This window comes from Calypte anna, chromosome 6 (genome assembly GCF_003957555.1).
Source record: "Calypte anna isolate BGI_N300 chromosome 6, bCalAnn1_v1.p, whole genome shotgun sequence".
In the NCBI taxonomy this organism is placed as follows: Eukaryota; Metazoa; Chordata; class Aves; order Apodiformes; family Trochilidae; genus Calypte; species Calypte anna.
In genome coordinates this window covers 34,894,838-35,017,537 of record NC_044252.1, presented here as the reverse complement: position 1 = coordinate 35,017,537, position 122,700 = coordinate 34,894,838, and the positions used below count along the sequence as shown (strand labels likewise).

General features: G+C 45.2%; 4 protein-coding genes across 10 annotated transcripts; 1 reads left to right on the top strand and 3 right to left on the bottom strand.

Annotated features, from left to right (window-relative positions):
* Positions 1–4,222: 4,222 nt before the first annotated feature.
* On the bottom strand, positions 4,223–14,787 carry DPYSL4 (dihydropyrimidinase like 4). Of its 2 annotated transcripts, none has more exons than XM_030453118.1 (14): positions 14,527–14,787; positions 12,317–12,405; positions 11,785–11,969; positions 10,835–10,999; positions 9,657–9,718; positions 9,482–9,562; positions 8,677–8,745; positions 8,476–8,596; positions 7,845–8,001; positions 6,899–7,040; positions 6,160–6,330; positions 5,451–5,630; positions 4,396–4,567; positions 4,223–4,314 (listed from the first exon to the last, which is right to left on the bottom strand). In XM_030453118.1, exons 1-14 carry the CDS (start codon positions 14,785–14,787, stop codon positions 4,223–4,225), a joined length of 1,947 nt encoding a protein of 648 aa, XP_030308978.1. The 2 variants fall into 2 exon arrangements, with proteins under 2 accessions (XP_030308978.1, XP_030308979.1); XM_030453119.1 differs by lacking the exon at positions 14,527–14,787 and adding an exon at positions 14,005–14,043.
* Positions 14,788–26,581: 11,794 nt separating this feature from the next.
* Positions 26,582–48,923, bottom strand: JAKMIP3 (Janus kinase and microtubule interacting protein 3). Of its 4 annotated transcripts, none has more exons than XM_030453144.1 (21): positions 48,752–48,923; positions 46,842–47,339; positions 41,061–41,276; positions 39,336–39,455; positions 38,759–38,905; positions 38,101–38,232; positions 37,782–37,817; positions 37,425–37,484; positions 36,349–36,477; positions 35,263–35,391; positions 34,833–34,916; positions 34,008–34,070; positions 33,579–33,677; positions 32,570–32,668; positions 32,426–32,485; positions 31,286–31,351; positions 30,786–30,854; positions 30,627–30,704; positions 27,920–28,123; positions 27,542–27,607; positions 26,582–26,632 (listed from the first exon to the last, which is right to left on the bottom strand). In XM_030453144.1, exons 1-21 carry the CDS (start codon positions 48,884–48,886, stop codon positions 26,582–26,584), a joined length of 2,541 nt encoding a protein of 846 aa, XP_030309004.1. In that variant the 5' UTR covers positions 48,887–48,923. The 4 variants fall into 4 exon arrangements, with proteins under 4 accessions (XP_030309004.1, XP_008495701.1, XP_030309005.1 ...); XM_008497479.2 differs by having other exon boundaries at positions 32,432–32,485; XM_030453145.1 differs by having other exon boundaries at positions 39,336–39,449.
* A 27,088-nt stretch (positions 48,924–76,011) lies between these two features.
* On the top strand, positions 76,012–81,293 carry BNIP3 (BCL2 interacting protein 3). 2 transcript variants are annotated; one of them, XM_030453533.1, is made up of 6 exons: positions 76,012–76,209; positions 78,262–78,427; positions 79,312–79,396; positions 79,597–79,703; positions 79,819–79,968; positions 80,357–81,293. In XM_030453533.1, the coding sequence occupies exons 1-6, from the start codon at positions 76,173–76,175 to the stop codon at positions 80,406–80,408; spliced, it is 597 nt and encodes a 198-aa protein (XP_030309393.1). In that variant the 5' UTR covers positions 76,012–76,172; the 3' UTR covers positions 80,409–81,293. The 2 variants fall into 2 exon arrangements, with proteins under 2 accessions (XP_030309393.1, XP_030309392.1); XM_030453532.1 differs by having other exon boundaries at positions 76,076–76,209; positions 78,259–78,427.
* Positions 81,294–82,368: 1,075 nt separating this feature from the next.
* PPP2R2D (protein phosphatase 2 regulatory subunit Bdelta) lies at positions 82,369–104,645 on the bottom strand. Of its 2 annotated transcripts, none has more exons than XM_030453298.1 (10): positions 104,242–104,645; positions 103,416–103,526; positions 94,741–94,838; positions 92,128–92,293; positions 90,473–90,585; positions 88,719–88,896; positions 87,715–87,879; positions 86,210–86,379; positions 86,029–86,120; positions 82,369–84,770 (listed from the first exon to the last, which is right to left on the bottom strand). In XM_030453298.1, the coding sequence occupies exons 1-10, from the start codon at positions 104,258–104,260 to the stop codon at positions 84,491–84,493; spliced, it is 1,392 nt and encodes a 463-aa protein (XP_030309158.1). In that variant the 5' UTR covers positions 104,261–104,645; the 3' UTR covers positions 82,369–84,490. The 2 variants fall into 2 exon arrangements, with proteins under 2 accessions (XP_030309158.1, XP_030309159.1); XM_030453299.1 differs by lacking the exon at positions 104,242–104,645 and adding an exon at positions 103,871–104,235.
* Positions 104,646–122,700: the final 18,055 nt, after the last annotated feature.

Sequence of the window (122,700 nt, the reverse complement as noted above, 5' to 3'; positions counted from 1 at the left end):
CATTAGGAGATGCAGGGTGTGCATCCTGACTGTAGATCTCCAACACAAAAGTGGGTAGAAAATGTTTTTAACAGGTGCAGACTCTTTCAGGACAAAGTTTGCTTCATTTTTGTTTTTTGTGTATGAAATAGGTGTAAGTGGTAGGTAACAATTTTATATAAAAAATTTACATGGCACATTTATTTTCCACAGTTTTATGTGGAAAAAAGCAGAATGAGGGTCAAACCCAAGTATTTATTCAAGAATTATAAGTTATGGATTATTTACTTCGCAGTATGGACAGGTTTTTTTTTCCAGTAAACTTCGTCTTACTGTTTATCATCTTTTTGGAAATAATGACACAAGTTTAAATGAGTAGATGGACAAGTGACTTATATTTGGATCGAAAAGTCCCATATATGAGACACAGATAGATCTTATTCAGCCAAAAGCTCTTGGGCCAGGACAGATATTGTCAGTGCAGTAGAATGTGTCTGATCAGACGTTTTCATGGCTTTAGGACAAGAGACAGATAGCCCTAGAGGACAAGGCTGGTGTGTAGGGACACTGGCTCATGTCTGAATGGGTGTTTCTCAACCCAAACCCACATTGATCATTTATGTTCCCTTGTCAGCACTGCTTTCGCTGTGTAAATTGTGTAAAACTTCCTAAGCAGCACTTGGCAGAAAGCAGGGAAGCCTCAGGGGCAGGGGGTAATTGCTTCTTCCCAGGGGAAATTTTTTGGGGCTGATTCCTGCTGCCTGGGAAGCAGCACTAAAATCCAGCAGCACATCTCCTGGGGAAAACTGCATTCTGCTTACATATTTTCTAAACTTTTCTCACTGAGAAAAGAAACAGAACACAGACTTCCAGGACTGTTGTGCTGAGGAGTAGACACCCTGAGACAGTAGAACCAAGTACTGTAAGTACAACAGAAGTACTCATTTTTGACCTTAAATAATGCACGGGAGGAGCATCCCTCATGCCCTGTGGGGACCAGGTTTATTGATCTGTGTTTATGGCCAGTGCCTGGAGAAGAAACTCCAAGAAAAGAGTAACTGGAAAGCAGGAAGATGATGAGAAGCAGACCCTTGTTGGCTTCAGTGTCAGAATCCCCACAGTGGGCTTTGCTGCACCGGGCTGCTCTGTCCCTACAGTGCCACTGCCCTCTGGGCTCTTTTTGTGTCGTGTCCTTGTCCCTGTGTCTGTGTCACAGTGTGTCAGGGCCACCTGCCTGGGTCCTCAGTGGGACCCTGTCCTGCTGGGCAGGAACGGTGTGGCCGTGGGGCTGATGTGCAGGGGGGTTCTCTGCTGAGGGGCTGGGGTCTCTCCCAGGTCTCTCCGTGTTCCCTCAGAGCCTGAAGCAGCCCCGGGGGTGAGCAAAGCTCACAGTGATGTCCTGAAATACTCCTGACCCCAAAGCCCCTTGTGCAGAGCTGGACACAAGTCTGTGGCAGCTCTGGTTTACGTCTCCGCTACAAGCAGGATACAGTAATTTTCTGTAAATAAATATTTAAAGACATGTATTTTTTGTATGACAGATTTATACAGGGTGTGCCATTATTTGCAGTGAAAAGTCTATATCATCTGTAAATTACACTCCTTAAATTCCTTGCCATAAGATTGTTTTCTTATCTGTGCTGTATTTCAAAGTTTAGCAAAGTTGGCTATTTTTAAGTGTTTCCATTGTATTCCACAGACTTCACTGGGAATTTTGCATAGACAGCAAATGCCAAATCAGGTCCTGATGTTTCTTCTGTTGCCAGTTCTTTATTACTCTATACTTTAACAAAAAGAGAATAAGAGTAATAAAATAATAGCAAAGAGGCCAATAATAAGAACTTGCCTTTGGACAGTGCTGGAATCCCGATGCCTTGGTAGGGTGTTTTTTAAAGAATTATTTCAGTAGAAATATATGTGAACTGTATCTTTGTATTTTATGTTAATACATACCTGTAATTTTATTGCATGAAGATTCTACCATGTCACAGAATATTTAAGTTATGACAAATATGTGTTTTTGCAGATACTGCGAGAAGTCATTGCGTACGTGGAGTAATAAATGTGTATTTTTAACATTGCCAGGTATTTGTTGTCATTTCTAGGTTACTGAGCTGTAGAAAAAACACCAAACATTAACTCTTATAAAAAGTGGCTGTTACAGTGACATACCTTGTTTGCACAAGATGGGATGGGAGTTGTGTAGCCTCCAAATGACCCAGTACTTTTTAATTTTCTGGGAACCATGCAATGTGCTGCCTGCCCAGGTCAGGAGGCTGCAGCTGATGGTCATGGTGCTATGTGAAGGTGTGAACTATGGAAACATCAGTGCTGGAGGTTTGATGAAGACCACCAGACCCTCAAGTGCTGGTTCACAGGTAGGATGAGAGCGGCCAGATGTCTCTAGGAAACTCCTTAAAAACTGCAAAATGGGTGTTTCACAGCATCCTGCTTCCTGGTGTCAGTCCAGGGGTATTTATAATTCCCTAGGGAAGGTGTGTCTTTGCAGTGCTGGGACTGAAGGCACTTTTGATGGTGCTTTGGGGTCTTGGTGAGGATGAGGAGAGCCCCGGGCTTGGCCACCAGCCTGGCTGCCCTTGGCAGTGGGGCTGGGGGTGTTTGAACACAGGACAGAGCTGGCAGCAGGAGACCCTGACCTGCAGTGGTGGAGGGAGGGCAAGGAGCTACAGCTCACTGTGGTTTGGTATTTCACTGCACAATTTTCTGTCTTAAACTTGTTAAAAATAGCCCCAGGGAACATGAGGATGTCTCAATTTTTTTTCTCTTTCATCCCTCATCAGTACTTGGAGTTATTATCATGGTTGTTGGTGCAGTGTGCTTGCTTGCTTTATCTCAGTGCAAAAAGCATCTACATAGGCTCTTCCTGACTTCAAAAGACTTGGGGAAGGAAGGAGACAGATCAGTGCATGATCTTGAACTTGGCTCTCCCTGCAGAGCCCTTTTCCAGCGTTGGCAGCCCAGTGCCCCCGCCTCGCCAGGATATTTAGCTGCAGGGGACCCTCACCCTCAATTTTAGCTCTGTGGGATTTTCTGCTGCTGGTAAACATAGGGCCAATCCACGGCATTGTTCATTCTTCTGTGGTTTGGACCAGATGATTGCTGTCTTTGATTTTCACTGTTTTTTTAGTATAACCCTTCTGCTGGGAGAGGAAAGTTTCAGTGATGAAATGAACTTGTTTAAAATTAAATCCAAAATATATGAACAAATGCGTTGCCATATATAAGATGCTTGCTCACATTTCCACAATCCTTATATTCCTTTTCTTGTTCCCTGTTTTCAGACAGAGCTGGAAACCAAGGCATGACATTGCCCAAGGAAAAAACTGCATCTCACAGCCATGTTCCAGCATCTTGTGCTGCAGCTGCCTCTCATCAGCACCAAAGTGTCACCGACCTGGTGGGACACTCCAGACCACTCATAGCGTGCCAGTATCATTCTTTGCAAACCTACAAATCACGAACTGATGTTACAAACCCTCATCTATAAAAACCCAAAGGAAGAAAATACAAAAATCGACTCAGATGGATCTACTGCTTTGACAACTTTATGATTTCCAACAAACTTTTATTCAAAGCCAGGAAGAGAAACGAATAGCAAGCCATCCTCTCAGAGGTACATGCATAGCTCCATGGCATAGAGGTGAACCTTTACTGTACATACCTTTAAATATAATAAACAGGCTGTAATAACCTTTATAAAAGAGTCTGTCATTTGCAACTGGCCTCCAAATGAGCCTGGTTATTTGGTTGTTAAGAATTCTGCCCTGTTCTTTAGAAACTGTATAAATAATCTTTATAAAATGAACCCGACAGACAGCCTGCAGCCCCTGGGGTGGTGGGCACGGGGCCGGGCCCAGAGCAGCCCCCATCCCTCCTGCCTCAGGACACCTTCCCGGGACCTGGGATAGAGGGAGGGGACAGTGGCTCCCGGAGCAGGGTGCAGGGCTGTGGTAAAACCAGAGGGAGAAGGGCTGGTCTGTGGGGAGCCTTTGGGCAGGGATAGGTGGCAGGGGCAGCACGGCCGAGGAACTGCCCAGGAGGGCTGCAGCCCCCGGCCAAGGCTGCTCAGTCACTGCTGAGGAGAGGGGGGCTGGGGGCAGTGGGGATGGGAGTGCTACCTCAGGACACTCTACTTTCTACCTACGAGAAGAAGGGGCTGGGACAGACCCTCGCTTCCTGGCAGGCCCCGGGGGCGGTGGGGGGGCAGGCAGCCCCCTGCCCCTCAGGACAGAGAGGTGATGTTGGACCTCCCGCCCGGCGGGGCCATGATCTTCTGAGCCGTGCGTCTGGCGATGTGGTCATCTGCCTGGGAGCCTGGGGGAGAGGAGAGGAGAGGCGTGGGGTGGGACATGGGCACCGCAGGGGTCCCGCTGCCCCCGCTGCCCCCCGTCCTACCCGACAAGCTGAACCCCGACTGGTGGAGGTTGCGGACGGGGCCGGCCTGGGCTTTGCCGGTGCAAGGCACCATCCGTGAGGCTGAGGTGGAGGCCACGGCTCTGGCGCTGGCAAGGACCTCGTGGACCGGCCCATCATAGAGACCCCGGGGGACACCTTGGACCTCGGCCAGCTGCAGGAGAGAGCAAGCAGAGGTGTCAGGCAGACGTGAGACCCGAGCAGAACAAGAACCAGACCCACCATGATGCCCCAAGCACTGCCTCCCAGTGGGACTGTCACAGAGGATCCCAGCCTGGGGTGGCCAGGCCAGACAGAACCTTCATGGCTTTGTTTCCAGTTCCTCCTCCCAGGGGAAGCTGTGACAGTCCTTTGACAGCCACAGGGGCAGAGTGCTAGCACACTGCAGGGGCTGTCCCACTGCATCCATCAGTCCCTGCAGCTGCAGAGCTGACACTGCTAACACACAGACATACACTGCCCTATACAGAGGAACTCTTCCCTTCTGTCTCAACACAAACCAAAATACGTTTGCTAGAAGCTGTAATTTTGCTTGTTAACAGGTAAATAATACTAATAATACAAGTATTCCTAGCTGTAATACCAACACAGGCATTATTGTGTTGTTATTCTTATTTCTAAGAAGAAATAATAATCGTAGAATCCCAGCCTGGTTTGGGACCGTAAAGCTCACCCATCCCCAATCCCCTGCCATGGGCAGGGACATTTTCTACCAGCCCAGATTGCTCCAAGCCCCATCTAACCCGGCCTTCAACACTGCCAGGGATGGGGCAGCCACAGCTTCTCCAGGAAAATTATAGTAACAATAATTATAACTATAATTATTTAAATACTATTATAAAAATATATAATATTTTATTATATATATAATATATATATTAAATATATAATAATATACTATTTATACTATTTTTAATAGTATTCTTGTTTCTGTTGCCTATACCATGAGCAGGCTTGCCATAACAGTGACAGCAATACAATAATGCAGAGAGATTGTGATGAAAATATGGAATGAATGAGAATAAACACCTCCTTACCCTGTTTCTTGCTTTTATCCTTTTATAGACAAAATCAGGGAACGTCTTTCTAGGAATGAAGCGACCTGAGCCCTGGGTGACAAACAGGTTTCCATCTTCAAAAACAACTTTTCCTTGACTTATGACCACGGTCGGAACGCCGTGGCACTCTGTACCTTCAAATATGTTGTATTCCACGTTCTGGAAAGAGTGATATTCAGTATGGGTAAGATTTCAGAAGGGAGTGTGATACTCTAGCCAGTTGTACCCACATCCCCTTTCTGCACACTGCTGTTGCCCCACAGACTGGCAGTGCCTGCGGAGGAGTGGAGCACAGACAGCAATGAGCCTGGCTCTTCGGGAGGAATGCTGATATATTAAACTGTATTAATAGTTTAATGCTTTAAATGAGATCAGCACTTACACATTTCTAACCCACAGCAAATACAGTGATTATAAAACTTGCATTCCAGAGGCAGGCTGTCCCAGAGCAGTCACTCTGCTTCTCAGTCATGATCCTGCCCCTTCCCAGTCATCCAGCCTTACCATATCCAAAGGATATTTTCCTTTGCTTGTGTTTTAAAAAGAAAATGCAGTTCACCATTTTATCCCCACGAGCAGCTCCTCCCTTGGTGAACAGTCTGATCTTTGCAGTCTGTAGAAATATATTGCTTTACTGCTCTCCTCTGACTCTAAAACCATCTCCAGAAATTGATCAAAAATATTTCACCAGATTGTGAGTCTTTGCTGAGATGATTTTAGTAGCCTTGGGGTTCCACAACACCAAGTCTGCATCAGCACCCACGGCAACGCGCCCCTTCCTGGGGTAGCAGTTGAAGATCTTGGCAGCATTGGTGCTGGTCACTGCAACAAAATCGTTCTCATCCATCTTCCCAGAGACCTGGGGAACAGAAAGAAGGGAGGAAGGACCAGCCCTGGAGAAATGCCCTGCAGAGCCTCCTCCCTGGGCCAGACCTCTCCCACCAGCAGGAACCAGGCACCAGGAGAAGAAATTGCAGGATCCAACCGTGTGAGGATCCACACCACGGCAGGGAAAAGGGAGATGTGGAAGGCTGAGCCTTGACCCTGGGGGCTAAATGACACAAAAGAGAGGTCCTTCTCTTCCCTGAACTCTGTGAAATTTAAGCTTTCTGAAAAACAAGACCTTCTCTGGTAGACTTCAACTCCCTGTGCAGGTGTCTGACATTCACTAGTGAGGGTTGAGGATGTTCTGCTGTGGCTGTGGGTGGGAGTGGGGAGGATGATCCCTGCACCGAGGCTTTTGATGGCACTTTGAAGCCATTTGAGTGTCACATTTTCTCTCATTAGCAAAGCTCCTCTGAAGCATCAGTCTAGACAATGTCACACCTCCCAGCTCGTCTGAAATAACAAGGACACTGCCATCACCTAGCAAAAGCCCCACTCCCCTGGCACATCTGCAGCTCCCCAGGACCTGTGTTAGCACCTACCACACACTTCTCCCAGATGATGGACATCCGCTCCTCGATGCCGTTGGTCCCCTCGGGGATGAGGGTGAAGTTGTCCTTCCCCACGGCCTTCTGTGCGGTGGTGAAGGTGCAGTGGGCACTGCCAGCAACCTGCAGGTCCCCGCTGGGCAAAGCACAGCAGAGACCATCAGCACAGGCACCAAACTCAGCATCTCACCCCACTGACTGGCACAGGAACTAAGCACTGGAGTCACCAGGAGATATAAAGAGCAGCCTCATAAGCACTCTTTAGACTTTCTCCTAAACTAGCCATTATTTTCACAATCTAAGCAAACCTTTTGATGTTTTTACCCTCCTTTTGATCCTCAGATTATTTTAGGAAATTATTCTCTGAGCATGGTCCTTTTAAAGCAAAGACATGGTTTAATAAAAGAAAACCCTGGATGAACCCAAACGATGTGTACTAATCACATGCTGCAGGTGAAGCTTTGCTGCATCCAGCAACCCCCCATGGTAACATGCCCCAAAAGCTCCTGTTTCCCATATTTTAGCATCTTGCAAATCCCCAGCACTGGTTCAGTAAGATCACTCTGTTTGCTTTAATGCCTGATTCTTACAGAAAAAAAATGGTTATATTACCTGGTGCCATCAAAGCTCAATTTACTCATTTTGAAAGAGTGACATGGCTCCTTGCTCAAAACCCCAAAGATTTATTATTTTGCTATGGAAAAGTTGGCAAATAATTCTTCCTACTCTTGCTTATAGTATCAAGGATAAAGCTGCCCTGTGCTGCAGTGCTGCTGCACCCCCTGGACTGGGAGGTCTCCGGAACAGGAGGCTGTCCTCCACTGGGGAAGGAGGGGGATCCCAGGGGGGTCCTAGCCCTTCCAGCCCCACTCTGCTGGCCATGTTGACCTTGCAAACAACATCAGACCAGCACAACTGCAACCACTGGCCCAGCACTCACCAGGAGAGGAGGGAGGTGAGGTGGTCTGGTGTGCTGGGGTCCGGGCTGAGGGGGGGAGAGGTGACAAAGGCAGCTGCCTTGGCCCAGTTCTTGCTCCAGTAGTGTGATCCGTCGGTGCCTAAGCTGGCGGTGATGGGCTCCCCAAACACCACTGCCCCTGTGGACAAGCCATGAGTGCAAACACTCCTGCAGTGCACCCCCAGGCAGACACCGAGGTCACCATCATCCAAACACAGACTGGGCTGAGCTGGGAGGGACCTTAAAGCTCCCACCCTGCTCCCCACCAGGTTGCTTCCAGTTCTTCCCACTCTACACCCCGTTTGAATGTGAAGTTTGCTTCAGACCCAGTTTTCCCTTAAATCATGGCAAACAATGACCAGTGAATTATTTCATTCTTTTCAGCTGCGTCTACCAAGATTCGGGTGTCAAAGTTTCAAGCACATTTCAACTCTTCCCAGCTCAGAGCAATTAGCTCTGGCACACCCTGCAAAGAAAAGCCAAACACCAAGCTTTAACACCCTTCAAATGTGAGACAACTCGGGTGACAACAAGTTCCTAAGCAGCTGGAGTGATATTCCTGGACATATTTAAATAGGCTCGGTTGGTGTGCAGTCAGGAAGCAACACTTTACCTTTTCTCTTTGCTTGAGCTAAGACATCTGCCGCGCCCCTGCTCATGATTTTGGTGACATACAAGGGGCAGTTGGCTTGCCTGGCGATGGTAATGGCACGGTACACGGCCTCTGCTTCCACCTGCAGGCACAGAAGAATGTCTTGGGGCACCTCTGCTGGTGCTAAACCTGCCACAGGATCGGGGAAGGGGGAGTGCTCACCTCCTCGGGGCGGCTGAGGACGTGTCCCTCGGGCCCGGTGATGCCCAGCTCCAGCAGCCGCTTCTGCTCCTGTGTGGGCAAACACAAGAGTGGTCACTGGTATGGACAGCCTGGCTGAAGCCCCATGGGCAGCAACAGCCCTTGCTCAGAAGTACCTGAGGGTGATGGGCCCACCATGGGGTGGTACCATTCATACCTCTGATATGCCACAGGCTGCTGCAGCCCCTGCCTACTGGGCCCATCTCATGCTGTGGGAACACCTCTGGACCCACAGCCACCACTGCCACAGACTCAGGTCAGAATGGGGGCAAAACATCCCTGCACAGCCCCCATGTTTGCTGGGACCCCAGAGTGACAGAAGTGGGACAGCCTCTGGGTTGGACTGAGGTTACCCCTGTGGTTCCTGACTCCAGCACAGCCTTCATCCTGCATGTCCCAGCAAGCCCACCTGAAGGACTGGAATCCTGCTTCCATTTCAAACTCCCCTCCCACACCAGAATGGACACTTAAAAAATCTAGAAGGAACTGTGAGCCTAACTAGACCCTGTATCCTCTCACTGTAGCTCAGATCTGCTTTTCTAAAGGTAAAAGGAAAAAACATTGAGAAGGAGCCAAGTCTGCCACACTGAGGAAGCTCCTGAGTGCTGTTTTTGGTGATTTTTTTGGTGATAGGTGTTGCTAAGTGGAATGTACATTATCCAAAAAGATCTAGACCTCTTCATTTCCTCAAGCAGGCAGGACCTGTACACAAGATAAAGAAGGTGATAAAGTGGCAGGTGAGGCAGGCAGAACACAGACACTGTACCTCATCAATGATGTCCCCGTTCTCTGCGTGCACTTGGGCGATGGCCCCCAGGTCCCGAATAATGCAGAATATCTCATACATCTGCCAAGGGACAGAAGGTGCCCACATCAGCATGGACACAGCCAGGGTCCCAGCATGGCCAGGACCATCCCTGGGCATGGGCTGGCTCTATTACCTGGGCATCAGTGCACTGCAGCTTGTCTTTGTAGGCCATGAACACTAGGAAGGAGTTCACACCTTTGGAAAAGAAAATTAAATGTTGTGTTAATTTTCCCAGCTGAGAGCTTGGTGACTTAATTGAACCAGAGGAGCTTGGACAGGCCAGGTCTGGACTGAAAGCAAAGGAAGGGTTGAAAGGGAAACTGTCCCCACAAGACCTGAGCCTCAGGAGCCATGACAGAGAACACACCCTCTGCACAGCCCTACCTTGGGATGCACCTGAACCTAAACCCCACAGCTCAGGTCTGGTCTTAGGTAGCTCACTCTGAACCCACAGAGCCAAACGTCTTGCTCCCAGGCCACATTTTCTCTCTGGGGATGGTTTCAATTTATGGTTTATCCCCAGCTGCTTCCTGATAACTGTCTTTGAATTAGTGCATTAGTGCTTAGACTACAAATGACAGCAGAAGATCAGGCTCTTTAAGGCTGGAGAAACTGATGTGCAGCACTTTGCATGCAGTATCTTCACTCCTTTCTAGGATACAACACAATTCATGAAGCACTGAGTCAAAGATGGAGAAATTGCTACTGTATTTTATAGGGAGAGAGACAACAACTAATCCCAAATAAGGATCAAATTACAAACAAATGGTATTTCATGTGAAACTACATATGAAAAATACCCTGTGTAAGCATGGAATAGCTGCATTACTTCAGCCACGCTGCATTTTAATAGAAAACTCATTGCATATTTCTATGTTAATTGAGCAATTAAGCTCTTGCTTGCAACCCTGCAAATCACACTGCAGTCACTTAGCTCTCCTCTAGCGTACTGCAAGCCAAATGTAGCTCCAGACAGGAAAACCAGTATTATAAATGGCTGAATTCCTGCTGCTGGGCCTCTGTCCCCATGTGCCAGGGCCAGGGGACATCTCAGGGTGTGCAGGAATCACAGGCACCAATGAAATCACTACAGAAAACCTGAAGTTTGGTTTCATTCTACACGTCCTGTCCCAAACGCTTTAATTTAAACACTTATCTATCCATCAGGCAGCCCGGATTGGGGTGCCCAACCTCGTTTCTGGAGTTTTCAAAATGGATTTTTGTGTGGGGTGCCCAACAGATGCTGTTAGGGTGTGAGTGGGTGCCATGCCCTCTCCCCAGGATGGCTCCTGGGGCTCAGCCCATCCTTACCCTTGTCCTTCACCAGGGCCTCCATCTCCTCCTTCAGGCTCTCGTGCCAGCGGGGCACATCGACGTGCAGGGCGTAGTCACAGCAGGAGCTGCTGTCAGCACAGCCCCGGCTCTGCTCGAAGGCGGCCAGGAGGCTGCTGCCGGCCTCGGGGCAGACGTGGTCAACTGCAGAGGAGACACAGGGCACCCTAAGGGAGGGGGGGACACGCCGGGGGTATCACCAGCCACACGGCTTCTCTGATACCAAAAGGAGGCTTTTAAATCCTCGTTTATTTTTATAGCATTGTTTAAAGATGGAGAATAAATTCCCTAAACTGACTCAATGTTACAGATGCTATTACCCTTTTTTCCCTGCACAGCCCTCCCAGCCTAGCATCTGAGAGAGGCTAGTGACCAAAGCACGTCCTTGTGCACCTTTGCACAGCTGCCTTAGGGATTTCTCACCCACACGGCAGTTCTCTTGTCTTTGTCCCTACTCCCTACAGAACTGGCTATGGGATGGGTACAGATCTATGCCAGGACTTGCTGGCAGTGGTCCTTCAGTTAAACTACCACAGCTGGACCAGAACAAGAACAAAACAGAAACCAGAGTTATTTTACATCAACACAAAACCAGAAAACATGCTACCAGACCTGAAAAACTCTCCTAAAACCACAGTTGCAGAGCTATTAAAAATGTTACAAGGTGTTTAGATTTTCCTTCTATTTTATTCTCTTACGAGGTAAAGTGGGAGCAGATATAAATTTTTAATAAACGTGAGTTGGAACAGAAGGAGTTTCTGAAAGGTACATAATGCATTTTAATAAGCTTTCTAATTCTTTGATTTCTACAGCACAAATTAGCATTTCTCTACTTTGAGGGTAAATAATCTCTGCAACAATAAAAGGCCCAATGTAATTCGCTAAACAATGGTCTACTTCGAAGCCTGATTGAATGCTTCTCATCTTACTGATCATTGTGGTGCCTCCAGCCAGGGCTGCTTTTGTGCCTTGGAAGAAGTCATCAGCAGAGGTCATCCCCATGACTGGCATCTGCAGCCTGGTGTGGACATCAATCCCCCCTGGCATCACCAGCTGCCCATAGGCATCAATCGTCTTCACTCCACCAGGAACAATCAGGTTCTCTCCAATCTGCCTGGAATATCAGGAGCCCCAGTTAATTGGCAACAGCTTTCCAGTGAGGATGCAAACCCAGCTCCTGCCAAGCCTGCACCAGTCTCAGGGCCAGACCCTGCGCTGCTGGCACAGCTGAACCTGGCTCCTTGCTCCACTCCTGCACAGGTGAAGAGAGCAGGAGCTGCCAGTGCCTGATCCGCCACAAATCCACACTAATGTCATCCTTTCCTGATGCTACTCTAAACAACCCCCCTTCTTTTTCACAAGGGAACGTATTTATGAGAGAAAAATGACAGAAGGGAACCTGGCTTGAACTCCGCAGTACTGCTTGGAAACTACATTAGCAAATGCAAATGTTTAACTTACTTTATTAAACCATCTTCCACGTAAACATCTGCGTAAAATGACTGATCATCATTGACAATTCTTCCTCCTTTGACTAGAAGCTGGTCGCCCTAGTGGGAAAAAACCACACTTTTTAAAAGATGGCTTTTATTTAGATGGTGCTTTACTCATTATGAACTTTCATTAGGTCTATGACTGAATATTTGCCCTTCAATCATGCAAATTTATTTCAATAACCAAACTATTCTACACAAAAGCTTTGCAGGACAACATCCTTCAGCTCAGCCACATCCTTGCCTCCTTCACCAGCTCCCCTTACAGAAACTTTCAAGTGCATCTTATTAACCTGGTACTCTATTGACATTCCCAAGTTTTCGGAGTCTTGTGAGGCTGATAATGCCTTAAGGACTTTCCTCACTTCAAAGCAAGACAGTGGCACAGTTGTCAGATTTGCAGAATCTTTAATCAGAAGAAGCAGAGAGCGGTGGCATTTATGTAAATCTGGAACTGTAGCCTAATTTTAAAAGGACTCTTTTCCTGCTCTGTGGTGTTGATAGGAAAATTATTACTGAGGCTCAAATGGGCAGCACCAAGAGCATGTCCTAGACACAAAACCAACTGAGTGATGCAGGAGCATGTGGCAACACAGACCAGGAGACAACTTACAACGTGTGCTGATGCACAGCCTGGAAAACATTCAGGGCTCTCTTCTTTTGCAGAGCATCACTGACATACTTTAAAAAAAAACTACTAAAGAATTGCACTAGGTTGTTACAAGTATAGAGGCTTTATTGTCCTTTCATTGTTTCCCCTTGTCCCACAAAATCAATCACAAGAATCTTCTGTGTTGGCTGCCCCGTGGGAGAGCCCTACGGCCCCTCCCCTTGAGGGGCCCATCCTTACCCCATCCCTGTCTCTATCCCATCCTCACCCTATTTTCAACTCATTCCCATTGCTACCCCCATTCTCAACCCATCCCGGCCACACCATCTCCAGCCCCGCAAACCCAGAGCTTCCCGCTTCGCTCCCGCATGGCCCGGCAGCCACCGGGATGTTTTCAGTGGAACTCAGAGCCGTGAGCCAGCAAAACGAGAGGGGAAGAAAAAAAAGCAACAACAAAAAAAAAACATCTCTGTCTGGAGATTTTCCCTGGCTCCCGCTGCGCAGCCCTGGCAGCCGGCAAGGGGAATCCCCTCCCACGCTCCGCCGAGAGCAGCCGATCCGAGGCCGGGGCGGTCCGAAACGCCGGGGCTGGGAGCTAGCGGGGCACTCGGAAGGCGGGTGATGTTTACCCCCGCCCCCGCCGAGCCCAAGTCGCGGAAAAGAAAGCGGTTCCGAAACACGCTATGTCCCGAGGGTCGGCGGGGCAGCCCCGCAGCCGCGTCGAGGGTCGCGTCCGCCTTTGTCTCCCCGGCAGCGGGACTCCGGTGCCCCCGCCGGCGGCAGACAAAGCTATGGGGCCTCGGCCAACAAAGGGACCGGCGGAGCCCGGGGCGGGGGCTGCACCCCCCGGACCACGGAGAGGGGGGGTGCACCTGCAGAGCTGACCGCCGGCTCCGGCGCCCGCAGCGGACAACCCCCCCGCACTGCTTCGGGGGGTGCTACACCGCTCCGGGGGTCCCACACCGCCGACCAGGGGGACCCCACAGCCCTGCCGCAACGGCCCCGGGCCCATAGCCCAGGGGGTCCCGCACCCCCGAACCCCTCACCGTGATGCGAGGGATGCTCTTCTTGCCCTGGTGAGACATCTTCCCGCCGTGCTCCGGCTGTGTTTGTGTCCGTGTGTCTGTGCGTGTCCCTGCGTGTCCGTGCCTGTCTGTGCGCGTACCCGATGCGTGCGCGCCCCCCGCCCATCCGGAGCCGCGCTCACGGCGCCTCAGACAAAGCGGCCCCGGCGGGGACCAGAGCTTCACGGGTCGGTCCCGCAGCCCCAGCCCCGCGGGTCCCGCGGCGGGACCGGGCGCGCAGCACGGACAGGGACCGGGGGTGCCGCAGAAAGTTGTGTCTCCCGAAGGAGAAGCGGCAAATCCGCCCACTCCCTCCCGGCTCCCCGCGGGGTACCGGTCCGGGATGCTCCGCGTTCTGCTCGGGGGCTCCGCAACTTGCGGACAGAGAAGGAGCGAGGATCGCTGCCGCCCCGGGGGTCCTTCCGCTTGTCCCGGGTCGGCGGGAGGTGGGCAGCAGCGGGGGAGAGGTGGGCTCAGACCCTGCCCGGCGCAGCTGCCCCTTACCTGGCGACAGCCGTCGAGCAGCGATCCCGGAGGAGCGGCCCTCGAGGTCGGCGGGGCCGCGGTGGAGCTGGGGACCTGGCGGTACCCGCTGGCGGGGGTCCCGGGGTTGGGGGCTCCGAGGGAGGGGAAATCCAGGGTCTTCTTGTCGAAGGCGTCTTCCACGCTGCAGAACATGCCACCCCGCTTCTGCCGCGGCCGTGGGCTGCCCGTGCCCAGCCCCGCGAAACAGGCGGGCAGGGACTCGTCCCGTCCCTCCGACATGGGCCCGGGACCCCTCCGCCGCTGCCCCCACTTCCGATCTGCTCCCGCAGCCGCCTGGTCCTGGGGAGAGGAGCGGAACGCGTCCGGAGCACCGCAGGGAGCAGCGGCCCTCCGCCCCCCCGGTGCCCATCCATCCCTCCGTGCCCACCCATCCATGCCCACCCCCCGTGCTCATCCACCCGTGAACTCCCCCCGTGCCCACCCCCGCTCCCTGCGGTTCGCGCTCCGGCAGCTGAGCAGGGAGGGGGACATCGTCCACCCCAGTAACCGCAGGGCCAGCAGCGGTGTCCGGAGAGGGGCTGGCTCTGGGGCTGGTCCGAGGCGAAGTGTCACCTCCTGACACTGTCATAACTCGCCTGTCACTCGGTTTACCCAGCGGCCTAGGGCTCATCTCGAGGGGTGGTGGCTGGGCTCTGCCCCACCGACCGGGAAGCCAGGAGAGAAGTTGGCTCATCATCAGCTCAGAGGGAGGCCAGCTGCATTGCTGGGGATTCTCAGGATGTGTTAAATTTCATTATTTACTCTATTTTTCATGTAGATGCTCAAAAAAGGTTAAAAAAATTACTGCTTTATTTAAAAAAAAAAAAAAAAAGAGGTTAGTATAAGAAGTTGTTCTAAGAGAAAATTAGTACAATTTCTGTTGTCCTTATGTTGGACATAAGAGGAAACTTTTTCACCCAGAGAATAATCAGGCATGGGAATGATCTCACATGGAAGTGGTGATTCCCCAACACTGTCCAGCTTTAACATCCAGCTGGACCAAGGTTGCACCAGATGATCCTGGACATCCCTCCAGCCTGGGATCCTGTGATTTTATAATTCTATAACTAACCACAGGCTTCCTGTTTGCTTCCTGGGAAAAAGAATCAAAAGACTTTATCTAATTTCAAGGTTTAAAACAGATCTTTTTATTAAAAGTTTACAATAATTTATGTATTTTACAAATGAATAGAAAGTCTCTCGATATATATCATATGAATCACAATACAAAAATATGTGTAAAATTCTGTAATTGATCAATCCAGCCCTATTTTAGGCCTGTCAATTACTGCATCAGCACTGAACCAAACATTACATATTTAGGATATACTGTTGGGATTATATTTGCCAACACAAGTCACGGCACACTGGCCTTTGGGGGGGGAAAAAAACCAAAACCTCAACCATTTTCTCTGGTTTACATTTTGCATAAATTTACAGTAGCTCCCTTTTATACAATACATAATATACAAAATGCAACTGTACAACACAGAAGTGCAGGGTTTAGTACACCTATTCACAACACAGTTTCCTGAGTCTAACCCGAAATCCATTCCCGTGCTGAGGGACACTGCCCATCGCGTGGGGTGGCAAAGGGACTCGGTCCCCACAGAGTGACTCTGGGGTGCCTGTTCCCTTCACAGTCAGGAGTTTTGTTCACAAGCTGTGTAAGGCACTCAGGGGGTCACTGAAGGCTACAGGTCCTACTGGAGCAGAGACTTGCACAGTCCTCCAACAGCTTGAGGAAGCCTGGAGTGCCCGGTGCAGGCTGTGGCCAGAGCCAGCTGCAGTTCCCATGGGTTTTGGGTCAGAGATGTCACTCTGTGGCCACAGCACAGCCCCTGCCAGGGCTGAGGGATGGGGCAGGAGTGTCCTGACCACCCCAGCACTCCTCCAGACACTGCCACACAAACCTTGGTTGTCCCCACAGAGCGATGGTGACACACCAGTAATGCCCCAGGAAGACACTTGGGATATCTGGTTCCTCTCTGTCGTTAATTGAGGGACCTCTGGGGGTTTACAAAAGATGCCTGGAGATGAGAACTGGGAGTGGCTGGCAGCCCCTGGCCAGTCCGGGGAGCCCACCCTGGCACCCCAAGAGTGGCTGGGGGTCCCTTCCCTCCATTGCTCTGCACTGTGAGGGATGGAGTGGCTGCAGGAAAAAGCCTTGTGACAGACAGAGATTAGAGTAACACCTCCTCCCTCCTCCACCGGGTCCTGCGGCCTTGAGACCACGTTTTTAAAACATGTGCAAGACCCAGGGGGGAGAAGACAGCAACGGAGATCAGAGACAGCTCATCTCACAGGTGCAGGGTGGCACTGTGTCCAGAGCAGGTCCATGCCACAGCCATACAAACCCATCATACAGAACCCCAGTGGGACCACACACACAGGGACTGAATATGGAGCTGAACCCCTTCAGCTGGAGTTCAGGAGCACATTTATATCAATGTCCTGTCTGGGCATTACTTATGAGAAAGAAACAGGTTTGAAAACATTCTTTGAGGGGTTATTTTGTTGTTTTTTTTCTTTCTTTCTTTCCTATGTACATATCTTTTTACAATTAATTATTAACATTTGCATTAGCACAATCCCTTATTTACACATGTACCTGTCCTGTAAAATTAGCTTTTTAAAAGACCCCATGATTAAGTCTAATTAATGGGCAAACCTAACTGAAATTCTAGACACAGAGATACAAGGTGCAAAGCATGGCCTGAGCAGCCAGCAGTGAAATGGCTCCAAGCCACTTCCAACATGCCCCAGGAGTGCCCCAGGAGTGCCCTGGCACCCCAGCACCCCACAAATCCCCCTGCACCCCCCAGCCCCCATGCTGCATCTCCAGCCTCTCCCTTAAGGCATTTTGAGGGGCACATCCCTGCCCATGGCCAGCCAGAGCTCTGTGGTGGCTTACAGGGCAGGTGGTCATCTCAGATATCATTTGCAGTTCTCCCAAGTAAAATATTTTAAGACAGTAAGTATTTCTGCAGAACTCAAAAGGGACATCTAGAACGTAATAATGTTTGTAAGCAAGGAATGCAGAAGTAAAAATGTAGCTCATCAATGTGATCCCAGTATGGATATTTGTATCTGGGAGAATTTGTTAAATTACTTTTATATAATCATATGCTGATATCAAAATTCATAACCTTTGACTTTAAATGTCCCATCACTAAAGTACAATTAGAACACTTCTCTGAACAGTTAGTTTTCTTACATTGGTGTAGTTCAGCTCCCTTTGCTGTTCACACGCTCTGGTTAAAAACAGGCGATTGATGTAAGGTGTCTGGGGAGTTTTTAGAATTTCCACATCAAGGGACTTTCTTCACAACTTTTTAAACTCAGCACAGGCTTTGGAAGTGGCACAGGTACCTAAAGAACAAAACAAATAAAGGTCAACTACAAGTGGGATTGACTCTCTAGCACACAACGTCCAGTCCCAGGCACTACAACATTTCCATTTCCAGTGGTTTGCTAGGTTGCCTTTAGCAGCTATCAGTTCAGTCTACAGCTGGAACAGGCACATACAATCGATGGGTTTATTTTTTTTCCTCTGGAAAGAGAAAAGAAATGAAAGAAAAAAGATAATTTAATAAACGTTAAGTGTACTATTTTCTATTGATCATTTACAGGGAGGGGTACAGATTATCCTACTATCAGAAATTACAGGAAAGAAAGGCTGAGACAAACCTAGCCAAATTTCTGAGCTGACAAAGAGCTGGAAAAGGCTGCCTGATCCAGCTATGAGACTTTAGGGGGAAAGGGTGGCTTCCCTCCAGCTGGTCCATCCTTTTGTCTGCTCCATTCTTGGACCATTCTTCATCTTTTTCTATTTTACACTAAGCTACAAGACCACCATCAGACAGGAGGGGAATTTCGAGGGAGAACACATGGTGGGTAGAATAGCTCAGCCAGTGACAAGAGAAGAAGAGAACCCCCTTTCCTCATTCCTTCTCCCCACACCCCCAGGGGGCCATGGGCTCCCCCCTGTCCCTCAGGGCCCCCCAGCACTGCCCAGCCTGAGGGTCCCTGCTGGGCTCCAGGCAGGGGCTCTGCTGCTGCCTCAGGAACTGCAATCAGCAGTTCCTAAAGAGATGCAGAATGTAGAGAAATCACGAGTAAACAGCACTGGGTTTTAAGGATGCCACCTTGTTCTGTGTCACTCTGCACAGTGCTTGGGCAGGGTAAGATGGTCACAATGAATTTAGGTGATGGGAAATGATGGGGCTGTGTGCTCACTGCAGATCAAGTCGGCTGCCATTCCAAATGTCACCTAAACACTGTCTGGGGCACTGTCTGCAAGGCTGGGGGTGGCTTATTTGAAAAGCAACCCAGTTATCATTCTCTCACCATGCAATCTCCTGCCAGAGTTTTTTGTTGGTTTTTGTTTTTTTTTTTTCCAGAGAGCTGTAAAAATGGGACAAAAGAAGGATTTAAAAACTGGTAATAAGCTCTAATATTTGTGCACTTCAGCATTCACTGCTCCTGAAAAAAATCTGCAGCTTCACTGAAATCGAGCAATCCAGAAATGCAGTTCACCAAAGGTTATGGATAAAATTTGGGAACAATTGCCTTCATTAGCCTGTGTGTTACACACAGCCTCTCACCCAGGCTGCAGTGGAAGGTGACAGATATCTATGTTTTCTTCTTTCTAAACGGTGCTAAGGGGATTTGCTAGGAGTTTGTTTAAACACTCCATGCCCAACTGTAAATCCCATTTTGCATGCTCCTGCTTGTCGTGTGTCCCTGGAAGGAAGGGGGAGGCCCCCCCAGTGAGGCTCAGCAGATGGGCCATCTGCCCCTGCCAGCACTGGCCCCCGCAGTGGCCACACCAGCCACCATATGGCTGAGAGCAGCAGACAGGGTCAGCATCCCTGCCTGGGTATTTCTGAGTGCTTAGCAAAATATGAGAAATGTGCAGGGAATAACAAAAAGGCAACCAAAACACAAAGATAGTATTTCAACTTGCAAAGTTAATCCTGCACCACATCTTTCTGTGCATACAGTAAACAGACTTAATCACTGGTTGGCTACAAAAACCTCTGCCTGCCCCAGCACACGCAGCTCCCCCAAGCCCCTGCCCATCCCTCTCATCCTGCTGGCTTCCAGGCAGCCCCAACACCAGGCAGCAGGGCTGCTTAAAATGGTCTGAGTATCAGTTACTGGCTTCAAGAACCCCAGTAATCAGCAATTAACAGCTCTTTGCAGTCAACTTAGCTACTAAATTATTCATTTCTATTTTGGCATTTGAAAATGATGAGCAGTTTTGGTGTTTTTTTTTTTTTTTTTTTTCCCCAAGCTATCCAGGGAGCCTTAATGATGCATTTTATCTCCTGACCATGCTGATCTGGGGAACTCTGGATCTCCCCTCCCCTTAAACCAGCCAAATACATCAATCCAAGGAAAGTCACCCGACACTGCCCCTTTTGCCTTGATAAATCCTGTGAACACATGCTATGCAAAAGGCCTATTTGTGACCATAAAAGCATTTTCAATTCATAAATATTTATCAGGCTGGAATCTGAAACACTTAGTCCTGGGGCCCTGGGCCCTTCAGAAGCTTTCCAGCATCTCTCCAGGCTGGGGGTGCTGCTGTCAGGACGTGTTGGGATCTCAGGCATCGCTGCCCTAACGCGAGCTGCCTGCGCCAGCCCTGACCTACATCTCAGCCCCTGCCCTTCCCTCCCAGCACCCAGCCCCCCCAGCATCCCACTAACCAGGGGACCACCAGCACCTCTCAGCTTTAACCATTTCTCTTCACCCCTCAAAGCCACAAGCAGTCCCAGACATAGGCAAGGCTGGGGCAGTGCTGATGCAGCAGGATCAGGCTCACCCAGCTCCCTAATGGAAATCAGATACACCACAAACCACTGTGCTGGAGTCAGAAGTGCTGATCCTCTGATGCTTAATAGCCAGGGTTTTAAAGCCATTTCCTTCCATTTCATGTTATATATTTGTGATAAAATATTTTCCAACAAACTGGATACTATTAATTTTACACACATACATATATATATATATATGTGCACAGAAGTCTACAGCATTTTCTTTTCATGTTAGATTTTGAAAGAATGTGTAACAGAGAATGAGAAGAGGATTTATAAATAAAACTATTTGATGACTCCTATACCATCCAAAAAGCAGCACATGACAGCCTGGCTTTGATTCTCATACTGGCACCAGAACAGGTTACAGTAAATTTATCTATTTTTACTCTGCATTATTTATAGAACAATGGCTGATTCTGCACTGAGAGCTATTTGCTTTGCCCTTTGGAAACCTGCTTTGTATTTATTACTGGTATCATCCCCTAATTATGGGGAGTATTTCATTTGGGGAAGTAGTGCTTATGAGTGAATTTCTAATACATTTACATGTACTTTTCAGGTGATTGGTATATGATGCTAGACTAGAATAGAAGAAATAAATAGAAGAATTTACTAGAAGACAGTCATTATGATATTGGAAAACACAGTATGATAGCTATAAAGTATACTTACATGTTACGGAAAATTAGATACTATAGCTATTTGCTGCGTACCCAGGAAACACAGATAGCATCGATTTATTTGTCCAAATAAAGAATTAAAAACATTTGTCCTCTGTATTTGCAACAATGTGGGTGCAAATACTTTCTTAACACTCACCGCCCCCCGTAGAGAAATATCTTTTTGTAACACAGAAGCAGCAGGTTTGGGGCTGGAGTCCCCAATACAGCATATCCATCCCCAGCTGCTGAGGCTGGGAGGGCTGCAGAGGCCCATCAGGAGTAAAACCTTCAGCTGCAGGTGTCTCTATGGGCAGCTGGGGATGGGGAATGTTGTATTTGTGGGGCTCCTGTCAAAACTGCAGACTAAGGAGCCATTCAACTCCACTCAGCCTAGTCAAAGAGTTAGTAATGAATTTTTTGTACTCTCAAGATCCTCCTGGCTCACATCTTCACTACTGCCTCAGCTCTGAGAGACAATAGGAATGGATAACTGAAACAGCTCTGAAAGACAGAAAACTAATAAAACCACGGCAAGCTGAGGAGAACCTAGTTGCTCACACACACACTTTCTTCCTGGAGATCACCAGGTCAGGGAGAGGAGATGAGCTGTGGCACTGCTCCCTGGCAGCCCCAGGGAAAAGCTGCCAGGGGGGAACTGGTCAGGCTGCAACCACGGAGTGAATACAGCAAATGCAGTGACACCCCCGGAACCAGGGCTGCTCCGGGGGCAAGGGCAGCCCAAGGGCAAGTGGCCACCCCCAGGGCAGCCCTGACACAGAGCTCCCTTTCCCAGATGACCCTTCAACAGAAGCTTTTAGGAAGCACAGCTCCAATTAACACTCTCATAATCCATTACATTCTACATTTACAGCCTTCAGGATTCTGCAGTCCCTCTCTTGCTACGGTCAGTTTAGGCTGAAAAGCTTTGCTCTGATGATGTGTGAGTATTTTCATGACCACTGCTGCGTTGCACACGCGTGTGGGAATCTCCTTGGCAGCCCCTGGATGGGCTGCAGCCCCAGGCTGTGTTCTGCTGGATAATGAAGAGGGAAGTGGCCACAGGGCAGTCTGTCTTCAGAAAAAGTCATTGCCAAGACAACATCTCCTGCATCTGCCTCTGCAGATCTGTGTAAGGCCTTATTCAAGAGCGCCATTTCTGGGACATTTCTCCTTTCCTGGGGGAGTTTTGTCTGGGATTTGTAAGGGCAGGGACACACGGGCTGCTGGGGAGCAGGGGACACGCATCCCTTCATGTCAGTCCATGACATCAATCTCTGACACAATACTAACATTTATATCACTTTTTCAGGTCTTTTATGTGAAATCATCATGAATATAGAGCATGAGTTCACAAGAAATTGTAACAGCTCTAACAGCTAGTCTTAAAAAATTGTGTAAATGTAAATTGGCTGGATCAAACCTAAAATTTCTTTCTCCAGATAATATCTAAGTGCTCTGTTGTGCATCTTGGCTCTTTATCAGACATAAAAGGACGACGTTCCTGACAGAAACCAAGAAAAGGTTCCAGGTAGTTTCTGCTAGAGTGTGCCTAAACATACATATTTTTTCCCTGTGCTATGACAAATCAGTATAACAGCTTCCCCAAATGCTGACTGCCACCAGCCTTGCCAGTTAATGTGATGTCTATATGAATGTGTTTGTGTACATATGTAGGTGGTGTGTGTACACAAACATGTTAATTTACAAATATAATATTTTTTTTAAAAAGTGTTCAATTTATAATAGATTTTCCAGCTAATTAATTCTTCAGGCTAATACAGAATTTGGTATTATTATGAAAAATCTGTGTCCTTGGTATTTGCAAGAACTCAGCAAGAATACAGTTAAGGGGAAGAACATTTCATACTCAATGACAACTGAATCTGCTGTGCCTAGGAGTATTTTGAGAAAGGAATGATTGAATGAAAGATAATCTTTAAAAGCAGCACTATGGTCTGGGCTTCTACAGCCCCCATTCTGTACTGAGTTATGCTGAGTGTGCATTTCCACAGCAATTACCCATTTGCTGTTTTTCCCAATCAAACCCCAGGGACTGCTGATGTGAAGCAGTCACTGGGGTGCACAGTTCACCCCTGAGGCTCGCCAGGCAATGGTCACTCTACCTAGAATTGTTTAGAGCAAATCCGCTCTGAACTCCAGGCTCTGCTGGGAGCATGTCTGCAATTTCCTTTGAGAGATCTGGGATGGAAGTTTCCTAGGTTTGGAGGGAGAGGCAGACACTACACAGAATTGATGGTTCTGGGCACAAATAACAGGACATCTGCACTCTAAGAAAGCTGCTGGCTACTTCCCATGGTTACAAAAATACCTGCACAAATGATGCTGTACATCACCCCCCAACAGAACAGGAGCACGGGCTTCTTGGTGGCAGAGAGGGTAACATGAAGGATTGTCCCAAGCACTGCCCCTTTCTTGTCCTGCCCAGGAAGCACAACAGTTCTTGCCACAATAAAACAGATGCTCTACTTAGACGGAAAATCTCAGCAACTCTGCTTCAGCTTGTTCCACTGTGAGAGTTATCAGGCCAAGCACTAGCAGCCTCTTCGCAAGCAGAGACCTCTCCACAGAGCATTTCCAGCCCTGCCTCAACCTGGACTGTGCTGCAGCACCAGTGACATTGCTCTTCCTGCCCCAGGACCTCCATCTCATCCCATCCCATCCATAATTCAGACTGACATTGTCATTTCTATGCTTTTCAGTTTGCAACAACCCCTGGAACATTAAAGCAGAAACACTGTGCAATGAGACACCCTACACTTCTATGCAAGTTGATTATGATTAATCTGATGGAAATCACTTTGTTATTACTGAGACAAATTTTGAAGAAAGAAAGAAGTGCAATAAAGTTTCACAGGCTTTACAATGCAGTAAAAATGAGCAGCCTTTGAGCCAATTCCTCTCTACCTTGCCAGGAACGCTGCTTGCTCTACTGGAGGCTTGTTTACGGCTTCAATTTCCCCTACACAGTTCACTTTAAACAAAGATGCTTTGGGTCATCCTGTGCAGCAAAGAGTTGCCAATTAATATTCTAACAATGCAGCTCATTAGCCCTATCTCCATACCCCTGTGAAGAAAGGCATTTACACTGCCTTTCAAAATGCTGGGGTATGTATACACAGAAGGCAGCTGATAGAACACAACAGGAAAATTTAAGCTCCAGCAGCTCATCATCTCCCCAGTGGATTGTTTCCGGAGAAACATGCTGCTGACCTAAAAACCCCAACCTCTTCTGACAACTACAGCACACTGATAAAAACACCAAATTCGTTATGGGATCAAAGCATGCAGTAATTTAAAGAAAAGTAATTACCTGCAGTAATTTAAAGAAAAGTAATTACCCACAAACCAAACAGGTTGGCTTGGACAGATCCAGCACTGGCACAGAAGGTGCCCCCAGCAGGAGCTGAGTGGATGGATGCCCCTCCTCACAGCACTGCCCACAGCTCTAGGAAAACATCCCATTCCCAGCATCTGAAGTTGGTATTTCTAATTGCTGCCTACAGTAGCATATACATTGTCTATTCACAGCTGAAAATGTTGAGGCTGCCTCTGTACAGAATTACCCTGCTGCATGAAGTGCAAGGGCTAGAGGATTTGCAGAGAGGTGGTTACTGATTGAGCTCCTTCTCCACGACAAGCCTCAAGCTGTTCTGCTGCAGCTGGTAAGCAGCACTGACAGGTTTTTGGGGAGAGCCATCTCCCCTCTCCCCTGGAGCATGTGCTGCTCCACGGGCATCAGAGACACTAAGAGCAGTGTAAAGGAGGTTACACATATATATAACCACATAGTCACTGAGTTTCCAGTTGAGCAGGTCCACCATACCTGTCAGGAGCTTGGAGTCCACCTTGTGCTTCCAAGGACAGGCAGTTCCTCCAGGTCTTGCTCCTCAGGGACCCTTGTTGCACAGCAGCCATGGAAAGCTGTGGGTTGGAGTTTGTTCCTGCCCTTCCCCCACAGCTCCAGGTTCCTGAAGTTCCCATCTGGTGACACACTTCTGGATTTTCCCTCCTTCACCTGTTTTTCTGGAGGATCTGTTTTCCTTCCCGGCTCCTGCCCCAGTGGTACTTGTGCCCCTTTGCCTCAAGGTGCCAAATAGTTCCATTCCCTTTGCTGCCTTCCCCAGCCCAGTCTGTGCAGCTCAGGGACAACCTGCTTTCCAGTCACTCTTTTCCAGGCCAAACTTTTTGCTGGGACAAGGTAAAGCTTTCTGTCATCATTTAGCCAAGGCAAATTTTAAATCTGTGCCATTTTTTTGTTGTTCTCTGGGCCATGGTCCTCTGAAAACTCAACAACAAAAAAGTTTGTTTTCCTGAAGGGTTCAAACACAGCTTCATTTTTTTTCCCTAAAACTGGGCTTGTGGGATATCCAACAAACCATCAGATGTATCCTGTGCTACGAGGAAATACTTTGGAACAAAACACTTAATTTTCATTCACATATATCTTTTTGTGAGCCACTCCTTTGGAACTCGTCCTAAAATCTTCTTTCAAGACAAACTTGGAAATACTATGGATAACAAATATAAATGTGTCACATATAAAACAGGACAAGGTCACTTCTATAGAGAAGCAATTTACTGCCTGCTTAGCAGGGAACCAAAATGCATTCAGTTTATCTGAATTAGTTTACTGCTCCTTAGTAAAGCTGAGAGCTAGTTCAAGCAGCAGAGCCAGGACCCCAGGAAGGAGCCTGTGGCTGGAGGAGTGGGAGGGGGTTTTTGGCTTTCTTCTTTGCCAGCTTAGTTCCAGCTTTTCACAACGTTCAGTCAGAGGTTTCAGTGGTGCAGACATTTCCACACACCCTAGTCCAGCCTCAGTCTGAAGGAATGGATCTTCCACTGCCAGTAGCCAAGTACAAGAGATATTTGGGGCTTCTGGGATGGCAACGTCTCTGCTTCTGTCTGGGTTATCAGGGCTGGCTTCCTGCTGGCAACAGTAGAAGCAATTCCAGCTTCCTCAGGAGGCTGAAACAGGAACAAATAGAAAACCATGGATTAAAGAAAAGTTTATCTGGGCAAAAATTACATTATCTGCTTTAAAAGTACAGCTGGTAGAAAAGGATTGCTCTGTGCTCTGTTGGTGTTGGTGACTAGCAGGGAAGGTTCCCCTCCATGCCATTCCTTGGAAGCAGGGGCAGGCTGGTGTGTCATCATCCTCCTGTGTCCATGGGACAGAGGGTGGGGATGGGCAGTACCCAGGGCCCTGGAGCTCAGTGCTGGGAGGAACACACAGCTAAAATGATATGTCCCCCTCAAACCATTCTGGGTTTTTTAGCCAGCAGACAGGAAAAGCCTGGTAGCTGGGACAAGTCAGTCCTGCTGGGAACATGTCAGGCAGCTCAGTGGGTGGCAGTAGGAACAGTGGCTTTAGAGATTTCCATTTTGGGGTTACTGGGGGCAGCCAGACCTCCCTCCAGTACTGCTGAAGCCTGAGCAGCAAGGGAAAGGCTCTGGAGTTCCCAAGAAGAAGAGGGGAGACCAGAGGTGATCCCAGGGCTTACCTTTTGTGTGTGGCCTGAAGGACTATGACCAAAGAATGAAAGCTAAAGAGAAAAATAAAAACAAAAATAAAAACTGAAAAGGGGAGGGAGGAAAGGAAAAAATGGAAGAGAAGAAAGAAAATAAGAGTTTATAGTGTGTTTAGCTGAGAAATAAGCTGTGGTTACAGAGTGCAACAAAACTCTCACTTGAAAGGAAACACAAAGTGTGAAGTGAGCTCCAGGGCTCTGCATCCCTTGGGCTGGGGAGAGGCATCTCCTGCTCCAGCCCAACTCACTCACAGCCAAGGGCTCAGAAAAAGCAGGGATGAAAAAAATCAGCTGAATTCTTTTGATACCTCAGAAAAACCCCAAACCCACACTGCTTAAGGTTTGGGTTTAGCTTCATCTGAAAGTCCAGCTCAGTCCCTGTTGCACCTGAACAAGTTGTCCCATGGCAACTTGACTAGCAACAGATTATTTCAGATGAGGGTGATTTTAGGGTAAAATTCAACAATTACAGTTTGACCTGAGAAAGATCGATGACCTTGATGGTGACAGTGACTGTGGTGGCTGCAGGTGAGGAGAGGAGCAGGAGCCCCCTCGTTCCCTCTGGGGAAGGCAGAGCTGGGGCAGCTGCACAGGCAGATGCTGGAGATGGGATGAGAAAATATCCCGAGCTCCTTTCCCAGAGCAAGGGGGACACCTCATCCCTTGGGCTCTCCATCGCTCCCTTCCCAGGATAGACAGACTCCCACATCCCTGCCCAGTCCTGGGTTCCAGACTTCACTTGAGGGTAACAGAAGGGAAGACTCAATTTAAGCTGTCAGCTTTTCCTTCTCTGAGGGACTAATGCAAATGGCAGGATGGTTTTCCTGGAGCACTCTCACATCAGCTCACTGCACTAACAAACACAAACTTCTCATAAGGTCGTTTTCTTATCCAAGATGAAATGAATATATGGTCATGTGCACATACAACAGCTGGTTCATCTGCATTACCTTACCTTTTCCTCTAACTCTTTTATTTGTCTTTTTTGGCCTTCAATTCTTTCTTCTAGCTCTTTAATTCTCTGTCAGATTTCAAATAAAAAAATATTTATTAACCAACTAAATAAAGATGTACCCAGAAGATGCATTAAGTTTGGAGATATAAACTGTATGTGCTGTGTTTAAAAAAAAAAATAATTGGGTTTTAATCTGTAGCTGAGTCCTCTGTGAGCGTCACTGTGTGTGACTGATTCATGAAATCTAAATTCCCTGTATGCAGGGATTACCCGAGGTTCTAGTCCAGCTCTTTGAGCTGGTGCTCACAAGTTCATCACGTTTGCACCTGAGAGACCATCCCACCCCGAGTCTCCCGGTGCCCGTACCCCAGCTCCTACCTGCTGTGCGTGCTGGATGAGCTCCATCCTCTCCCGCAGGATTTGGGCGTCCCTCTCCCGGAGCTCGCTCATCACCTGACGCTTCCACTGCTCTACAGCACTCTTCAGTTTCTCTTTCTCCTCTTCTGAAAGAAGTTCGGAAATTTTGGCTCCAGCTTCTTGCTGCAGGGCATCATAGAGCATGGCTTCTAATTCCAGAATTTGCTAATCAAAAACATATATAAGGCTGTCAGCATGAGCTGCTCTGGTCAGGTGAGGATGCTGTGAGGAGCTGAGGGTCCTACCCTGGTAAGGCAAGGGGAGAGACAGAGGGGCTGTGTGCTGAGCCCTGCCTACTCTGCCTCTCACAACGCACAGAGGGGCCAGCTTCTCCCTTCTGGAGAAAAGGAAGAGAAGGAAAGGGGAAGGAGGAGAGGGGAACAACAAGAAGGAGGAAAGAAGAATGAGAAGAAGGAGGGATTAATAAAAAACTCATTTTGTGAGTTATAGATATTGTTCAAATATATATATTTTCCACCTCTCGGTTCCCCTTTCCAAGCTATTATGTAGGCAGCAGCAGAGGATACAGCACTAGTTCACACTCCTGCCAGAAACAAAGGACTCCTGGTTGTGTGCTTACAGCATTTTGTACTAACTAGCCTAAAATCCATCATGAAGCACTTCCAGCACTTCCCCTGGCAGAGCTGCCAGCTCCAAGAGGCTTTATGCTCAGGGAAAATATATCTGGGCTCTGTTCCTGCAATCTCAGGTTGCAGATCCTGTCCTTCACTGCAGCAGAAAATGCTCCTCACGCAGAGGGATGTGCCCTCCAGATTTACTGAGCTGGTGTAGGAGGTGTGTAGGAAATCTACTGCAATGTTTTCCCAGGGCTACCAAAGCCTGGTACCCTCCCAGGGCAGGTGATCTGGCCAGGCAATGTCTTCTGCTTTAAAGTCTAAGATGCATTCCTTCACGTGAGCCAAAAGCAAGACCAAATCTTTTCCAGCGAATCTGGCACAGAGCAAGAGGCCACACAGCAATCAATGGCACCTTTGCACACCCTCTCCAGAGCTGGTGGGGTTTTGCAGAGCCCTCCATGGCCTAAGGAGAATAGGACTGTAATAGTGCAGCTTGAACCTCCAGACTGGCTGTTTGAAAATGCCATTGATGTCTGTTGTGATAATGCAGCTCAAATGAAAATTGTCAAGTTTTTCCACCTGAGGCTGCTGCCTTTCAGTTATCTTACTATGTCTGAGCAGAGTCAGGACAGAAGAATACATTTACCAGAACATTAACAGCATGGCAGGAGTTTTGGATACTGATGATAACTGAAAGATTCAAGCCAGATCTCAGAAGATGCTGCTTTCACTTGTAAAAATAATGCCAACATTCTTACTGACTGCCACAGTCTCAACAGAATGCTGTCATTAGACACATGGATTTCTCTTGGGCTCCTGACAATATAACAAAATAACAAATAACAATACCAAAACCTTTATCCCTCTCTGATTCTGTTATCTGTGCAGAAAGAAGAGCATGGGGAAATTCAGTCTCCAGAGCAGCACCAATGTCAGGAGATTCTGTGTGAACCAAGTGCTTCTCAGAGCAAAATTCCCCCCCCCCAGCAACCAAAGGGAATGAAAACCATGCAAAAAGCTTTGTGGTTACTGCTGCTAATCTTGTTGGCTGCCCTGGTGGGGGAAGATTAGCAGCTCCTCATCTCACGGGGCACAAAGGAAGCATGGCAGTGAAACAAATTATACAAATCAAAAAAGCTTTTTGCCTCTCAAAATTATAGGCAGAGAAAAGCTCTTCTGCTGTTGTCAGGATGTGTTTGTGCCCTGGAGTAGAGGCTGTGGCTTTGCTGGGGGAACACTGGTGTGATGCCTCTAAAGAACCCCAGACTGCTGCTCAGAGCAGCTCAGGGCTGCTGGAGACAATCTGGCAGGTCAGGGGGCTGGGGAACTTTCCAGGATTTCCACTGTGCAGAGTCCTTGGTTCCAGGTACAGCTCAGCTTTTGGCAAAGTCAGTCTGAAAATCATCCTTCCGGGAGAAAGTGTTCTGGGTCAAAGCTCCCCCAAGTGGTGTGAGCTGCCAGCAGATAACAGGTACCCAGAAGAAGAGGCACAAACACTCCCTGCTTCTCCCCAGGTGTGACTGTGCTCGAGATGCAAACTGAAAGAATGAGATAAAGCAATACCAAACCCACTCATTTCTGTCTGTGGTGAGTAGAGACCGAATTTCTCTCTAAGGGAAATAAGACAGCTGATGACTGAAGAGATTGCTGGAATGGCTTGGGAGCAGCTGATGAGGAACCTGACCTAAAATCAGTCTCATTTCAAATTCACAGAATCACATAATGGATTACAGAGGCTGTAATCTAAGATGTAAGGAAACGTCTCTGTCAGAATCTATTTTTTGGAAGGCAATGTACTGAAAATGTAATTTTCTTGCCAGTTTTATTTATCTAAACCTCTGTTAAATTAGAGTTTGTGTTTATTAAACCAACATTGATGTCCTAATACTGCAAGGACCGTGCCAACAGAAGGAATTGCATCCCTAGGGGCCTTCCTGTTCTCTCAGGGTATAAAGGCTTTGTTTAAAATTCAGCCTCCTTACTCCTCAGACCCCCCCAGCAGTGCTGTCCCAGGCAGAGCATTTGTTTGTGGAGAACACAACACCAGGCAAGTGACCCAAGATGTTATAATTCAGACTGACTTTCCTCACCTTGTGAGCTTTGTCCAAGGATTGTTTCCTGAAGTCCAGCTCATCATCCAGGTATCCCTTCTGCTTGCTGAAGAGTGCCTGGGGAGCAGGGCAGAGGTGGTCAGTGCCAGGCTCCGTCCCAAGGCTCCCCCTGTGGATCCTCCCCCTGTCCCCCTGTACCTTCTCATTCTCCAGGTCCAGCATCTTCTGCTGCAGAGCAGACTCTGTCACCTCGATCTGCTGGAGCCACTGTGCAGGAAAACAGGAACAGAGAGAGGGTGCTGAGGCCTGAGCAGCAGCCACCAGCTGGCACTGCAAGCACTTATTAAAATTCACAAATAAAAGAAGCAAAACTGACTGTACTACTACATTTTTTTTTCTTTTCTTTCATACACATTGGTGATGGAAAATGCATTATGTCAAAGCCTAGCCCTTTATCTGCTAACATAATTTTTCTAACTAAATAACATTTTAAAATAAGCTATGGGTGTCTCTATGGCCTGAATGTTACCTTAACTCTGTCAACAACCAGTTCAAGTGCAATTCTACATTAAAAAAAATCAAGGTGTTTCACTATTAAACTGTAATTTACAGCACCAATATGTTTTAGTGAGCTGTTCTAAGGGGGCCAGATGCTGTCACAATGTGCATTTACTGAAGAGTGATGCAGCTGTTATTACCTTTTCAGCCAGGGTGAGAACTGTCCTTGCTTGTATGACCACTACTTGCTCTTCATTGGTCAGATTCTGCACCAAAAGCAGAATATAATTACAACAAATCCCAGTGTCTTGCTATTAATCCACTACTTGGGCCACTGCTGTATTAAATAAATATGAAATTAAATATGTTCAAGGAACAATAAACTAAGGCAAAGAAAATCAGTATTCTAATGAAACATTATTGTAAAAACAACTGTAACTACTCATGCTGAATTTTTATCATACATAGTTAATTCTTCTAAAATTGTCACATTTACCCCCCAAAAAGGTGACACAGGACCTACTTTTACCCACAAGGGAATAAACACAGTTACACAAGACAAGATCAAACTCAGCACAATGCACCATTGAGTAAAGAGATGCAGCCTTAAGCCCTTACATTCATGATGTGCACAGCAGCTTAATATACAAGCCTTATTTTGCACAGCCAAGTCAATATTTGTTAAGATGTTGGCTAATCAGTCTGCATTTAGTATCTTTTTTGAAAAAAAAAAGCTAAACACATTTAACAAGGGAAAAAAAGTTATAACAAGGGTGTATAGTTATCCACAGCTGAGGGCTCTGCTGGTAACATGGAAGAACAGGAAAAAAATCTACAAGGGCATAGGTATCTTCTGTATACCTAATTAATCACTGCCATTTGCTAAAGAAGAAACACTTCAAAAAATGTCTTAGTATTTGTTCCTTCTGTGTCTGCCGCTGTTGTGATTTTCTGTTTAGTCTCCTGGCTGCTGCTGAAGGTTTATGAGTTATTAGACACACTTAAAGTACACAGCTGCTGAAATGGAAAAGCAAAGGAAGTGCAGAGTAAGCAAATAAACAAACCATGTGTGAACAGTGACCAGAAAAAAAAACACAGTTTCAGAATATTTTGCAAAGCATTAAAATTGTGAAAGCAATGCTGTGACACCAAGATCCTGCCTGGCACTGCTCAGCAGGGCAGCAGCAGAATCTTAAAAAGCCAGAAAATGCTCAGCTGGTAGCCCACTGCTCTGACCACAGGGAGGACAGGCTGTGCAGCAGCAAACCAAGAAGGCTTTGCTAGCTTAACACGAGGACAGGTATGTACCAAAGCATGCACAATTTATTAAAGGAACATACACTTACGGCGTTATCCCCTAAAATGTCCAATTTCTTCATCAGCTCTGCTACTACTATGTCCTAACAAGAGAGAAATGGGAAACCAGGAGTCAGACCAGAGCAGCTGACTTCACTTCAGGAAAGTAGGAAAGGAGAATCCCTTACTGTTACACCTTCTGCCTCGCAGTAGACTTGCAGAGGGCTTTTCCCCTCTGTGAAGGGCCCGTGGTGGAAGTTGATGGCAGGCGATCGCCTTTCCCTCTCCTGAAACGAGAGGAATTGCTTGGTTACCACCCAGCTGTGCCACAAACAGACACTTCAACAACAACTTGGTAAATATCACTTGGCAAAGGCTCACTCCGACTGAGCAGGTTGCAAAGCAGTGTCTTTACTGTGTGTGGCTTTATTTTGGGTGCACAGAAACCGGTCCTGCCCCTGTGGCATTGGCACCCATAGCCAGGAGCAGGAGCAGGAGCCTCAGGGCTGCTCAGGCCCCCACCCCACTGCAGAGCAGGGCAGGCACACCTAGGACAGGTCTAATATTCTCCCACCGTGCTTTTTCATCGGGCACCAATCCTGACCCCTTAGCTATTATTTTGCCTACATATTTTTTAACAAAGCTGCACACTTACTATAATATAAATACCATTTACATTTTTCTGGGAAGTGGTTGCTCTGTTAATCTCTCTTTGGAGAATTCAGAAATCTGTTTCCAAGTACTTATAGATTCTATTTATATAGCTAAGGATACAGAAAACAAGAGGGACAGTGGATTAAACAGTGGTCTGGCCATGCTGTTCCTTCTCTCCAGATTTAGCAAGAGCTGAAACAGCCATGACTTTTGGCAATGAAATAAGATTTCCTTTTTCTTTTTCATTCCCACATACGATCTGTTCTGGTTCTCTCTTTGCATTTTCAGAACAGATGGAGTGTAGTAAAATGTGTATCTAGATCATGAACCAATCTTCTGGATTTTAAAACAACTAAAGCACTATGGTACCATCACTGATCCCTGTGTGTTTGGTTTTTGGTTTTGTTTCCTATTAGCACTTTGTACCAAACCTTTTGGTCTCAGTCGGTGCAGTTTGGGGCTTTAGGATGAACATGGGGGAATTCCCAATGCTCAAGCAAACCAGGGAGGTATTGCAGGACCATGCCTGCAATAAGTGCTCACTTCAAGCTCCAAGATCCTGAACTCCAGGAGCTCGTTTTGATCCTTTGCATCCTGGACATCATGTTTCAAGCGAGCTTCCTCAGCTTCCATTTGTTTTATCTGCAAAACAAACCAGCACATTAGCCCTGCTTGTGGAACATCACTGCCAGGGGGTCCCAGCCCAGCCCCTGGGGTCAGCACAACTGGAGACCACTGCAGCTGTGCTGGGGGAAGCCAGGGCTTTCCCCCACAAGCCTGCCATCACACTGGGACATTTTATGGGACAATGGGGAGTGCCAGAAAACCACGTTCTGGCAGGTTTCTAAGGATCTTGTTATTAATATACAAGTTATTTCAAGTGAAGCTGTCTGAGAGATTAAAATCTTGCACCTTCTGCCTTCTTTAATCTACAAATACTACTTGAATAATACAAGCAGAAACACTGAACACCTTTTCTACCAGTTCTTGATTTCTTCGGTACAAGGCTTGCTTCTCCTCAATCCACTTCATGTCCTTGAAAAACAAATGACCATTATTGTAGGTGAAGCTGGCAAGGCTTAGGACAAACACAGTAGCAAATATTTCATTAGATCACACATCTGGAGAAGAGGGACAGAATAATATTGCATATGAAATAGTAATTCTGTTATTTCCTATGATACAATAGCTCACTGCCTGCATCTTATTTTAATGGTCTGTAGTATACAGATGGAATAGAAACACTCCACTGATTAAAAAGCCACTTTCAAATAATAGATTGATTGCATTAAAAGTGGTATTCCTAGCTGTAGAGCTACTATTAAACTTCAGTGATGCTGAATGAAATTTAGATATTTCTGAACACTAGAAAATATGAATGTCACATCGATAATAATTTCTGAGTTTGACAGATATATAGCAGCCACAACCCCCAAAACATTATTTATCAGTAAGCTACACAATAAGGAGAGGCAAAGCTGGAAAGGCAAAGTTCAAATGATTTAGTATTTTTTAAATGAAATATTTGCTATACCAGGTGCTGACTTCACTGGTGGGGACTCAGGGCTTCGGGGACTGATGTTTGAGATACTGACATGTCCATGTGGACAGCAGGGTTTTCAAAGCCTGTGTGTGCCTGACTCTCCACGAAACCAACGGGACCACATGCATTAACTGCTCCCTTTGGAACCAATTAACATGTTTATTGAAACAGTACTCATCAGGTTGCACCAATGACTCCTGGGTGAGGGGTGCAGCAGTGATGGGGGCTGTGCAGGGTGGGCACTGCAGGATTACCTGCCCCTGCTCTGCAAGAGCCTTCTCCAGGTCTTCTATCTGAGCCTGAGAGCGGTGTATTTCTGCTTGCAGCTGCTCACGTGTCTGCAGGATACAGAGGGAAGGGAAAAAAACAATAAACCAAACTTCCTTTAAAAGAGAAAAGCTCATATAGGCACAGAAAATACTTGAAATATCAAATAACTTTAGCAGTTATTTTACAAATTTCTTTGGCAAAATAAATTTGTAAGGTTGGCTAGAGTCAGAGACCCCCCAAGCTCCCTCTGGAGCCAACCCAGCCCAGTCCCCTGCCCCTCTCTCCCAGCCCCAGCACCCTGGAGGCACTGGCTGGACCCAGCTTAGTTTGAGAACACTCTGGACAAGCACAGTTGGACACCCACACCCCCACAATTACAATCCTTTATTTGCATGTAATATAAGCCATTTAGACCTTAACTTCTCGTTCTGCATCCAATGTTCCTCCGACCTGTTCCTGCAACAGTGCATACGCTCGCTGCAGAGCCTGGTACTCCATGGTCAGCTGCCGGAACCGCAGCTCTGTCTCTTCCTTGGCCATGCCCTGGGGTTAGAAACAAACATGCATTGCATTGGGGCTTTTTCTGCAATGAAAGTAAAAGGGAAAAAGGATTGTGAGAGCAGATTATGTTTGTTTTCTCTAAAAAGTGCCAAAATTTCTTACTTTCAAAATGCAATTTGGGAAGTGCAGAACTCAGGACTTTGTTTATGTGCCCTCAGAGTTCCTCTCTTTTTTCCTTAAACATCTCTCACATACACTTATGTCAATATAATGGAATATAGGGAAAAAAACCCCAAAACATTCCTCCCTTGGGAAGATAAAAACTCACCATCCATATGACTGAATCCTTTCATTTCTGTGACAGGCAAAGGCATTGCATTTAAAGGTGAAAATACAACTTTCTTGAAACAACAAAAGGTTTCCGATCTGAAGAATAAGCCAAGTCTGACAGTCTCACTCAATTTTTAAAACACTAATCTAGAGTTAATACTTGTAGAAATGGTGACATCAACATGAAAAGAACCCTTCATCCTCTTCACTCTCCTCACAACATGCAGCACTGAATGCCTTCATGTCAGGTTGACCAAAATTCAACATGAAATGAAATTACCCTGCTGGCTGCATGCACAAACTCCATTCTGTCTGAACAGGGAAAACAGTATCAATACAGGAATGAAAAATAAATAGGCTCATACACACAAAAATACATTCAGCTTTCCTGCAGTGCAGCTCACATCTGGAAACCAGTCATGCATCTTTTATGATGGAGAGAAGTATTCCTTAGGTTCCATTTAAATGTATCTAGTTACAGCCCATGAAAGAGGTGAAATGGCAGATAAGGCCCGAGATCCAGAGATTTTAACCAACACACAGAGTATTAAATTTAACTAAAGTTTTTAATTTTCTGGGCAGAGGTGACAGATGAACGACAGAGCAGACCAGCAATTTAATTACTATTAGCAGAGTTTCAAAATAGAATGATATATTTTTGCCAAATACCTCTTCCAAGTCATCTTCAGGAGTGCAAGGGGTCTGGTCTGTCCGGTCAGTTTGGTAGGAGACAGAGGAACCATCAGACTCCAAGGAAGCTTCTTCATCGTAGCCAAAAAACGTCTCCACAACCGGCTTCTGGCAGAGAGAGGGCATCAGGGACCACTGCCTGCACCACACCAGGGACTTTGGACATGGGGATCAACTCTATCACCCCACGACAGAGCCCTATCAAGAGCTGAAACTACTCCAATCACTGCTCTGCCTTATTTGTTATTAGTTCCCAACCTCACAGCCCCTGCCTTTCTTCAGCGTATTTTCCTGCCAGTGTCTCTACCTCAGGCAGAGCATCCTAAAGAAAGTTTTAATTATTGAATTACAGAAACATTTCTAGTTTAGGCTGTTTTCAATCTGCAGTGGATCACTCCGGAAGGAGACAGAGCTGGCTCTCTCGGAAGGTCTGGCTGCCATTCGCAGGATGAAGGGAGTTAAGGAGTGGTCTCACATCGACCACTATAATTTGTTATTTATAGATTCATTAGCTCCAGTACCACCTTAATTCTTCATGTGTGGCAGACAGCTTGCTCTCTCTCAGGGCCCTGCCATTGCAGGTTACAATGTCATTACAGTGTTAATATTTATATCAACATCCTGCCAAGCCTTCATTAACTAACACTTTCTTTTTCCCTGAGCTCTAACCCTTGCTCCTTGTAGCCAGCAGTTTTTGCATGTTACTAAACTCCATAATGAATTATTTACAGCCTACATGTGTTTTCCAGCAGTGCTGTTAAAAGACCATTTCAAGATGTGTTAATTCATGAAATGCCTCTCGTATCTCCAGACAATCACACACCACTCAATCCCCACAGCCTCGCTGGGATACACACCTGCACTGCCCCATCTTCCCTCAACCTCCCAACACAGCCTGGGAATGTCCCTGCACTACACGACCCAAATTCAGGTTTAGGACCCATCTGCAGACCCTGGAGGAGAACATTCCCCTGTGCATGGCTCCAAGGTGCTCGGAGCATCCCAGGGAAGCCAGCAGGCCCATCACCATGTCACCACACAAGGGATTTTTTTACCTTAGGAATTCTTGCCATTTTTTTCCTTTGCTTCCTAAACCTTAACAGCTTATCTCGTTCCTGAAAGAAGCAGAAACAGACGTTAGCTGTTTCCAGAGACCTGTTAGTTTAATTTATTTCAGCACTGGTAGTCATTGGGCAATCAAGAAGCAGTCCTGCCACTGCCCCAAAATGGAACAGCCCTTGGTTCGAGACAGCCTTTGATAACATCTACACTGAACAAAATGCTGAGGTAGCTTGCTGTCTGACATGAGTTAGCACGTGATAATAAATTTTATTATATCCTCTATGCCTTTCCTGAAGAGGAATTTAAATCTTACAAAGGTGAGGATGAGATGAAGTTAACCACATTCTTACCATGACATTCTTCACGTAGCCAGCAGTTTCCAGGGTCTAACAAAAAAAGAATGAAATAATGCCAATAAACATATAGACCTTAAAAAAGAAAAGTTACTTTCTTGAGGAGTATTATGATTTCATCATTTGCTCTTTCCAAGAACTGAGCTTCTTCTTTTTCCAAATCCTATACCACAGATGACCTATATTTCATTCAGTCCCTCCCAATCACAGCAATGCCTGCTGTGTCCCCCTGGTGCAGGCTGTGCCTCTCAGCTCCCAGAACCCCAGCACCTCTTGTTTAGGCTCCTTGGCAGGAGAGCCCCAAGCTGCACCTCACCTTGGAGAGCTCATCAATGAGGTTTTGCTGTTCCATCACTTGCATTCTCAGGAAATCAACTTCTCTTTCTTCCTGGCTGTGGTCAAGGTCATTTAAAGAGCTTGGTCTCCTTATTGTTCCAGCCCTTTGCCTCTGAAAGAAACCCAGAGAAGGGCAGAAGAGGAAATGCTCAGAAGGCTTTTCCAAAGGGCATCCCACAACCCTTCCAGCAAGGGGTGGGTCAGCTCTCATGGCTGATCTGCAGCACCACGGGGTGACCTCCTGCATTCCTGCAGTGCCACAGCTGCTGCCACTGACAATGCCCAGCGAGGAAAAGGGAAGGGTCACAAACGCTGATTTCCCAAGGGTTATGGGGTGGCTCTGGTACAAAGCCCACGGTGAAGTGGGGTGATTTCTGCTCATGTGGGCTGAGCAGTCTCCTGATTAATTGTGCAAAGCTCACATTCTCTCTTTTCTTCAGAACTGTTTCTTTTAAAACTAAATTAAAACATTTTATATGAAACAAAACATGTTCAACCCCCAAGCCACTCTGTAGCACACCACAGACATCTCAGCAAGCACTGTAAAGGGGCAAGTTTCCTGTAGAACTTGCAGCTTTGGGATGATGCCTGACAGCCCCGTCAGCACTGAGTTACACATGGAGCACACAGACACTTACCATTGCTAAATTTTCTTGTGTTACAAATTTTAATTTATTTTCCATTCGACGTAATGCATGTGACAGTTCTTCATTCTTTCTACTAAGGCGTTTATTTTTGTCCAAAATGGGCTTATACTGACTTTCAGCTTCTCTAAGACGTTTTAACTGGAAGATAAAGAGAGAATTAACACCTCCACAGTGGTTTTTTTTTTCATCACATATATTAATAACTTCCTTTAGCTGTCACACTAGCAGTATGCTCTCCTAATGTAAAGGAGGACTGATTGAAAACTCTCAATGTTTTCCACTGGGCAGGAGATAATTTCTCCTTCATGAGGCATCCAATCTTTGCAACATGTGTACCATGTGGGGAATGCATTTATTTTTAAAATAAATTAAAACAACTCTGCTAATGCTGTCTGAGGAATTCATTGTTACCTAAGCAAAGATGAGCGTGACGTGGCACAGCACCCAACACAGTGTGCAAGGAGGAGCCATACAGACCCACAGTGATTCCCAAAGGGCACAGGGGAAAACATCTGGATGTTCTGGGGGCCAGAGCAGTCTGCTCAGGCACTGACACAGCTGCACTCACCAGCTCGTTCCTCTCCTCTGAGAGCAGAGCATTCCTGTCCTCCAGCTTCCTGATGATGGCACTCAGCTCCGCGATTTTCAGCTGGAAACGCCGGGCATCCTTTTCATCCAACTGCTGTTCCTAAAACAAAGATCAACTGCAAATAACTGCTCGTAAGTGTACAGCTATTTTTTCCCCCAAGTTCAACATTTTCTTGTCCCAAATAAAAAAACATTCAAAATATTATATGGCAGAGTGTTAGCTACATCACCTCACTGACCACTGAAAGCTGCAGGGTGAGACCAATGGAAAGGTTGGAGTGGAAATGTAACAAAGTATGCAAATGCAGAAGTATGTACATGCAAATAAAGTCACAAATGGTGAACTTGGAAACAGAAAACATCAAAAAATAAACAAAGGCAATGTTTCCAATGGATGCCACTGTTGAACTGAGTGCTTCAGACACACCACCCACTCTGAGGACTTTGTCATAAGAAAATTATAATAAAAATACTGAAGTACAAATGGGGTAAATCCGTGCAATTATACCATTGCATAAGCTATTCCTCTGTAAAACTGTGGCCCTCATTAGGTTCTAATGGGCCACTTGTAAAGCCATAGTGGTAGCACTTGATCTGTGTGAAAATGCTTAAATCAGATTATAAATTAATAGAAGTATAGGCAGACGTTCTCTTGCAGAGTTGGAGAGAAGTTACATCTATTTACAAATGTGACAGACTTTTCCCCCTTCTCTAGGACTTACTCTGCTGTTTGGCAGAGGCCAAGTACAAATCAAAACAAGCAAATTAGTGTCCCTAGTGCTGGTGGCACTTTTGGGAGGTCTAGGGTTCCTCATTCAACAGGTGCAGGAGAGGCTTGGGAAAATAATAAAATAGATTGGCTTGCTGATGTACAAGTATTTACATTTCTACTGAGTAAATTAAGGCTGTTGCAAAAGCAATCTTGATGAGAAACAGCAAGGACAGAAATTTGCATGTGTCAGATATATGAGGTCAGTTAACGGAGGGGTTTTCAATATTAGCAAATTAAGGCTAAAGTAGAAAGGTGCCACAGTTATCTTACAAAAGCCACCGTGAAAGAGTGACTAAAATGTCACGTTCTGGATATTGCATTGTGGAAAAGAAATAGGAGAGAGTAGGTTAGCAGGCTTTGGATTAATTTCCTGGTCTGCTGAAAGCAAAAGCACTGGGTAGCAGCAGAACCCCCAAGCTGGCAGAGGGAACCTGGGATTCTGCAGGGCTTCCTGTGCACCAGTTACCTTCCCCATCTCCCTCTGTAAACTGGCCTTGCACATCTGCTCATGAAGTATGGTGTTAGCAGTTCAGAAAGATAGCACACATACATGACTTGGTTAGAAATGCATTTGCATCATTTGTTGGCAACTGTGTCAGGCTGTCAAAACTAAGGCAGGTGGCAGGAGTATGGTACAGTGAGGAAAAGGAAGAGAGAAAAAGAACAGAAAAAATTCACTCTTCTAAGAAAAACCAAACCAAGCAAACCAGAAAATCAAATGACAAAACAAGCAAAAGCTCTCCCATAACAAGGTTTGAATCTCAGAAGTCTGGCTGACCAACGAGCAAAAGAAAGGGGTGAGGCAGAGTTCCCCCCTCAGGGCTATGGGAAAGCTGTTGCTCCAGGATGCACTCATCAAGATTCTGTCACTTTGTGCCATTTTGTGACTCTCTCTGCTCGTTTCTGTAGGTGAAACCATGTGGAAGTGCTTACGGGGCTTCCCGAATGATCTGAAGCGTCTCCTGCACCACTTGCATAAGGAAGTTCCCGCTTGGGGCTGCTCAGATGCCGGTCAGAATCTTTGATCTGGGAAAGTTGTTCATCTAAAGCCTCCTTTTGGAGCTGCAGTCTCTGAGCATGCCCGGCTTGAACCCCTAACTCTCTCTCCAGCACGTAGACTGCTCTGTCTTTAAATTTAATCTCCTCCATCTACAAGGAGAACAGAACACAGTCACACAGGCAGGCAGCGGCTGGACAACAACAGCATCGACCGACCCCACCAGGGCCAGGGGACAGCCACAGGGACCCCAGGGTACAGCAACACCTCCTGGCAAACACAGCAGCACTGAACACACAAACCCAACCCCGTAACCAACTCATGGAGAGTTCTCTCCTTCTGGGGACCATCCAGAAGAAAACCTCTTTGCAGCAAGAGTCTTTTTGGCTGAAATGGTTGGGAAATAACCCATGTTCCTAGTACCATTTCAGAATATCTTTTTAAAAAACTAAAATCTAATACTCATATAACAATCTGGATTGGTTCACTCAGACACTTCAGTTAGTTTTTTTTTAATTTTGCTTGATGTCATGTTTTGAAAATCTCCAATAACCACTTTAAAAGAAAAATACTAAAAACTAAATATCCCTTTAATTTTCAAAATATAGAAGGTATGTGAATTTTTAAGTCTTTTTCCAGGAGCCCCCTGTGGGAGCAATTTGTTCAATTGCTCCTTTTCCATGAGAAGTTTTGCTTATGCACAATAAACATAATGCAGAATATTTAAGTGTTTAAGTGACAAACGTGCAGCTCTCTCCACTTCTCCTCACCCGTGCTGCTCTTGCTGACTTCAGGGAGCTGTGCCCATTGCCATGGGGTCAGGTCTTGAGTTTTCAGGTGCTTTCTGAGGGAAAGATCCCTCAGATTTTTTCCAGCCCCTGATACAGAATTGCAGGCTCCCTCTCTGTGGGGCTGAGCCAAGGATGGGCTCTGCTCTGCCTCACCAGGAAGAATTACTGAGCCCTGCCCAGAGCCCTCAGCTGTGCCTGGGAGGATGCACAGCCCTGCAGCAGGACCTCAGGCTCTTCCCAGCTGGATTGCATACAGATCCATTATCCATGGATATAAAGCATTAATTACCCTCACACACCACAGGGCTGCCAAATGTGCTTACAGACACTGATCCTATGGAATGGAAGAAATCAGATACATCCCCTGAAAGGTCTGTTCATCCAGTACCAAAGGAGAGCAAAAATTTTTGGCGTACGTTGTTGACACTATAGACATTTAATTTAAATAGTGATATTTTTTTAATGACTTGATTGAAATAAGAACATTTTGGCTTTTAAGAACTGCATTTGATATTTTTAATTGTGAGTTTTGCCTGTAAACCTGGAAAGAAATTACATAGTGAATTAAAAGATGACTGAAAGTTCTTTGTTTCCAATATCTGAGATAAACAGCCCACTCAGGGAAAAAGCAAGTGGTGGCAGTTTACAGAAACCCAAAAGCAATGGGAATGACTTCAGAGAGGGGTGCTTGGGGGGTACAAGGGCTACACACCCAGAGAGATCCCACACCACTCCTAGGGGAGAGCCAGACTGCCAAAAGACAACACAGGATAACTCACAAATACCTGCGTGGAAACTGTGTTTCAAGGTCACACAAAATTCAGAGTCTTTTAGCAAAATAAAGTAAATCAAATGTGCTTCGGGTGCTACTTTGTTAAAGGTCCTTTCATCAATTTCCATTAAGGCAACAATCTACTAACTTTGAATAAAACAAAAAGATGGCCCCTGAAGTCCTTCTGCTAAATACCTGATCAGGTAAAAATCTAAATGGATGTGCAGATGAAAAGGTAACACATCACCAAATGATGATTTGTTTGAAATAAGCAGGATACTGGGGAGTTCATCCCTAGCTGCATGAAAACAAAGACATAGTACAACACAGGCAACACTTTAAATTAGGAGGAACAAAGAAACTGGTGAGAACACGAAACATTTCACAGAACTTCACTGATGTGAATGCTTTGCAGGGAAAATCCTACACATAATCTTCATAAACAACAAAAGAAACATCAGTGTCCACATTTCCCTTCATATAATTAAATCACATCTATGAAACATGCATCAGTTTGACCTCCAGGACTGGACAGAAATATTGCAGAAACAGTACAAATAAAAGGAAACATTTCACTGAAAAGCAATATTTAGCACATTTTTTGCTAGCAGGAGGAACACTGAGAAAAGGTGAAGACAAGAAACAAGGTGGAACTCACTGGCAGAGGTGTGGATCCCCAGGCTGCCCCATCCTGCAGAACATGGGGAAATCCTCCCCTCCTCTCCCAGGCTCTGGTGGGCTCCAACACCAACATGGGGAGCACCCACCAAATCCAACCCAACCCCATCCCACCCAGTGCTGCACCTCTTCCCACTGCAGTTCCAGCCAGCTGCCTCCCCCTGGGATGAATATTTATGGAGGAATGCTAATTAATAACCAGCCTGGGAGCCCAGCTGAGGCTGATTATACAAACAGGATCCCATGCAAAGTTAAATTTATTATTCCCTCCTTGAGGTGTCCCAGTGCAATCCCGAGCAGGGCCTGATGCTCAGCTGGGTTTAAACCCAATGGTTCTTTTAAATGGTATTATTTAAAAGGCATTATTTGCATTATCACTGTAAAGCCAGGTTCTCTGGTTGGGAAATTTCTCTGCCAGGAGGATCAATCACAGGATGCTTTGGATCCTAAAGCTCAGCCAGTTCCAACCCCCCCACCATGAGCAGGGACACCTCCCACCAGACCAGGCTGCCCCAAGCCCCATCCAAACCTGTCCTGGAACGCTGCCAGCGAGGGGAACAACTTCTCTGTTGTATAACTTTAAACATACAACAGAATCCTGCAGTAGTCCAAGTTTAGTGGAATAATACTGTTGTGAATCAGGTTAAAACCACAAATGATGCAAATAAATAAATAAATCCACAATTGCAAGAAGAAACTATTCACCTTGAATAATTTGTCTGCCTTTCAGTGTAGGGTGACTGCTGAGATACCTTTATAATACCAAACATGGTAATTTCCCACCATATAAGGGAATAAAAAGGAGAAAGCTAAATCAATCACCAATGAAATGAATATTTAAAAAGTCAGCTTCCTACACTTTTCATCTGACACTGTCCTTTAAATCAGACACATTCACTAATTTGCCACTGCCTGACAGAGAAATCTGCAGGAAGTGCCTGGAAACAGAGAGAGGTTCAGCTTGCTCCTGAAGTGACTGATCTCTTTGTCTGGGGTGTTACATTACCATAAGGAAGCCATGAAGGTCTCAAGATACAATGCTCTCACATGAGGTTTTAAAGCAAGGTGTTTAACCTTTTCAAACTTTAGTCCACATTAATCACATTTTGAAACCAGTTAATCTCTGGGAATGCCTCTGGCTGAAGGGTGGCTTTCCCTGGCCATGCACCCACTAACACAGAGCTATGTGCTGGTATTAGTGGGAAAACATCCAAATGTAATTCGATACCTTCATGTACTATTTTAAGGTGTTTTAAGATGCACAAAGACAATTTTTTTTAAAGTTTACTAAATTATGAATTCTTTTGCAAGACTGTTGCTGTCAGACCTATTTGTTACCATCTGCAAGGGATTTCTGCCTTGGACATTAACATTTATTTCTCAAGCTGCTGAGCCAGGGAAAGCTGCACTGGGTGAGTTCTGCTCCACTGTTACTGTGCAGAGAGAAGCAGCACACAACCACACATGCAGACAGACACAATGGGGCCAGAGCAGTCTGAACACAGACTTCTGCAAAACACAGGATTTCCTTTCTTGTGCTGACATTTGATGGCTGTACAGTTCCTTTTTGCATGTGCTGTAGCGTCCTACTACATCTGTTACTTTAAAGGCCATCTGACACTATTCCAAAAGTCTAAAGTGAGACATCAACAAATGGACTTTTGTCTGTCCAATAAAGAAGAAAACCCTAGGTTTAATTTAAAAGGAAAATAATAGATTCATACAAACTCACCCTTTTAAATAAAATCCTTGCCTGACCACATATGAAAGTATTTTCCATAAGCTAAGCCTGCATAGGTGTACTTGGAAATGAAAAACTGCACTATCAGAGATACAGAGCTTCAGAAATTTATTCTGTGCTAGAGGGCTTCACATGATTGCAGAGCTAAACGTGAATGAGTACAACTTGTCCCTCTCCACTCTGACTGAACAATACAGGCAGTACTTTTCTAGGCATGAAATAATAATGTGCTCGAAGGTCACTTCCCCCTTTGATTAAAACAACTAAATAACTTATTGCAGATGAATCAGGGAGCTTTTAAAATCCTGATGTGGCTCCATTAACAGTGCAGGGCTGGATGTCTGCCAGAGCCATCCTGTGGAGGTGCATCTCCTCCAGCTCTGTGGGATGAGGCACTTGCTCACCTTGGGCTGCTCTGTCCCACTGCAACCCCAGACTTTATTGATATCTTAAAAGGGGAAAACCACTGGTTTTCAGCAATAGTTTAAGTGTTTGGATAACTGTCTCCTTTTCAGAGAGAAGAGCTGCTGCCATACAACAGGGCAGGGTGCTTCCCTGCAGGGTGCCAGGAGCCAAAGGTCCCCACTGAAATCATTCCTGGTGGAGTCAATGGATCTCAGAATACTTAAAGTCATTTAGGAAACACTCAGGGCTTGGTCAAACAGTGGCACCATGTGATTTAATTAGTACAGTTAGATAATCTGATTCTTTCAAGCAGGAATTTTAAAAGTTTGATTTTCAGAGGGAATTTAGAAAACATAACCTCAACCCACTCTATTCCTTATAACTGAGAATATATTTATTTTATAGCATCTACATCAGAGATCATCAGTGTCGACTTTTCATGCAATGCAGCAAGTTTATTTAGGATGTACATTAGCCATCCTTTCAGTCTGAGGTATTAAATCAATGCATCTAGTAATGCATGTTTAGAGAAGAAAGTACTTACACCGCAGGGCATTTGAGCAGTGTCAGTAGATCAGTTGGTTGTAAATTATTTTGTCTTCATAAAAATGCCATAGTGATGGTATGGTTCAAAATTTTTTTAGGAGCTGGATAACAGCTGAGGGGCAGTGACTTAGAAGAGACATGAATGAATTTATACTGAGAAACTGAATGCTACAAAAAGCATGGCAAAACCCAAAAGATGGCCACTTCAAGAAAAACTGAGGCAAAACCCTAAATCTGTGTTGTATTTGTTCCCATCTCCTTGGGGATGTTGTGTGTCCCTGGGGTTGAGCCACCAAGGTGCCTACTTGGGTTTCAGCCACTGCCTACTGGGTTTAGGACTCACTATGGGATGCAGGAAACAGAGTGTTTTGGAATTGTGTAAAGCTCCCTATGGGATGTTTATAGGAACTAGCAAAGGCAGGGAAAGGGGGGGACTGAGGTGGATCAGCACAGAACAACTGATGGGCAGAGGCCAAGAACTGTAAATGTTTTGCAGAATTACTCTAACCAGCTACTAACCCAAGGCCTGTTCCTGACATCTGAAATATGAACAATATTAATAGGCACTGACACAGATGAAAAAGTTCCATAAAAAGCATTCTAATGGTTTTTAAAAATCATTTTGACATCTCTACTAGTAAATGTAAACCAGATTTGAAGCGAGCTCCAGAAGTTTGAATGCCTGTCCTTATTCATTCGTCTAAGTCCAGCACTGAACTTCCATATACTTGCCATAAATAACCTAAGAGTTAGTAAAAACACAGATGCAGACAGCAACACATACCAGTCTACGAATTTCTCTCTCACACTCCCTCTTAATTCTGGTGATTTCCTCCTGATGCAGGTGATACACACTCCTTATCTCTGCTGCTTTGATTTTGTCAGCCTGGATGACCATAGTCAAAGCCTCTTCCACTTGTTTCTTAGCCCCCTTCAGCTCCGAAATTTCCTGCTGCATTTTTATTTTCTCGACTTCAAACCCCTTCTTGGCCTCCTCCTTTGCCTCTGTGAGCAGCACCGTTTTCATCTTGTCAGGACCCCCATCACGGACAGCATTGAGAAGGGTCTGGAGTCTCTGGATTTCATTGTCTTTAATTTTTATTACTCTAAGCAGTTCAGCTTCGTGCTGTCTCAAAAGTGCTTCTCGAACAGCTTGGAGCTCCTTCATTTTCTCTTCATGAAGTTTGACTTTGAGCTCTGTTATCACCACTGTACTTTTATGCTGTTCGTGCTCTTTGATCTGCTTCACTTCCTGATTTTTCTCTCTTTCTAACTTGCTGACCTACAGGGAAAAACAAAAGTATTTTTAATCAACAGTGCTTAATAAAAATATGATTTAATCTAAAAAAAGTAATTCTAAAAATGTAGTGTATGAAACTAGGAAAAAGAACTGACAAATTTGTTGAAAAGGTTGCATAAAAAGCTTTCTTTCACTGGAGATCACAGCAACTGGAAATATCTGCACATTTAGAAAAAGAGAAACAAAAATGTATCACTGTCCTTTAGCAAATCATTGATACTGACAAAAACCTCTGTGCAAACTGCTGTGAAGCCCCCAGGTAATTGCATTTTATCAGATGCTTTCTCAGCAGTGAATTATGCATCACAAATAACTGACTCTGACCACAGAAGGGTCAAATGACATTTCAATTTAAAACTATCCCATAAATTCAAAGGGAGCCATGAGGAGAAGTGTTCTACCAAAAGTAGTGGGCAGGGCAGGGGGAAAGACAGCAAGGTTCTCAGCCTTAAAACTGCAAATTCTGTTTAATGACAAAAGGATTAATAGATGTTCTATTTAAATATATATTCATGTACCCCTAGAAGTTTCCTTCAGATTCAGTGTCTACAAAGCCTAATAATGATGTAAATTAATGTAAAATGCAGACTATCATTGTCTCCCTGCGTGGTAATGCATATTTCTATTAGCATTCTAGAACAAACCCCCCCCCCCCCAAAGTTTATTAGCAGAAAATAATTTGGGGGATTAGGGAGAAGCAAATAAGTGCTCTGAAGGTGGTGGCTGGAAGCTCTTAAAGTTGGAGCTCAAGCTGCATCAGCTGCTGCTCTCCCAAAGGCTCAGGGTGAGACTGGGAGGTCCTTAAAATTTTGGCAGTCATAAGGGGAGGCAGAGCTGAGGTCTATTACTTTACATCTGAAGATTGTAAACAGTCAGGTTGAAGGGTTTCAAGCGTAAAATACAAATAAAGTTAGTGTAAATATGAAAGCAGCACAGAATTGCATTCAACCCCTGAGTGCAGCCAGGCTCATGAAGAGGTGAGTATTTACTAGAAAAACCACAGCAAAAGAAACAAAGGCTGTGGGCAGCTTTCAGCCCACTACGATGATTATTCTGTCTGCTTCCAGCAGATTATTGTTTTCCAGATCTGCTGCTGCCATTTAGCTGTGGTTTTTTAGCTTCCTTTCCTCCTGGAGGGTGGGAGCAGGCGTCCTGGCCCCCTCCCTGCCAGCTGCTCTGCCGCTTCCAGGGACCCTGCACGTTACAAAACACAAGGAAAGCTTTAAAATCTGCAGTGGAGGGGTTGCCTCTTGTTACCCACAGACGGCTGGATCCGGGGCTGGGCACGGATTGATTTATTCCCGAGGTCACCTACACGTCCCCTCGGTGTGCGGCGGGGAGCGGTCAGGAACCCCTCCTGACCGAGGGAGGGGGGGGAAGGCAGAGCCGCACACCTTACTCTTTTCTTGCTGGAGCTCTATCTGGATGTCGGTGAGCTTGGCCCTGAGCTCTTCATTGGCAGCCTGCAGGGCAGCCAAGGCGTCCGGCTTGTCCCCCCGGGCTCTGCTGCCCGTGGCCCTCCTGGACATGGTGGTGCCGGGCGGGGAGCGGAGTCCCGCACGCAGGACCGCGTCCCGGCGCTCCCTCGGGGCTCCTCGTCCTTCCCCTCGAACCACTACATCTTCTTCAGACCTGCAAGGAGGGAATCGACAAAAAGCCTTTCAGAAGCCCGTGAGCCCGTCAGGGGCTGCAGCAGTGCTGGGGAGCAGGGGGCAGACGCAGCCAGCTCCCGGTGGCTCTTCCCTGCGGGGAGTAAGGGCCGGGAGCACTGCCACATGGAGTAACATCTTCTTTTACACCTCTCGGGAGGAAAAATATTTAAATCACAAACTATAAACATTTTGCACTGGAATTCACACGGTGCAGAGGGCTTGGATGTAAATTTATGGAAGAATGTAAAACCTAATGAAAAATTTTCTCTGGAAAACTTTGATTTGCTCAGATGAAATTATATCCTGAACAGATTATATGTATTTCTCAGGTAAAAAAACTTACTTGGATTCATTTAAAGTGTCATTACATTTCTAGTAATCCTGGTTTTAAAGATCCATTATACTGTATTTGTTACAGTATAAAACACAAAGATCAAATTCAGGAAAATATTTCCAGCCTTGTCATTACTAACCTTATTAATGCAGATAGCAATCTTTTTGGATGATGACCTTCAATGCTTCGGTTTATTCATCTTGACCCAAAGTCAAAACAACAACAGAGCAGCAATGTTCCCTCTCCAAGCACTCGTAAAGAGGCTTAACAGTACAGGGCAGCTGTAATAATAAAACAACAATAAATAATAAGAGTAAAATAACAAATAATAACAACACAACAATAACAGTAATGGCAACAATAATAAACACAGCCTAGATGGAATTTGAAGAGCAAAAACCTGCGTCCATTATGGAGAAAAGAGCAGAGGGAGGCATCTGCATCAGGGGATAAATAAATGGGATGCAGAGCCAGGAGAGGGCTGAGAGCATCTGGGAGAAGTGGCTGGATTTTGGGAGTTACTCTCAGGCAAAGCTGCTGAGAGCTGGGGAAGCCAAGCAGGACCAGCAGTCACTGCACATCTGCACTGGGTCAGAGTCAGAGAGGAGGGCTGAGACTGAGATAAAAAATGGGGGGAAAGATAAAATGCCTGCTCCTAGTTAACTAAACCAAGGTAGCACAAACAGTCCTAAATCTGTTGTTTTTCAGCCAGGCTTGACTTTGTAGCCTTGATGTTTCTATAAAAAGAAATGTGTTTGGTTGCTCAAAGAAACAGTAATAAATAAGATTCTACAGATATTGCCTGACAAATCTATTAAAAGTTGTAGATATTCTAAGTACTTACAATTCCAGCTTCTTTGTGTAAGAAGATGCAATACATCACTGACTGCTCTAAACACACTCTTTCTTTATAGATAAAAAATAGGACAGTCTATAGACACAGGCACGGAATCCTACCTACTGGGATGAATGAAGGGTTTGTGTGTATGACAATTATTTTCTCAGATGATATGTTGTAATGATAGATATGGTGGGTGGAGTCAGGTTATTTCACAACCTGAGGAAATGAGAAGCAGCATTGTACAAGATTTCACTGGCCAAAGCCACCTCCTGCCCCTGGCATCCCCTCCCCTAGGCAAAGATACTTTCTGCTCTGCAGGCTCAGCTGTGGCTCACATCCCCACATCCCTGGAAGGTTTGAGGTGACAAAGGAAAGGGGACAGAACCACCTTGCAGATCCAACAGCTCCCACTGGGGCTGTGTGGGCAAAGGGGCCCACACTGGAAACCTCTTCCAGGCTGGAATGCTGAATCCTTACTGAGATTCTCCCAGAGAACAATCAGCTCCCTTGCCAACACTCAAAGCAATAAACCTGCTTCAAAAAGAGCTACACAGAAATTAGCTGAGGACTCTTCCAATTAAGCCTTTCAGGATGGAAAGGGACACAATGATAAAACTCATTGAATGTAGACAAGAATGACATCCAAGGAGTAGGAGATCCAGATAACAGGAATTTGATCAGCTTTGGTAATGGGAAATCAGGGTAGACAGAGTTAGAGAGCTTTCTGGAGACAGCCATGAGCTTCTGTATGTGCCATGGACAAGCACCATTGTTGGGAGCTATGACAGTCATTATTTGTGTGACAAAGTGCTGGTCCTGCACTACAGAGACTGCAGTGTCTGCCTGCACACAGAAAAGCCATCTGGGCTCTTGGTGGACAGATGCCAGGATTAAAATAATACTTTTCACAAATACTGGGAGAAAACTTCCCACAATAAACATCTCCAAGCCACCATCATTGTGCAGAACGAAGCAAAGAGCTGGTGAGTGGAACTCAGACCTGTGACACCCCTGGGCAGGGGGCTCAGGAGGGAGGGCTGGGGTCCCAACACCAAGCACAGACCCTCAGGAACCCCAGCCAGGCCCTGCAGGTGACAGAGCAGCCCAGAGGACACCATCAGCCATCAGAGCCACCTCCCATGGAATCAGTTTCATTGCTTTCTGCTTCTACTTCCTTTTTTTTTAAGACACATCATCTTTTAACAGGACAGAAAGGTCTTCGTATTTTTGATTCTGGAAGAATATATTATGCATATGATTCCTGGCATGTTTGATATTGAAAATAGCATTAATAATGCATCATAAGATGCCTTTAGCAGGGCTCATCATTCTTTTTGCCTCCTGACTTGCAATTCAGACATCAAGGCTAATTGGAAAATGTGTTTTCTAGATAGTTTTTGAAATCAATGTTCCACTGCACTTAAAAATAAATTAATAATTCCCCAGCCCAGAGTACCAATATTTTAAGCAAAACATAGCCTAAGCAAGCTATTGTTACAGTATTGTTACAGTGATGTTACAAATAATGAAAATTCTAAATGTCTGATATGGTCTCTTGATCATTGTTGGTTTCTATTTCTGACAAAATGTTATAAATAATTAGTTTAGACAAAAAACCTTTTTGAGTCTGTGGTGCATCTCAAATTATTATAATAGAAAGAAAATGAAATATTGCCTATGGCTGAGTTCCCACTTCCTTTTTTTATTTTTTATTTTTTTTTTTTAGGATTTCAGCAGTCTATAGATCTGAATGCAAGAAAATGTCTTTTCCTCTGAAAGGGTTTCATGCTAAGCCAAAGTGCTCTGCCAGTTTAATCTCCTCACATGCTGGTTCTGTGGTGTTGGGTTTTTCCTTTCTTTACAAATGTTTGTCACAAATGGTGTGTTGTTCACTCTGCTGCAATGTGGATAGAAGAAAATCTGTTGGAAATTACATGGAAAAATACAGTAAGCAGACAGTAAGTCTGGAAGCACTACATCAAAAGAAGAATTGCCAAGACAGGCATTGTCATGTACACGTGGCTGTGTTGCGCATTTCCTGCACACATCCCATGAGGACTTTTGTCTCTCTGCTCTTTAGATAAAGATTAAATACAGACTAGTTTGATAAAACATGTTAAACAAAAATACAATCAAATGTTGGTGACTCAGTTGAAGCTTCCAAAGGAATATACTTTATTGACCACGCTCATGTTTTGGGTTCAGAACAAACCTTCTCATCAAAGCTAGGATCAGACACCAGGGAAAGCCAAGCCCAGGCACACAGGACACTTCCACAATTCCAGAGACTTGGATCCAGAGCCCTGCTTTTAACCCAGAGCTTGCTGGCACACAGCACCTTGTCTTGAAGATCTCAGCTCTAAACAGAACCACCAGGCACTATCATGGGTTCAGGTCCCTCCTGGGCTGCCCCTCCTGCACATCAGTGTGAGCCCTCAGCAGCTTTAGGGAAAATCTCAGTTTCCACAAGGTGAAAAGCCCCATGAACAGACCAACCTGATGCTTCCCAGTGTAAAGCAAGTTCTGAAACTTACCTTTGATGAAATAATACCCAATTTAAACTAAAAAAACCAAACCAAAACAAAACCACCCCCTTACCTCAAATCCCACCATACAATAACAGGGCTCTGTGGATGAAAGTCTAGCCAAAGTTTTGTTTAGGATTAGATCAATTCCAACAGCTTTAACAGACATGTGTCAAATCCTGACTGACCTGATTTTTTTTCCCTCACAGATTAATCCCTCAACCATAGTTAGCTTTAACCCATTGATGGGCAGACCATGTTTACAAAACCTTAACAAAACCCTGCAACTCCTTAGCCACACATCCATAGCTTACAGAGAATCCTATACCTGGACTTACTGTGTGTGTCTGGTTACCTGTCTGCATCACACACACACACACACCTAGATCCCACCCACTGATTTATTGTCCTAACTTTTACACAGTTTGCTGGGTTTGTTCAGTGCCAAACCTAGCTGGGTGTCAGTGATGTGAATACATGATCATTTATAGTAAAACAGAAACATTAAGAGGATTTCAGGACTGGAAGACACGTGCAACAAGCTCAGCACAGGTATTTTAACCCCACAAGTTTAATGTCCTCTGTGCAGTGTCTAACTTTTACACCTCTTATGGCTAAATTGCAGAAAGTGAAACACTTCATTAGAAACAGCAACTACTGTGTAGGAAGCTAATTTTTCTTTTTTCTCAGATACTCCACAACACCCAAGATACAAAAATACTTCAGAGTTATTGCAATAATATTACCATAGTACACCTATCCAAATTCTCATCTGAAGTGGAGCAAGTCAGAATAATTCCACTGATCTGTGTAGGATTATCAGCAAGGAATGATTTTCAGACTTAATTCCATCCATTTAACATTGTGTCATTCCATTATCTTGATCACAAACAAACAGTTTGAGTAATGCCATCCATTTTCCCAAGGAACTCATGCCTGTGTAATTAGCTACAATCAACTGTAACACAGATGGCATCGTATGATCCAAAAGCACTTTATGGAAACATTTTCAGCATGTTATTAACATCCCTAAATAACTATTTAATGCTACCTCTCCAGCCCTCTTCTGCATGAACACACAACACAGCTGGGTCTGAGAATGGAAAAGGCAGTATTTAACTGCAACACTGTTATAAAAGGTTTTCAGTTCTTGGATTTATTCAATTTATAAATGAACTTGAAAATAACAGACTCTACTGTGGCAACAAAAACATTGCCTTTTAGATTCCAGAATTCAGACTGATTTCCAGAGTGATTCATCCTCATCAAACTCAGCTTTGAGGAGCTGGGCAGTGTGAAAGTGCACTGACTGGAGGAGGAACCTTTCTTTAGGCTGACCATGGTTATAAAAAAAAGATATTTCTGTTTGTCAGTCTGGGTTTTTTTGTTTGGTTGGTTGTTTTTTCCCCAATATATGCATGCCCAATTCTAAACCAAAATAAAATTCTGCATTTAACAGCAATGGACAAGCATCTGAATAGAAAGAGCATTATCCTCCCAGATGGAAAGTTGCAAATTATGCCCATGAAACTCCAATGAAAGGCTGCTCCTTCAGCTTGAAAAAATGAGGATCAGATTACTTCAAATCTGATTTTTCATTACTAAATATCCTAGTTGAAATAACCTTTTCTTGACAGTTGCTCAGACTCCCCTCCCCAATTTCAGCCCATCCCTGCCCATTTATTTAAGAGTGACCGTGTCCCTTGGCTCATAAACAGATATAGAAAGAAAGCAAAACCCCCTAACAGACTTGTTGGAACCATTGCTGTATCATTACCTGTAGTAATCTGTAACAATAATTGATGTGGTGATGCTTTAGGAGGTCAGGCTGCAGGACCCACCAGAGGCAACAGGGCTGAGGGTTAGCACCATTCCTCTCCCACAAACATCTGCTTGACAGGGCTGGTCCTGGCGGGGGATGGAGGTCCAAAATCTCATGGAGTCAAGTGTGAGCCTGCCACAGATGGAAAGATAGTCCCTAGGAAAGGCAGAGAGAGCTTTAGGTAAATGCTGGTGAAAGGGAGATCTTTTGCATTAGAGACAACGTGCTGCTCTTCACACCAGGCAAGGTTCTGGCAAGAACATTGATAGAGAAGATAAATCCAATTTAGAGAGGACAAATGAGCTCAGAAAAGGGAAGCTGTTCAAATACCACATTACCACCACTTAAGATTTAGTGCTCAGCTTCACACCATGGGGCTTCTGATCACTTGAAGTGGGCAGCACTAAATGAACACTCAGTGTGAGAACTGGAGCTGGGGTGGGAGGCTAATGAACACAAGGACCATTTGTGTGCATGGTCACACCAGCAGCTGGAATTATTTCAGGTGTGTGGATTTCCATCACACCATAACATCAGAGCATGTGGAAGGGGAATAATAAACAATTCTGGAAATTATCATGTGCTTTGGGGGTTATTGACTTGGCTTTATATTCCTTCCTGAAAGAAGCTGGTGATTCAATATGTCAGAGCTCTGTAGGATCCAGTGGGAACACTGCTTTTTGATTACTGGTGTTCACCCATGTACTTGTACAATCTCACATAAATCGGGAGCCAACAGCAGAGGAGTTTGTCTTCTTAAATGAAAGAGTTGTAGAAACACACATAAGAGCTCTAAGTTATACACAGATTCAAAAGATGAAACAAGGGAGCTGAGACTGTCAGTTTGGGTTAAAAAGCCCAGTCAGAGCAGTGGTTTTAGTGCCCTGCTGTGGGTGCATGGGGGGTCGGATGTCACTGCTGCTGACCTTGGCAAGGTACTTTCTGTCAGTAGGTGCCATGCATTTATCAGATGTACATGGCTGAGAAATTTTAAGCTATAATCTGATTTTTTTTAAAGCTGATCTGAACTGAGATGCTACATCCAGCTTTCTAGTCAATTTGCTTGGCATGCAGATAGCTGTATCTCTATCATTATGGAACAGATCAGTAAGAGGGTTTAAGGCTTCCTTGCACCATGGAAAAACCAGATCCATTCTGAAATACTCCAAGTTTTTAAAAGGAATAAAAAGGTCAGGGTTTTTTCAACCTAACTTTAACATTCAAAGTGAAAGGATCCATTCCCCTGGCACAATACTGGAGGGACCCTCGAAGCTAAGCACGTGTGTATGAAAGTGAACAGAAATTACACCATCTCACTGAGCCTGCTGCTCCCTGCATGGCAAATGTACAAGAGGATTAAACATCCAAGAGTACCATGTGGCCTCTACTTGCCAACAAAAGACATCCAGGGACTGAAGTACAAATTATTTAAAAAACCAAACCAAACCAAAACAAGCCCAGAAAAGCTCCCACCACAACAGCAACTTCTTGGCTGCTGTCATGAGAGTTTGATGTGACTGAAACTGAAAAGCAGCTCTGAAAGCTCTCCTGATCCTAGCTGCTCCCCAGCTGGGAGATGCTAAAGGACAAAGTACTCCCTCCCAAGCAGATATCTCCCTCTCAAGGACTTGTGCAGATGACTGGGAAAAGTTATTGCCTGACTTTTCATTGCGAAAAATGCTGTCTAAAAGAGCTGGGGAGACATTCTCATAGACAGATGGATAAAAGCTGCAGGGGAGCTCTTTCCCAGCTACTTGCTTATTGTGGCTTCTGGGTAATCTGGGATTTGAAATCAGGGTTTTCCAATCTTTCAGCACCCTGCACTTAGTCCTTCAGAGAAAGTTGTTTCTCCTGTGGGTTGCACTACACTGATCTTTAGCTAAGAGGATGCATCCATCTGGCTCCTGACTTTCCAGCTGATCACTGCTCATAGCAGTCCTGCCTGCAGGAACCCCACCAGCATTCCTGAGGGCACAGGAAAGGCTGCTTGCCAGTGTCCATTGCCCTAACAACTGCTGCCATCCACAGCCAGGCCAGTTCCCCATGGGATGGAGTGTTCTGCAAAGCTCCAGGAGGCTGGAGACGTGGCCGCCCTGCTCCAGGGTAACCCGAGTCAGTTAAAGTTTTGGCAAAAAATATGTAAGAACTATGCAAACAGACGTAGATCACTACAGACACAAGAGAAGCCCATGCCCCAGCAGCTGTGCTGATGTTCCTGTGACCACGCACAGACAGCTGCCTGCCAGCAGGCAGAAGGGTGTCACAACCTAAGCATCAGCTTTGGGGTTGGCAGACATGACCTCCATGAAACCTTGCACATAAATGTGTTAGGGGTGCAAGAACATAAACCTGAATCTCAGCTTCACACTGAATGTAAGTGTCCAGCCCTTATGGGCAATTAACTGCTTGAGAAGATTTAGCACTGTGATCTGTAAGAAACTGTAGTCATGGATGGGGGATAGAAACAAAGGAGGAATTATTACTAAAATGGGGAGATTCACAGCTGTGAGCTCTGAGGACCAGAGCTAGGGCTGTCAGTGTTTGATATTCTGCTGGCAACCTGTAAAAAAAAAAAGAAAGAGTAAAGGGGAGGATACCAAAACGTGCAGATAATACAGGGTTATTTAGGTCAGTCAAAGTGAGAGGGGAATATAAAGCAAGAAAAAGGAAGAAGAAAAAAAAATACAATAACTTCAAACTAGAAAATTGTGTAACTAGGCAACATGAAATTCAGTATGGGAAAGTACAAGATAATCTATATTTAAAAATACAGTGACACATCCTGCACACACAAAGATTTAGAAGGAAAGATCAAGTCATGGCCGAGGAGATCCACTGTGTACACAGCTAGGTAAACAAGATATTAGATTGTTATAGCAGGAGATGAGAAATAAGATGAAAAGCATTGTAATGTTGGAGAAAGATAAGGGATAGGTACTCATTATTACACTCATATTCGTCTAAAAGAAACATAATAGGCACAACCAGGTAATAAAATAAGGATCTGTGAGTTTTTAAGAGACATTAATCAAGAAGTTATAAAATGATTGATACTAAGTAGGTGAAAAGGATGTTTGATTTACTTTTCCCAGCAGTGCAGGAACAGGAAGCTCCCAGGGGCATGGGCAGGAGGTGGGTACATGGGTTTGCCAGGGCAGAACTGAGTCTCCTGCACACAGAGAGACTGGCAGCAGCTCAGGGTCATTCTGCTGCTCCTGGGCTGAGGCCACCACAAGGCAAATCCATCCCAGGATGATGAGGCTGCTGCTCTGAGTGACAGGGTGCAGGGGGACAGTGGCACCACCCAGCTCTGACACAGCCTGTGGCAGCATCACCAAAGGTACCACAGCACCTCCAGCAGCAGCCACCTGGGGTTCAGCCTCCCTGACTGAGCAGCAGTGAACCAGGGTCTGCTGCTCCTGTTTTGATCGCACAGATCTCAGCAGCATTTCACCCAAACCAGGATTGCTTTCCAATGTCAAATGTTTTAATGGTAATCCATGAATGCTCCTGTATCCCAGCACTACCTGCAGCTCCTCAGGTGTAAGGAAACCCAGCTGGCTTTCCTTCAACAACCACAGCTCCCTCCTCCCCACGTAAACTTGTTCTCTGGACTTGACAAACAGTTCTGTAGAATTAAGAAGATGAAAAACTTCAGAAAGCAAACAGTCTTTGGTTGTGCCTTTGAACCACTGAAAAGTGGTATAGAAGCAAGTATAACTAATGCAGCTTTTACAGCTTCAGCAAATAAATAGCCATGCAAAGCCTGGAAAAGTACCAGGCCTTAGCTAGACAGAGATTTATAAACATGAGGAAAGCTGAGAATTCTCTCCAACAGAAAACCATTAGCTGCTTTACTGCTGGGGATGTACAGGCAGTGGAAGAATCACCTGGCACCTCAACACCCCACAGCTCCATCTGTGAGAGGAAAACAAACAGCATTTCCCTTTCCATCCAGAAGAAAGCTTCCCAGTCCTGCTGCCATCCCTTCCCAACAGACCCTCTGCAAGCACTGCTGACCCCTGCTCCCCCTGGCAGGTGGGGGCTGCCCTGTTCTGTCCCTCTCTGCCCTGTCCTGTCCTGTCCTCTCCTGCCCTCTCCTGTCCTTTCCTGCCCTGTCCCCTCCTGCTGTGCTCACTCCTGTGTCAGGGATGTGGGCAGATGCAGAGCTGCCTCCAGAAGTCCCCGCAGGATCAGTGACAGCCAGAGCTCCGCACTCTGCCTTTGGAGGGGAAGGGGCCACCACCTCACCCTGTGAAGGGCCATGCAAGCCCGAGCCTGGCAAGACAGGAATGCAACTGTACGCTTCCAAAGGCTGAAAAAAACTCACACTTCAATGAGATTTTAAAACAATTTCAGACAAGAAATAGACTCGAGAAGGAATCTGGACAGCCTTTCCTCACCTCTGCTTCAACTCCATCAGCGCAGCATCTCCTGGCTTGTCACAGCTCCAGCTCCGAGGGGGCTGTGACTCAGCAAAGGGAGCAGCTTTTTATTTTTCAGATGGAACTTACCAAACCGTGCCAGTATTATGGGGAGGATCTGCTTCCTGGATCCACCTCTCTGCCAGCCTCTCTTGAGATATTTCCACTGAACCCTCCCCATCTGGTTACATTATGACAACAGGGAACCGCTGCTTTGGGAAAAAATCTAATGCAAGCCTGAATGGGAACAGGGCTGAGCGAGTCAGAAAAAAATCCCAACCTCTGTCTACGCTGCATTTGCAAGAAAAGGCGGTGTCTTTCCCTTAGCACAGGAATTGTGCTGCTCCTTGTCAGGAATCCTTCCATCTGCCATGCAGCTCTGCAGAAGAGCAGCCCCCTGGCAGGATCCTGCTGCCTCCCCCTGCTCTGCTGCCCCTGCCCACCGGGAGCATCCCTCTGGCCCTGCCAGGGACACAGAGCAGTGACAACGTTAAAGTCCCATCTCTTACACCGACCTGGGCAGCTCAGCTGGTCATTAGGCAGTGCATGGCAATGTGTATCGGGTAGGATGAGCTGTTCCCAGGAATTCTGGACACCCACAGCTCCAGGCCAGCTCCAGAGGCAGCCATCAGGTCTGAGACACAAACCTGGTAACATTCCATCTCCTGGGTGCACAGGGCTCCCCTGTGCCATGAACAATTAGCCTGTTACTGGGGAGCAGGAAAGCTGAAAATTTACTTCCAGAAGCATCTACCCAAGAAGCACTTGAGATTTCAGCCTGTGATAAATTAGCAAACATGTACTTTAATTACATACATCCTTTCCCTTAATTTTTTTTTTTTTTAATTAGAATCAAGAATGAGAATGCTGTTTGCATACAAGGATTTTCTTTTTTCTTTCCTACTGCTAGTATAACTGAATCCCAACGAGACTCTGCAAATCTCCATGGCTTTAATGAAGTCCTCAGGGTTACAAAACTTCTGATGATCAGGCTTTTGAGATACAGAGTACTCCAGCAGCACCCAAAAATTGGTGCAACAAAGATAAGTATACAATTTTTGCATCTACCTGCAGCCTGTTTAAATCAATGAAATATTAAAGATCATCAGCTATAATTTGGCAAAGGGTTAGCCCATGGTTGAGGGATGTGCAGTAAAGAGAAAAGCCGATGAGCCCTCCAAGACCCTTGGATTCCCAAGAGTCTTCTGTTGCTGCCCTGGGGTGGGTCCTGCCTGCCACCAGGGGTATTTCCAAAGTTGGTGCTTTCTCCCCATGACCCACACCCAGCCCTGTGTCAGAGATGACACCTGTGCCACAGGACATGACGATGGACAAGGTGAGGAGCAGGAGTTCATTGTCCTCACATCAGCAGCTGTTCTGTCTCCAGCATCTATGGATCCAAACAAACATACAGAGAGAAACACTGGGCAAGAGCTGATGCAGTGTAAAAGGAGAAACAAAAGGTATAGTCGTGAGTTCTAGAATGGATTAAAGGAGTGAATGAGTGAGGAAAAAGTGAAGAATAAAATTTTCCTGGCATGCTGGAGGCCATAAAGTGAATACTTAAATAAAATAATAGAAGAAAAAAATCAATATTAGCCTGAAGGGCTACAGAATCAGTTTAAAATAGCAAGACTCGAAAGCCCCAAGGACACTGCACAACACAGCCTGTCCTGCCCGCTTGGCTGTCCTCCTGCTCCAAAAGTTCCTGCTCCCAGCCAGACAGCACAGTGGCCTCCCTGCCATGGGGCACCCGGCTGAACCCTCCCACCAGATCCACCCTGTCACACACAGCTACAGCAACACCTCCCTCCCTCTGATATAAGGGAGAAAGATGGGAGGAAAGGCTGAACACCTCTGCTTCTTACTCACGGATCTTGTATGCTGTCTGCTGCCTGATCTCCATTGCGTTGTTTGTGTTAAAATATCCTTAAAATGGAAATAAATTATGCCATTCTGAGCCACGTAGACATTTTCTGTCATCAAAGTTTGTCTTGTCTCACCCTTCTGCCCTTCTTGGCTTCCTTATGTGATGGGTCAAGGTGAAAAAAATATTTTAGGTTAACCCACAGTGTTCCTTCCCTCCCCACAGCCAGACCCCATCCTTCCCTGCCGGGTGGGAGCTGCCACAGCGTCCTCCCCAGCAGGATTATTTGGCACCTCCCATCTGCAGGATTACCATCCCTCTCGCTAACGGGATTTAAAGAAAGGGTCACTTTCCCGGCTGGCAAACGGGCTTGTAGCCAACGAGATTTCGGAAACAAATACATCGTGGGGAACAACTCACCCGGGCAGCGGCTTCACCCCCCGCGCCAGCAGCGCTCGGATCCCTCCCGAGCGGAGCAGCTGCGGTTGCTATGGAGCCCCTGATCCGGGATGGATTTCAGAGCTGTCTGGAGCAGACTGCGGCTGCATCCCTGCATCCCTGCATCCCTGCATCCCTGCCCTGCGCTTTCTCTTCTCTTATTCTCTCTCTCTCTCTTTTTTTTTTTTTTTTTTTTTTTTAAAATCTCTTTAACCAGAAGGACAACAGCAGCTCTGCTGCAGCTCAGTGAATGATATTTACAGGAAGGTCTCACAGGGCCACAGGCAGTATCTGAAGCACACAGCTACTGTGGTACTGTGGTGAACTTTTGCTGACTTAAGAATTTTTACGATGGGTTTATTTCTCAGTGACTCTAGTCAAAATATTAAGATAAAAAACTTGTGACAATGATGAATGAGATTTGATTTTTTAGAATTGTCTACATTAAAAACAAGAGCTTAAAAGGCTGCTTTTAAAACATTTTCTTCCAGGAATTATATGTCTGTGTAGGGTGATGAGGGAGGAGCTTAAAGGGAAAAAGCATTTTCCCAATAAAGAGAAACATTTCTGAGCTGCAGAACCCTGTCAGGATGAGGCAGGGATCTGTTCCTGCTCCAGCCCAGTCAGCTCCAGCAAACCCACTCAAGAGGGGTTTGGAGAGGAAAGCTTCTTACTCAGCCATGAAGCAGGATGGGTTTTCCCTGCTATTGCCAAAGAGGAGGGACCTATAAATTTTGTTCTTTGTCCTTTATCATCTGTGATGACTTAGCAACAAATGCTAAAAATAATTGTTCATGCTTCATCCTCAAAATAGATGTAGTAAAATGCTTAAAAAAAGAAAAAAACAAACCAACCCTGAAACTCATACTCCACAGAGAATATTACAAATGTTTCAGCATCTAAATTTAACTTTACAAAAAGGTACTTGCAAACCTGCCAGCTGTGACGTCTTGCTCTAGAGGTTTTGCTCTATAAGCTCCTTTCCAGCCCTCTTCTCATGAATGAGACAGCAATTAAGATAGTCACCTATTTCTGAAAAGCAGTCTAACAAAGTGCTTACAATCTACTGCACAGAAGCACTTTCGGAAAACAATGATCTACAACTGTTATGAGTTGTAGAAGGAATGACACGACATTCTCATCTCCAGAGGCAAGTTTGTGCCTTTCAGGTTTTCACTTCCTTCATGTTGCTGATGTTTAAGGCAAATTCTATAGACAGGCAGCAGACAGGACACCACCCAGATCCAGGAATTGGTTTGAATTTCCCTATGAAAAAACAATAAATAACTACATTTTGGTAACAAACTGCTACTAATCCCACTTGCATCCCTGGTGGTGTAAATTTAGATGTAATAAAGCTGATTTTGCCCTTAAATAACAAGAAATAATGTCTCAAAATTTCAACTCCATGTGAGCCAACCTAGAGATTAGAATCCAAAATTCCAAAGACACCTGAGGGACCCAGACTTGCACGTATATTGCTTTAAATAGATGAGTCACGTTAGTATGAAATAAGCATCCATAAAATTATGTTCATAACCACAACCCTGAGCCAGCAAACCAAAGATAAGCCGTGTGAAAAGTCACTGATAAACCAAAATTACCCTTTTAAAAACAGCATCTAAGGCTCTGTGTGCTACCAAAGTGCTCACCCTGGGGAAGGGCCCTTGCCTGTTTCCCACATCAGGAAATGTCTCAGTTCACTTCAGTGAATGTGTACTTCTAGGTCCTTTGGCTGGAACAGTAATTATTGCCCTTTATGAGAAAACACTTTAGGTCCTTAGTGTTGATCATGGTGTGTGTGTGTGTGTAAATCTGTCATAAAAAATAGTTTCTCTTTTGCACACTTTGATTTCCCTTTTCTACGCAAGTTTTCACTCTACAGAAAGCCTCATATCTAAACAGCTCTATTAAAACAATTGTTTCTTGGTATGGCATTGTTTAATGAATTGATCACAGCAATCTGAAACAGACAGATCACACCCAATACTGAACACCTCAGCATATTATCAAAACACTAAAGATTATTTCTACCAGAAGCTCAGAATCTTCCTGGGTACCTCAGGGGATTATGCCTTGGGGGTACTTGTGCACACAAGCTTAGGAACAGCAGTACTTAAAGAAGTGACAAAGAAATAGTGGATGCTAAGGCAAGAGAAATGATGAGGCTTTAAACCAGAGGGTTGGCTGGAGGCAAGAGCAATGTTTTTGACAGTTTCCAGGACAGTTTTTTTAATAACTGAATGACCTGGTTTATACAGTAATATCTTTAAACCCTGTTCCAGAGATGCATATGTTGCTTTAACAAATCCTTGCATCTTTTGCTCTCTATCTTCCAGCCATGATTTGGGGATTTAAGTGTACACCTACTTCAGTGTAGACTTTCCTTCCCAGGAGGTTCATCTGCTCTCTAGCTGACTAGCAGTACTTGATACCACTGTTTGTTGATTGACATAAACATATAAACAGAAGAAAACCAGTCAGGCCTGTATAATATTCACCAGTGTCAAATGCAGTTGCTGAGTGACTTATTTTTAAATGACAGTAATGGTGCTTTTAGCAGCAGCACCTATGTTTCTTTAGTTATGGATATGTCTATTCATAACTGAGTTAATCAGCAACCTTTCCCACTCATGTAACTGATGCTGCTCTTACAGTAAAAAAGCACATTGAACATTTCTGACAGCATCAGGGGGATGGAAAGCAGTTATTGTGTTGAGATAGGCAACTAAGCCAGACCTGTTGCTGATGCCCAGGCCCCTGCCAGTACCAGTAAACACTGGTGTGTGTTTGAGTAAGGGTCTTGCTTGTGGGGAAACAGCTCAGGTTTTTCAAAAGCAAGCAGTGCTGATGCAAGTCTGCTCCTGCTGAGTGTCTCAGCTCTCTCTATCTTTAGCTGATGGAAGAAATATCTTGCATTGTTTTCTTCCACATGAAGTCTGTACACTCAGAGAATGTCCAATTCTTCTCTAGGAAAGGTGCATTCATGGTGAGCCCTGAAGATCATCTGCTCTCCACTCCTGATGTTCTCCATGGGAGACACTGGTGAACAAATACAAGCCCTGCTGTCCCCAGGGTCTGCTTCATCTCCTCGCCATACCTGTCTCTCTGGAGCACTGGACAGAGAGGGTGATAAGGGAGTCAAAAAGAGTTTAACACACGACTTGCCCTTCTCCTTAGCAAAACCCAGACTTTCCATGGACACTATGCAACCTCAGCTCTCCTAGGCTATCCATGGCACAGATTCCCCAACCTCATCTTAACTTTTGGAAGGAAAAAAAAAATCCTCACAGTGTACTTCTCATAATGCTATGTATTTTGTAAGTAAAGGGTGGGGTAAAGTTTTATGCTGTAAGCTTTTTCCCAAATTTGTCCAAGTCCTTTACCAAGCAGCACATTACACAGCAGCAGAGCTCACTCCAGCTGCCTGTGGGTGTTCTGAGGGTTTTATTCATCTTCCTGCTCTCCTGTGGGTTTGGATGTGCCATTCTGTCAATACCAAATTAATTCTGGACATCTACTGCTGGTTACCAGGCACTTCTGAAGAAAGTCATTTCACACACTTCACTATTGCAGATTTTCCCTTTGAACAACCAAATATTAAAACAAACAAACAAACAAAGAAGAACAGGGCTGTATTTTTCTGCTCCTACTCTGATGATGAGTCTGACACAGACACTCAGTTACTGTCACCCTCCTGTGTGCTGCCTGCCTGGGCCAGTTCAGACACCTTACCCACCTCTCACTCCGTGCAGGACAGCTCCAGGGGTGCATTCACTCCTCTCTTCTGTTCCCCTTCCAGTCTCTGATACATCCAACTTTCTGGGCTGCCTACTTCTCCACTATATTTTTACCTAATTTTTTATCAGACCAAAATCATAAGGCAGTCGTAAGTGACACACAGGTATCTTGGTAAGAGTAGAAGGGAAAAAAAAAAAACAACCAAGAAACCAAAGAAAGCAATAAAAGTGCCTCTGTTCAGGATTTGCTTCCTGGCAGAGCTCCCCCAGACCCCTCTGCAGGCTCTGCCTAAATCCAGGCCAGGCTTCCCAGCCTGCTGGGCTCATTGACTGTAAGGAGGGGCACCTGGGAGCAAACCACCAGCTCCTTAACTCCTGCTCTGCCTGCATATATCCTAAGAGAAGTAAACAATAATGAGATTTCCCTTCCACTACAAGCTTGTAAAGTGGAGAAGTCCAGAGCTTTGGCAGTGGTGATTTTGTGCCTAATAATCGCATAAACTGGTATCAGCCTTATGTGGAAATAGAATTTCTTCATGTGCAAATCCAGGACTCAGCCACATGATCAGGGAAGTCTGGGAAAAGAAGAGAAACCTAAACCAAAATACCTCCCTTTGCTTCACAAGGTTGGTTTGATTTTTCTCTAGATGGGAGCTGCTTAGCGTTGCTATCTGATCTCGGGAGATGAAAACCAGCCTTTGCTACACTTTTTACAGTGAACAAACCTTTCTCAATGCATAACCCAGGGATATTTGAGCTGTTCAGCAATGAATGCCAGGTGTATTTACAGTCTACATTATGGGGCAGCAGAAAATAAGCCAGGAGGTGAAAAGGAGAGAAGCAGGACAGCCCAGTGCCTGGCCAGACCCTGCCCTTGCCACAGCCCCACCTCAGAACACCTGGCATGAATACTGAGAAAAAAGAAGACACCAGTAAAAGGTGAAAGTGTCAAATCGTATAATGAATCCTTTGGCAAGCAACATTAATAATAAATCATTCACCCCAGTGAGACAAGGCTGCCTTAGCCCTGCAGGTCCAGACCCTGCAGGGAGGGGAAGGCTCCTGCTGCTCCCAGCTCTGCTCCGAGCTGTGGCCACTGGGAGCCAACCTCTGAGTGGAAATATCAGGTGCTTGTTTACCAAAACAAGATCCACTGTGCTTCCTTCAAGAGAACTGCTAAAATAGATAGCTTTTATAGTAAAAAGTGGTGGCCAACCAGTAAGGTGTTTAAGTAGCTGTTAGAAAAAACCCAAGAAATCCCAAAAGTTCTTTGGAGACAAAAGGCTTTTAGCACCTGCAAGAATTATCTGAGATAAAAATGCATTAATATTGACCATTAAGTCAGAATATTTTACATTTACTTGCTATAGTCCAGGTCAAGTTAATAAATTTTCCTTTAAGACCCTTTTCATTTTTACTTTACAAACAGTGCAAATATTTTGTTTGCCTGTAGCTTTTTCTGTCTTTGTGTTGAATACAAACTGGAGATACTGATGCTTCCAGGGATCATCACACCAGTCCCAGCACCAAGACCTGACTTACTCTCACAAAACATTTACTGTCAGCAAGCTTCCACATGCTCAGTGTATTACTCCTGTTTTCCAGATTGTAGTATAGAATTAGTTAAAATGCAAAATGTAGCAAAACTTTTCAGGAGGGCCATGGGAATATTTTTGTAAGAATCCTCCTAGAAGTTGGTGCAAATCAGTAAATCTTCAGAGAGTTTAGATATTTAGCAAAGTTCTTCTTCTAGGCGTATCCTGAGTCCCTGAAGTTGGTAAGATTTCTGATATTGACTCAGTGGCATCAGAATCAGGCCTTTTGGGTGTAGTTTATTTTTTAATTAAACACCATTAGTACTGAGCTTGTTTCAGATTTACATCCCAGTAAAATGTAGTATGTGCCATCTGGAGCTGATTAATGCTGCCCTCCTCCTACAGTACATACCAGGGGACACATCTATTATGCAACAAAGGGTCATGCAAGACAAAACAGAACAGTCAGCAGAAAAATGAGAAGTCTTTCTGGTGTTAAAAGCCCAGGTTGAATCAATTCTGATTTTCCAAAGGCTGAAATGGAGGACTCAGGGTTGTCCCAGGCAGCCTGAGCTGCAGCCTCCCCAGCTCACAGGGTGCTCTGCAAGCTGTGCCAGAATACTGCCAGGGGAGTGACTCCTGGCTGTGAGCTCTGAGGAATATTCCTGCCACCTCCAACATCATTTGGGCAGTGGCTTTCCAGACCAGATATTCCTGGGACACCTCATCCCAGTTAGTCTGGGAAAGCTCAGAGCTGCAGCCAGGCCTCCCAGCTCTTAGGAAATGGCAGCTGAGCCTGGAACCAACAGCAGGAGAAACCAAGAGCCCAGAGATATTACTTAAAAGGACAGGAAAGACACATTCTGCATCACTAAGGGACCCTTCTTTTCACATGAGTGCCATAAAAAATGAAGTCTCCCTTTGCAGATGACCTTGTCAAGGTCAAATGGCTGTGGTACTGATGAAATAACTTGAGAAAACAGCAAAATGGGATATCTATTTGGTTTAAAGAAAGACAACCTCCATATCCTGCCACCTGTGTGCATCTGAGGAAACAAATTTTGTCCTCCAGGCATTTTCTCAAGCTCTTCTGAACTCTTTCTCCTCAGACACTGCCTCTGGCTTTGTGGAGCACAAAAGGGAGGGTCATGCTGGAGGATACAGGGAGCCACACAGATGAAGCTCATCAGACATGTCTTGGTTCTGCATCATCAGAGAATAACAACTCCCTTATCACCTCTTCCTGGAAATAACAATTTGTGGATTTGCATAGAACAGAAGAGGGTTTTGAGAATCTACAAGGATGTTATTCTCCATTAGGATAATTACTACAAAACTATGTTAAATGCCTTAGATTTTTGGGGGGTTTAGGTCTATTAGACTGCAGAGCACTTGTCTGTTATTGGCAAAGGAAAAATCAGGGAGTTACCTTTCTGGCTCGGGTGACTGCTAGAAACTGCTTAATATTTTGCCACTGGTGGAAGCCAACACTGAACTCTCTAGGGACAAGTAAGCTCCCCATTTCCTTTGCATGCAGATAAATGCTGCTGGCCAATTGTGGCCAAATCAAGTTAGTATTACAGGAATGGTTTAGTTTGGAAGCCTGAAGTAGTTACACTGGGCTAAAATTTGGCTGCTTTAACCATGACATATACTAGTACAAATGCTGTTATCTGTCTCTAAAATTACTCAGTCCTGTTAGAGTCTGACAGCCAGAGTGGCTGGATGGAATACCTTTTGGTTTGTGTAAAATTTTTCAAAGTTATTTCTTCATTATTTTTCCTATTAAGCTGAACCTCTGCTGCAGATTATACATGAAGAGGTGCACCAGAGAAGATGATAGACTTTGACATTTTAAAGATACATGTTCAAAAATATAATTTAGAGGTCTTCACTTATTAACATTCATTTGCTGACACTGTTTTGAATTTGGGCCATCCTCAGTAAGGGGTAATAATCCAGAGATGCATTTCAGGGAAATAAAGTGAAGGCAAGTTTTATTTTTCATATAAACTGACAGTGCACTTGGAAACTTTGTGAAACTTCACCAAGTAGGAGGTGTTGACAACTCTCACTTCCCGAGCATATAATAAGGGAAAGATTTATAGGCACACATTTTCACAAATATATTTAAGACTAGTGCTTTGCAAGACAACCTGAAGCACATGCTTAAAAGTCAGCTTAAAATCGGGTGCTATCTTTTCCAGCAGGGCCCTAGTGATAAATGCACCTTCCTCTACTCAAGGCATTCTTCTATCCTTGTACCAGTGGCATTTGCCTTTTAATTCACCACTACAAAACCCAAACTTCCTACCAGTTTGATATTTCCAGGTGAAGAACAAGCAGAAATTTGACAAGAGCCAGGACAAAACAGAGAGAAAACAAGCTGCAGAAGTGTTGAGACAACCCCTACACCAAAGTTTCCATTCCTGAGCACCCTGCAAGGACCTCTCATGCATTTAAACACCCAGAGAAGAGCAAAAGAATAGAATGGCTTAAGGATGCTGCCTGTCAGCTGAGAGAGGTGAGCTGAGACAGAACAGGGAATGTCTCCTGCCAGGAAATTATTGTTACACTACACACAGTTCTCTGAAAGTATCATGATGAGACAAAAGTCATTCTGACTCCAGTGCATTCGTTTCCTAATTTCAGTCTGCATTTCAGACAGTGTCAGTAGAGGCACAGCCATGTTAGCTGAAAGGAAAAGGAATTTCGATGAGATGAATGACATTGGAAACCACCAATGGAGCAAACAACTGCAGAAAAAAAAAGAGCTCTCTTATTTTAATCTAACAGGTTAAAGAGTAGCAGGAAGCAGTTCTCAAGGTAGATGGTATAGACAGAAGAGTTTAGAAACCAGTAATGTCCAGATCAGTTACTCAGGGAAACCAGATTATGTTGTTACAGTAATACATCAAAACTTGCATTATCCTGAAACACCAACATTTGCAGCTGCAGAGGACATTTATCAACAATTGCAGGCCCTGACATATATGATGGAGACTCTATGAAGATCCTAACAAATAAATGGAGCATGAAGGTGCAGCCCACTTAACCAGTGAGGGGCAGAGACATTCTCCCCCATGGGCTGGCTGGCATCCTAAAGCAAAGCTGCTGCAGAGCAGAGCTATGGTTATTAACCACACCAAATTAAAACCAGGTATCTAGGGGGGGAAAAAAAAACCCAAACCCAGAATTCAGAACCAGACATCTGAAAATGGATTATGCAGAGCCATTAGGCAGGAGATGATTCCTGTGTAACAGAGACATGCACAGCACACGTTATGTACATATTTATATATGTATGAACAGACACAGGAACTGACCTCACAGGCATGATCCATCATGATGCACACTGCTTGTCTGCTTTACCTGAGGACAGCACCATTCCTTGCATGCAGTGCACTTCATTTATATAACCTGTAGGCTGTTCCTAGCAGACAGATTTAAAAGGACTTTTACGACTCAAGCAGCAAAAAACCTAAAAAAACCCAAAAAACCCCCAAACAAACAAAAAAATACCCCAAAGAAAAAACATCTCTGCTGCATAAGACTCTATTTTCCATCTCTATCCTCTCAACAGTGGAATCGGATGAGAAATGATTCATCAGTCAGTCCGGGGAAGCATTTAGAGGACAGAGAATAAAAAGGAAAAAAAAATTGAAAAAAATCAACCATACAGTAAAATCTGCTCACCATGTGCACACCCCCAGAGGGAAGTCTCAGACCAGCCTAACTGAGGAGAGGCTAGGGATGACTTTCAGAAGCAGGCTGCAGTTGCTGGGTGATGCACTGTAAATCCTGCTCCCTCCGGGGAGGATGAGCTCATTGCCAAGCTCCGGCAGCCGCCCCTCAGCCATTGCAGTCTCACTGCAGCTGATGCTCAGCACGTCAGCGCTCAGCGAGAGCCCAGCCCTCCCTCCTTCCCTCCCTCTTTCCCTCCCTCTTTCCCTCCCTCCTTCCCTCCCATCCTGCCCGGGATCGCAGGCATCCAACCACCTCACCTCCAGCTGCCTGCCCTCCCCTTCCACCTGCCTGCTGATGGAAGGACGAGCATTTTCAGCTTAATTATTAAGCCGAAGGCTTGCATCCAGCACAGACAGAATCTGAACTGAACTCCTCCTGAAGCAGTGGATAAATTACTGAAAAGGACAGAGAAGAATATTCAGATTTAAGAATAGCTATCAGCCTTTGCACTTGCTCCCTGCGAAGGAGATGGAGCACATCTGCATGGAAATCCTGACTTCTGTGAGAGCAGGGCCAGGCACTGGAGCTTCTCTCTTACTGGGGTGTCACAACAGAGTAACCCCTGCTCTGGGATTACGTGGCAGGGGGAACGTGGTGGGGAAAAGGCAGGCATCTGCCAAACCCTTGTAAGGTGTGCTTTGAGAACTGAAGCATTGCAGAAATGAAAAGCAGGTCTTTAACCCCTGCCTCGCTGCCTCTCATTACTTTTCATTACTCAGTTTCAATATTCATACCCACCAGACTGAAAATTCCCTCTTATATCGGAGATGAAAAACAAATGCAGATAAAATTAATGTATTTGGTGAGCAGAACAGGAAATGACACGTTTTCCAGCCAGCTCCCCAGCTGGAGACAGGAACCATCTCCCTCAAGATGCCACACTTGGCTGTGGCTCTGACAGAGCTGTACAAACAATGGCTTTTGAACTGCTGGATAAATAAAACTGCTTTCTATTATTAGAGCTGAATTGCAACATTTTGTGGGAGCTTGTGAGTAAAACAAATAACACTGAAAGCAGTGTTGTAAGGGATAGAAAGCAAGAGGCCATCGTTAGATTACATCACTCAAAGAATTGGATTTTGTTTTTCAGCTGGCAAGTGCCAGGGAAAATGCATCCTTCTGGCAATTTCCATGTTCTGGGCTGGACACATCCAAGGCTTGTCCAAAACACTGCACTGCATGGTGCTTTCATCACACACAACAAAAATGTTAATGATCTTTACAATCCTGTAGTCAGCCAGTAAATAAGAGATGAAAAAAATTTTATGCTCTAGTTTTCTGCTTCACACAGGGTGCAATCAGAATTTCTTGCACTTCAGGGGCTGAAAAGCACACCAATGGAAGTCTGTTTTTTATTTGAAATGCTCTCATTTCACTCTTTCCTAGCTATTTCAGCACACTCTTTATGGCTCCTCTGTCATACAGATCATCACGTCAGCCTGGTGATTTTACACACAGCACTCTGAGCAGCTACCTACAGAAAAGGGGCACGAACCTTTTCTCCAGCCACTTGCAGGGTAATTGCTATAGATAAATGTGACAGGCAATGGACAAAATGCATAGCAAAGCCCTGGGAGGGCAGTACTTATGCCAGAGGCAGCTTGCTTTTTTTTTTTTTTTTTTTTTTTTGGTAATGAAACCTTCTTAGTCAAGACAATACTGCAATGAGGTCTTGAGATAAAGGGTATTAAGCAATGCTTTGATAACCAGGGACACCACACTGCTGAAGAACACGCAGATGGCAGGAGCAACAGATGGCCACATTCACTCCAGATCTTGTTCTGCAGGAGATGGCTTTGTATCTCATCCTCTGGAGCAGAATAACAACATCTTGGGGCTACAGCCAGATAAAAGATGCCCTGAGTGAATCCTTCCTTGCTTGTCTTTCAGGGAAAGCTTTGATCTGCATTTCCAATGTCAGCCCTGGTTCTATGAGCATCTCTAAGTAGTGAGAGAATATTTTTGAGTACTAATGGTAGTATCCATTTGAATATCTAAGATAAATGAAGTCCTACTTACAGTCGGTGAGTCCTGTTTCCTGCCTATGCCCAGGCAAAGCCAACTGGGAGTTTGTAAGGTGATGTGAGGCAGGGTGAGACTGCCTACATGAGACTCTCCCCTTTTAAATCACTTTAGAAAGACATTTGCTTAAACTGGTATGGTTATCATGTGTAGATCTAACCCCTAATGCCTTTCCTTCTTCTGACTGTATATTAAAGCAGTTCATTAAATTTCACTCTGTCAAGACTGGTTTGGTTTTTGAATGTCTGACATAAAGAAATCAAACCAACAGACTGTGTATCTATTAGACCTTCTCATGTCAACAGCCTGGAGAAGCAGCTCAGAAACTCCGAGCAGCTTGGTAGTTAATTATGAACATCATTCCAAGAAGTGCACAGCATAAAAACTTATGCACTGGTTTGATTTCCAGAGGCAGTCAGGAAGGTTAATAACTAAGCCATTGCTGGCAGTGAAAAAACCAGAGGAAAGCAGGTAGTACTCAGACTTCAGCAGCTCTGGAGGACCTGTCTGTGTACAGAGGAGAAGGGCAGCAGCACCGGGGGACAGGTAACAAAAGCTGTGAGCTTCACCTCATGTGTTACGTGGTGTGATGTCACCTTTTGAAGTGACACAGGCACATTCCCCCAAATCAGCTCTGAGACTGCCTGCTGGTTGCCACTGTCTCCGGTTTAAAAGGAGCTAATCAATATGTGATTGTTTTGGTGACGTGCAAGTACACAAAATCAAATTGAGTTCCAACCTGAAAGAAGATCACAGCTTGACAAATCAATAAGCTTTTAAAGATTTCATCCTACACAAATTACAGTCCTCAAAGATCACAGCAAAACACTGCTCAGGCAATAATAAAAAATCTTTTACCATAAAGATTTATATGAAAATAAACTCATTCATCCAATTACTAATGAAAGATCCCAGAGGTAAGCTGTGAGGGCTGTACTGTGTTATCTACCAGGACAGAAGAAGATTAACTTGACCTTATTTTATACCTACCTTAAAGCAGAGAAGGCATCTGGTAAGCCCGTTTCCTGATGGGAAGATGTGGCAGCAGTCAGGGGGTGAGTGAGCAGCTGAGTGTCAGGGCTGTGCTGTGGGGACAGTGGGGTGGCAGCGAGGCACAGCACCCACTGCCCACCTCTCCAGGCAGTTCTCCTCTTTCTCTTCTTCCTTTTTGAGGGCTCCTGCTGAAGAAAGGTGCCTCTTCTTTTTTTTCCAAGGTCTGAAGTTTTCTGAGCTTGTTCAAGTCCCCCTTTGAGCTGCCCAGTCTCTCCTGCCTGCTCTCTGAGGCCATGGGCAGAGGGAGGGGGAGAAGGGTCCCAGGGGAGGCTGCGAAGGGCTGGGGGCCACTGGTGTGCCCAGGGCCCTGGCAGGGTCTCCAGGGGGTTTATGCCAGCCCCTGAGCCCAGATATCAAATTTTAGGCATTATATATTCATTATAACTACCAAGGTAATTATATCTGATACACCAGTAATTAGACCTGCAGCAGTGCGTTTCCCTCATTAATTTAAGATGACCACAGTTAGAGCAGACTCTGGACCATGGTTTGCAATATTGGTTGTTTTTCAAAGTCAGAGAAGTGTCTACAGAAAAAAATCCTGAAAAAATTAACACCTCAGTGCTTACTACCCAAGTGATACCTTTCCCTGCCATTTTGTGACATTTTTTCCTCTGAATGTAATTCCCAGGAACCCCTTCTCTGTGTTAGGGTAACAAATGCTGTAAAGTCTTAAGTGCCCATTCAGAGGATAAACATAGTGCCTTCTCCCCGGTGTTTTGTTGTTATAACCTTGAAACATTGTCACAATGCTAATCGTTTTGTTCCAAAAAAAGGTCAATTTTCTGTAAACTGAAGAAGTGATTTTAGTTTGAAATAAACCACATTTTGACTCTCGCCTTCCCAGGGATGCAAGTGCAAGCACCCCCCAGGCACCCAGGACTCCCTGCAGGGCTGCAGACGACAAGGAATTGCTGTCAAGCATTGGTAAAAATACCGGGTTTACTGTAAATGAACGAAGTTCAGAAGAGCTGGCCCTCAACTCATACATTCCCATGGCAGAATATTGCTGGTAACCCCCAACAAAACTCTCAGCGCAGCAGCGGTGCAGACAGGACACTGCTCGGGGTTCTCTTTGGTACCTTTGGAGGAGGGAGGAATTCCTTCGGTTCCTTGGGGAGCCCACAGGCACTCCTGGGGTCTCTCCCAGCTTGCAGCTGCCTGGTCCCAGTCCCGATGCCGGAGCAGGGGGGCTGTCAGGGCAGCAGGGAGCAGCAGAGAGCCGCAGGACGAGCCCCAGCCCCCGGCAGCCTCCTGAGCTCCTGAGCTGCGGGACAGGAGGGAGGAACGCACACACATAAGGAACACAGATATTCTATTAAAAAAATCCTTTTTCTTTTTCTTTTTTTTTTTTTTTTTTTTTTTTTTTTTTTTTTTTCTTTTTTTTCTGTGGAGGCACTTTCGCCCCCTAGTTCTTTGATTTTTTTATAAAGCAAATTAAATAACAAAAACAATAGATAATATGTAATAAATTAAATAAAATCTCTTTGTGAGCCAAACCATTAATCTGCTTTGTGCAATAGCCCATTGGCCGCATGGACTGTAGTGCACTTACTAATAAAATCTTCACCTTGTCTTCTGGGAAGGTTGTGTTTTAATGTTCCTTGGTACCATGGTAACTCACCAAAAACTTACCAGAAAATATATTTTATTTGGGCTTTGTGATTGTCTGCTGCTGAAAGGCACAAATGAAAAGCGTTTCAGCCTGGAGAAAACGCTTGCATACTCTGATTCAGTAAGCAGCACTTTACCCATCTTCTGGATAAATAAAACAAAACAAAACAACTCCCCCAGCAGTACAGCAGTGCCTGCTTCCCATGGCCGCACCAGACTGGGCTCGGTGTTTCCTTTCAGGAGAGCCCCTGCCTTCTGCTGGGTTGGCATCACCTCCTCAGGCATCATCACCCCGCAACAACTCATCGTGTCACCTCACGGCCCCGCAGCTTGAGGGCTGCCCGGGGTGGTTTCGGGGCCAGCAGTTCTGCTTTAGCAGTAAGACAAGAAGGATTTCCCCTGAGCACAGGGCGCGGTGCTGGGTCACCACTCGGGAGTGCGCTGCGGGACACGGGGGGTGCGTGGGGAGATGACCTCGTTCTTCAGCGTGGGCTCCCGGGGATGCGCTCGGAGGCCAACACGGGACCTTTCCCACTGCTCCTGGAGGCTCCGCTCCTCAGCTGACCTTGTGCGGGGGTCTCGCTGTGACGGGCGGGTGAGGGACTGCGGGGAATCGCGAGAGAACGTGAGGGACTCTGAGAGGTTGTGAGGGACATGCGGGACCCCGAGAGAGCGTGGGGGAGGTGCGGGACCCTGAGACATGAGGAAGCTTGGGGACACTGAGGGACGTGAAGGACCCAGGGGAACCTTGAGACAACGTAAGGGGCACCGGGGGACCCTGAGACAGCACAGGGGCTGCCGGGTGGGGGGACACCCCGAGGAACCCCGCGAGTGTGAGGGACGTGGGGGGACCCTGCGAGCCCCCCGGGACCCTGCGAGTCCCCGCTCTCCCAGGGCCCTTCCCGGGGCTCTGACGGGGCCGGGGCCGCACGAGGCGCCTTTAAACAGCGCGACGGCGCGTGCGGCACCGCGCGACGCGCCGGCCCCGCCCCGCGGTGGCGGCCAATGGGCTGCGGGGCTGCTGACGTCAGAGCGGCCGTGCCGGCAGCCGCGGCGACGCTTGGGGCAGGGAAGGGGGGGACGGGACGGGACGGGACGGGACGGGAGTGGGAGAGACACGGACACACGGACACACGGACTGACACGGGCAGACACTGACAGCCCGGCAGCCCCCCCGCCGCAGGGCACCGCAGCCCGCGCCATGTCGCGACTCAGCCCGCAGGACGAGAACTTGCAGGGTAAGGGTGGGTGGCGGTGCCCGGGATGGCGGTGCCCGGGATGGCGGTGCCCGCGGCCACGCTCGGCCTCTTCCCGCGCTCCCGCAGCGCTGAGGCGGGTGCCGGGGATGGTGCCCGGGGCCGGGGTGGTGCCGGGGCGGTCGGGTCTTATGGCGCTGCCCGGCCTGGCCCGGTCCGGTCGCGCTGCGGGGCTCGGGCCGCCGGGCCCTGCGGAGGCCGGAGCGAGGCTGCCTGTCCGTGTTCGGCCTTCCCGGGATCTCACGGCCCGTCTGCCGGCAGGGATCGGCCTGGGGGAGGCTCAGCTGCGGCAGCGGGCGGGGGAAGGGGCGGGCGGCTCCCCGGGCTGCCTACGTGACGGGCTTCACCTCCCCGGGACCGGGACCGGGACCCTGCGGCAGCCCGGCGGGAACCGCTCGTAAAGCTGTCCGCAGGGCTTCCGAATAACGCGGAGAATAAAGGGCTGGGGGGGAACAGACCGAATTAAAACAACTGGGTAACCGCGGTGGTGCCGAGCAGGAGCAGGGTAATAGGGATCCCCTCCAGATCCCCCCGAGATCTGTGCCCCGTGGTAACCAGAGGCAAATCCCTGGAAAGCAGACAGGCTGGGATGTGAGGAGGGACCAGGCCACTTCCATCTGCTGTGCGTTTAGCAAAGGTCGGAAGCAAATTTGCCTGGCGAGGAAGAGGTGTGTCTGCAGCCACATCCTGTGTAACTGTGTGATTTACACAGACATTTGCATAATCTAAGTAGCCATTCTTATCTTTCTGTGCAGTTTTCTTCTTTCTGAATTGGAAAGCCATATTTTAAGAATCCTGAGAGCTGCAGAGCTGACTGAGTGCCCATTTCAGTGCTGATTTCCAGTGCTCCCACAGTGTCCTGGGCTGGAACATCATGCAAGAGCCTTCCCTGAGAGCCCTTCCCCATGACTCCCTCTGTTCAGCTTGCATTGCCACGTTACACGTGCTCTGAGCTGTTCATATTTCCAACTTCATAAAAATACAGGCTATTTTATCTTTAAACACACCAACATATTCTTAGTGCAGTAGCACAGCCTTACTCACAAGTGTCTAACAGGGGTCCCCAGACCATGGGGTGGTTCTGCCTCTGTAAGCAGAGGAGCAGAAGCTGAGGTAGGATGTGCTGAGGAGCAAGGACAGGGAGGCTGGAAGCTGGCTGGTGCTATCAAGGTAGCTGGAGCCACACATTATTTTATTTAAACTTCAGTGGTTGGGATCATTCTTTGGTAACAACTTGGGCTCATAAATTTTGGGGGAAAGAGCAGGGGAAAGTTTGTCTGGTTATAAACACATACCCAGACACATACCACATACAGTCACATGGAGGGAAAGAAAAAAACAAAACAGAAAGCAAAACAACAAAGCAGTTGTGAAGGAGAAGAGGCTGTGCAGAAAAATGATTCTTCAAAACTTGTTAACCCAATGTTTCCATTCAAGATTTTATAAAGGAGGCAACAGGTACAGATCCTTTGTGCACTGGTTACTGCCAGCCCAGAAGAGTTGTTACTCAGTACACTCTTAAAAAACAAAAACAAAAACACAACCACAACAAAGCAACACCTGACTGCTGGAGTTAAATATACTGCAAACACATGATCCAGCTGTTGCCACATATCCTCCTTTGCTTAACAGCAACACCTCAAAGTGCTTACTCAAAAGACACTAAACAAAACAAGTTATTGGAGTCCTGAGCCTAAAAGCTTTTCAATAAATGAACAAATAAACTTTGGCAGAGAAAATCCTTGAAGCAGAAAGATTAAATATATCCCAGAATAAAATCTCTTCAGCTACAGAAGGAAGCAGAGTACTGCCCAGCATCTTTATGGTTCCATGAGGCTTTCCAGCTTGCTAACAAAGCATCCCCACGCTGGGCATCTCACCGTGTTTATCAGCTGAGATGTCAGTGCTGGTGCTGCTGCATGTCCTGCTGTAACAGCATGCATGCTGGGGAGGATCAGCAGCCTCATATTTGACATGCCTTTTGTGCAAAACCACTTGGTTTATTTTGGTTCTGCTTTCACTTATGCCAAGCAGGCTCCTGGGTTGAGCTCCACTTCAGTAGCAGTGGAAGCAGTGCCAGCAGCCAAGAGCAAGTACCTGCCTCCATTTCCATCCACAATGGTGACATGGAGAAAATACTCCTTGATGCTCAGCATGAATCTGGAAGAAGCAGCTCAAGAGAAAGTTCACATTGTGACAGGTAAACAAAATGCACTTTGTGAGCCAAGGAACAGACACTGTGACACAAAGCCACGCATGAGAGGCAAACACAGACATAGTTACATACCTGTGTGCATGTACATCTGCACGTGGGAGGGAGGAAGAGATGGGAAAACTTCCTAACAAAAGGATTGGTGTTTAAATAGTGGACTAGTGCTCAGGTAGAAAGAAGTTGCAAGGGAGGGAACTCCAGCAGAGTTCTCACATCTCATGGAGATGCCATCTTGGGGCTTTGGTGTATCCTGGCACACGAGTCCAGCAGCTGAAGGTCCCAGGGGTGTGCTGCTGGTGTGCAGGCAGCAGCCTGGCCCAGTAAATCAATCCTGGGGAGCCCTCTGGGGGGGTTTGTTTACAAACTGTAACAGATTGCTAGGAGTACAACACAACAAAACAACTTGAATCTGATGCAGACAGTCAGTGTTATTAATTCTCTGATTTTGATGGACTGTGAAGGCTGCAGCCTAAAGTTTATTTAAAAAAAAAAAAAAAAGGAACTGCAGGACTCAGACCAGACAGTAGGATGCAGAACTTCCTAGCCTGACCTGGCTACTTTGAATTTAAACCAAATTCCACTTCTGTCCATCGTTTGCTGCCCAGTGTTATTTAGTAATAAACGTGAGGCAAATCATGTCTCACAGGCATCTCTCTGCACTGTTGAACCACAGCTCTGCAGCACTGCCTGGCAAGGTTAACTGGACAGGGCTGTATCACATGCACACATCAGTCTCCTCAGTCACAGTCAGGGCACTATAGCTCTGCAGCACAGCTGTGTGTGGAAGCTCCAGGGACTGCCTTTTAGTGTGACCATAAACAATGCAATAAAAACTGTCATGAGTTCCTTCCTGTGCTTCTCTTTTTATCAAGCCCTCCTCGTTCCCAGACCCCTCAAGACAGTCACAGAGCTTTGGAAATAGAGAGTCACAGCAGTGGAGAGAAGAATAGCTTTCAGGTAAAAGAAAAAAAAAAAGTCTTGCTTTGGGAGAATGAATTTCTTATTCTTGTGGTTTGAAAACCAGGCTTAGGAAAGAAGAGGTAAAGCTGCCAGTGGGGATTGGCATGTGGGCTGAGGTGCAGAACAGGAGTTTTGGTTTGCAGACTGACATCCCACTTGTCACTGCTCTGAGCACTGCTTGATCATGGCTCTTTCAGTCTGAAGAAGATTTTCTTGAAAGGAGGAGAGAAGTAGAAAGGCTCCTGAAGAAGAATGCAGATTGGATATGGGATTGGTCCAGCAGGCCAGAGAACATCCCACCAAAGTGAGTGCTTCTGTTCTGGATGTGTTTCTGGATGAACCTGGATGCATTTTTTACTTCCACCTGTATGAAGCTGTGTCTGCTGATGCTGTGTCTGTGCTTCCTTCCCCACCCCCAGGGAGTTCCTGTTCAAACACCCCAGGCGCACAGCCACCCTCAGCATGCGCAACACCAGTGTCATGAAGAAAGGGGGGATATTCTCAGCAGAATTCTTGAAGGTTTTTCTTCCATCTCTGCTTCTTTCTCATTTGCTTGCCATTGGATTGGGGTAAGTTTAATTTTTTTTCATTTTTTTATGTTGATATTTTTACCTGTTTTCTTGGAGGCCTGATTCTGACTCCCAGTTCCATCTTTGTCTAGAAGATGGGTGATGCACCCTTCTCCATAGAAGTGGGACTGACTGAGCAGCCTGCACAGAACTGCTCAGCTGTACAGCTCAGGGAGCACCACCAGGCCAGGGCAGGCACAAAGTCACGAGCCACTGAGCAGCAAGTTCAAGAGGTGCTTGATTTGCCCTCTTAATTACAGCTGGCACTGCTGCTCCTGCTGGGCACCACATCCCCTGTAACCTGAGGAGAAAAGTGTGTTCCTTAGTGCTGTGCTTTCTGTCTGCAATGAAATGCAGCCCCTGCTGACCCCCTGCTCTCCATCCACAGGGTTTACATCGGAAGGCGCCTGACGACCACAGCGTCCAGCAGCACCTTCTGAAGACTCCTGCAGCCCAGCTTCAGAGCAGGATACCTGCCCGGGAGTGCAGGAGCTGGAGAGCAGAGGTGGCTGAGCTATCCCTGGCTCCCTGATCGGGGTGTACTTGTTCTGTAAATGTTGTGTTCCTAGTGTAGTAAGAAGGGGAAGAGGTGCTGAAGCTCATGTGTATCGCAGCTAATCTGGATCAATTCAGAGAGCTTGTTTCAGAGGCATCAACATCTGTTCTATTGCTTTGTAGTGAAGTATCTTGACAATTAAAAGAACTTGATGTTTCAGTCCTAGCTTTAATATAGCACTGGTGATTCAGCTAGGCATTCATCTGAACCGCTGTTTCTTTGTACTTCATCCATGTGAATGTTCCTCGCTGCTGCTGTAACCACCACCACTAGGGATTTATCTATACAGGCAGGACTCAGACTTCTGCCTTGCTTGAGGCAGTTTCTTCCTTAGGTAGATGTTGCTTGGCTTCTTCACATATGTGAGATGGGAAATGCAGAGACAGCTGGGAGAAATGAGCATGAGGGAAACTTGCACCCTGTTTTAGTAGTTGAGAGTGTGATGCACAAGAGCCTGAAGTAAAATTTGGACTTCAGTGCCTAATGATAGCTTCTTCTGCAGAGACATCTATTTAACTCCCTAATTAATAGAAGTTTCTTCTGTTGTATCTACTTGCAGACTACTGCTTCTCAGTCTTTTTATCTGTAAAATTATAAATTTGCATCTGATATTTGTCCCATCCTTGTATAGATTTCAAAGAGTTGCCTGCTTATTTGTTTTTACTAATGGAATGCCTTTACATTCAGTGATTTTACCTTATTTAATGAGAAGTAAATGTTTGCCAAAATATCATGTTTTATATATTTAAATAAAAAGGTTCCTCATGGATTCAGAGTTTTCTCATTCATTTTTCTCTCACACACTCTGTCTTTAAACTTTTGCTGGTTGGCTAAGAGGACCCAGAAGAGGTGAGCAGCACAGGCCCTGTTCTGCCTGTTAAAAACCTGGGATGCAAAGAGCAGGACCCTGGAGTGCTGCTGCCAGAGCTGCTCCAACAACCAGGAGAGGGAAACCCTTCAGAGAGAAAAGAAAGCCACCCCCACCCCCTTTCAGGTTTTATTTGGTGATGCTGGGCTAATCGTGGGCATAGGAAAATATTGCTCAGCCCCTTCTGGAATGCCAGGCCAGGCCAGTTGCATGGGAACGTCCTTGCACGCCTGCCAGGGAATCAAGAAGGTGACTCCATTTCCAGATACAGCCTCTGGGAAGGGTATGAAACAAGGGCATTTGGTTAAAAATTTGATAGAAACTATTTCCAGACTTCTGAAGTTAACCATAGTGCTCTAGCATGAAACATCCCATTAGTCTGCAGGACAGCCACCTCACAGCAGAACCACAGAGCCCCAAGGCTGTATTTATACAGCCCAACACTTCCTTCTTCCCCTTCCAAAGGTGTTTGTGGAGCTTTCCCTGAGAGTCTGATTGAGTCTGTGCTCAGTGCTCAGTGACTGAATTGCTCAGTGCAATTCAGAGTCCAACCCTGATCCCCAGACAAGGAGCACAGCTCCAAGGCACTGCTGGACAGGCAGAGCTCAGCCCCAGCAGACTGGGCAGTAAGGATCTGGCAGACCCAAATACACAAATGTTTAAAGCAGGTTTCAGAACCTCCTCCCCCTCATTTCGGGTACAACCTCTGCTCTTCCAGTTAATTCCTGCAGCAGACCTGAGCCTGCAGTTACCTCTCAGTTAGATGTTTGCAGACCTGTGGATCTGTGCTCTGCGGGTCCCTCCTGCCCCGCCACGGCCACCAGACCTTCCCCTCCTAACACTTCACCTGCTGGGGAAGGGGCTGCCAGTGCTGCCATGTCCCTGCAAGGAGATGCCTTGGGCAAATATCTGAAAAAAATAATAATTTCAATTGACAATAAAATCTGTTTTTAGAGAAAACAAAGTGATGAAAATTTCATGAATCATCAAAAACTATTTAATTGAAAGTGGTACAAGCAAATAATGTTTTATATAATAGAAGATTTCATCATAGCCTTTTTCTTTTTACTCATATTCCACTTACATTTGCTGAAAAAATAGATCAAAAATAGACAGCACTACTATATTCACTGAATATGAACAGACAGCTTTCCGAATCAGAGGTATGACCATCAAAAACTAACCATTTAAAATGGAAATACAAACAATCTTCATGTTGGCTCACCCAGCCAATTGTCTCACAAACGGAAGAAAAAGTTGTCAAAATACACAGAGCAAGTCCAGGTAAACATTTAAAATTTATTAAACTTTTTGGTCAAAATAACTGAACAAGTATGTACAATCCCATGGTATTAGCTCTAGTAGGTATGGTAGGAACAAGGTCAAATCTAATGCTTTAGTGACCCAGAAGTTCCACGTTTCAAGATTTGCAAATAGTGTCACAACCAATATACAGTATAAGATTTTTTAACTTTTTAATTTTTTTTTTTTTAAATTTTAAATTTATTTGTAGAACCTCAGTTAGTTGTACTTACTAGCTTACTGTGAACAAGAGTGGCACTCTATGGACATAACGGGGAGGGTGAGAACGGAGACACTTTGCATATGCAGATCTGATTGAGGAACCATAGCACACCTTCACCTGAACAACAACGGAGTGTAAACCACACTGCTGGGTCTCCTCTGGGGAGCTCCAGGGACCTCACGTTTCAGAAAGCAATTCTGATTTGCAGGCACATCTCAGAGTGTAATGTCTGGCTACTCGATGCTACTAAAACGTGCTGCAACAGCTTCAGGGACAGCTGCTCACCCAGGCGAGCCTGGGCTCTAAAGAAAGATGATGCATTTTAGGCCTCTGGGGAAAAAAGAAGAAAAAAAAAGGTACCTAAGGCTTAAAACAAAGTTAGCAAGAAGAGTTAGAGCAGCCACAGGGAAGAGCAGCTCCCCGACACCCTGCTGTCAGGAGGTGAAATGCACCGTGCTGCCCTGCCGAGCAGCATCACCCAGACAGGGTCTGTACTCCCTGTGAGAGACAATGTGCTGTGCCAAATAGTTAAAATAAACTCTATCTTCATGACAAGTACTAAAAAGGTTAAAAAACATAATGCACATAAGGTATGTCTCTATCTAACATCGAGAGGCATCAGATAAACTGATTTTTTTATCCTCAAAGAAGAAAATTTGTTAAATGTTCTGTTTTCCCTTCTGTGCAAGGTGGTCACTTGGTATTAAGGCTGTGGATGTCGTTATAGTAACCTTGTCAGTCTCCTACTTGGTACACAGATAGCATTTTACAAGAAAACCAGTGCAACTTAAACTGACAACTTCATGGAAACCCTAAACTTTGAATTTGAAATACTACACAAAAAAGTCTGTATTACTCTGCCAAAAATCAATGTTTTGGGGCAAACGTTGTCCAATCTGCCCAATCTCAGTACATGCAATAAAAAAAATAAAAAGACTGAATACATACCTTCAGATTTAAAAACACTTTTTATAGTTTGTTATTTTATTAAGTGGTTTACACCAGAAGGTGTGGTTATAGATACAGTTGGTGAGTAAATATTCATGGAAACCTGTCTACGAACCCAACTCAAGACCTACCTAAGTGCTCAAAGGTAAAAACACCTAAGCCTAGATACAGGCCAGAGGAGGAATGTTTACAGGCATTAAGCACAATATATGTTTTGAAAGGCCCAAATATTACAGCAGAGAAAGAGCGCGAGAGATAGAAATTACATTTTTATGACAAGTTTTTCTTCTCGGGTGTTAAATTTTTGGTCTATAAACTGGAAAGGAAGGCTCAGACTTAAATAAATACATTTGTTGTGAGTATTGGCCTTACTGAGCACTGTCCATCAGCTCTGCCTCTAGAGGGCTTCTCCCAGAAAGCTGCAAACGATGCTCCCTACCCCCACCGAAGGCAGAACTATACCATGAACTCAAAAACCAGGCCAGATCCTCTCCTTTATCTAAGAGGGAAGTAAGTGCATCAATGTTCTTCACTGGTAGGACAACGAGGCCTTCTCTTTTACAGATAAACAACTGAGCTTAATTAACTATGCAAGACGACGACTCTGTCCTCAAGTAAGTCATCTTTAGTTAATTTTGTCCTGGAATATATACAAATTATTGGTGGCAGCTACAGCAATGATGTTCTCCATGGGATGCCATGCTGTATGAAGGATCTTCTTGTTGAAGTCCAGACTGTCAACACTTATTTCGTCCTTCTTCCTCTTGCCACCCGTACAGACTTTGCGCGGCTTTAGGATGGCACGAGGTTTGCTGCTCTCCCTGGATGCTTCTAGAGTGATATCTCGCCGCGTGTTCCGGTCAAACATTCTAAAGAAATTGTTGTAAGATCCAGTCATGATAGCACTGTTTAAAAGCAGAAGAAAGGCACAGCTGATTAGGTCTCCAGAAGCATCACTGACCCCTGTAGCACACAGGGTGCCTGTCAGACCAAGCTGCTCTCTGACATACAGTGCTGCTCAGCTCCCTTCTTCTTGGACTTCACCACTGACTCCACTCCACCACTTTCTCTTCCAGCTCTTCTTCTGGCCCCCCTGATGCTTTGTTCATCTTAGTGTGAGCAAAGTGGGAATTCCCCCTGCTACTCTATGCCTTTATCCCACCATTACAGCTGTCATGGTAGAAGCAAAGCCACTGTAAACTGACCATTTCACCAAGCTGTCAGAGATGGAAGTGCCTTCTGACACTGTGCACGTGTGGACAACGAGCACACCGATGGATTAACCATGAAAAACTGTTGAGTCACTGAAAGAGACCCCCTGTGTGAATGTGCTATGCAGCCTTGCAGAAAATGCTGACTTTCTGCACTGTATCAAACTGGCTTTTAGACAAGGCAGAAAAAAAAAAGTGCATCTGAAAACGCTTTCCAAGGAGCAGCTTGATTGTAGCTCTCACCAAGAAATGTGCCTGAAACTCAGGCTGAGCTTTTCACTACTTTCTGTACTCAATACTTATCTCTACCACTTGAACCTGGAGAAGCCACTTCCCACACAGAAGTCCCACAGATTGTCAAGAGACCAACCACCTCAGCCCTCTCACCTCTGCTGATACACACTGTCCTCATGGCATTAAAAAATTAATGAGTAAGAGAAGAGTGAGGTATTATTACCACAGCATACACCACCCAGATTGTGCTGGGAAATGCCCTGAGTAAAGCTTTTTTTGGTTCTTTTTCTAAAGGGAACTCAACTCAATGGCAACCTGGCATTTAGAATAACCAGTTCTCCTAAAAATTGTTTCCTTAAGAAATCCACAGTAAGTGGCATGCAGCAGTCTGTGCAATCCCACCCAGCACTGCAGCAGCAATCTAGGTGGGCTGCTCTGTCCTTGCTGACTCCAGCACACAGATTATGAGATTTGACTTCCCTGATCCCTGTCCCCACATAAACCATGTGATTATTTGATAAGATTTAGGCCAAAGACTGTTTCACAGGCTGATCCTGTTATGCTGTTACTATCACATCAAAACTGGTACAATTTCATTGAACAGCTTGTGAGTATTTGGAAGCAGACAAGCGCCTCTCTTTTAGGTATTTCAGACATAAAACTCTGAAAATCCCTGATGCTGAGGGAAAAATCAAACCAAACCAAACCATCGACTTACCTATCAGAACCGTTCCAGCAGCACTCAAATTTGTCAAAGATGCAGTCATTTTCATAAAGAGAACATAGCTTGCTTCGAAGATACTCATGAACCTTTTTGAAACATGTAAATTGGTATTAGAGATTAAGAGAAAGGAAAAAAGGGAAAGGAAGGGATATTTAAGAAAACTTGAACACCATACTTGATATGTCTCTACAGGCCTGTTTTCCATATTGAGATCCCAGACTTTCACAGAAAGGTAGTCTCTTGTCATCATGTAGCGACCACTGTGACTGAATTTTACGTCAGATATCGAGGATATAATTTCTGAAAAAAATGATCTGCTGCTAGGATCTTCAGGTTCTTCAAAAACTGTAGATAGAAGACAATTACAAATGAAACCAACACCAAGTTTTACAGCTTTGAACATTTTTCAGTACCTATAATACTTTAAATCAATAGACTTCTTTATTTTTAAAGAAAGTTGCTGTTAAATACTTTTAAAAATCATCTCTATTTAAGCAGTGCTATGGTTTTAGTGATTGGATTGCTAGTTACCCATCTCAAACACTCCCAACTGGAACACAGCACCAGCAAACTGCAACTCAAAAATCTTAGGGATGAATCAGAGAAAATGAAGGGACAGCCCTTCTGCAAATCTGCAAGTCCTGTTGCACAGATGACCACACCAGTATCCCACACACATCTTCAGACTACTCCTCAATGTACTCCTCTTGACATCTGAACAGAAGCTGTACAACACAGCCTACTGAAATGAAGTGTTGGTATCTACCCTCAAAGTGCAGCTGGCATGGATTCAGAAAGGAGACAAAAAATGCCTTCTTTAAATTGAAGTCAATTTCACAACACAAGCTATCCAGAACTCCATTTCATTTTTGAATTGATCCCTTTTAATGGGATGCTACTCAGTGGCAAGCAGTTACACAATTCAGTGCTCCTAAGTAATTTAAGGCAACAGCCAGTCACACAGATGAAGCTCCTATTGCCCAAGTGTTTCCTTCCAAGAAGAAAGCCTTATCTGCACTCTGGAAAGCTTACCTGCAAATACCAGTAGGGTGGGTCACCCCACAGGACTAGTTACACAAACCATAACTATTACCACAGTGAACCAGAAGCAAGGGGCTGTGTGCAAGGCACTGGCAGTTACCCTTGTGACTTCAACAGAAAAGTTTTCCTCACCCACCTAGGCTTATATGGCTGAGCAGAGTAAAGAGAATTTACCTTTTACCCCAGGAAGCTCACTTCAAACTAATAGCTCTAGGGGCTGCAAAGGGTCACCAAGTTAATTATTCTGGCAGCATCAGCCCAGTTTCTAATGCAGAAAGGTGAATAAACTGCCCTGAACTGGCATTTGTTAAGCAGATACCTTTGAGAAGCACCAAGACTGAGTCTGGACAGAAGACAGGTCTCACTGGTGCCAAAAGCACTTGTTCCCATCAGTTTATGATGCATAAATGGGTAAACAGGAGCAGAGTCAGATGGTCAATTGTCTCATGCTACACTTCTGCTTGTTGGTGGCCTAGAACAAGACAATTAAAATGTTCCATTCTACAAAACCACCACCCCTTACCTTGCATGCTCTCTGAGCACAACGTGGCATGTTTACTGACAAGCAGAACACCTCTAGACTCTGTCTTGCACAACAGAAAGCAGGAAAGCCCTGACCCAAGCTGCATCCCCACTTACACTTGGAATGCCTGTCGCAGAGGGCAGAGGAGCGCATGTCACACAGACGGATGGTGCCCTTGCTGCTGCTGTAGACAAACACGTTACAGTGGTGAGGGTGGAACTCTGCAGCTGTGATCACCTCTGTCAGCTCCTCCATGTTAGCAGGCTTGATATCTACAATATCTGGGAAGGTTTTGTAAAGACATGTAACATCTCCCATTCAAATCACTCTTGGCAGACAATTGCTACAAGATGGTAAAAATATGATGTGGAAAAGCAGGGCAAGATCTAAATGTCTACATGTGCAATCTACACAAAGTACAGTGACCAAAGTGTATGTAAAAGTAAACACATCATCTCAGTATTACAGATCACTTTTAGTGATGCTGGATATCATTTTAGGCTTCTCTCAGGCCTCTTTCTTAATGCTCCCTATTAAACACAGCATATGCTTCATTTCTTTCCCCAAAGATTCATTACACTTGTGCCTGACTTCTTTAATATTTTGTATTTCTGCAACTTTTATTTTACTGCATATTTGTCAATGTAGGATACAATGTAGTTTTGGATGCAAAGCTTGTAAAAAGATTTTAAAATTATTTCTGCAGTTAATGATAACATTTGACATGAGGAAAAAAAGTTTTCTGTAAGGTAAGTGTCGTTTAGTTAAGAGACCTAACTTCTGGAAAGAGGTATCTACAGCAACAAAGGATCTACTCTTTCATCTCTTATTTGAATTCACTGAACTTCACAAATAAATGATGCTCCCAAAATTCCTCCATTTCTGCTTAGAAATAAACTGTGATATTTCTACTGGCAGCATTCCACTGAAGAAATGCTTGCACTCAGGAATGCATGAGCACATCCTAAGGCCTTTCACTGAATTAAACCTCTAGACTATAAAATCCTCAATTTTAATCCCTAGATTTAAGCACTTACTCTACTTAGTAAAATTAAAGCAACTCTCAAACATACACAACTTAGGTGTGCCTCTGCGTTCCTAGGGAACAAAAAAAGGATACTGAAACTTCTATCTGTGATTTCTAAATGCCATAGGTTAATTCTTAGGTCGTCTGCAGAAAGGTATGTTTCATGATCACTATTTACTGAAATAGAGTTTATGTGGTAAGTATGTGCATTTGCAAATATCCTTCTGGGACTTGCTTCTACCATTAGGTCCATGGGTTTCAATATGGGCACCTGAAACATGAAAAACAACAGTCAATTTTGGCATAAACCTGGGTTTTGATTCAGAAGATATTAATTAGCTGTACTCCCCAGATCTCTGTGGATTAAGTGGATTAAGCTTCCATCTAGCTCCTTCTCACTGACCAGCAAGTGAGTAGCTGAAGGTTGCCCAGGGACATCCCGTGTTGTTCCAGTACACAGAATTCAACACTAACTTACATCATCTAACCAAGAAAAAGTTATGACAGTGTCCAAGATAATCTGTCTTCCTGGAACAAGAAACAAAGTAATCGCAGGGCTATGTAACTGTTTTCACCAGGTCTGTATCTCGCAGTCTGCTTACATCAAAATGCAGTGATTAGTATTAATCCATTGCTTTTTACTGGGCAATTTTCCTATCTCATCACAGAAGAGTTGCTATCTGGGCAGTGAAACCCAAAATGCACTAATGTGAATTATCAGGACTGGTATGTAGAAATGCCATGGCCTCTTAAGCAAAGGCTGCAGCTCTGAAGCCCTGCAGACAAGTGAGGATCACAGTTCTGTATCAAAACATGCAAACAAAGCCTCGGTACATCTACTGCAGTTCTCTAGAGCCTGGTAATTTTAACACAGGTAACTCTAGGCAAGGGTTTTTTTCCCCATCTGCCCATCATTGCTTGGGTTTGGCTGATTCCATCATCCCCTCCTGCAGAATGTAGTGACAGGCAAAGTCTGCAGCTCAGCCCATCCTTCCTCTCCAGAAAAGCAGCAAATTTAGAACACTAAGCTTTGGAGAGACAGGTTCTTAGGTTCTTGCCTTCTGTTGTTACTCCCTTTCAGCTCGATGCTTCCTAAATATATTACTGTTTAAAGTAGATGCCAAAATACTAGTCAAAGCCCAGATCTTCCTAAATTCCCCATGGCTCATGCTCAAGCTGCACAGGAGGCCCCTGTCCTGTAGGGTACTGTGGGTCACCTCTGCTCCTTGCTGGTGAGGATGCTGCAGCACTGTCCTCTGCTGACCAGCAGGAAGTCAGTGGGCTGCAGGCTCTGAGACAGATGCTCCCTGCACTCCTCTTCATGTAGCACCAAGACATGAGACTATTTTAAGAGCACTGCAAGATGAGTCTGTGCTCTCTATGAACTGAGTAGAGTAGAGCAGCCCCAGACAGATGCTCAAAAATTACTTTTTTTTGGTCTGAACAGCAACAGTTTATTATATTTTATTGCTGTCAATAAATCAATAGATCTTTTTCTGCAACTTGAGGTGGATGAAGGCTGTTTCTAAAAGAGTGTTTAATTTTAAAGTTTCAATTTTGAATCAATTTTTAATATGCTAAGATTTAAAAAACCCAAACCTCACAACAAACTATTCATAAGCCAATATTATTTTAGCCATGAAATCCTGCCTTGTGTTCCCCTCGTTTCCTTATTACAACTTTGTTATGCATGTATAATGAAGTACCTCCATTTTTTATACAAGTTTTCAGTGACCCTGACCAAAGCATCATTTTTCCAATCTACACATTTAAGCTGACAACTTGGGTGACACAAAGCAGAGCAGTACAAGAAGAAATGTATTTAAAGGCAAGGAGCAGTAACATACCCGTAGTGCTGTGATTGTGAAAGGATCCCTAAGTCTTCCATCTTCATCTTTTAAATTATAACCTTCGGCTCTTTTATCCCTTTCACTTATTTTCCATAATTTAATAGTTTTATCTAAAACCAACAAAAATTCACATACTTGAGAATGAATTAAAGTCAAAATCAAATCACTAAATAATGGAGTTAGCAGTGTGGATATGATTTCTCAGTCTAGGTTTCCACTGCTTGCAACAGAAAGAACCCTGCTGGGGTCCTTTAACCAGCAGTGCAATTTGGAGTTCAGGCCTCCCTACACACACCTTAAGTGCTTTGCCTTCAGCTGTGATGTTTAGCAAACTGGTAAGTGAAAAACAAACAAAAAATACACCAGGCACATGGATGTAGATGGGAAATGCACTAAAATACCAGTAAATGGAGAGGAAGAAAATAATGATTTCATTTTAACTCCAAAGCAATGTTTAGTTTGAATACAAACAAGTTGCTGCCAGAACAGTGAGGCCCTATGCCACTACTTATGTCACTACAATGACCCTTCACACAGGAACTTTCACACACCGCTCACCAAAATAAGCTCTGCATGACTATCTGAATTATTTTTAGCAGATAAACACTAGGGAAAAAATACCCAGCAAACCCATGGGTTACTTACACTAACTATGGTAAAGAAAACCAAGTTTGCCACATGCTAAGAGACCTCTGAATTAACAGGAATTAAGAGGCCCTGCCCCATTATTTCAGGGTTCCATGGCCAGAGGTTTTCCCAGGGCAGAACAGGAAACAAACCTCTCCTCCCCAAGCTACTGCACCTCTTTAAAGCATTTAAGATGCCAGTTTAAAAACTACTTTAAGTTCAGTAGACAGAAGTCAATCCTGCTTTAAAACTTCCAGCAGCAAATAGGGTTATCAGCCCTTGCATGAAGGCAAAAAGTGATCCAGACTTTGAAACAAGCACTTGTCTCAAACAACACGAGCAAGCTTTCCATGCACAGCTCTGCATTTACATTTACAGCTTGCTCCATGATGCATCTCAATAAACACACAAATACTCACCCAGACATAAAATCTACTTAGCACTACTGAAATACTGGGAGAAATAAAAACACTGAAGTGCACGAAAAACTTGTAGTTTCTGCACTGCACATGTATTCTAAGGTACATGTGAAAATGGTACAAATACACTCCTTGAGTGACTGTTGCCTTTTGAACTTGCTTTTCATAACACAGGTGATACTTTGGTATTGGAAATCAGAAAGAGCACTGTAACCAGTGTTTCAATTTCACATGTTTCTATTAAAAATCCCTCTGAGATCCCCCCAAAATCCATTTCAAAATTCAGACTTCTACTAGAGTTCAGGGTACTGGCAACCTGTTCATACAAAAACTACCAGGCAGAGTAACATGGTATATAAATGGACAGCATGGTGGGAATATTTACAGAATGGAGCTGCCTTTTCTGTTGCTGCTTCGTTATTTTTACATTCACAAATCAGTAATTTACAAAGTACTGCAATCAAAGCATATTTTGCATGTAACTAGAGAAGACATTAAAGCAATCCCAGAAAACTCCAAGAAAAAAAACAACAAACAAAGTGGGTCACAGGTGAGGTAATATTCAAATGATATAAACAATTCTTTGTGCAAAAATAGTGTCCTTACCGTTTGTAGACAGCAGGAAATGAGCAGCATTCTGTTGTGGTAACCACCTAATTTTATTAATTTTTTCCTCGATTTCTAGACTTTTCAAGTAGTCAAACTCAGCTTCATGACTCTGAAAGGTACTGTAAACATTGTATTCTCCCCTAGAATGAGGACGGCTTTTATTCTGCAAGGAAACACAGAATTTCTTGAAGCTGTTGTCACTTGGTTCATTAGGATTTTATATACAAACTAATGACTAGAAATTTTCAAGTAGCAAACTTTTTACAACAGATCTTGATGAAGTTTACATTTTATTCCATGATACTGTATGTAGTTTAGCATCAATACAGTGCACACAGTTTCTTTTAAAAATATAAATATTTATATTTTAAAAAATGTGTGTACTCAAAGAACATAACAAATCAAAGCACTCTGCAGAGGCATACACTGTTCATAAGAGTCCTTGCCTTTCTATGGAGGAGTTCTAGGCTATGCTACCTCTCCCAAGCAGTTCCATCAGAACTGGAGCAGGGAAGGTAATCACATCCTAAATCCTAACCCACCAACTCCATGTGATTATGCCTGCACTTCACCTAGCCTCTATTCCCATCCTTGCCCAAAACTCCCTCCTCTATCACCAAAATATGGAAATAATGTGGGGTTTTCCAGACTAGGAGATAAATGTTTAAGGACACAGAGTAATCAAACAGGTTTTTTATAAAACCCTGTTGCATTAAGTCATTCTGCTGAAGGGACAGCGGGGTCAAGTCCGAGCACTAGATCCTTTCCTACTCATTTTAAAACATGCTGTGCTCAGGAGTTGTAGCAAGGCTTATAGTTAAGCTTTGCTAACCTTTTTTATTATAAAAACTTGAAGGCTGGAATTACCACATTTTCATCTAAGCTGTTTGTACCACAGACATTAAAAATACAGAAATGTCTCTTCCCCTCACAGAGCTGGAACACCCCGTGCACTATCCTCATTAGATAGACTCAGCAGCTACAGCAGAGACCAAAGCCTCAAGTCTCCACACATTTGCAGGATCAGATTTGAGGACCAGCTGTCAGGCTAGACAGTGATTCATGTTTAGAGAACAACACCACTTGCAGGGCTGCAGTGCCCACAACTTCTGAAAATACACAAACTTCCCGAATCACAATGGGAAATCCCTCTCCTGGGAGCCAGCCCAAGTCCCTTGCCAAGACAGGCAGGAGCCGTGCAGGAAAAGGCTCTTCTGCACAGCAACCCAGTGCCTCCCAGCCCTGGAGACTGCAGGACCAGCCTCAGCCTGGGAAGGCAACCTTTGCTCTGCCTCTTCCTCATCTTCCCACACTTCACTTGGCAACTTTGATAAGGTTATTTCAGCTAGGGGTTTTTTTTTCCCCCTCCAATCTCTCACAAGTCTGGAGTGTTAGCTACTGCTGAGGCTTTACATTATTATTTTACTCCCTACTTGTCATGTAATGTTCAGGCACTTTGGACAGGATCCTTTGAACTGACACTATGCAGTGCAGTCCTCTACACTTCTTACCTAACCCCACAGTGCAGGCTGCCTGGTCTGGCAGGAGGCATTGGTCTCACTATTTACTCACACAGCTGGGTGGAATATTCAGCTGCTTGGAGCTGCAATTATGTCCCATGAGTTCAAGGCATGAGGTACAACATTTTAGCCTGCCTTCCCAAATTAAAGGGTGTGGAAGCTCTGTAACTACCCTAAGTTGCTATCAACCTTGTTAATCTAGTCTAAAATCCATGCCGTCTAAAAATATTGTTGTAAGATTTTATTAAGATTCCAGCAAATGTACTTTAGATCTTTTGCCTCCACTCCAGAAATTCTGCAGTCTTGCACAAGAAAAACTTCTCTTGTGCCCAACTCTTCTCTACAGTCTTGGTTGGTTGGTTGGTTTGTTTATTTGTTTTACAACAGCACCAACAGCTGAAAGCCAACCAGTAATAGTTCTGCTCTAAGCAAGCATCAGGCAAGTCAGAGATCCTGAGCAGAGGGACACTTTTGACCTTGATCTCCCCCTTAGTTAAGTCTATACACCAGACTAAATGATAAATGAGCTATGAGCTGTCTAGGTGTAGCAGTATAACATTTCAGCAACTTTTTCAGCAATGGTATTTTTATTCCATTACCTCTCAAAATGCTCAAAGCAAAATTCCTATGTCACCTCTAATAAAAGGGTTTATTAACACCTGAGGATGAGATGCAAAATACTACATACAACTGTTTGTTAACTGAGCATCATTTAAACCACATCATGGAAGAAGAGGGATTCTGATGAAAAAAGCCTACAGCACATAAGAATTTGTCAACTTCCCAATCAATCTGACCAAGTGTAAAGTTTAAGACAAAGTCCAGAGGCAATCTGCAAACTGGTAATAAGCATATCATGTATATAAAGAACTCACTGTACTTTTGGGATTTTTTCCTTCTTAGACCAGGAAAGGGAACCACCAAACTCACCTAAGTCCAGCACAAGGCAGATATTTAAAAATGTGGCTAACTTAGTGTTTTCTGAGAAAAGTAACCAACCATTTAAACCTCATGGTATGAAAAGATGAAGTGAGACTGTGCAACACAAGAACAGTGTAGTAACAGCACTTTTGTTTTTCAAGTCACTGACCTCTTGTTCCCTTTGAAATATAACCACTCTGCCACCTTTGTCTCCTGTTGCAAGAAGATCACCAGAGTAATTAAATTCAACTGTTGAAATAATATCAGCTGTAAACAAAACAGAAATAAAATAGCACTGTAATGTGTGAAGCAGATCAAAATGTCTGAACACAAAACAAAATTACAACTTGTATTTATGCAACAGCACAACTTCTTGATTTACATCATTAGTACCCACTAACAAACTTTTATTTACAATATAAAACACTCTGATTTTTCTCCATTTTTAAAATCTCTTGAGGCCTTCAGTGAGCCACATCCTTTTAAGAATCCAAACTGTGTGTATTCTACCTGTTGATAGAAAACACTAAACCAGGCAATGGAGATATGCCTGCACAGGGCTCCCCAGAGTAAGAATCCTACCAGCAGTGGTTCATCTGCAGTGTTCTACAGCTGGCACTGAGTGAAGGGGCCGGGGGATACTGGCTGTTCCTCTGAGCCGAGTATTCAAGTAGGTACTTCAGGAATCTAAACTGGGTATCCCTCCCCTCTGCCAAAGGGAGAAAAAAACAAACCAAAACCCCAAAGGGCAAATACTCTTCTAGTTGAGCTCCCTGACGTGAGCCTGTGCAGGGGCATCAACATCTCAACAAACAAGAGCCAAGGATGACTGCAGCTGAAGGACAGGGAGAGCACAGGAAAAGCTGCAGGACCTCCAGTTCAAACTGACTGAAGTGCCCTTGGGACTGAACCTTGAAAACAGCCAGTATTTATTTACCAATGTATGCCACAATTAATCTTTGGGGTGGCAATAAAGAAGTAATTGCCTTTAAACAATCCCTAACCAAGGGGCAGAGAGATAAGGAGCTGTAAATGTCTGTCACAGGTTTAGGCATATGGTAACAGCACCAACAAACCACTCAGCATAAAACTATAAGTAAACATTTATTTATTGATACTGCTGACTGCTAGCCATGCAAATATTTCATTATATTTTACATTATGCAGGTATAAAAACTAAGATTTCAAGTATATGATAGCAATTAGTTTCAGAGTTGGCAGTTGGAAACTAGATGAAAACTACCTTTCTGTATTGATTTTTATATGCTATCTTTTAATTCCTTTCAATAATCCCTCATTCTTATGAGGAAGATTATTAAGAAGCCTAACCAGTTTTCCCAACGTATAACCCATGTTTCATCTCTTATTAACAGATGTCCTCGACACAGTATATGAAGAGTGGTTTTAAACAAAAAGTACAGGTAAAATGGTCATGCCAGTGGAGAATGCCTCCCTTCACTAATTGACCACAACTGGGAAAAGCAACTTGAAATTTTAAATCAGCCCTGAAACTGTATGTGAAAGAATTACCCCCAACATGCTATGCTGGAACAGGCAAGCAAAGGGGCCACATCGGGACAAAACCAGAGAAACTTTCTCCAAATATTTTCTCAGTTAAAAACTTCAGAATATGATTTATCAGTTTTATATATATATATATATATATATAAGTTCTGTATCAAACTCTTTATGCATTAAACTCATTTTCTCTAAAGATATTAGAAATGATTCCACCCAGTGTCTTCAGCACTATGTTATCTCAAGCAGGTTAAAGGAGTAAACTAGAAAATTAATTCCAAAGAAATCTCACTATGTTGGAATTAATTTTCTAGCAGAAAGAAGCTAAACATTAATTTTTCATGTCTGGAAGGAAACAAATATTGCGAGAGAGGCAGCTTGGTGTAAAGTCATAGGTCTTGCTGCTCCCAGTAGTATACAGGAGAAAAGTTTATGTGGCTACTTCCAGAACAGAGGCTCCTAGCCACACTGGAACAAAAATGGGAGAAAAATCCATCATTATATCAATGCACTGGAAACCATTCTCAGTGACTGAGACTTACCCTGTAAACCTAGACAGAAGTCTCAAAATTCAGTATAAATGCTCTAAACCTTTAATATCACTGCTGAATATTAACCTCCATAGATCACAAAACCCCTGCCATAGTTCTGCTAAAGTTCTACAAAGCCTCCTGGCCAGTTATACAGGGGATGGGGGGGATGAGATGACAGCAAGCTAAAACCAGCAAACCAATTTAAACACACAAAGGATTCATACCAAGTATTTCTAACCAGCACTGGTATCAACACTTGGGCTCTCTGTTTAGGTAATGGAGAATGAAGAGAGATCCAGAACATCTAAACCAGACACCTAAAATTAGCCATGGCGAACTTTGCTATTGCCACTCCAGTTAACATCTAAAAACTGAAACCCCATCCCCATAATCACTTCACAGCTCCTCGAGTCAATTAATGAATCTGCAGCTGCAGTCCAAGTTTAGGACTAACACTAACTGGACATCAACTTCTCATTCCTCTAAGGCACTCAGACTTTTTTTAAAAGCTCACTCCTCAGGCATATAATGAGCAAGGAAGTAAAATAGTCACTATTTTCAAACACAATCTAAAAAGGAGGCCTTCTAATGGATTTTAGATTAAAATTTTCCAGATAGGTAACAGACAACACACAGCTTCACATTCAGTACACATACTGACAAAAAAAAAAAGCATGTTAGCAGACCGGTCTCCTGCCCCTCCCCTTGAAAACATTTTTAACACCCAGCACCTTTTTTCCATCATCTGTCCCAGAGAATGAACTGCTTTAAGGACTATGTGAGAGGAAATGCTTGGGTCTGGGCCAAAGCCAGATGGCTGGCATAAACTGCCAGGGAGATTGCCAGTGGAAACTAAACATAGAACATTTCTGTGCCTGCAATCAGAATCAAAGGTGGCACACCTTTCCCTCTGACACACACTGCTGTCCTGCACTGAGCAGGGGAGGCACCCCCTCCCACAGCTGATGGAGTGTAGCAGAGATAGAAGGGTAAATACAGGTTATGTGAAAATTGGGATAGCAGAGGTCGGGATCTCCCTGTGAGACCGTGCTGAACTGGAAGGTGGGCTGTCAGAATGAGCAGAAATCTTTCACACCAAGGAGTGACCAAGTACCACATCAAGGCAGGGCTGGGAAAACCATGGTGACCTGGGGCAAGTACCATCACTTCAGAGCAACAAAGAGAAGACTCAAACAGAGCCAAATAAAAGAATATAAAAGGAGCAAGCTAAGAGTACTGGAGGAAAAGATAGAGACTTGATAGAACAGATAATCAGTGCAACTCTGCCCACTTAAATATCCATCAGGTGTAACAATTAAGGCCTAACATTTAACCAATTTGCAAAATGGCTTGGATTGCCTTTAAGCACCTGGTAGATTTAACTTAGTCTCAAGTAACTGCTTTTTGTCCCAGTCTAAACCCTTGACCAGGTTTAAGGTTAACCAAGGGCACAAAGAGGACACCTGAGCTGCTGCAGGAGGGATGCAGGGGCTTGTCCAGCACGGTGGAGCTGGAGCAGAGGCTTGCAGCCAGCACTGCTGGGACAGCCCATGGCAAACTCCAAACAAGAGCCTTGCTATGGAGGAGACTGCCAGCTCCTGCCTGTCCTGGGCCCTGCCTGGAGCACAGCCACTTGGCTGCTCTGAGGAGCCAGGGCACAGCCCATCCTGCTTGGAGCACTGCAACAAACTGGAGAAAAGCAGCAACATAAGGTGTCAAACTTTTCCCAAGACCTGTTCCAAAGGTTGGGGCTCCCAGCAAACTCCGAGAAACCAAACACTTATTCAGATGATTTAACTGTCACCCAAGACTTTGCATCTCAGAAAATACTATTATAGCAATTCCTTCATTTATTAAAACTTGTATTTTCTTTCCAATGAAACGAGACTGCAATTTGATGCTGGAATTCCTTTGAATTTGATTTAAAAAAAACAAATCCCATTTCACTGAGTTAAAGTGCATGGAGTTGTCCAGATGTGTCAGTACAAAGAAAGGGTAAAGAGGCAGCTAGAAAAGGGAGTAGTGAATCTGAAGTTCAGTAAGACAGAAATAAACTTTACCTTCATGCTTGCCAAAGCTCACCATGTCTTTTCTTACAAGCAATGAATAATTATGAGGGCTATTTATAATACTCATGACACAATCCAGTATTCTGAATGCAAATCTATTGCCTCAGTATTATTTTTTAAACTCTGGATTAGTAATTCCAATAAGCTTTTTCCTACTGGAAGTAAATTAATTCATGTTATTCTGTTAGGTTTTTCCTAAGTAGTTAATTATTGTGCTTTTCACTGTACTTTTATTGGGAATTAATTGAGCCTTAAAACGATGGATAAATGAAGCTTTTCTCACTCTCCTGTGCTTTTTAAAAATGTATTTCAACAGTGATTTCTGTAATTTTTGATTAAGCTTTCCACCCAGATGTTAAAGCACTCAACCAACAGCAGAGTGACTGTGTGTGTGTGTGTGTGTGTGTGTGAACAGTACCCCTGGTGTCCCGGGTCAGGAGGTAACACAAGCTGTACCACAGCCTGCCCTCAGAACAAAGGCTGTGCCTCTGCTCACAGCTCAACAGGGCAGATGGAAAGGCTCCTGATCCTTTCTGTGTTATCACTACTTAGAATGTTTTATTTTGCATTTCTACCTTGCAGCTCTGCCATGGATACTCACTGCTTACACAAACTGTTTATTATTCATTCCTAAGCTGGGCATTCCCATCTTCTCTTGTAGCCCTGTGGCTGCTTGGACTTTGAAAGGATTTTCTTATCTTTTCTTCGTAACTCCACTCGCCATCTTCCATTGGCACTGAGAAGCTTTTTTCCCTCCTCTCAATGTCCATAAACCTACACCTCTGTAGTTTCCTGACAAGATTGCTCTAACTTTCTTCTATGTATCTGTGTCAGGAACAAGATGTGAGAAACAAAAGCTATGGATGAACTTCAACAGCAAAATAAGGCACTTACGAACCACTTCTGGGGCCTCCACCTAGGCTGTAAATTTCCTTGTTTCCTTTATGAAAAAGGATACACTTTTCAAAATTCTCAAAATACTGGACATTTATGTTCTCATACATACTGCATGTACTCCTGCAGCTCAATACACCCACCAAGAGAGCATGCCAGATAAAAAAAATTATCAAAATGTGATACCATGATAAAGATTGCAGATTTAAAAGGAGTGTAAAAAGTTAGATGTCAGGACAGAGTCTCTTCCTCACAGAAAGCCAAGACATCATCACTTTACAAGATCAGTTTTATGAAGCCTGAAGATCACCTACAGCTTCTTTTTTGTTGTTGTCAAAGCACAGGTGTTCACTTGTAAACCTGGGATTCCTCACAATGAGGAGCCAAACTAAAGATTATTAGAGAGGGAGAGAAACTTTAAGAAATTCACCAACATTAGTGCTTATCAAAGACACCACCTTTCTTCAATAGTCTCCAGAGTTACTTGCATGTTAACACACGTAAAGATACTGCAGTTTATTTTCCAGTGCCATAACCAGCACTGCCTACAAGACCAGGCTGTGCACTCTGCTGATTTCAAAAAGGTTTCAAACATAACTTAAAACACTCTAAGACTTAAGATGATGAAGCTCCATGAGCAAAGCAGTACCTCTTTCATTTGGGGTATAACCATAACTTCAAGGCTGCAAAAACCTAAAAAAGGAAAATGTATCTGAGGAGAGGCAAATTAAATCAGTGTTTACAGGAGGGAACAGTTTCCCACAACCCAAACCCCCTACTGACTGCTTTGAAAGGCCCAAGGAAATCCCAGTGTCAGCCATGGGAAGCCCATGATCTCCACAGCACACAGCTTCACATTCTAATAAGCATCAGACATTCTTGCCAGTATCTCCCACTTTTCACCAGCAAAAATCAGTCAGGAGGGCTTATGGTGCCCCCTCCCTCTCTCCCTATGTATTCTGTTACTTACACCCAGTAGTAGTCATGGATTACATGCACAACATCTGGCCCAAGGAAATTTGGGCATACCTGTACATGATTTAATAAACTGGTTTATATTTTGCTTGCCAGTCCTCCCTCAAACAGAATGCTTTTGAACAAACAACATAAATTAAACCCTGAAATCACAGAACTTATTAGGTCTCAGGCAGCGTCATAGAAAGTAAAAAAGTGCCTGTATCTAAAAAGGTACTTTCTACCAAAAAAGTAATACAAGAATTAGAATCAGGATGGGTTTTATAGTCACATGGCTTTACACTAACAAAATAACACTTTTTTTATATATAGTTGAGGTTTTTTCCATCCTCAATACCAAGCCTTTCATTCAAAATCACTTCTACCCTCCAACCCTGCTCCTCAAATCTAACAATTAAACTTTTCTGCTTTAGAAAACTATGTACTTCAGTAACTGCTATTTTCCTGATCTTTTTGAAACAGCCAGATTGGTCATGCAAACACTGCTCTTCTATGTATTTCAACAGAGCATTGTATGTATTTCAAAGATTACTCACTGAAGAACGTGTGAGTACACAAAGAGGAGACAAAGCAATTTTCCATATTAATGACCCAGTTAGAAAAAATCCTGGGGATAGCAACTGCAAATCTAACTACAGGAATTTGTCACAGCCATGCTAATATTTTTATTAAAGCAACAGACATGAGAGACAACTATTGAATGTAGAAAGTATTCTTGGACTGCACTTCAGTCAGAAGTGTGCCCGACTATCAGGCTTTCTAATTTCAACTACTGAATGACCCCTGTGTAAGAACACTTAGCAAAAAGGCCTGTTTTGATACATTTGACAGATACTTCATAATTTTCAGATTTCTTATATAGAGTTTGTCACAAAATTGGAAAGAGGAAAAAAAAAATAAATACAGAAATAGTGAGTTTTCAGTACCACAAAAATTTACATGAAATTTACAGTGGTTTTCTGCAATATCTGCAACAAGACTATTTCAAGGAAATAGCCACCCATCACATAGGGTTAGATGTGCAGTCTTGTAAAAGATGTTCTAAGAAATGGTAACGAGCAAGCATTTCCATACCTAGGGCCAAAAACCTAGCAATGTAACTGCATTCTCACTGCATACTCCTGGGTCAAATTTAAGCAATTATAAGCAAATGGTCTATTTCCTTTATTTAATTCCAATTTCAAGGCAGAAACTACTGGAGGGAGAAGAGCCCACAAAACAAAAGAGAATGAGTCACAGAAACTGTAAGCAGTTCTAGTACTCTAGCAGGAAATCAAAACTCTAGTACCAGTTCTGCAAAACCAGCTGCTGAATGATTACCTCTATTAATTGCTCTGTGAGGAAGATGGCATTCCTCACGTGTTAGCATCACACACAGCCTGCAGTCCCCACTGCAGGAGAAGTCACATAAATAAGGCAGTCTGGGGAAACCCGTGGTAAGTGTTGAGCATTACCATCACTATTTCCCCAGGCCACCTCTAGTTTACTCAAGCCAAGAGGTTTCCCCTCTCCTAGAGAAGAGCTCTGCCTTGGTGATGTGTGTCTCAGCAGCAATGCAAGTTCCTCTTTGAGCTGTTACGCACTTAAATAATTAACTGGGTTTAGGATATATTGGTGTTTCAAAAAGGAGAAGCTTTCCAGCTCTACAAAACCCTCGTTGCTCAGCAATTGACAGAGAAGTAAGGTGCTCACAAAAGTCTGGTTTTTACAGCACAGGAAGTGTCACACAGATGATAGATCCTAAGGACCATTTGGAAACTCATAAAAGCAACTTAAATACATTTTCATAAGAATTCTGGGAACTTATGAACAATAGTACAAGTTGAAAAATGTATTTGGTGAAAATAAGAAAACAACTGAGCCTGTGCACTAACTTCTTGAGGAGTTTACAAGTCTATTCTTCCCATAGCTATAATTTTAAATGGAATGTCAAACAAGTGGTACAAAAATGAAAACACTGTCACAGCGTAATTTCCCTGTAGTACACAGTAAGGAAAAATATTTACTGCATCCAGTTGAAAAAAAAACCAAAACAAACAAAATCCAAGACAAGGGCACACCAGCACTGCAAGTTATTTCACTTAATACAGTAAACACAGCTATTTCAGTTAATGCAGTAAAAATCAAATAAACAGCACAGAACAGTTTCTCACACACACTTCACACTCTCTTTTCTAAAATGTATTGCCAGCCTGAGCAGTCTAAGCAGAGAAGATTTAGGAAAAACCCCACCTCCTTATCAAAGCCAAGCAAAACTTCACATTGTTTCTAGGTACTACAGAGAAATGCTTTTCCTAACATAAACAATTCTTATTTTCTACTCATTTAAAAAAAACATGCTGTGCTTAGAAAGTTTCAGAGGAATGTAAAGGTGCGCCTGTTCTCCCTACTCACATATCCATATTTATAGCTTCCAAAGGTTAACAAGTAGGAATAAAATCTCCTCACAGCTGCAGAAAGCCTTTAAACCCTACTTTTTAAATTAAGCACAAATGACAGACCTGCACGCTCTCTTTGCGTCAGAGTGAAACTTGACGAGCCTGACAGACTCCATTTGTGTAGGTTTGGTTTTTTTTTACTGTCATTACCTCTTCTCCCCAGTTAGAATTCAGGGACGGAAGGCAGCACCGTGCCTTCTCTATTGTGCCCTTCCCCAGGCGCTAGCTTAGTCATGGCCACGCAGCCCCCGGGCTGGGGAGATGCTGCAGCCCCACCGTGCCCACCCTCTGCTCCTCCCGATGTCGAGAGGAAAGCCGGGTGCCGGTGAGCAGAGCCCCGGCACGGCGGCAGCCGGGGACAGAGCCCCCGGGAGCCTGTGGCGGAGCAGGGGCTGCTGGACCGCGGCCTCCCCTTACCTTCCGCCACGTCCTCGTCGATAGCCCCCTTCACCTGGGAGAAGCACCACTGGAAGTCGTTGCTGCTGCTGCAGCTGCTGCTGCCGCCGCCGCCTCCACCTCCTGCCACCCCTGCGGAGAGAAGAAAGGGCGGTGAGGGGAAGGAGAGGCACCGGCCCGGCGCCCCGCGGAGCCCCCACCGCCCCGACTCCGGCCCAGCCCCTTCCCCGGCGGGGCCCGCTCCGCCGCCGCACGGCCCGGCCCAAGCCAGGCCCCACCGCCTCGGCCCCACGCTGCGGCTTGGCCCGGCGCCCCGCGGGGCGGCCCCGTTCCCCACACCCCCGCTCCCGCCACCGCCGGGGCGCTGCCTGCGGCCACCCGGCCCGCTGCGGCCTTGCCGGCTGCCGCGGCGCCCTCCGCGGGGAAGCGGGGCCGGGGCCCCGGCGCAGCCCGTCCCGCAGCCCGCGCGGCCTCACCTGCCATGTCGCACGGTGCCGGTGTGGCGGGGGCGGGCGGGGGCGGGAGGAGGCGCGGGCCGGGAGACGGTGCCTGCAGCCACCGCACGGAGCTGCCGCCGCGGGAGGCTTCGGGGTTTCAAAATGGCGCCCATTGCCGGTCGGCCTGATCCGGTGACGTCACCGCCCCGGCTCCCCTCAGGAGGGGGCGAGCGCGGGCGGCGGTACCGGGGGAGCAGCGGCGGCACCGGCACTCGGCAGAACCGGGACTCGGCGGCTCTGGGCCGGGGCAGACCCGCCCGGCAGGGCGCGCAGGCAGACGCGGAGCAAGAGGAGGGCGCCGGCAGGCGGGGAGCGAGCGGGGGGCTCCGAACTCACCCTGAGAAACGCACCTGGGGCCGGGCCTGCCATCGCGGGCTGGGCTGGGACCGGCGATGGAGATGAACTCCCGGGGGGGCTCTGACTGAGTTCTGCTCCGCAACCGCGGTTCCGGCAACGCCGAGCGCACTTCCTAACCCTCTGCTCGCTCAGGGAGCGCCAGGCCCGGGGGCAGGTCCCGGGTCACCGCATACAGCCTGGCGGGGGCTGAGGGGCCCGGAACGTGGCGGGGCCGGGCGGACCCCGAGGGGCTGCGGGAGGGCGAGGATGAGAGAGGGAAGGGCGGGGGGACAGCCCTGCGCCGGCTGCAGGAGCTCAAGTTCGGGAGGGACAGCCCTGCGCCGGCTGCAGGAGCCCAGGTTCGGGAGGGACAGCCCTGCCCAGGCAGCCCGGGGGAGCTGTGCCCTGCCCGGGGTTTTGAAGGGCAGGGGGTGTTGGTGTCGGGGCACGCAGTGTCCCTGTGCGCTCTGGGCAGGGGACATCCCCGCTGCGCTGCCATGGCTCCGGTGCTCTCTGCAGCCCCCGTGCTGCTGAGGCTCTCTGGTGTTTTGGCCTCGTTTAAGCTGATTGATCTTTTCCTGAATCAACCCCTAAATCCTAAAAAGAAAAAAAATAATCAAAATTATTTTGTTTTTCTAAAGCTTCTGCGTCAATGTGTTTTGGGTCGGTAAGTCACTCAGAACGTGGTGTCACATCAACTTCAAAGCCCAAGGTACTCGCAGGGCAGTGCAGAGCTCTTGGGAAGGTGACAGGTCTGTGTTGTCCCGGTGTAAGGGCTGGCAGTGTTCCCTACACCCTGGTGCTTGTACGAAGTTCAAGAGTGTGAGCAGGGACTGGGTTACTTGGGATCTGGAATGCAAATGTTAATACGGAGTCCTGTTAGTGATAAATAGCAACAAAGTGCTCTGCAGGGAGTTTCCTCTCTAAGGAGCCCGTCTTATTCTGTAGATGTCCTGGGTTCTTTCTGCAAAGGGATCAGTCTGGCAATTGCCTGGGTTCCTCTCAGAAGTAATTTCTGCTCTGGGCTTGCAGATTCTTCCTGATACGTAGAAATATATTTGAATTATATTTTCTTTAATTAATATCTTGGTATGTCTGTTTCCCTTTATGAACCGATTACTTCATTTGTATTGTTTATTCCTCACGCAGTGTATTAGGTGTTTAGCTTTAAATGAAATTATTTTTAGCTCACTCTTCCGAGTGTCTCCTTTGTGGGTAGAGGAAAGCAATCTTTTAAGGGAAGTGGGTATTGCTGCGTTTTTATTATCTGGTCACTGCTCTGCAGAAGGAACTTGTGGGGCATATTCAGCACTGAGCGAAACTCCTGCTTGTCCCAATTGTCCATTTTATTTTTGTATTGACTTTCACACTGAGCCCATAGTGATTAGCCAGCTGTATCCATATATAAAATAATGGTATGTGTGTGTCGTAGTTTTATGGATGCCTGGAACTTAAGTATAAAAAGACTGTTTCAGTAAGACTGTTATAAGAAGACTCTTTCACTATCCAAGTGGTATGAACTTTATTTTGAAAGGAACTCACCCTTGAAGTTTTTATTTTTGAAAGGCTTTTTAGTATTAGGAACAGAAATATATTTAAATTAAAAAAATAAAACATTTCCATGCCACGAGCAGAATAGGTGTAGACTGACTGCAGACTGTGTCTTGAGGTCTTTCAGCCTGAAGTGAACACTGGCTCTGTTCCTTACTGAGCTGAGAGTGGAGGTTTTATGTCACACTTTTGGCCTGAGTCTGCTTAAATCCTGATGACAGCTACTATTCATGAATCAGGTCTGTGGCCAGAGCTTCTAGGAATTTTTTAGCAAGAAATACCAATTAAAAAGCTAAATAAAAAACACTGCAGAAACTCATCGTTCTTACCATTTTTTTTTGCACGTTGCCACAATGAGCTGTGTGTGCAATGGTAAAATTTATAAAGAAATAAAAGTGTTGTATCTCTTGAGTCTGTGTGTTGGATGTCCCCAGCCCAGGGGGGTGGCTGGGAGGTGGGGGTGGCTCTGCTGGCTGGGGAGCTCAGGGCAGGGGCAGGGAAAGGGCTCTGCCCAGCAGGGTGGGCAGGGGCTGGGACCACCAGAGCAGGGGGGAGAAAGTCTTGCCTGGCCTGGCCAAGGCCATGGGCAGCCTGGCCTGCCTGGTAACGATTTCCCAAAATGGTAAATGGTTGGAGTCTGCTGTATGCATTCTGTCTCAATTCTTACTGTTTTCTAAGTATTTCTAATTGGGTTTCCTTTCCCCCCCCCCCCCCCTTTTTTTTTTTTCTTCTTTTTTTTTTTTTTTTTTTTTTTTAATGCACTAATGTGTGCTTTTCAGTGACTCTAGATGCCTTTATAGGCCAGAAACACGTGTAAATTAATTAATATGTTTAATCTGAGAGAGAATACAAATACTGACATAGGTAAATTGTTTTGAAGAGGTTCTGCTAATTGGAAAACTGAAGTTACAACAGCTATTAATTAAGTTAGTCTCTTGAAATGGGTGCAAGCATTTGTTCTTTTTCCAGTGTGTGAGTTTAGAAGCAGCATCTTTTTTGAAGTATTGTTATGTTATTGTGAAGTGCTTTTATGAAAAAAAAGAAGAAAAGATTGAAATAATGCAGGATGCACCTGTTCTCCTTGATTATATTCAAGGAGTTAGTTAATTAAAATGAACTGTTTAATTTTCACAAGCTTCCTGAATTCTGGAGCTCGAATTCCAAATGTGTTGATAGAAAAAGCCTCCAGCCCACCTCTATCTGATCAGAGTTGTCAGGGGCTCGTGTGGGACTTTCTTAAAATACTGCTATGTTCTCTGCTCCTGGTAGGTTTGGGTTGGTCACTTGTATGGACTCCTGGCAGAGTTTTCCCCTGCTCAGCTCCCCATGCTGAGCTGGGAAGAAAGTGAGACTGTGCTCCTGCCCCCCTGAGCCAGATCAGCTCCTGACGGGGATGTTTCCAAATGCTCTCTCAAAATAGCATCCTGCCCAGCCAGCTGCCTGCTGCCCCCTGACATATGCTGTGAGAAATCCTCTTGCCAACTCATCAGCAGTTGTTTCTCACTGTATTTCCCATTATCTGTTTATCACTAAACGAAGCCCTGAACTCTGCTGGGGGTTGGTAGTGGCCTTTCACTACTATTGCTTTGAAAACAAAGCCTGCAGAAAGTGTATTTGTTTTTTGAGAAAACATAACGGGAGCCATAGAAATTTACGACGAGGTTTAGGACAGGGTGAACTACATCTGTTTGGCGCACAGAATCAGTTTCCACTAATATATACATAGCCCTTGCTAATTGACATAAAACCATCTGATTATTCTTAGGTAAAAAGAGCAACAGATTTTTTTTTTTCCCCCACAGAATTTTTTTCAGCCTTCCAAACTTCAGAGCAAATCTGAGGTTTTGAAGTGGGTAGGGTACCTCGTTAGCCCTGCATTTGGTTGTCTCACTGGTATGTTTTTACACTCTGCTTGTCAGTATGGTGTGTGAACATATTCTGGGCTTCAGCCCTGGGCCTCAGGCTGCCTCTGGTTAGTGGCAGCAGTTTGCTCCCCTTCTTGCTGATGTTGCCCCTCAGCCCTGCTCTGTGTGTGCTGCCCTGAGCTGCAGCCCCTCTCCTCTCTGCAGTGGTCTCATTCAGTCCTTGTGTCTGAGCTCCCCAGGCAAGTGAGTCCCTCTGGGTTCTGCTCTCCTGAAATGCCATCCCCTGGCTGTCCCGTGCAGAGCCCCCAGTGACACATGCAGAGCCTCTGCCAGCCTGGCCCCAGATGATCCCTGGCACTGCCACGGGCAGCTCTTCCAGGAACCAGCAGCACTCTCCTTTTTTTTCTTTCTTTCTTTCTTTTTTTTTTTTTTCTCTAGTGCTAATTTGGCTGCTGCTGCTGCACATGTTGTTGGTGTGTTATGGATGGCTCCTGGGTGAGGGAAGGGAAGGGATGATGGCATGTGCTTAGCTCTCTGCTTACAGATGCAAACTGTGTACTAATTTGTCACAATTTCTTGTCCTTACCTTCCAGGAGGACTCTCAGGCATAGCACACAGTTCTTTAGAGAGGAAAAGAACTCGAGGGAAACTGCAGAGACCTTTGCTGCAGCTGACAGTCATGATAAATGTACCTTGGGGAACCATCAGCTTTAGGTGGCTGAAAGCACTGATTTTTTTTCCCAAAAATAGAAACAAAAGAAACTTTTCGATTGCTGAATCACCTCCTGACTGAAGAAAATGTCTGTTCTATTGTGTTTTTCATGCTGTGATCCAGTAATTGCTCTCTGGCATTATAAGGAAAGATCCTGAGCTAAACAAAACCTCCAGGCAGCTTCTCAGCACTCTGTGAGCACTTCTGTATAAAACACTGTTTTAGAAATGTCAAAAATATTGCTGGGAGAGGATCTTGGGAATGGTTGCTGCATATCCCTGGTTGAGGAGCCACAAGAGTTTTCTACTAAATTACGTGGTTGTGGATTTGAAAATGGTTTTGCATTTTACTCAGGACCAAGCCAGGGATTACATCTTGTTTGTGCAGTAACTGGCTGTTGCAGAGAACAGTGGTAATGGCCAAAACGAAGTCTGGAGATTACCTCCTGGTTTGGCCTTTTCTGTTTCCTGTGTTTGCTCCCTTCAGGTGAAGTCCTCAACAGACCTCCCTTCCCTGCTTGCTCAGCACTGCTGAGGGCTGTGTGGTTTGTTTGTATGAAAGTGAGGAACTGCCCCTTGTTTTAAATTAGATTAATCTCAGTTAACTTTAAGGTTATTATATTTTTTAGGCAGAAGTGGTTCTTTGCTTTGTCCTGCCCAGAGCCAGACCCTGCTGTTTTGCTCCAGAGCTTGTCCTCCGAGGTTCCAGGTGCTCAGCATTGCAGAGGTGCTGCCTGTTTCTCTCTCAGCTGGAATAGCTATCAGAAGGAACTGGGTATGGCATTGCCATCTTTCCCTCTAAAATGGGAGCCAGATGTTGGCAAGCTTGTAATGAAGAAGATGTAATGAAGAGCAAACAGATCACTCCGTTTCACCACTTGCTGTGTTTTCTGATTGTGTTTTCTACTGGTGGTTTAAAAGCTCCTTGCCCTGAACACATGGGGGTCTCTTATCTACACAGACTTGGTTTTGGGGGTGGTTGGTGCCCCTTGTCTGTGCACCCAGAGATGGCATTTTATGTTCTTTTAAGCCCCACGCAGCTGATGAGCTGTGAACTCTAGCTAAAAACACCCATCTGTGAGTTACCTTTGAAGGGAGCTTGTATTACTTGGTTTGAATGGAATTGCTCATCCCTCTTCTTCTCTCAGATTAAAGTAGAAATGATCTTGATTTTACAAGTCAGAGAGGAGGAATGTCAGACACAGAAGTGAGTTACTCATATCTGTGATTGCAAAGCTTCTGTTCTGTGGCACTTTGTTAAATGTCAGTCTGATTCTCACCCAGCCGCAGCTGCTCTGCTCTCTGCAGCTTCAATTAAGACTTCAGAATAATTCCAAACATTTCTTTGGGTTTGTCCAGCCTCACCCAGATTTTAATTGCAACTTGTACATTTTCCACGAGAGGAAAAAAGTTACAGAGCTGTCACACTGAAGTTGTGAGTCAGGTCTTTAGGTAGGTGTGGCTGCAGGTACTGGCTCCTGTGACTCTAACAACTCAGTCACTGCATTTCAGCTGTGTGGAGAATTAAGCCTGGTGTAGCACTGACTGAACTCCAAATACATCTGATGGGGATGCTTAAGGGGGGATAAAAAGAAAAGCACTGGAAATCTTTGGCTTCTGCTGTAAGCACTCAAGTTAGGCAAGTGCCTGTTAACCAAGAGAAGCTACTCGTGACCTGTGTGTGTGTTACACAGGCACGCAGGAAATGCCATTTCTTCCTTGATGCAGCTTTTCTAGTTTGAGATACAGAAGGCATGAATGAAGACTATTTTTCACCCCTCTTACCATGCTGATTGCCACGTGTGATTCCAGGAAGGTCAAAAAACCCAAGGAACCAGGTGGACCAAATTAATGACCTAAAAATAACCATGGTTAACAATCCCTTCTGCAGGTGCTTCTGGGTGCTGCAGGAAATGCATGTGCCAGCAGCAGTGCTGCAAGAAACCCTGGGGCTTGTCTGCTCCTGAGGCTTTGGTTCAGGAAAAGTGTTAAATGAAACTCTTAGACAATGTGGGTTTTTTTGAAGAGAGGTGAGACTAAACGAGATGTTGGGAGCTTTTCCCAGCCAGACAAGTCTACTGTTTATCCAACAGGGTGGTGGGAAGTTTTGCTGGCTCCCACGCCTATGAACCTCTTGAACTGAGTGATGTTTCAGTAAGAATTAAAGCTGTATTGAGAATAACATCAGAGTGTTTAAGGTATAGTGGGATACTGGAGAAAATGCAGTGTTAAAATAAGTATCACTAACATATGCTACAGCTAAGTCTGGTTGGGAGAATCAGAAAGAGTACTCGAGATGTTGGTAGCAGAATATGTCTGTCTATTACTACAGGCTCAACGTGGTGACATTTTAAATTACTGTAAATTTCTTCTGTCTTATATCTGCCTGTCCTGTGCACCCCTCAGCACTAATGGTGCACAAAGGGGGTTAATTCCAAAGCAGTGAGAGCTTCCATGTGTGTCTGGGGCAGTTTTACTGCAGGCTGAGGGGAGGCAGAGCTGCTGCTCTGAGGGTGCTTTGTGCTCCACAGAGCTCTGCTGTCCCCTGCACGAGCTGATGCACACCACTGGCATTATCAATGCTCTCCTCTGATGCCGGGGAGGCTCGGGCACGTCTCTGAAAGCTGCTGGAACCATCAAAAGTCCCCATTGTTCCAAATTCATGTGCCAGCGAGGAGCGGGTTTGCCAGGAACTTTGCACATACATTGCAGGTCTTCAAAAGACCTTTAAGAGTAAGAATGCTAAACATAGGTTTCTATCAAAAAAGAGAAATGTTGCTCATGATAGTCACAATCTGACCCATGAAACGTGGCAGGAAATAGTCTCGTAGCCTTTCATTGAGTCCTGTGCTCTAACCCCTGCAAGGCAGCCTTGGTGTGCTCCAGGGATGTCAAAGCTGTGTCACCGTGTCAGGTCAGGCAAGGTCAGGCAGCAGGAGAGGAGCTGTGGTCACAGACCTTGCCCGTGCTGGAGAGATGAGCAGCTTGTCACAAGTCCTCAGCTGAGGAGCAGAAGCCCTTGGATGTTCATGTCCCAGTAGGTGTAGCCTCAGAGTCAATCTAAAGCAAATCTGTGGGTGCTGTTATCTGCTGGGCACTGCTGTTCCTGCCTGCCTCTTTCTGCTCAAACTTGGCTGCTAAAGACCATCAGCTCCTGTCCTCCAGTGCTGGGGGAAACTGTAGCTGTGTCCTCAGCAGAGCTGACTGCACAGGTAGGTAAATGTGGGCATGTGCTGGTCTGCCAGCCAGGGCAAACAGCAACCTGAAGAGGAGGAACCTGGGTATTTGCTAAATATTTGTTTCAATTATTTGAACTACCACAAGAATACTTGTGGTATTCTTACCACAAGCTTGTAAAGCCTTCACAGCCACTTCCTGAGTGAGAATTACTGACTGAAATGGAATCTTCTTGTTGTTTAAGAATACAACTTCTATTAGCTGGTTTTTTTTTTCATTTTCCAGAATTCATCCTTTTGCATTGATTCCTTTACATTGCATTGATTTGCACATTCCTCTCCAGCCCATGGCCTGTTTGTGAAGTGTCAGCAGAAACATGCCAAGATGTGGAGGTGTCAGAGGTGCCAACAGAATGCCTGTCCCTTCATCAGCAGTTTGCAGAAGCCTGGGATGTTGCTGGGGACAACAGGTATGGATGAGACAGTGCAGAGTGCCCAGGCACACCAGGGTGCTCAGAATTAGGCAAAAACCTGAGAGGAGCAGGGTGGGATCTACCAGGGCCAGGCTGTGGGACAGGGAGGAGGTCCCTGTGTGGATCTTCTGATGGTTGATGTTGAGGGGGTGATGCTCTGGAACTTCTGGAGCCTCTGCCCAGTGCTGTGACCTTGCCTGCCCACCCTGCTGCTGGCACTTTGCTTTCAGCCCAGCTCTGGCAACTCCTGGATTATGGAGATTTACATTTGACCTTGTCTTGAGGATTTGGGCTGTGGTAACTGTACTCGAGACAGTAACAGGGATAGATGCCACGTCCTGACACTTGTGCAATCAGACAGAAAATGAAGCTGGCTGCTGGGAATTAGGATGTAATGCTGAGAGATTCCTCCTCATTGAGGCCATCCTTTGGGTACTTCATTTCAATTTAATACTGTTTAGGCTAAATAAGTGATGGACAGCATGTTCTCACATCTTATCTTTCTCTGCCCAGTGGCAATGAGGGTATCATTCTCAGGTTATGTGTTTACACTGATAAGGGCAATTTGGCTCACCACGGTGGTTTGGAAAGCCAGCACAAGGTATTATCTACAGTTGTGGCCATGTCATTTAAATACTGATTTAGTTTGTAAGGATTGTGTTTTGATTTCTTTTGAACTAGTTACTGGTCTGCAATTAAAGCCTCATACATATATGATGTTATCCAGCCAGCAAATTTAAAACTCAAAGAAAACTTTTGAAGTGCTGTACTTTAGCATCCATGTTACTGACTCTGAGCATTTGGCTGTGGTCTCCTGGATCCCCTCAGCAGTGTTAGGGCATCTGGTCAAGCAAAGCTTCCTGCAGCAAAGCAGCTCTTCCTTCTTCTCCAGTATGAAACCTTAGGGTAATTCTAAACATCAAGTGAAGTTCCTGTGAGAAGTTTAGCCCTTAGGCTATCAGCTACTCGTATGTACCTTGTTTTCCTAAGGTAGCACCTTATAATGTGGTGCAAAATTTTTAAATTTTTTTTTTCCCAAGACAATGGTTTGTGGTGTTTGCTCTTCTGCTTATCTGGCTCCCATCCCTTTAGTCCCCAGCCCTGGTGAGATGTGTGTGCAGTGGTGCTCTCTGCTGTCCTGAACAGGGAAACTCCATCTGCTTGGCTGTCCCTGCTGCTCATCCCTGAGGCACAAACATTTGGGGTACTCTAGGATTAAAAGCTAGGAGTAATTAAGTATGTTTATTGTTTTGGGATGACACAGAAACGTGTAATTTCAATTGCTAAAGCAGTCTGGTTTTTACAACAGTGGAGAAGTGAGGATCAACAAAAGAGATCATTAAATAGTCAGAGCAGAGGTCAAGTGTACCAAACCCAGGAGCTGCAGAACAAAACGTCCCCTGGAGCACATGCTTGTCCACAAACAATCCCTGGGTAACAGCTACGGTGCCCGGGCAAGTGTCTGCATCACCTCTCCCTCCATACCTTGTTCTGCACAGTCAGGAACCTTCCCATCCAAAGCAAGAGCCACTGAGGCAGTTCTGCTGCACTGATGGAGAGGGAAAAGGGATCTCTGGGATTAGGTGGCTGGAGGATGCTGCAGAAGGCAGCTGCTGAGGGATAAAAGTTAATCTAGAATGGGCTGCCTGGGGTGGGAAGCTCACGGATTTCATTTTCAGTGTCAGCCTGAGAAGGCATTTGGACTTTCTTCTTGTGTTTTCTGTAGCTGGTGGCTCTTCATGAACAACCAGACCTCTAATGAGAATGTTTTTTCTTGGTGAACCTTCTTGTCTCAGAAGGATTGTCAGCAGAGCACAGCAGGGCTTTGCAGGGTGGTATCCTCAGAACTGGCAGTTAACATTTTCTTTTTGCTTTGTTTACACTTCCTGCTAAAATCTAGAGAGGACGTTGTCCTTGGAGTGAGGCACTGAGTAGAATACTGGTAATGAATATATTTGTTTTGGTTGTTTATATAGAGTTAATTATTTTCAGTGCATCTTCTGTCAAGCGATCTGGAAGAAAACCAGCAGTGGTTTAGGTTCCACTATTCTGAGATACTTCCACGTCATGTCTGTGATCTTGACAATGTCTCTCAGCTGCAGCCACTGCCTCCCAAACTTCTGGAAGCTCAGAATCTTCCCCTCCCAAACCCTCAAGACTTCACCTGTCTGAATAGGGACAGACCCTTGTGAGCCCCTGTCTCCTGCCCAGGTGGTGCCTGGAGCTGCACTGTGCCCATCAGCTCTTCCTCAGGTCTCTTTGTTTTGTGGGCTGTTGGGGGTTTTGTTCGTTTATTTTTAGCTGGTTGGTTTCTTTTTTTCCCCTCTTTTTTCCCGATTAGGGAGCAATACCAGGACACACGTATTCCTCTGCAGTTTGCCATGCTGTGCCTCTCTGCTTGAGGAAAGAGAAAATGTTTGAAATGGGAAAGACTTTTCAAGCGTTTTTACAGTTTTTCTCTGTATTATGGTTCTTATAAACATCAGTAGCAAATATACAGCCTTCTACAAACTAGGGGAAAAGTAAATGTAATGGCTTTCTTGGAAATGGCTGTTTTTACTCTGCTGTGGCTGTCCATCAAACCCGCGGTTCTGCCGTCAGCGATCCGCAGCCACTCGGTGGCACTGTTGTTCCTTGCTATACCAGACCCTCACTGGCCGCATTTTCCAATAAAAACTGTTTAAACTTTTGGGGTCTCTTAGAAACAGCTTCTACACATGAATGGAAATAGGAGGAAGTTGGTTTTTTTTTTTTTGGTTTTTTTTTTAATGACTACGGTATTGTGGAGATTTATCATAATGGACTGGCTTCTCTGAGTCGTGGGTTTTCATCTTTCTTTAAAGTGAAAAATGTGTAAAACACAGGGAAATGTCTGTGAACCCATTTTAAAGTATTCACACACACCGAGCTAATGGATAGAATACTAGTCAGGGAAAAGTGTTTGGTATGGAGTACTCCATCACAAGTTGAAGATTAAGGATTCATTTTTGTACTCCATAAGAATGAATGCATAATTGATGTCTGCTAATTCAGAAAAACGAGTGATGGATTAATAATGAGACCAAAAGGAGTGACAGGGGAGACAGACAGCTTGCCTGGTTTGAAAACAAGAAAAATTCCCTATGACATCTGCCATTCATATTCCTTTTTTCCTTCCTGACACTTGTCATCTTTCCTTGCTCCACTGCCTGTACTGCACGCAGGTGGCTCCTCATCACAGCATCACCCTGTGCTCTGCCTGGAGATCACCTGGTTCCCTTCACCCTGGGCTGTACAGCAGGGTCCAGGCAACCCAGAGAGTGAACCCCCCGCGATGGCATTAGCTGATGGCACAGTGTGAGTTGAGATGGCAAACTGGAAAGTTTCTGGTCTCCCAGCTGTGATTTGTGATATTTTTGAGAGATGGTGTTCAGCCTTGGGTGGAGCAGGGAATTCCATCAGGCTCACCCCTCTCCTGGTGTCCATGCCCTGCTGCTGGGATGGCCTCTGCATCCCTCCTTCTCTTCCTCCTCCTTCTCTTCCACCTTCTGTGCCTTGATCAGGGGGAAGAGCTCATCTTTTATTTTTACCCCTCTTGATCTGCACCTCCCTACATGAGCAGCAGAGTTAAAGCCTTCAGACAAAATGTCCCCAGACATTCTGCTGACCCTGGGGGTTGCCTTGCTTTCACTCTGGTGTCAGAGTGGCAATTTCCATTGGGTTGAGAGCCATCTCTTCAGGAAAGCTCCATTTCCAGCTTTAAATTCCACAAAAAAGAAAGTGAAGTAGGTTTTTATTTAAACTAGAAAGTTCATATCTCATTTCAAGCCTGTCCTCATAGTTCAGTGTGATCTCCTTTGTACAGGAGGAGAGTTTTCAGGGAAGATGCCATTGCATGGGAGTTTCCATGGAGTTTGGAAGGAAGATCCATGCAGTGTGCCAGGGAGTCCCTCATTTGCAAGGAAGAAACAAACAGTGGAAGGCAAGAAGCCAAGTCCCAATGACAAAGAATTCCAGCTGTTGCTGGAGAAAGAGTTAATCCATTGCTTTTTATGTCTGCTCTGTTGATTCATCTTTCTTACCTAACACCTGATTGTGATGCAGTAACAGAACGCATCCCACAGTTGTGTGTCCTGTAGGAATATTCTATCTCATTTGACACGTGCTAAGCACAGTGTCCTATGACAGAGGTCTGTAAAAGCAGAGGTACTTTGTTGTCTGCATGCTGCAAAGAACCAAATTGTCCTGCCAATGACTGGTTACACTGCATTTAATCTTAGGCTTGAAGAGTCATAGCTAAGATCAGAGAGTGCTTGGATGTGGAAGCTACTGCACAGGACATGGGTTTGCTGCAGAATGCCCATCAGGTCAGTGAGACAGCATTGGTTTGCTGCTTTAGGAGCCAATTTTCAATGATATTTTTGTTTCAATATATTAGAAATTGAGTGAAGTGAAAACAACAACAGTTTTTGAACTGCTTCCGAAATATACAGGTTTGCTGCCAGATGGCCCCACTCAGTAATCATATCTTTAAAAATAGATTCTTCTGTTCTCTTAGCAGGAAAAAAAAGACAAAACCAGTTTCTTCCAAGCCCTTGAATGTTTTCTGTGAGAGGTAGCAGAACAAATCCTAGACGCAATGGCGACATTGCTTTTTTTTAGGGAAGGAAACATTTTCCAATTTGCAAACCATTGTAAAATGATGTTTGTGGGAAAATTTCAGTGGAGTGCTGGGGAATACAGGAGATCTTGAGGTGACTAAGACTGCACAACTTATTTTATGGCACACTGGAGACCTTTAGTGTAGCCTGGGTAGTGGGTGATCATTAACCCTGCAAGGAGCATCCCCAGTGTGTGGGTAGTTTCCCTGCTGGCTCTGGTTGCCACAGCATCACAGGGAGCTGGGGGCAGGCTGGGGCACACAGGCTCTGGAATTGCCCGTGCTGGTCTTGTTAACATCCCATAAGCACCATTTATTTTATAAACTCATGTTTCACAGTTACAGTTTATAACTGAATGCTAGGATCAATACGTGTCTGTGGGCAGTGGTGATGCAGGGTTGCTTTGTGTGAGGAGGGTTTGCTTTCCTTAGGCTGGCTCTTGCCATGCTGAGCAGCCACAGGTCTTTGGCTGTCATCAGGCCCAGGAACATTTATTTTACTGCTGGCAGCAAAGCAGGAGCTCCTGGCTCCACAGGTACTTCCATTGCATCATCATCAGCAGCAGGGGGGTGGCTTGGGGTGGGGAGCAGCAGCATGGCTGTAACCATGGGCAATGATCTCACTGACAAATGCCCTCGAGCTAGGGTTCCTTCACCTGTACCTCTTCCTCGTGTTGCAGGAGCTTTTCCCGGTGCCCCTTCCCTCTGGTGGGGTGAGTTGTTGGTGTGCCCAGCCCTGGCTGCCTGGGGAGGATGTTCAGATGGGTTGGCCAAGGACAGGAGAGGAGCAGAAAAGAGAGCAACCAGATTTCTCCTCTTGGGACCCCATACTGGAGCACATCTTTCTTCTGTATCTCTGTGTGGTAGGCAGCCCTGTGTTAATCTCACCTAAACTGCATCAGTTTAGTGTTTTTCTCCCGAGCTGGCTGCACTAAATTGGGTACTCGCTCCCCTAATTAACTATTGAATGGGAGGTGTCTGATCTGCAGAGATACAAAGGACTCGTTTCTCCGGGAGAAACTAAATGATGAGTTTAGCATTGGGCTTATTCTTAACAGAGACAGGCTGTGTGCTGGTGATTGACCCTTCAGCACTAAGTATTGACTGCAGGAATCAATGTGCTGTGAGCACCTCCCGTTTGTCTGCCCAGCACCTGGGTGCCTGGGGCTTTGCTGGGGTGGAGATGCTCCTGGGGAAATCCACTGCTGGATCTGACTGCAGAAGCTGCTCAGCAGATGCAGACCCGTGGCCACCCAGTAACGTGGATGGTGCCAACCCCCCCCATCCAGCTTCAATATCAGAAATGTGTGTCAGATTTTTAATAAAAGAACAAAGGCAGTTTTCAATTTGTTAACTGCTTGATGATATGGGGTAGATTGTCATTAAGAAAGCTCTGCTCCAGTTAGAGCAACTGCCAGGAAGCCAGAATGTTTTTAATATTTGTTCATTATGCTGCAAAAAGCAATAATAAGAACAAGCCAATCGAGGAAAAAAAACATTTCCCTAAATTATTTTTTTAATTAGAAACTTACAAAGATTTCTTATTAAAAAGTAAGAATTTAAACCTCAACAAACTGGTTTTAACTTTTCAGAATGAAACGATCAGGGGGTGATGAATCTTTCCCATGCATCTCTAATGAAATATTAATTGGGTAAAAGCTTTAATGTAGATTTTTAAACCAGTTTTTTTTTTTTTTTCCTTCCAGTTTAACGTATTGGTACTGGCAACTGTTCTCATCTGCCTCTGTCGGAGCAGATAAGGACCTGGCTTTCTGCTGCTGTGGCTGTTTTCTTCTGGTCCTTCAGTCTGCAGTACAGGAGGAGAGAGACAGAAGCTGACCAGGAGAGGAAATGCTCAAGGCAAACCAGAGCAGAGAGGGAGAGGCTGGGTCTGATACTTTGTACCCTACATTCCAGACAGAAAAACGCATGAATTCACACCTGACTTTTCTTAGCACAGAAAAACATCCAAATCAGCAAAACAATCAATCAGCAAAACATGCAAACCAGGTTCATGCCCATCTACGATTTTAAGACTGAGGTTACCACTTCAGCTCTTCTTTATCACTTAAGGTCACAGAGCAGTACTGGTGTTGAATTAACAAAACCCAGAGTGACACATGATGTTAGTATTGTCTTTAAGGTGTAAAACCTAACTGGGAAAAAATACCAGTTCTAGTATGTGTAGATTCTGATATGCTAAAACTCTTCCAGAGTTTTTGGAGGGATCTGCACCCCAAGAGAGCTTGCAGGGAGAGCTGCACCTGCAGCCAAGAAAGGGTCTGGTGTACCTGCACCCCAGAACTGACTGGTGACTGGTCTGACTCTGAGATGGATCTGAAAATAAAACTGAGCAATTAGATTTTCCCAGGAAGAAAGAATAAGAGAAAGAATGAGAGAAAAAAGGAAAGAAAGAACAAAAGAATGAAAAGATGAAAGGATGAAAGAAAGGACGAATGAAAGGAAGAAAGGACAAAAAAAAGGAAGGAAGAAAAGAAAGAAAGAAAGAAAGAAAGAAAGAAAGAAAGAAAGAAAGAAAGAAAGAAAGAAAGAAAGAAAGAAAGAAAGAAAGAGAGAGAAAGGAAGAAAAGAAAGGAAGGAAAGGAAGAAAAGAAAGATATAAAAAAAGAAAAAAAAGAAAGAAATAAAAAAAAGTAACATGGGGACCTGCAGCTGTGCGTTTCTTCTCTGTTGCATACAATCTTAACTTGTCAAGTCCTGGTGCCCTGAGAACATCACTGATGGGGTCATAGGTGCTCCTGGTGCTTTAGTGTGCTGTCAGACTGCAGAAAAAAGGAATCTCTCAGAAAGGCTTGGGGTCTTATTTTTCCTTTCTGGCTTGTTTGCTGTCCTCTGATGCTCTTTTCTGTGTTTGTTTCCAGTGCAGTTACTGCAGAGCTCGGGCAGGGGTTGGAAGGAAAGGTGTTGCTCTGGGGGGCTGTTCTTCAGCTAATGAGGGTTCTGCTGGCTCTGGAGCAGCACGCTGCAGACTCTGCTCAGACATTTCTTGTGGCTGTTGTAAGGCTGCTGGGAAGAGCAGAGTTCCCTGTGCTGCAGCTGAAATGCTGAGTTCTGGGTGTGCAGCACCTGAGCAGGGGCAGTGGGATTGCTGGTGCTTCCCATCGGGAGGATGGGCTTGAGGTGCTGTCTGTGGATCTGTTCCAGTTATTGTATTGGCTACAGTGAGTGGCAGACATACAGCTAATTACTCTGGTCAGTGATGAATGTGGCTGTGTAACTGCTTAATGTGTGTACAGACACACAGACCAGAAAGTCATTGCTATTGATGTTCTTCTGGGTGCTTGACCAATGCACATTTTAACCTGGACAAGAGCTCAGGATGATACTCCTTGTGTACAAATGTCTCTTGCAAATGTGTCACTAGAGGTCTCAAGGGACTAAAGACTCTTAAATGTGATGACTCCTGCAGATAATAGGGATAGAATCTCAGGGAACTGCTTCTGGGTTTGATCTGCTGCTTTGGTCAAAATCTGGGTGTCTGCAGCTGTCATTCCTGATCCTCCTCAGGATCCAGTTCTTGTGAGAGCCTTCAGGAGAGGAAAGTGAGTGGAGATATTTGGTATCTTGCACTTACTGAAGTTAATTTACCCAGGGAAACATACCAGGCAAAGACTGTTGTTGTCCACACAGGCTTTGACATTTTCCAGATAATTATATTTTCTCTCCTTTACTGGAAAGATTATTACATTTTAACAGACTTATTTTTATTGTTATTTTTTGTTTCCTTCCTGAGTGTTGAAGTTGGACATTTTGCCAGAAACCACACGATTTTGGTTTAGTGCATGGAGAGCTTTCTGGGTTTATTTATTAAAAAGCTTTTCAGGGGTTGATGGTTGGCTGGCAGCAGCTCTTCCTCTTGCAACAGCTCCGGCTGCTCGGGTTCCGGAGCTCAGAACACTTCTGGAAACCTCTCTCATTTCGAGTAAATGTTGTTTGCAGTGGGGATCCAGCAGGTGCCGAGGGCTCAGCACCCACCTCCTGTGCTGCACAGCTGGCCCCACAAGGTGCTCAGCCAGCCCGGAGAGTTTCCTGAGGCTGTTCAGTTGTTTCCTCCCATCCAGGGAGGGTTCGGGGAGGTGTTTGGAGGCAATTATGCCATGGTTTTCTGCAGCCACATGCTCCATCACAACAGGCAGGCTTCATCCTCCTCGCTCTGTTTAAATATACTTTCCACCAGTGCTTTTGCCATCTGCAGAAGCACTTTTAATATTTCTGTTTACTCTTTCAGAGACAAAATCAATATTTGTTAGATGCAATTATGAAGAATGATGGATGTGCCATCAGTGGTATGAGGGTATGAAAAATAGTATTATGGCCCAGGCCTGCTCTTAATAAAAGCAGAGTGGAGATACAAACAATCTGTCCTGGAAAAGCCCATCCCATCCCCAGCTCTGTAATAAACAGGAAGCTTTTCAAGGGCTGCTTTGAGCTGGAGCTGGTTGCCTGCTTCAGGGCACTGAGTGAGGGTTGCCCAAGCAGGAGCTGCATCCATACAGGCTGTCTGTGCTCCTTTGGGGCTGTTTTGGTGACTGTCCTGTGTGTGCTGCACAGGGCTCTGCACACCCCCTGCCAGGTCTGTCCTGCAGCTGCTGTTCTATGTCAGAATTGATGGGCTGATGTTGCTGACTGGTGATGAAGGACAGGGAAAGAGCTCTGCTGGGGACATGGGCTAATTGGAGCCCAGAGAAGCACACTTGTGAAGCTGCTGGTTTTACATAATAGAGCATTTTTTTCTGCTTATTGCTATTCTGCTTCAGGACTTCCCCAAGTAGCAGCAAATGCACAAGAGCAAGGTATTTAATGTGTGATCTCAGCTGGGTCCCACTGCCCCAGGGTGTTCTGTGCTGGGGTCCCAGCATCCTGGAGACAGGAGGTGTTCACCCCAGCTGTGTCTTGCTGGGACAATGGATGCTTCATAGTGCCGAGTTTATTAGTGCTCATGAATGTTTTTTATTTCTTTTTTTTAATTTCTTTTTTTCCCCCCCTCTCTCTGTGTTCAAGGTTAAACTTTCCACTACAGAGAATTAGGTGGTGAAACACAAAGGATGCTGATCAGTAGGGGTAGGAGAAGATACATTTTACAAAAGATTTTCAGCTGCAGTACCTGAAAATAGATCAATATTTTCTATTTGCCTTAGCACTAAGCTTATTTTCCTTCATCAGTGAAGAGATACTCACTTGTGCCTTCTACCACAACATTAAACTGCTGGCTCCTGATAAATGGTAAGACAAACAATAGTGCTTTCCAGGAGCTGCTTTGTTGAGCAGAAATACATCAGCCCCTGTGATAAACAGAAGAAAACACATCTCACTCTTAACTCGGAGAATCTGTGCTGGATCCAAGCCTTGCTGGTGTCCAGCTGGCTGAGGAACCTGGGTTGATCTCAGCCTGGTGTCCCTGGGTGCTGGTGTGCCCATCCTGCCAGCACAGGCTCCGTGGGACCTGCCCTGGGCACTTGGCCTCCATCCCCCAGGTCACTGCTCCAGGCACCTGGCTGGGGGGATGCACACAGCCTGCCTTGCACTTGTTTGCTCATCCCTGCTGACACGTTGGCTGATGGTGGGGTGAGCTGTGGCTGCCAACCAGATCCAAGCCAGTGTGATGGAACCAGTGAGGAGAGCTCCAGTGGAGCTGTGTGTGCAGTGACAAACATGGGAGCTTCTGGCTGCCTGAAAGGCAAGGAGAGCTCATCCTTACTGAGTGCCCTCTGCTCCCTCACACATGTTGCTGTCTGGAATGATAAATGAATTTGTGGTCCATATTGCCACTAAACATCAAGTAAGCCCACCAGAGCAGAAGCAGCCCACTTGGTGTGGTGCTGGGTGACATCCTGAGCTGTCCTACCAGGAGGTGTTTGAAAACTTTTTTCTGTAACTGGAGGGAAGCCAGAGGCAGGCTGGACATGTCCAGACTTTGGGTGGCATTTGGGGTGTGTTAGGGACATCAGATCTCTGCTGGTGCTCATGCTGACAGGCTTTCCAAATTCCAGGGCTGATTAAACACTTGCTTTAGCATTGCCTGACAGCATCCAGAATT

What these genes read in the sequence shown, in the direction of transcription:
- DPYSL4 (XM_030453118.1), bottom strand. Translation starts at nt 14,787, where the DNA reads ATGTCGGAGGGACGGGACGAGTCCCTGCCCGCCTGTTTCGCGGGGCTG. An exon ending in TGCTCGACGGCTGTCGCCAG is followed by an intron (nt 12,406 to 14,526) that starts GTAAGGGGCAGC and finishes TTTTCCCACTAG; the next exon opens with GGCGACCAGCTTCTAGTCAA. An exon ending in GTCGGGGTTCAGCTTGTCGG is followed by an intron (nt 4,315 to 4,395) that starts GTAGGACGGGGG and finishes CCTCTCCCCCAG; the next exon opens with GCTCCCAGGCAGATGACCAC.
- JAKMIP3 (XM_030453144.1), bottom strand. Translation starts at nt 48,886, where the DNA reads ATGTCCAGGAGGGCCACGGGCAGCAGAGCCCGGGGGGACAAGCCGGAC. An exon ending in ATGCAGAACGAGAAGTTAAG is followed by an intron (nt 34,917 to 35,262) that starts GTCTAAATGGCT and finishes TGTATCCTGCAG; the next exon opens with ACACGTGAGCAGCTGCAAGC. An exon ending in TCAGGATCTTGGAGCTTGAA is followed by an intron (nt 32,669 to 33,578) that starts GTGAGCACTTAT and finishes CTCTCGTTTCAG; the next exon opens with GAGAGGGAAAGGCGATCGCC.
- BNIP3 (XM_030453532.1), top strand. Translation starts at nt 76,173, where the DNA reads ATGTCGCGACTCAGCCCGCAGGACGAGAACTTGCAGG. An exon ending in GAGAGAAGAATAGCTTTCAG is followed by an intron (nt 79,397 to 79,596) that starts GTAAAAGAAAAA and finishes TGGCTCTTTCAG; the next exon opens with TCTGAAGAAGATTTTCTTGA. An exon ending in CCAGAGAACATCCCACCAAA is followed by an intron (nt 79,704 to 79,818) that starts GTGAGTGCTTCT and finishes CCCCACCCCCAG; the next exon opens with GGAGTTCCTGTTCAAACACC.
- PPP2R2D (XM_030453298.1), bottom strand. An exon ending in TCACAATCACAGCACTACGG is followed by an intron (nt 88,897 to 90,472) that starts GTATGTTACTGC and finishes TTCATGTTTCAG; the next exon opens with GTGCCCATATTGAAACCCAT. An exon ending in GGCCTGTAGAGACATATCAA is followed by an intron (nt 86,121 to 86,209) that starts GTATGGTGTTCA and finishes TGTTTCAAAAAG; the next exon opens with GTTCATGAGTATCTTCGAAG.